The sequence below is a fragment of the Manis pentadactyla genome, chromosome X (assembly GCF_030020395.1).
Source record: "Manis pentadactyla isolate mManPen7 chromosome X, mManPen7.hap1, whole genome shotgun sequence".
Lineage (NCBI taxonomy): Eukaryota > Metazoa > Chordata > Mammalia > Pholidota > Manidae > Manis > Manis pentadactyla.
The window spans coordinates 95913458-96029162 of NC_080038.1; the positions used below are offsets into that span (position 1 = coordinate 95913458).

General features: G+C 40.1%; 2 protein-coding genes and 1 long non-coding RNA gene across 4 annotated transcripts in view; 2 read left to right on the forward strand and 1 right to left on the reverse strand.

Moving 5' to 3' along the window:
• The window catches only part of SRPX2 (sushi repeat containing protein X-linked 2), a 22267-nt gene extending 15434 nt beyond the window's left edge, over positions 1–6833 (forward strand). Inside the window, exons 5-11 of the mRNA XM_036919639.2 lie at positions 668–844; positions 1153–1279; positions 1429–1550; positions 2628–2807; positions 3144–3277; positions 5104–5225; positions 6310–6833. Coding sequence (XP_036775534.1) covers positions 668–844; positions 1153–1279; positions 1429–1550; positions 2628–2807; positions 3144–3277; positions 5104–5225; positions 6310–6490 — 1043 coding nt within the window. The 3' untranslated portion in view covers positions 6491–6833. The remainder of the gene's footprint in view (positions 1–667; positions 845–1152; positions 1280–1428; positions 1551–2627; positions 2808–3143; positions 3278–5103; positions 5226–6309) is intronic.
• Positions 6834–13798: 6965 nt separating this feature from the next.
• On the reverse strand, positions 13799–59278 carry SYTL4 (synaptotagmin like 4). Of its 2 annotated transcripts, XM_036919640.2 has the most exons (17): positions 59125–59278; positions 37084–37263; positions 36616–36831; positions 36404–36513; positions 36084–36186; positions 28580–28681; positions 28020–28095; positions 27601–27691; positions 27382–27485; positions 26651–26746; positions 25381–25559; positions 24977–25079; positions 24308–24469; positions 20601–20709; positions 18708–18807; positions 17758–17966; positions 13799–15478 (listed from the first exon to the last, which is right to left on the reverse strand). In XM_036919640.2, exons 2-17 carry the CDS (start codon positions 37191–37193, stop codon positions 15330–15332), a joined length of 2019 nt encoding a protein of 672 aa, XP_036775535.2. In that variant the 5' UTR covers positions 37194–37263; positions 59125–59278; the 3' UTR covers positions 13799–15329. The 2 variants fall into 2 exon arrangements, with proteins under 2 accessions (XP_036775535.2, XP_036775536.2); XM_036919641.2 differs by lacking the exon at positions 24308–24469.
• On the forward strand, positions 58508–72444 carry LOC118929481 (uncharacterized). Its single transcript, XR_005031590.2, has 3 exons — positions 58508–58824; positions 59502–59601; positions 70742–72444. It is a non-coding gene; the product is annotated as an uncharacterized LOC118929481 (long non-coding RNA).
• Positions 72445–115705: the final 43261 nt, after the last annotated feature.

The following is a 115705-nucleotide window of genomic DNA, read 5'->3' on the forward strand; positions in this document are numbered from 1 at the left end:
TTACATTATTTTAATTTTGCAACCCCAATTCAAATTCATTTTGGAAACAATGGGGTCTAAGTCCTAAACAAATACATCACAGTCAGAGAGAGGGGTGTGGGGGCTTCCTTTTTTCTGGATATCAAGCTCCAGTAAGTGAGCCTCAACTGAGGCGTGCTGGGGGTAACCCTGAAATACACTCAAAAAGGAGCCTTGGATTTGCACAGGGGCAGCTAGCATTTGAGCAACAAAAGACAGAAACAGCTGCTGTGGCCCTGAAAAAGCCCAGAGGTTTATGCACATTGTCTCTTTTAATCTGCACAACAATCCTGTGAAGTATCCATATTTTACTGAGGGGAACACAGAATCAGAGATGAGGTAACTTGCTCAAACTACAGAGCTAGTAAGAGACAGAGATGGGATGCAAACTCAGGCGTGATTCTGAAGTCCATGCGCCTGGACAAGTAATTCACTTATTTACGGACCCCTCCCCCTAAACCAAGGCAGCTGTGCTTTATAATATGAAAATAAAATGGCAGTTAGGAACCAACCTGTTAGGGCAGTTCTGGGTAGGGTTTTCTGTATCTTATGCTCTCTCTCTGATATGGTTCTCCCTGTGCTAGATGCCCAGGCATCCCCTCCAGAGAGTCCCATGGGCCCCTGAGCTTGCCACTTGGTTCTCTCCTAGAGGTGAGATGCCACGCACTGCCATTCATCACTAGTGGCACCTACACCTGCACAAATGGGGTGCTTCTTGACTCCCGCTGTGACTACAGCTGTTCCAGTGGCTACCACCTGGAAGGTGACCGGAGCCGAATCTGCATGGAAGATGGGCAGTGGAGTGGAGGCGAGCCTGTATGTGTAGGTAAATGCTGGTCACTCTCAGTTGTCCTGGTGCAATGAGCCACCTTGGCATTATAGTATCCACGAAGGATGTGGAATTCTCACTGCAGAAGGCATTCCTGCTCACTAGGAGGGTGGCACCCTCGGCACAGGCTTAACAAAGTGATCCCTGGAGCTTCCCCTGGAGCTGGGCTTCCTTCCCCACATTAGTGGAGCATCTTGAACTGAAAGTGCATTTTTTACCTACCCAGTGGTGTGGTATTGCCTCTATGGGTTCCCTCCAGGGAAGGCAGGGGACACGAATCACCACTTGGTTTCTGACCTTGGCAGACATAGATCCCCCCAAGATCCGCTGTCCCCACTCACGTGAGAAGATGGCAGAGCCAGAGAAACTGACAGCTCGAGTATACTGGGACCCACCCTTGGTGAAAGATTCTGCTGATGGTACCATCACCAGGTGAGTAATAGACACCCCTCATGCCTCCCAGCATCTTCTCCCAGTGCCCACCCTGAACTGCACAGGCTGAGACTACAGTGACGATGCACCCCAAGCCCCAATTCTAAGAGGGTCTTTTCTCAGTGGCACTCTCACCCTGTCTTGTGCAGGATGACACTTCGGGGCCCTGAGCCTGGCTCTCACTTTCCTGAAGGAGAGCATGTGATTCGCTATACTGCCTACGATCGAGCCTACAACCGAGCCAGCTGCAAGTTCATTGTGAAAGTACAAGGTCAGAAAGAAATCTTCCATTTCTGCATGGCTCATTATTTTTGCTCTACACTGACCCTCTCAATGCCTACCCCAACCCTCTCCTCTCTATACCCGAAACAAACACCTCCTTTGTATGGAGAAGGGGAGAAAAGTTCACTAAAAGGGATCGTTCAGGAAGCCTGCATTACACGGGCATGAACATATCTCAGAAACCCTGACTCACCAGCAACACGTTCTCCTCCTAAGTCTAGATAAAATTCACAAAGATACTCTATATCCATTTCTTGTCTTGGCCTTCTCATGAAATCTAACCCATGTTTCCCCTCTGCTGGAATCAGGGCTGCTGGCATTAATCCTGACACTGCCACCTTGTTTTGTGCCATATTGTTTTGCTTTTTTCATTATAAAAATAATTCGTGCTTATTGTCAAACATTTGGGAAATAAAGAAATGCACAAAGTAAAATAAAAAATAGGTTACTGCATCATTCAGAGGCAATTGTTAATCTTTCGGTATTTTCCTTCTAATTTTTTAGCTACATGTAGTTTTGTTTTAAATATAGTTGAGGTCATACTGTATATCCAGTCTTAGATCACTCCTTTTCACTTTTCATGAGAACATAAGTAATTTTGCTGTATTTTAAAAATATCCTTCAGAAATATGCTTAATGACAGCCTAATAATCTACTTCTAAGTATCATCCTTTACTTAACTCTTCTCCCACTGATGAGTATTTAAGTCTCCTCTGGTTTATTTTTGATATTCAAAAGAATTTTGTAAGGTGGTCCTTACACAGGGTGTCCACAAAGTCAGAAAACAAAATGGCATGTTTTTTTACATATTGATAAAGTCTCCTGATGACAATATGTTTACTCACCTGTGCTCCCAGATTTTATAAACACCTTTGTCCACATTTCAGATTTAATTCCTTAAGAAAGGAGAATGCTGGCTCCATCCTTGGCCACCATAAACACAGAGAAGCCATGCATTCTAATGGTTCTAGGTCTCCTGGTCTAGAATACCCAGCATGGGTACTCTCTTAGGCTTTTCTTCCTAAAAGAAATGCCAGAGCCCCTAACTTGAACTCTTGTCTGACAGTGAGACGCTGCCCCACTCTGAAGCCACCACAGCATGGTTACCTCACCTGCACCTCATCAGGGGACAACTATGGTGCCACCTGTGAATACCACTGCGATGGGGGTTATGAGCGCCAAGGGACCCCCTCCCGGGTCTGCCAGTCCAGCCGCCAGTGGTCAGGGTCACCACCCATCTGTGCTCGTGAGTGAAGCCGTGGATGGGGAGCACGGACATGCAGATCAGGGCTGCCTTGGGGGAGCCCTGGGTGTGGCTCAGCGGTGCGGTAGCAGTGTGTATGATGTGGGAATGGGGGCTTCTGAGATGTGTTTATTTTAAGGGCCAATGTTACCCCATGGAATACTCCTGCTCTAAGAAGGGCTTACAATCTCCAAGTGTTCTTTCAGGATTTCTTCCAAGAAAAGGGAGAAACAACCAAAAAGGGTTAACCCGAAATGCTGGAACTCCTCAAGACATTGTTACCCATGCTGGGATGGAGGAGAAGGCTGTACTCTGACTGGCCGTTTGCTTGTACCCTAGCCATGAAGATTAACGTCAATGTCAACTCAGCTGCTGGTCTCCTGGACCAGTTCTATGAGAAACAGCGACTCCTCATCATCTCAGCTCCTGATCCCTCCAACCGATATTATAAAATGCAGATCTCTATGCTACAGGTGAGACCCACTCCTCTAATTAGGGCTTAGCTCCTGTACATGACCTCTAACCCACGCCCATTACTCTCTCACCTTGTACATGACCTCTAACCCACGCCCATTACTCTCTCACCTCTTCCAGATCAGTGTTGCTCTTTCTGCAGCACAAACCCTACTTCCTCCAACTTTTTATGGACTACTGATCAGTTTTACTGTAGACAAATTTTGCGCATTTTAAAAAACTGCTGTTTTACCTGAAAACGCAGTGGAGTCACCGGAATGGTGACTTGCAGGGCTTGGTTAAGGATGGGAAGGGAGTATGGCAAAGCACTCTGGAGAGACTTATGAGACAGGTATAATCAAATGTAAATGTTGGGAATTAATTATGCTTATTATGCTTTCAAGGAATAATAGCACTAACAAACACTTAGATGGTAATTGCTATATAAGTATGTGCTTTACACATATTCCTTTAATTCTCATAACACCCCATATAAAGTAGGTACTATTACTGTCTGCATTTTATAGGTGAGGAAACTGAGGCATAGAGAGATGAAGTGATTTGCCCAAGTTCACTAGCTAGTAAATGACCAAGCTGGGACTGAACCAGGCAGACTGACTGTAGGATATGTGCTCTTAACCACTACTTAGTAGCAGAGGAGAAGGAAACATGTGCTATTTCAAAGTAAAACAAACAAGTTGCAATGCGATTTTTAACATACTAAGAGATCCTTAGCCAAAGCCACTTGTCAGGGAGGGAGAGGTGGATAGCCCAGAATAGCTATGACCACTGGGACTATGAAAAGAACAGACTAGCTTCTTGAAGAGCACTGAGCCTCTTCAAGTGAGGACTAAGAGAACTTTTTCTGAAGAGCTTCAAAGGGCTGGATACCCAGGTAAAAAAAGAAGCTGTATAAGAGGTTTCTAAAAGTTGAGTTTGAGAAGTTGCCAGATTTAAACCCAAAAGGATCTAGTTTCTCCAGGGATCAAAGGCAGACAAAGGCAGACAATCCCTCAATCAAAGCTTGAACAGAAAACAAGAACAAGAACAGGAACCGGACAGTGAGGACAGTGCCTCGGGGTCATGACCAGAGGAGCAGCCCGAAGATTAACCAAGGGCTGGGGCACCAGGGACTGTTCACTCCCAGTATAAACCTGGCTCCAGGGACCTGGCAAAGCGGCGGCCCTGCAGGATGAGGCAGGACAATGAGCCAGGGTGCCTTGCTCCATTCAAGGAAAGCAACAAAGGACAATGAAAGGAGCACTGGCACTACTCTGGAGAATCCTGGAGACCAAGGGAAGGGCCTGGCCATGTAGCCTAGTGGTAACGAGCAGGTACTGGGAACAGGCAGCCTCAGTCCTCAGTTTGAATCTTGGCTCTGTGTCTTATTGTCATGCAAATTTGGGTAAGTTACTTTCTCCTTTACAGAGTAAGAATGATGCCACCTAACTTTTAGGGATGTTGTGAGGATTTAATTGTATTATTCCTATAAAACATTAGGTATGTGTGTTCAGTAAATAGCCATTATTATCATATTATCATAGCCATCTGTTAAGAACTTATTTATGTAGTTTAAAACCAAGGCAAAACTAACAAGGAGAGATGATGTTCCTGCAAATTATCAATTTACATTTCTTTTTTCTACCCCACAGGGTGTAACAGATTTCATACACTTCATTAGAGTAAAGGAAACAGGGTTAGGGAAGAGGTGGTAGGCCCCATGGTGTGATGGGTGAGAGAGAGGCCCCTCCCCACACTCCTCCATGTAGTCCCAGGAGGACTCAGCTACGTGGACTTAGGTTTGAGTCTGAGTATGTGTTCCATAAAACCTTCTCTGCCCTCCCAGCAATCCATCTGCGGACTGGACCTGCGGCACGTGACCATCATCGAGCTGGTGGGGCAGCCACCTCAGGAGGTGGGGCGCATCCGGGAGCAACAGCTGTCAGCCAACATCATCGAGGAGCTCAGGTCCAGACTGGGAGGCCACCTGGGATGGGTGGGCAGAAACCCTAGGCAGGACACTGGCAACAGGAGTGTTGTGGGAGAATCAGCAGACACTTCTCTGTCGGGGCACTCCTTGTGTTTGAACTCTTTGGATGCATTAGGTAAGACCAGAGAGGGGCAGGACATCAGGATCAAATGAGGGGCTTAAAATACAGATGAACAGGCCCCACCCCAACCCACCTCAGGACTGTGCTTTTATAAGGTACCACAGGGGACAGAAGCACAGCCAGAGCTGAGAGGCAGACCCCAGCAGCACCCAGAGGAGCCTCTGAGCTTGTTGTCTCATGGCCCCATCTCTTTGCCTTCAGCCTCCAAAGGAGCAAAAGGCATCTCCAGGCACTGAAATTGGCATCATACCCATCTGCCCTGGGGGAAGACAAGACTACAGTGACAGATTGTAGGAGTGGACTTTTCTCATTATGTATCTGTTGTCACCCCTCCAACGTCTCCATATATACACAAAGCCAAGAAAGCTCTCCCTGCTCTCTGTTCTATAAACAAGACCTGCCTCTAGGGCTCAGTCTCAGTGCAGACTGAGAAATTCAGTACCAGTTAGGTACCACTCAATGGAAGGAGGCTGTGAACCTGCAGTTGCAGATAGAAGAGCTGACCAAGTGATATTAGTCAACCCCAGGGCTGCCATGTATGGGTGAGCAGGTTATGCTCAGTCCAACTCTAGAAAACACTAGCCATGTCATGGTTCATATTACTGGTGACCCCTGGAGTTATTATGTGCATCCCACATAGCTATATGTGATAGTCCTGCTTTTGGGGGCCTATGGGAGTAGTGCAGCCTAGGAAGAGCAAAGCCACTCTATCTGGCATGAGAAGGGGCCAGCTCAGCAGAACTAGTTGCACAGAGACAGCAATGCTACAATGTGAACAAAAATAAAGGGGCTTGAGATAGGTGGTGGAGGGGATGGGGACAAAGGATTGGGTGGGGAAGGAATTAGTCTGTCGGTGGAGCTGTGAAAGATCAGAGAATAGTAAAGCCTGGTGGAATGGTGCCCAGACAAGGTGTCACACCACCCTGGGTTCCTCTCTGTAGGCAATTTCAGCACCTCACTCGCTCCTACTTCAACATGGTGTTGATTGACAAGCAGGGAATTGACCGGGAACGTTACATGGAACCTGTCACCCCTGAGGAAATCTTGACGTTCATTGATGACTACCTACTGAGCAACCAGGAGCTGATCCAGCGCCGGGAGCAGCGGGATATGTGCGAGTGAACTTGAGCCAGGACATGGTTGAGGTCAAAGGAAAAGCTCCCTTGCTCAACTGAAACTGGAACCTAATAAAAGGAGGAAATGGTTTCCCACAGTTCTAGGGACAGGACTCTGAGGTGGGTGAGGCTCACCAGTTCTGGGACATTTCTGGGCATCTTTTTAGGGCCTTGTAATAGTTTCCCTCAGCAAGTCTCTGCTTTAAGTAGCACTGGAGGAGCAGAAGCAGCTAGGTAGGGACAGAGGACAGGGCCTGGGCAGCTGATTGTGGGTAGGTCTTCGTTTCCTAATCTGGGCCACTACCCAGCTCTCCAAAGTCTTCAAGAGAAGTAAATCCTACATTCATTCACTTAACTGGCTGTTTTAAAAGGTCCCTCTACCCCTGAGAGACAGCAGAGGGCAGCAGCATCACAACAGACAGGCAGAAGGCTGTAGCAAGTGTAGCTGAAGTTTCCTGAAAGGTTAACTGTGTCCTCTGAGGTGGGGGGAGCCTCAAAACATTCTTAAATTTGCTTGACATTTTCCCTTTTAGGGCGTTGGACTCCAAATGTTATGTTAATCATTGCTTCATCTCAGAGTCCAGAAAAGGCTGCAGTGGGAGGGTTCTTGGGAAGAAAACTCAGGCCAGAGAAGACTGCTTTCTCCTGGGCCCTCCAGTTGGCTCATGGGCAACCATCTTTTCTTATTGAGCCTCCAGTTTCCTAGAAAAAGGTGGCAATTACTGTCCTTTCCTCAGGGAAACCTCAGCTCATGATCTAGGAAACCTCACCACCAGCACTACAAGCCTCTGTGAAACTAAACAGTGGAGAAATTTGGCCTCGTGTACTAACTCACTCAGATAATCACTTTTAAGAGATGAGCACAGGGCAGGTGGGAGCTGTGGCAGCACACAGTCAAGCCTTAAGAGCCAGGCCTTAAAGTGAGCTTGAGGCCAGGTGGTTGTGAAGAGGAGCCACACTCAGACCCCAGTTCGGGCTTCAGCTGCACTCAACGGTGTGTCGGTGTTTGGAAAAAAAGCATTCCTCCCTGTGCTGCAGAAAACCTTCTTTTCTACACTCATGGAACCCAGTGTCATAGTTCAAATCCAGCAGCCTTTCTCCCAAAGCTTTTCCCAGGGGGTCGTTGGTGGAAAATTACAGGGGAGAAGGGGGCAGGCTGGGTGGAGAGGCAGAGCTAATGACGCTTCAGCATCCTCTGTATGCCAGGGGCCGTTCTAAACATTCTATCAATTGACTGAAATTTTCACAAGAAACTTGTAAGGTAGGTACTGTTATTAGTCCCATTTCACAGATGAGGGAATTGAAGCACAGAAAGGCTAGGCAACTTGCCTAAGATCAGACAGCTAGTAAGTGGCAGAGCTGGGATTTACACACCAGCACTGTGGCTCCAGAGTCAAAGTTCTTAAACATTATGCTTTATTGCCTCTACTTTTTCTACTTTTCATTTAAAGACAACTGACAGCTCCAAGCAAGGAGAAAAAACATATATATATTCTATATATAATCCTACTCAGACACAAGACTCAGAGTGGGATAAAGGAGGAAAAGAGGGAAATGAAAGGCTCTCAGCCCAAGAAAATTCACTTTCCAAACCAGACTGATGGGACATAAATCATGAGCCCAGAACATATGGGGGTAGTAGTGAGTCAGAGAGGAGCTATTTCCACTGAGGGTTTAGTAAAAATCTCAGTTTAAAAATGCAAAACAAAAAGCTAGGCAGTTTCTCAATAGAACAGGACATGCAGGAAATGATCAAACTTGGAGCAAAAAGGTCCCTTCACCCACTTTCTTCCAGGGGAACGCAGGAGTTATGAAAGGCAGGAGGCAAGTTATGGGCAGAAGGCAACAAAATAATGGGTTAAAGTGGTAAATCTCTGGTCAGACAGGGTCTGTGGCCCCAAAGGCAAAGACTGCAAATCAGGCAAGATGAATGCCCTTCCTTATCTTGACCACTAACATTTTAAGTGGCAAGCCAGGGCATGCTAGGAGGTCTAATGCCCACATGATAGCATGAAGAAGTCCGCCGCTTCCAGAACAGAATTCCCACCCATGCCTTACTCTCACATATAGACTCCTCTACCTGAAAAAAATTCGACAAGCTTGTGTTTCATTTTATTGAGCAGTGTTACAAAACAAAATTTATCCAAGTGAATTTGAAGATCTAATTGGCTTTATTAAGTGATTCATGAGTCAGGCAGCAACTCCCCTTGCAGAGAGAGGCTCTGAGGAATTGTATAAAATGGAAGGTTTTTATAGATATGAGGGTGGAGCAAAGTTATTAGGCAAAGGAAAGAAGGGATTGTTTGGGGCCAGGTCACTTTCTCTTAGGGGAAGAGTATGGGGTCTTATGACAATGATCCCACCTTCTTTCAGGGAAGATGGTGAAGGCTCCTGGGATGATCTTATCAGTGATGCTGACCAGACGATTCCTTGACTGACTACATTTCAGAGTACATTGAAATTGTAATTACGTTCAGTTATTATGTCCCACTTTGGTGACTTGGCAGAGCAGAAGTGAGACCATGTTGGGCCTGTGTCTTTCATTTTAACAGTAGTCAAGGCAAATCTTGTTTTCTTCAGGTAAAGTTTTACTATAACCTCCTTTGGATTATGATTCAAAAAAATCCCAACTCTTAAAGTCAGGGAACGAGGACAGCAGCAGAATCAGACCCACAAGCAGACCCAAAGGGGCAGCCCACCCGCACCCTTGTACAAATGTGTTTCTGTTTTCCTCTCTGCCCCTTACCTCTCCCTCTGTCTGTCTCTCTCACACACAAGTTAGTCAGTCAGTCAGCTGGCTAGGTAACATCCAAAGCATTCTGACTGGACTACCTTGTAAACTAAACTTATTTCTTTGGGATATTTTAGTAGACAGGAGTTGCCCCATTCCTTTGGACCTTCACCCAGAACACATATATCTTTCTAGCAGGAGGCAGCATGGTACGGTAGGGTCAGACCTTGATTTAAATCCCAGCTCTGTTGTGTAATAGTAGGCTTAATTTTCCTCATCTGAATAAGAGAAACATTCCTACTTCATAATGTGCTTGGAGAAATTAGGGAAATAATATAAAACATGCCTATCATAAAGCCTTGTATGCAAAACTTATTCAATATGTATGAATGTCCTTATTCTATTTTATTTTTTTATTAAGACATTATTGATATACAATCTTATGAAGATTTCACATAAGCAACATTGTAATTACTACATTCACCCATATTATCAAGTCCCCCCCACACCCCACCACAGTCACTAACAGCATAGCAAGATGCCACAGAGTCACTACTTGTCTTCTCTCTCACACTATCTTCCCTGTGATGCCCCCACACCATGGGTGCCAATCATAATGCCCCTCAGTCCCCTTCTCCCTCCCTCCCCATCCATCCTCCCCCACCCCCTCCCCTTTCGTAACTGCTAGTCCCTTCTTGGAGTCTGTGAGTCTGCTGCTGTTTTGTTCCTTCAGTTTTGCTTGGTAGTCATACTCCACAAACAAGGGAAATCATTTGGTACTTCTCTTTCTCCACCCGACTTATTTCACTGAGCAAATACCATCCAGCTTCACCCATGTTGTTGCAAATGGTAGGATTTGTTTTCCTCTTATGGCTGAATTGCTTCCATATCTTCACTATTGTAAATAGTGCTGCAATAAACATAGGGGTGCATATGTCTTTTGAATCTGGGATCTTGTTTTCTTTGGGTAAATTCCTAGGAGAAGAATTGCTCGCTCAAATGGTATTTCTATTTTTACTGTTTTTGAGGAACCTCCATTTGCTTTCCACAATGGTTGAACTAATTTACATTCCCACCAACAGTGTAGGAGGGTTTCCCTTTCTTCATATCCTCACCAGCATTTGTTGTTCCTAGTCTTTTCTGTTAGCCATCCTAACTGGTGTGAGGTGATATCTCATTGTGGTTCTAATTAGCATTTGCCTGATAATTAGCAATGTGGAGCACCTTTTCATGTACCTGTTGGCCATCTGAATTTCTTCTTTGGAAGTGTCTGTTCATATCCTCTGCCCACTTTTTATTCAGGTTGTTTGCTTTTTGGGTGTTGAGGTGTGTGAGTTCCTAATATATTTTGGATGTTAACCCCTTGTCAGATATGTCATTTATGAGTATATTCTCCCATACAATAGGATGCCTTTTTGTTCTACTGATGGTGTCCTTTGCTGTACAGAAGCTTTTTATTTGATGTAGTCCCATTTGTTCATTTTTTATTTTGTTCCCTTCCCCGAGATGTGTTCAGAAAAAAGTTGCTCACGTTTAAATTTTTGCCTATGTTTTCTTCTAAGAGTTTTATGGTTTTATGACTTACATTCAGGTCTTTGCTCCATTTCAAGTTTACTTTTGTGTATGGGGTTAGACAATGATCCAGTTTCATTCTCTTACATGTAGCTGTCCAGTTTTGCCAGCACCATCTGTTGAAGAGACTGTCATTTCGCCATTGTATGTCCATTGCTCCTTTATCATATATTAATTGACCATATATACTTGGGTTTATATCTGGGCTCTCTATTCTATTCCACTGATCTATAGGTCTGTGTTTGTGCCAGTACCAAATTGTCTTGATTACTGTGGTTTTGTAGTAGAGGTTGAAGTCGGGGAACATAATTCCCCCAGCTTTGTTTTTCCTTCCCAGGATTGCTTTGGCTATTTGGGGTCTTTTGTGGTTCCATATGAATTTTTCAGCATCTATGGCGATGATCATGTTATTTTTTGACCTTCTTTTTGTTGATGTGGTGCACGATATTGATGGGGTTTTTAATATTGTACCATACTTGCATCCCTAAAATAAATCCCACTTGATCATGATGGATGATTCTTTTGATGTATTTTTTAATTCAAGTTGCTAATATTTTGTTGAGTATTTTTGCATCTATGTTCATCAGGGATATTGGTCTGTAATTTTCTTTTTTTGTGGTGTCTTTGCCTGGTTTTGGTATTAGAGTGATACTGGCCTCATAGAATGAGTTTGCAAGTATTACCTCTTCTTCTACTCTTTGGAAAAGTTTAAGGAGGATGGGTATAAGGTCTTCACTAAATGTTTGATATAATTCAGCGGTGAAGCCATCTAGGGATTTTGTTCTTAGGTATTTTTTTTTTTATTACCAATTCAGTTTCTTTGCAGGTAATTGGTCTGTTCAGATTTTGTTTCTTCCTGGGTCAGCCTTGGAAGATTGTATTTCTCTAGAAAGTTGTCCATTTCTTCTAGGTTATCAAATTTGTTCGCATATAATTTTTCATAGTATTCTCTAATAATTTTTTGTATATCAATGGTGTCCATGATGATGTTTCCTTTCTCATTTCTGATTCCATTTATGTTTGCAGACTCTATTTTTTTCTTGGTAAGTCTGGCTAGGGGTTTATCTATTTTATTTTCTTGAAGAACCAGCTCCTCCTTTCATTGATTCTTTCTATTGTTTTATTCTTCTTGATTTTATTTATTTCTGCTCTGACCTTTATTATGTCCCTCCTTTTACTGACTTTGGGCCTCCTTTGTTCTTTTTCTAGTTTCATTGTGAGTTTAGACTGTTCACTTGGGATTGTTATTTCTTCAGGTAAGCCTGTATTGCAATGTACTTTCCTCTTAGCACAGCCTTCACTGCATCCCACAGATTTTGAGGTGTTGAGTTATTGTTTTCATTTGTCTCCATATATTGCTTAATCTCTGTTTTTATTTGTTCACTGATCCACTGATTATTTAGGAACATGTTGTTAAGCCTCCAGGTGTTTGTGGGCTTTTCTGTTTTCTTTGCATAATTTGTTTCTAGTTTCATGCCTTTGTGGTCTGAGAAGCTGGTTGGTACAATTTCAATCTTTTTAAATTTATTTAGGCTCTTTTTGTGACCTAGTATGTAGGTGGTAGAAGCTGCCCAGCACCCAGAGTGATGGCGAGGATCACCAGTGAGCAGCGCCGGTGCCTGTCAAGAGAAAAGAGCTCATTCCTTATTCCTGGCTGTAGTGCCTGCCTCCAGTGCCAAGGCCAGTGGACCAAGCATGCAGGGAGGAGCCTCTGCATTACTGTAGCTGCTGTAGGCAGAGCTCCCCTATGGCTGGCCTGGTGCAGTGGTGGGGGCAGCCAGGAGGTAGGAGCAGCAGGCTGTGTATCATGGTTGGGGGCCTCTGTATGCATCGCCAGCCAGGAGGATGAGGCACCTAAAGCTCCTGAGAGTTCCCAACCTTGCTGGGCCGAGTGTACTGGGATGATTTCGTCCACCTGTCCTTTCTCCTGAGCAGCAAGCTCTATGTAATTCTTGCCCCTTTAGCACCCCTCTCACTATTGGGAAGTCTTTCAAAGTACTTGCCTTTATTTTGTCCCAGAACAGCTGGTTGTGGGTACCTTTTCTCCACAAGTGGCGGGAATCTCAGTCTCTCCGAGTATTCCACCTGTCTTTGCTTTCCAACCCCACTAATCTCCAGGGCACAATGTAATGGGGATTTGTGCTCCTGAAGCAAATCTCCAGGGCTGGGTGTTCAGCAGTCCTAGGCTTCTACCGCCTCCCCACTTTGTTTCTCTTCCTTCCGCGAGTGAGCTGGGGTGGGTGAAGGGCTTAGGTCCCACCAGATCACGGCTTTGCTACTTTGCCTTTTTCCTGAGGTCTTCGGTTTACCCCAGATGTAGGCAGTTTGTCACAGTCTTCTTTCCAGTTGCTCTTTCAGGATTCATTGTATTAATTATATTTTCATATTATATGTGGTTTTAGGAGGAGATCTCTGTCTCACTTCTCATGCCACCATCTTTAAGCCCTCTCCATGTATGAATGTCCTTTTGCACAAGAGGTCAAGAATCACTTGGGCTCTACCTAGAAACCCAGAGCCTTATTTCTGAGATGGGTTACTTAGCATCTGTGCTATTTCTCTTAAAACTAAACAATGGTCATAGGAGTGAAAGAAAAAGGCCCTAGGTCTTAGAGACATTGAAGGATCCAGGAAGAAACATGCACAGTGAGCAATATCCTCCCCACCAGCCTTTCTCCCCTTTTTCCTCCAGCATGCACAGGTTGGGGGATGACTACAAAGCTAAAGAAGGAGTTCCTTTGTTACTTAAGAGAAAGAAAAGTGGCGCCAGTTTTAATATGCAGTCTCAGTTCTCTCCCTAGATACAAAACACAAAGGTCGATGGATCAGAGATCAGCAGAGCTATCAGACAGCAATATAGGGAAAGGGAAATTTCTTCAAATCAGCACATCATGGTCTGGGGAGGGCACTTGTTGCTTTGGTTCTTAGCCTTCCAGCCAAGTGAAAAGCAACAGCTGTTAAGTCAGGACATCAAAGACAAAAACGTCCATATAGAGAACTAACAAATGCAAACACTTGATAAGTGAGAAAACTTTATTGAAGCTCACTCATATACATTTCAGGGGGTGGAGACCAAAGGAGCAATTTACAGCCCAGGATCCCAAGTTATGCCTTCATTACAATATCAGTCTGCATCAAGTCAATCTTTTAAAAACACTCCTCCATTCAGTTCATGCAAATAAGAGAAACCATCTTAACTGCCATCAATCCAGTGGCCTTATAGTAAAGTCAGCCAGCAGCTGACTCTACTGCAAGGGATTTCTTCTTCAGTACAGACTCCTTTCACAAGCCACTTTGCGTAGACACACTTGGAATAATAAAAAGGTCCATTTGGAACAGTGAGTTTCAGAAAATGAGCCTGAGGTCATTAAACCCTTCTTAGAAAGGTCTTACCACAATGCACCCATGTTATATCTTGGTCAAGTTCAGGAAACAATAGAAAAAACAGGAACTGAAACCACTTCAAGAAGGAAGTCAGAATAACTGGGAGGGTCTCTGAATATACTCTCCTGGAGCGCTAACAGTGTCCAGAGACACCAGACCAGCTGAGACAGTACTTGGCTATTCTGGCTGATCTAATGGTATGTAGACCATATTCTGTGTAATAACACCCCACGGATGCAAACACTAAGAAAGAGGAGAGTGAAGACGTTTCTCTCTGCTTTCATTAGAGGAGCACGGAGGCTTTCCAACAAGCACTGTATCCATTTAAATGCAAAGAATTCCGATCGGGCTGGGAGGTGCTTCACCCTCAGTCATTGGTCCTCTGGGACTACTGACAAGCTATCACTGGGCATGTCCATGACTCAGTTGAAAGGCCATTATTGAATTCAAGTGCTTTTCTAAAGCAGCTCCATTTTAAGGGGGCCCCAAAGGTCTGGTGAAGGTGTCTAGAACTAAAAGGAACTTAAGAATTTTCTTAGCATTTCAAAGAAAACCATTATAACCAAGCCAGGTGGAAAGTGCTTAAACACAAGAAGGGTTAAAAGCCACATTTCAGACATTTATCAAGGTAGAAATGGAGTTAAAAGCATAAACTGGAGAGAAAGGAGAAGACCTACTTACCTCTCCCCTATCTTCTCCTGTCTTTAGTAACCCAACCATGCTTCCTAGAGCCTAGGCTTCAGACCAGGCACACCTTGAAACATAGACTGGTATGAATGTCAAAGGTAGCCTTGGCTTCCAGGGGAAGTAGGAACAAAGATAGCAAGGTAGGAGATAAAACGCTGTTTTAAAAGATCTGTAAGTTAATTAAACCTCCTAAAGATATAGAAAGAATGGACTCTGAAAGTATACTAGATTATGCACAAACAAAAACATTTTGAAAAGACTCTTATTCTTGAGCCTGCTTTTAAAAGGGAAACACATCTGCACCACTCAAGCATAATAAGATTTGTAGAAATACAAGTTTATACACACACATACATAACACACACACACACACACACACACACACACACATTAAATTATAAATCTTTGCTCTTGGTTTCTTTGCCTCCTCTAACTTGCCCTGGACAGGGCTGCACCTGCAGAGGAGGACAGGGACTCATAAGCCCAGATTCTGCTTGGCCATTGAAGAACGGAGCTGCAGAGTCCCTTCTGCCCAAGACCCTGGGTACTGTCGCATCTTCTGCCACAGGCTCACTTCTTCCCCAGTCGAGTCCATCCAGTCCACCACTTCCCCATTACTGATCCCTGAGGAGAAACACCAGAGGATGCTGAACAGGGAACCACTCCTTAGCCCACCAGGAAAGATGGGTTATACAACAAGGGTAGCGACCCCATAAAACACAGTGTGCTGAGAAGATGGGCTGATGAGGACAGCAGTCTACTGGGAATGCCTCCCTGTGGATCCTGCACAGTTATCTCTGGGCTCCTGAGACTCTATCAAGAGGCTTCAGGTTGATGAAATGAGACTCCAAATAGCACATGGTAGCTCAAGACCTCTTATCCTGAGGCTCTTATAGAGCTCTAGGGTCTGAAACCTCATGCCAGAGCTACCGTCTTGCTGTGATTGTCAACTTGACTTAAAATTGGGAAAAGAAAAAAAAGGAAGCAGCAACAGCTGATCACCTTTTTCTCCAACTGTAGACTCCAGGCCTGACATTCATATTATATATGGCCTTGTTCCTATTCTCCTGTATGTTCATTCATTCAACAAACATTTACTGAGTGCCTACTATGTACCAGGTACTTTTCTAGGCTCTGGAGATACAGTAATGAGTGAAGAAAGAATCCTGCTCACAGGCAGCTCATATTTGAATAGGGAAGACAGAAAATATACAAGTAAATCAAAGAGTACTTCAGGTAGTGAGGTAAATATCATGAAGTAAATAAACAGGGTGATTTGTAGTCCCTCGATCAGGGCCTCCTTCCTTTCTTTTCTTTCTTTCTTTTCTTTCTTTCTTTTAATTTTTGTGCCTCAAAACAACTTCACCTTTTTTTAAGTTGAGGTACATTAAATGCACAAATCTTAGGTACAGATCAATGAAGTTTGATAGGTATATTCACTCAGGTAACCATTGCCCAGATCAAGATATCAAACACTGTTTTTTTCCCCTTCACCTAGTTCACTCACCATTCTCCTCTACAGCAATCACCAGTCTATTCTCTGTGTCTTTAAGTCTATTTCTGTTTTATTTATTTTGTTTTTTAGATTCCACATACAAGTGAAATCGTATGGTGTTTGTCTTTCTCTGACTTATTTCACTTAGCATAATACATCAGCGCCTCCTATAGATGGAGTGGTCTGAGGGTCTCTCTGAGAAGGAGACATTTGAGTCACGATCTGAAAGATGGGAAGCGTCCAGACTTTCCACACAGAGGGAACAATAACTTCAAAGGTTATGAAGCTGGAATAAGCTTGGTGTGTTTGGGGAGCAGAAAGAAAGTCACTGCAGTTGGAGCACAGTGAGCAAGCAGGAGAGTCATTTAGGCTGGAACATAAAGAAACCGTGGGCCTGGCTTATACAGGGGCCTGTAGGTCTGGTAAGAACTTCGGACTGCCTTCTAAGTGCAGCAGGAAGCCACTGGTGAGTTTTCAGCAGGGGACTGACAAGCACTGGCTTAGATTTATAAAATTATCATCCAAGATGCTTTGTGTTAAATGATTCATATGAATTATGAATACACAAGTAGTATTTAAGGCCACAGGAATGCAGAGACTTAAGAGAGATAAAAGAGGATTCAAGACTAAGCCTTGAGAAACACCAGTATTTAGAGTCTAGGGAGCAAATGAGGAACCCACAAAGAAAAGTGTAGCGTCAATAGAGGCTAATTATTTCCAGAAAAGGGGAGTGATCAGCTATGTTAAATAGCATGAAAATTCTAGCATGATGAAAACAACACTTTGGCATGATCAACTGCTCAGTGAAGCGGTGGGGCAGAAGCCAGCTCACAGTGAACTGAGGGAAAAAGGAGAGGTGAGGAAGTGGAGACAATTCTTTTGAAGGAATTAGCAGGGGGATGTGGGGTCAAGAGGTTTATTTCTGTTTCTTGAGACTGGAAATACCAGAGCACATCTGTTTTCACCTCCAGTAGGGAGATAGAATGAAACTGATCAGACAGAGAGAGGAGATTCCAGAAGTGAGGTCACTGAGAAGGTGAGGGTGTGATCTAGAACACTTGCAAAGAGCTTTGCCTTTGCTAAAAAGGGCCCTTCTCTCATTACAACAGGATGAATGATGCAAATTATAGGTACAGATACAGGTAGGTTTTCGATTTTTTTTGTTCAGAAGATGATGGTGTTCCCGGCAATCAAAGTCACTTTTATCTGTACGTATAGCCGTACATGTGCTCAGCCTTTCCCTAGGCCTGCACACAGTAGGCACTCAGTAAATAATGGTTGAATGTTAACCGAAAGGAAAGAAGACAACTCTTGTCACAGGGAAGCTTTGTAGGGAGAGGGTGGGGTACCTTGGAGTGAAATACACAAGAGGCCTTGAAGACAGTGAGGATGAAGGAGAGGCTCTCACCAGTGCCAACACCCAGCCTGACCCCTCCCAGGAAGTCATTGCTGGCCAGGGGCTCCCGGTCCCACACAGTCAGTTCCAGGCACATGTGTTGTAGGTCTTCCAGCTTCACACCATTGTAGACAAATGTATGGTTGTAGTGGGGATTCAGAGTCTTCTTCATCACAGGAGTTTTACGCTTACTGGCCTTGCTCCTCATAGGAAGGAGGTATCTGGCAGATGGCAGAGAGTAATCAACAACCCACTCAAAGCTGGCAATATCTATCTAAAATCCCCCTTCCCCTACCACAGGCCTAGCCCAGGAAGGAGAGTCAACACTCAGATCCTGGTACATACACTCCCTCCTTTGCATCTTCTAAAACAGAGTTCCTACCACCTCCACTAGATCATTCACCTGATTCAATGCCTTTAACCTGGGGAGAAAATTAATGTTATTAGTGAGCGGTTGTCTATACTCCATGAAAAACAGGTTTTTAATATTTGGTTGCATGTCTATTAAGCAAGGTCTTCTCCACATAAAAGCAACGGTAGTGACTATGTGCATAGCCAAACATGATTTGCCTGGTCAGCGGGGTGATCTGTATTTGGGAAAGCTGGCATTGCCTAAATATTTTCGGGAACCAAGTCCTGAGTTCCAAAATCTTGACAGGTGACACAGATTTTTACTCAGGATTAATTAGGAGCTTAAAGTTCATAACAAAGGAAAAGTCAGACCTATCTGTCTATCACCTCCCTCTGTGGAAATTAGTACTGCAGCCCAGTCCAAACTGAGCTCAGACCAGCACAAAGGTAGTAGCGGAGGCTTTCCCATTACCTACTTTCAGGCACAAAGCTGGTTGCTAGAGGCGATAGGACGGACAACAATAACACCTGCCGAGAAGGGTTAACCTGGTTTCCTCTGTTTGCTCTCTCGTCCTGAAACTGACAAGTTGGATGCCGCTCCAGGGACTCACCCCTTGACGAAGCTGTCTGAAGTCCCTCCTGATTTGGCAGCCGTCAGGTTCTTGGCTTCTTTGATCCACACCTGGAGCTCTCCCCCTTCCCCACCTTTACCTGTAAGGGATGTTGGCCATAGCAAGTGAGCCCTACACCTCCAGATTTCTCGTGAGCTTTAGCTACATGGTGCTGCTTGCATTCCTTGCTCCTGAAGGCAACAAGCTCTGTGACAACCACGTCACACCTGACTTGCAGCCTCAGTACCTAACACAGTGCCTCACAGGAAGCAACAGGTGCTCAATATCAACAGGAGCAATAAATGCTTATTGAAAACTACTGGCTATGTGCCAGTTTAGTTAACCATTTAATTCTCAAAGCAACCCAATGAGATACATATTATTATTGTCCTCTTTTTATAGATGAGAAAACTGAGGCTTAGAGAAATAAAGTTGCCTAGTATTTATTGAAAGACTTTTAAAAAAGGGGACTCCTCCACTTGTGTTCTTGATCCCATCCCCACTTCACAGGACTCATCAGGCATCATCAATTTCAACCCCCACCTCCCATTTTTGATATCTCTTTCTCTACTAGTCCAATCCCCTCACTTTAAATATATGCTCATCTCACTTCTTCTTTTAAAAAATCCTTTAAAAAGAAAATCTCCCTTCAACCGTAGCCCCTTTTCAATCTATCTCCCATGTCTCTCCTTTCTTTTACCATCAATGATCCTGGAAAAAAGAGGTCACACTCACCACCTCTACGTCTCTGCCTCATTCACTCAGCCTAACTTCTAATGAAATTTAGCTTCTTCTTCCTCTTGACCTACTGAAAATGTAATTTCATACCAATGAGCTGCATGTTCTCAGTCTCGACAGACTAGGGGACTTGACAACCCCCACTCCCTTCTTTTTCAAGTTCTCTCTTGGCATTGTTCTCTCCTGATAACCCTCCACCTTACAAGCTTGCTTCCTCTCCTCATCCTTAAAAATGTTGCTGTTCCCTATGAGTCTATCCTTGCCTCTCTTCTCTAGTCATTCTGCACACCCTTCTTGATTCCCCAAATCCTGCAGATTATACCTTGCTTCAGGTATTGTTTTAAGAACTTTGGAATCCCATTGCCAGGGAATCAAGTTCAGCTCCTTACCATCATGTTCAAGGCCCTTTTCAGTGGGGCTCCGGCCTCATTAACAATTGCAGCCCTGCTCCCACATAGACATACTAGAACTCCACTGAAATAAGGAGTTCACTCCTTCACACTCACATACAACTCCACATTTAATATGCCTTTTAAAAAGCCTTTGCTCATGCTATCCCCTCTTCTGGAAATGCTCTTCTCATCTCATCCTCTTCCTTTTCTGCCTGGTCAAGTATTAAGTCCAGGTTTATTATTACTTCCTCTTTAAAGCTCTCCCAAATGTAACCAGACAGAATTCATCAGTCCTGTATCTGTAGGTCTGTTCTTTCAGCTGGTGACTGTCTTTCTTGCTAAACAAAGCTCTTCAGGGGAGGGCAAAATCATGTCTTATTCACCTACATATTCATAGTCACTAGCACAGTGTCTTGTGTGTTGATTTACTCTTTCTCAACCTTTAACTTCCTGTCCCTCAAACTTCACTACCCTTTTCAATCACCCTTTTTCAGCCCTAAAGTTTCTGTTCTGCCCTCTTAATAGCTTGCCACAGGTGAAGCAAGACCAAGTTTAAAGGCCTGAAAAAAAAAAACAGAACGTCAACCCTAAGGTTGAAAAACACAGAAATGTGTTCTTAAATTTACTAAAGGAATCTTCCCTAGGAGATGACCCAGGGTGCATCTCAATCTGGTCTCCCCAGCAGCTCTAGCCACTAGTCAGCATTACCACACACCCCCTGTGCAGAAGACTAAGAGCTACCAGGATCCCAAAGAAAACTCACTGTTCTTCCGGTCACCTCCAACAGGGAGCTTGGAGGCTGGGATGTATTTCAGTGAAACCACCAACTCGCCTTTGTGTGATGGCAAGCCAGTCGGGGACTCAGCACTGATCTGAAATACAGGGAAAGCCAACAGGTCACGCAGGGCTTCTTGGGAGCTTTGGGGACCTCTTGCTGAGGAGATTCTAAACTTACCCCCACAGACAGCTTCATGGCATAAGAAGACCCTTCTCCTTCTGAAGACAAGCCGGGGTCCCTAGATCAGGGCAGCCCCAGGTTTCTAGGGCAGTTTCTTCAGAAAGAGCAGCAGCAGAGCCAACAGAGACCTCTGCATTGCCCACTATTTTGCTATTTGGGGGATACAGTTACTAGATTTCCAAACCCCCAAAGGTCTGCTAGCAGGGCTGCCACACAAAATCACAAGGTCTGACACCATGACAAAGAATCTTGCTGCCAGCACTGTAACAGCCAAAAAGTGGTAACAAATGTTAATCGATAAAAGAAAGGTTAAATGAGTGATTTTAATGTCCTCATATGGCATATGACATGCAGTCACCAAAAAAAAATGCAGGAAATCTCTACATGTTGGCATAGAAAGATACCCAAGACATACTGTTAAGTCAACAAAGCAAGACAGAGAAAAAATATGCCACTTGTATTAAAATATATTCATACATGTACATGTGAATATAAATGTATGTAAATAATGATTATCATCATTATCACTTACATAGTACTTACTATGTGCCAGGTACTGTTATAAATACTTAAGGCATGTCATTTTGTTTAATCCTCAAGATAGTCCCTATGAAATAGGTACTATTATCTCCATTTTACAGATTATGAAACAAAGGAACAGAGAGGTTAAGTAACTTGCCAAGTGCCAGACAGTAATTGACAGAGGCAGATTTCAAATTCAGCCAGACTGGTTCAAGAGTCCATGCTTTTAACCATGATATTACACTGCACAGAAAAATCCAGAAGGATACAAACTTAACAATTGTTTCTTCTAAAGAGGGGAGCAAAATGTGGAGAGGGAAGAGGACTTTTGCTTTTTACCCCATATATATCTAAAGTGTCTTTTTAAGGAGAATGGCATGTATGACTTTCATGATTTTCAAAGATGAGAAGTATTCTTTAAAAGAGAGCTTATAAAGATTTGAAGGTGAGGCAGAACTCTGCTACCAGGATTTGAATATGGCACAATTTTTTATTTTACACTTACATACATTACTTGTGATCAGTGATTGTTCCTTTCACTAGAACCTAAATATTAGAAGGGCAGGAATCCAGCCTATTTTCATGCATCTTAGTATGCCTGACACTTATCAAAGTACCAGCACATAATAGGTGTTCTACAAATATTTACTGAATGAATGTGTGGGATGAGCAGCAAGTGGAGTACCCCCTTTGGCTGTGAGTAGCAGAACTGCTTCACTCTATTGGATCTCTCTTGAGAACGTGGCTCTGTTGTTCATGCTTTGGTATCCAGAGCATGAGCTGGTACATCCTAGAGGCACCTTTCCACCTGCCTGTGTTCACTGGCACTTCTCTAACTTAAGTTCTCACTGCTGAGCATACTGATGCCAGGAAGACATACCTCCCATTGGTTTGAGAATATGTATCGCATTCCCAGAATGCATAAAATTTAGTATATGAGAGAGACACAAAGAATAGGAAGGTGGATGCTGGAAGAGAAAACTAAATGGGAGCAAATAGATTACCAGGGCAAAAAAATGAAAAAGCAAAAACAATAAATGCAGACTATCTTAAGTTAAAATATTTATGTAATGTTGGAGTGAACTTTTTGTTGTTTATAAAATGTCTACACAACTGATTAATTTCTAGATTGTGAACTTCAGTGGACCCTTAAAATTTGGAGTTCAGCTTTAGCTAGAAATTGGCATATTTGTTTCAGCAGCATATTTTCATTCTGGCTCAATATAATTGCAAAGAGCAAATATCTCCATTTTAATGCAGATTTTTCTTTTGATGTAAGCTATTTTTATTGGCAGAAGTTCATGATGGGTTACGGTGACATTTCCAATATAATTATATCAACTATAGTGCCCTGAGAGAATGACTTGAGTATCAAATGCTTAAGAAATTCTAAATTCATAATAATATGCTATAGTTCAGTGGTAATTACTTTCCTGTTCTTATTAGTATTTAAAGGGACAGATTTAATGTAGTTACTTTTTTTTGGAGGGCAGTAGCTATCAAAATATTGAGTGTACATTTTCTTTGACTCAGTAATTCCACCACCTGAAATTTCTACTACAGTTATGTTCACACAAGAAGGCCAAGATATATTACAGCATAGTTTTAGCAGAGAAAAACCAACAATTTAAAAGCTCATCAGTGGGAAATAGTACATAAATTATAATACAGACACACAAGAGAATGCTATACAGCTATTAAAATGACAAAGATTTGTAAGTGATGGCATAAAAAGATGTGCATGATAAACTGTTAATACCAAATCAAGATATATATACACAATCAGGTTCACATAAGCACATTTGTATAAAAATGAAAAAATGTAATTCCATATGTGTATATCCATGCTACTTAATACAAAATTGCTATTAAGATATCCAAGTAGCTCACAATGGTGCTATTCCTAGGAAATGGAACCCATTTTTCTTTTTATAGATTTCTATGTTGTTTTAATTTTGAACCATGTGCATATAAATCCTTTTATTCTTAATTTTCCCAATAAGCAATACATGTGACATGGTAAAAAGTTCATGCACTATATATAAAAGGGCACATAGAGAAAACTAAATCGTCCTCCCACCTCAGTCTCTCTTCCTAGAGGCAGCCACTAGTACTAGTTTCTCATCTGTCTTTCCAAAGATATTCTAGCATCATGTACTGTCTTAGCACCTAAAGTGCTAGTGTAAAAAAATTTTATGGCAGAACCTTGCCATTGAACCGTTCTGATAATCAAGAAGTCCTAACTCTCTTTTGGCAACTTCATCATAACCAGAATGACAGTAACCTATTGAATGCCCATTATGTGTCAGGCACCAATACGTACTTTTTATACAATCTTGCAAAAAAAGGAATATTATTATTATCTCCATTTTATAGACAAAGAAATTAAGGCTCACAGAAGTTAGGTGACTTAGCTAAGTTATTTTATCAGATAGATGACTCACCCAGCTGGCAAATAACAGAACCAGAATTCAAATCCAGGTGTGCCCACAAATCCCAGGCACTATAATGCACACTGCTACACTCTCACCCGAAATGCCACCTCCAAAGTAAAATTTCTCTGGCTTGTATGACCAAGAGCACAGCAACTGAAACTCCATGAATTTCTACTTCCCACTTCTTTAGTGAAAGGTTAGCTTAAGAAAGGAGTGTAGATTAAGATACGCCCAAAAGGCTAGCTTGGAGAGAGGTGCAAGGTAGGATGTTAGGATACGCGGATACACTGGAAAGTTAGGAGGCAACGCTTGGCACACATATAACAGACTTTTCAAAGGAAAACCATGGCTTCATCCTTTGCCTGGCCTACACAGAAGAAATTACTCACACTTGACATATAAACGCATCTAAAATTACTGTCAAACTCAAAAACCCCAGCAGGGGTTTCTTCTAGAACGCAGACTATATTCAAAGACACTACCAGCATGTACCAGCAGAGGTCACTGCAGACAATTCTCCCTCAGATCCAAACTGTAAATTGTTAAAGCCACTACCTTTCCATGTAAAGAGAGGCAGTGATCTAGTTTCTTATCAAGCTTCCAGGAATCCATCTGGACCTCTGCTTCTCCAAGGAAAGTGTTTCTGCCAAAACGGCCATGATGCCAAACTGAGAACTGCAAAGTCCTCTGAGCCAGGAGAGATTCTGGGATCTCATACTGTGAAAGAAAAGGAGAAGTACAAGATGATTTGTTTGTTGTTAACTCCAAAAAAGATTATTCCAAAATCCAAGCAAACATACCTAAAGTCCATAGAGGGCTGAATATCAAATTATATTAGTCCCTCAGCACTTTGAGTTTCCTCACTCAAAGCCTCATTACCACATTTCACAAACATGGGGGGACCTGGAAAATTACTTTTTCCTAGAGTGGGTGAGAGAACACTGGGACATTTGAAAAGGCCTGCCACAAAGACCTCTGATCCCAAATGACATTTCCAAATGAGATTTGTGGCCATGTAAATCTCCAACTTCAGAGCAATAAGAAAGCCAGATCACCTTTGTTCTCTTCTCTGGGAGGCTGGGATGTGAACAGACACTCATAGTGTATCCTCAGACAGACACAGCCATGAAAAACGAGGTCAATGACCCACGTAGCAGAGGAATAGCAACAGTTTAGCACACAAGACAGAGCAAGTGTTCCTACCTTCAGGGTCTAGATACTTACTCGAAGGATTTCATCAAATAGCGGATTGACAGTGTCCCGCTTGATGCTGGTTTTTCTTTTTCCTTGGCGGGACTTGTCAGGCAAAAGGTAAGTCTTCACATATCTAGAAACCAAGCAGAGTACTGAGTAATTCACCATCTTTTCTCAAGCCTGTTCTTCACTTTCCTGTTCCCCATATACACATGCTGTGACAAAATGAAAACGTTGCATCAAGCCCTCTCAGACATGCCATTTTTGCATTTTCCCAATCCCGGTCCCTTTCCCACATCTCCCCTAACCACTCTCCCCTAATCACACCTCCCTGTCTGCCCAGGAAGTGATGACCTCAGTTCAAGAGTACCCAGTGAAATGCCAGAGTCTGAGCTCTTATCTCAGAGCAGCTGTCAAATTCCAGAAGCACTCACGGGTTAGAGCGTTTCTTGGCTTCATCAGCATAGGCCAGCTGGTGGCACTCCTTCACGTGGATGGCCAGAGTCTGTGCTTGCTGCTCATACTTCAGGGAAAAGGCAATCTTGCCAGTCACAAAGATGTTACCGAAATCGCCAGCTTCACTATAGATGCTCATCATGCTGCCAATTGTACTCTGAAGATAAAGCACCCACAAACATAGGGTGAAAGCATACTCCCCTCCCACAGTGCCCACACCTTCCCTCCTGGTAAGGCCACAGCCACTGGACACAAGTTTCAGAAGCCCCTGCGACAAGCCAGCACTGCCAGCAGACTTGTACCCAGAGTGTAAGAGCGAGTAGCACTCTCACAATTGTTCAGGTTAATAAATCAGTTCATGGCTCACCTAGGCCCTCAGCTTCTCTTCTTCCCTCTTTTTTTTTGACATATTTTATTGTTCATTTTCACCTGACCCAGGACGTGGGCAAGGAGTAGAGAGAGGTATGGTGCTCTAAACCCATTTTTGGTATGTTATATATGCCAAAACGTTGGCTAGATGGGGTCATTTACTAACTAAAACAGGATGCCTTAACTACCTGTGGGGTTTCTTTTATCCACCTTATCCCTATCAAGACCCTAGAGAGAAGTGACTTGCACCAGAATTGGAGGGAAAACCCCACCAGAGGTGAAAAGATATCTTCTTCTTGGGTAATATCAGCTCTGCAAGCCCATCACTCATCCTGTGCATGAGCGAAAACAAACTCTAATCACCCAGGTTCCTGACTCTGTTTCATTAAACATCAGTCTTCATACTTAAAACAGAATGAGGCCCTGATTCTTAAATGTCCTTTACTTCATGGTTCTGATTGGCATTGTTGCTCCTTAATCATAACGTCAATTAACCCTGCCAGGACCCTTCTCATGCCACTCAATACTCTTGAATGTGATTTTGGAGAGGGCTATGATGAAGAAATATCATGTGGCTCACTTCATGGCCTGAGCACCTCTTTAGGGGAGAAGTTACAGGTTACTGTTCACAAAGCCGTCATGAAGCACATGGCTAGCCCAAATTACCTCGTGTAAGAAGCTCTGGGGCAGAGGCTGAGGAAATTACTTAGCTGTTCAGTAAGCAGCTATGGTCTAAATTGAGGATACAAACAAATGCACCTTACTTACCTGAAAAGAGTGGCTAGGATGACTTCCCTAGAACCTGACTCTGGTCTAGGAAGGCACTTCCTTCCTCCCTAGTACCCCAACAGGTCTACAGCCATAGGATTAAGAATTTACCATGGATGAGCCACTTCGCATGCTGCTTCTGGCTAGCTTCTGGCGATGCAAATTTACCAGGTGGTCAATGTCTTCTTCTTCTTCCTCTTCCTCTCCCTGGGACAACAAATATGGACTCAGAGTTAATAAAAATAAGAAAAAATTCAAATAATATCTTCCCTTTAGTAGGAGACATAATTGTTGTTAAGCAATGAGGTAACATGTATGCACATACCCTTATTTCCATGTCTTCCCATTTCAGTCTTCCAACCTATATTCCAACCATCCTTCTCAAATCTCAAAAGAGTAAGATAAGAATATCTGTTTCCCATTTAACTGCCCCAACCCAGCCATCTCTTTACATTTTAATCAAAACAGGTATTTATTTGAGCCCCCAAACATGTATCAAGCAATGTATTAGAAGATAAAAAGAGACAGTGAAGCAATAATTTGCAATCACAATATAAGTTGATCATGGGGACTGTTGAACCACCGTGATGTACATTTGAAACCAATATAAGATTGTATATTTAAAAAAAAGATTGTATATTAATGACACTTTAATAAAAAAAAGAGAGACAGTAAAGACAGCCTCCTTCTTTAAGTAGTTCAGCTACCAGATTTACTTTAGAAATTCAGAAGAATCAAGATTCATGTTGCCTCTTCCTAAAGAATTAAGTATCCAATACTAAAGTCAACTCTAGATGTATAAAATTTCATACAGTGACCAAGTGAAATACAAGGGTACTTACTATATCCACACTGAGGCCTGGGACAGATTTGCTTCTGTCTCCCAAGGAGCCACTTTCATGCCCCACATCTTCTGGGCGAAGATCGATCACAGACTTAGTGTATTCTGAATGGAAGACCAAAAACCCAAATCAAAAGAGACCTATACTTCTTCATACCAAGAATCCATTAAAAGTACTGAGAATGTCAATTGCAAATGACCATGAAGGGAAATCTGCTACCTGAAGGCCTGAGGATTTTTCTGGTGTTCTTCTTGAATATCATTTCACCCTCATCGACAGATACCACATTTTGACTCCCAGGTTGAGTGTCCTAGGAAGGGATAAAGGCGAGGAAATGGAAAAGGACAGTTGGGAAGGTAGAAGAATAGCCTTAAGAAGGAAGCTCAGATTTTTCACTAAACTATGACTAAGTTAAAGAACAGATTAATTTAATTTTAGGAATTTTATTGAATCCTATAAAGTAATACAAAACTTGTTATCTCACATTTCAAGCAAATCTAAGAAAAGGCTCCCAAGTGAATATGAACTAAAGATTGTTTAGTTGAATTCTTGATTTAAATTCTTCCTGAGAAGGGAAAGAGAGAAAGAGAGAGAAACAGAGATGGAGAGGGACTGACTAACCAATAACTAAAGCTTACCTTTTCTACTTGAGATTTGGGGGCAGACATCTTCTTCCATTCTGGAAAGAGGCCCGATTTATCCAGAGAGTCTCTCCTGGAGGTAAATACAGAAGTTATAACAAAATCACCTCCTCTCCCCAAGATTTATGGAAAGAGAGTCACTGGCTTGGGGTCACTGTAGTAACTCAACCCAGAAGGTAAACTTCGTATCTGATTTACCTTGAAGGGATTCAGATGATCAGACAAGCAACTTTGCACATACACAAACCCCCAAACTCCCACTCCTCAGGGACAGCAGCATCAGCAGCTGCCAGTCCAGGAAGAGTCCTCCAAGGCGGAGCAGCCTGTGGAAGTTTGCTCGCTCCAGAAGGCTAAGCTCAGAGCCAGCAGTAGAAGTGCTACTGAAAGATCTGTGGCAAGGTCAGAGAAAATACTCACTCGGCTTACAGAGGACAGAAGTCAGAACACTGAAGGCCTAGGAGCCCTGTGCCCTGTCACTGAAGAACAAAATGGGAACTTGGGTTGATCAGAGGGGCAGGGACCTGTGTGTGTGTTTAGGTGGGGGTGGGGGAGCTCACCTGGACAGGCTATCTGAGTCAGCTGTGTAGCTGTCCAGACTCTCACTCTCAGCCTCCAGCGTACTCTTTCCACTTTTGAGCTTGGGCACTTCAAACGGCACACTAGGATAAAAACCAAGAGCTGATATGTAAAGCAAGTGGGCTCTCCCACCAGGAGTCAGAATTCCTTCCAACCCATTCACAATGGTAGCCTAAGCGGTCTCTAAGGTAAAAATCTTGAATATACTTTTAAAACTGTTCTGTGATTCTCCATTGCTGTTGGGATGGAGTTCAAACTCCTGATTTCCTGGTAGTAGTCATCACATATGTAATTATTTGTTTATGTCTATTAGACAAATTAATTTGTTCAGTAATTTAAAGAAATGATTTGTTCAATGCCTTTCTCTTCCATTAGACTAAGTTCCATGAGATCAGTGACCACATATCTTGTTCACTGCTATGTTCCCAATGCCTAGAAGAGAAAGTAGCATAGAGTGGGCACTCAAATATTTGTGGACTGAATTCCTGACCAAATGCCCTCAGTGGGGCTTAAAGTATATATATAAATAAGCACTATGTTTAGAATACAGCATTCAGAAGACCAGAATTCTCTTTCAGTTTAAGGAAGGATGACCACGAGCATTCCAAACAACAGTTGTCATCTCTAAAGAGAAGGACATGATTCCAGGGCCCCTTACCTCAAGGAAGCTGTGAGAAAACCAAGGAAAGGAAAAACAAATCATTCCTCTTCAAGTATTTCAAGTAATTTCACTTGGCTTCCAGGACCCCCTACTCTCCTGGTCCTCTGACTTCACTGGCCACTCCTTCTCCCCTCCTAGACCTTTAACCTTTGGATTGTGTTTAGGATTATTCCTTGGACTGCTTCTCTTCACTATCTAGAATTATGCCTAAATGACCTCATCTAGTTTTATGGCTTTAAATATCCTCTAAAAACTAATAACTCCTAAATTTATCTCTCATTCAAATGCCAGACATATTTCCAACAGCCTCCCTGACATCTCTGCTTGGATGAATCGAACACAGCAAGTCCAAAGCCAAAGCCTTAATCCTACCCCGTATTTGCTCACCCCTCAATTTTATCGAATGGCAACTCCCTTCTTTCACTTCTCAGGTCAAAAATCTTAAGAATCATCCTTGACCCTCCTTGTTCTCTCACAATATAAATCGAATCTGTTAGTAAATCCTCTTCATTCTATATTCAATGTGTATCTAGAATCTGACCAATTCTCGCCCCCTCCACTGCCATTACCCTGGTCCAAACTACCATCTCTAGCTCTTGGATGGTTGTGATAGACTCCCTACTTCTGCCCTTGCCCCCATACAACCTACTCTCAAACAGCCAACAGGAGTTTTTAAAATATAAATCCAACATAGAAAAACCATACAACCCAGCAATTTTACTCCTAGGTATACATCTAAGAGGCTTGAAAACATGTGTTCACACAAAAACTGTACACAAATGCTCATAGTGTCATTATTGACAATAGCCAATCGGTGGAAACAGTCCAAATGTCCATCAATGGATGAATGGATAAACAAAATGTGGTATAGACATACAATGATATATTATTGACAATAAAAAGGAATGAAGTTCTGAAACATGCTACAATGTGGATGAACCTTGAAAACATTAGCTAAGTGCAAGAAGCCAAACACAAATGGCCACATTTTGTATGACTCAATTTATATGAAATGTCCAGAATAGGCAAATCCATAGAGACAGGAAGGAGATTAAGGGCTGGGGTAAAGGGAGAGTGACTGCTTAGCGGGTACAGGGTTTCTTTCTGGGGTGATGAAAATGTTCTGAAGTTAGACAGTGGTGATGGTAGTACAATATTCTGAAAGTACTAAAAGCCACTGAATTGTATACTTGAAAATAATATATTTTATGTTAGTGAATTTTATCTCAGTTTAAAAAAATAATATCATGTCACTCAGAGCCCTCCTTCTCACTCAAAGACAGAGTCCTTACAAGTGTCAACAAAGTCTTACAGGATCTGCTTTTCACCACATCCCTGTCCTGATGTTCTGCCACTCTTCCCTCCCTCACTCAGTCCCAGATTCCTCAAACTCTCCAAATATAAACTCACCTTAGGTCTGACACTGGCTGCTTTCTCTGCCTAGAATGCTTTTCTTTCAGACACTCTCAGAGTTTGCTCCCTCATTTGCTTCATGTCTTTGTTCAAATGTCACCTTATTATTAAGACTTTTCCCTGGCTATCCTAATATAAACCTGATACATGATATATTTACTTGATTATTTAGTGTCTGTGTCCTCCAGCCCCAAATCTAAGCTCTATAAGCAAGGGACTTTGTTGTATTCATCAGTGTATCCCACTGCCTAAAACAGTGCCTGGCAAATAGCAGGCATTCATAAGTATTTGCTAAACATGTGAACAACTAATAAAGGAACAAAGAACAAAGTAACCAAAGCCTATATTATCTTAGGCAGTAAAGAATAAACATTCCAAGTTATCACTTGGATTATCATTCCAAATATCTCATGATATTTGAGATAGCTCTATGAAAACGGACAGTAGGGGTTGAAATCTTAGAACATGTAAGAGGTGAAACAGTGGTCATTTCTAGAAAGATGCATTAGCTTTATAGTCCAAAACACAGCAAGACACTTGATTTAATTTTTACTTTAAAATCATTCTTCTCCACCCTTTGCTTAAAGAACCCAAAGTGGAACCATTCCTCCAGAGAGGTAGTTTATCAATGGCCCATGGAGAGTGTTTTCTGCTTGTATTTTTTTTTCCTAAAGATTAATACGTACTGATACAAACAACCCTAGGGCAAAAAAGCAATTACTTGACATCTGTGCAGAAAAAAATAAACTAAGAGACAGGAATCTTGGGCTCTTAACTATCTGTATGATCTCAGGTAAATCACTTATCCTGCTTTCTTTTCTGTAAAAATAAGGGGGTTGAATTAGATTTCCCCTGAGGCTCCATAATTTTATGGAAAAGATCATTTTTGGCCACTTAATCTGTTTCCATGTTTGGGATAAAGAAGAGTCTTCTGGGTGCAGCAAGACAAGAGGTCACAGCCAGCCAGAAGCAATAGGTTTCAGAAATTACATTCTGACTAGTGATGTCAGATATGTTAATCACATTCAGGAAATAAAAGTCATTCTTATCCACAAAGGAAAAAGGGGGCCTCATCACCTAGAACAGATGAGTCACCCACCCAAGGCTGTGTGATTAAAATCACACTACATACATCCAACAAAACACCATACAGAGAGCAAAAGGAATGACATAGACCCTTGCACTGACATAGAAAGATGCAATGTTATATTTTTCTATACTTGTTTCTTTTTACACCTTGAGTTATAACTGACATAAATAAATTGCATATGTTTAAGTGCGATTTGGTGAGTTTTGACATATGTATACGTATACATTTGTAAAACCATCACCACAATTAAGTTAGTGAACACATCTATCACTCTCAAGAGTTTCCTCCTGGCCCTTCATAATCAATCCCTCCTTCTCTTCCCCCAGTTAAGTACTGATCTGCTTTCTGTCACTAAAATTTAGTTTTCACTTTCTAGAACTTTATGTAAACAGAAACATACAGTATGTCCTCTTTTTTGTTTGGCTTTTTCACTCACCATGATTATTTTGAGATTCATCCATGTTATTGCATTGTATCAGCAGCTCATTCTTTTCCGTTGCTGAGTAGTATTCCACTGTATAAACAAACCACAGTTTATCCCTTCACCTATTAATAGACAGTTGGGTTGTTTCCAGTTTTTGGTTGTTACAAATACAGCTGCTATGAAGTTTCATGTACAAGTCTTTGTATGGAGTTATGCTTTCCCTTCTTGAGTAAATGCCTAGGAATGGAATGGCTTAATCACAAAGCAGGTGCATACATTTAACTTGTTCGGACACTACTAAACTGTTTTTCAAAGTGGCTGTACTGTTGTACATTCCTGCCAGCAGCGCATGAGAATTCCAGTTGCTCTACATCCTCACTAACAGTTGATATGGTCAGTCTTTTTAATTTTAGCTATTTTAGTGTGTGTATCTTATCATGATTTTAATACACATCTCCCTAATGGCTAGTAATGTTGGGCATTCCTCATATGCTTATTTGATATCTGTATATTGTTTTTGGTGAAGTGTCTGTCCAAATCTTTTGCCCATTTTCTATTCAATTATTTATATTATTGAGTTTTTAAAGTTCTTTCCCTTTCATTATTTTGTCACTTGACATGTAATATAGTACAATCCTTTTTTTAAAAGGAATTAAAAATTTAAGAATCCAACCCATATTTGTACATTTAGAGAGTCTGAAGTCCATATGCCAGGACTATTAATGACTATTAACAATAATTATCTGAGGCAGAAGCAGTGAAGTTACTGGGGACTTACTTTATATATTTCTATATTGCTTTTCAACAATCATCTAAAACATGGTAGAGCTGAGGAAAAGTTAGGGGGAAGAAAACCACAAATAACAAGCCAAAAATTCACCAGAAGTAACCAAATGGAGAAAGGAGTAAAGCCTCAAGTCATAAAGTTCAAAAAGTCATGGCTAAGAAAACAGAAGAAAGATTTAGTTCAACATAACTCCCTCCAATGTGGAGAAGTGCAGACTGAGTGAGTAGACAGTCTTGGGATAAGTCAAGGAAATCAGAGGTCCTAACAATTTGTTGTCCCAGATATCACTAGGGACCCCAACAGAGGCACACAAGACTACTGGGGCCTGTCCTCTCTCAGGGTGCTGGTATGAGCTAGAGGATGCACCCAGAGCTGGACTGAGGAACCCAAACATTTAAAACAATCTCAGGAGACCAAAACCCAGAACCCCCAAGTTGCCTTTTGCCTCTCCCCTGGATAACAAAAGAAAGTATATAGAAAGCAATATTCTACCCTTCAACTACAGATGGGTGTAGGGAAGAGAGAAATTGTTTCAAGTTGAGATGAGGAGCCTGTAAAGAAGAATTCACACATACTGTATCACAGCACACAAAAGATACAGGCAGAATTTCCCAGGTTAAACATGAGTAAAATGAAAAGAAATGGTCTGGTTGATATAAAAATATGCCAAGTGTGTGGTGGGGGGAGGGGAGGAACTGAAACACTTGTAATATAGATAAAAATTCCATTCTGGAAAAGAATATAACCCTAGGAAAATAAGTAGCTCTCTTGTGAGTGCTTTAATACTACACAGGAGCTTAACAGAAACAGAGATTAGATAAACTTAATAAAAATAAGAGATTAGCAAGAGCTCAAATACAAGATGATAAAATGACAAAATGAGGTAAAAAGGAAGACTGAGTGCAAAGAACAAATTAAAACCAAAACAAGATAATTCATTCAAATAAGTAAATCAGATAGAGAAAAAAGGAAAGAAGGGAGGGAAAAAGGCTAAAAGAAAGAAAATGGCTAAAAGCTAAAGTAATTACACCGAGGAAAGTGTTGGGCTAATCATGGTTAATTACTTTGATCGTTCTTGTTTTCTCTTGCATTTGATAGCAAAAGGACAGAAATGGAGGATAAAGAAATCCAATGTCCTTGAGGTAGAGAACTTAGTTAATGAAACAGAAAAAGAGTTCAGAGGATACAATACAGAAAACTTACCTAGCAATGAAGAAAGAACTCATCAAGGGTACACTGCATATTATGGAGAAATGATACAGGATGATCACCATTTTGGTATAACCTTGTTAAATTACTAAACTAAAAGAAAAATAAAAGAAAAAATTCAGGCATACATACACACACACACACACACACACACACACACACACACACACACACACGCAAACAGTTAATTACCTAAAAGGGAGAAAAACAAGAGGCTGGGTGATCTCAGACTTCTTCACAGTTACCTTCAGTGGCAGCAGGCAATGGAGTAGTGTCTACAGTATTCTGAGGGAAAGAGTGATCTAAGAATATAATATCCAGCCAAGATATCATTCAGGTATAAAGGCACTAGCCAGATACTTAACATGAAAAATGAAATAAATATAGCACCCATAAGCCCTTCTGGAAAGAATTTTTCAGTGATAAAATCCAGACAGGCAAGAGATATATCAAAGTAAGGGAAGCTATAGTCCATGGTCAGCTTGTAAGCATAGTTCCTTCAAAATATGAACTAAAACTAAAGAAACAGATAAAACAAGTAGATGATTTATAATGTTACAAGTGCTGACAAAGTAAAAATAATATGAGTAATAAAAAATGCAAGTAGAGGAAAGAGTTGGCAGGAAGTTTAAGAAAGCTAATCTCCTCTTTTGTAGCAGAGTGCACTGATAATGCTTAATATTAAAACAGGTAGATTTTTTTAAATGACTAAAAAATCATTTGACCCAGCAACTCCACTCCTAGGTACCTACCTAAAAGACATAAAAATATATGTCCATACAAAAACTCACAGTGAATGTTCGTAACAGCATTACTCACAATAGCCAAAAAGTAGAAACAACCCAAATGTCCATCAACAGAACAGATGAATGGATAAACAAGAGTGGTATATACATATAATGGAATATTATTTGGCAATAAAAAGAAATGAAGTATTGATACATGCTACAACATGGATGAACCTTGAAAATACTATGTTAAGGGAGAAAAGAGAATCACAAAGGACCACATACTGTATTAATCCATTTAAATAAAATGTCCAGAATAGGCAAATATATAGAGATAGAAAGTACATCAGTGATTGCTCAGGGATGGGGAAAGATAGGGAGGTTGTAGGGAGTGATAGCTAAAGGGTACAGGGTTTCTTTTTAAGGTGACAAACATTCTAAAATTGATAGAGGTGATGGTTGCACAATTCTGTGAATATACTAAAAACCATTGAATTGTACACTGTAAGTGAATGAATTGTATGGCATCTGAACTATATCCTGATAAGGCTGTTATCAAAAAGACACTAGAAAAAAATGACTGCTCAATGGTTTTCATAATACTTTTTTAGCTTAGCAGGACGTTAATAACTAATATATTTTATGCTAAAGAAACATTTGTCTGAAAATTAGCAATCTTTCAATTTTATTTCAGTGTTTTATTCTGGTAAATTCAAATAAAATTAAAAAGAATGCTTTTAATTTAATGTATTATGATCATATTATGAGCATTTTCCAGTCTATCCATTGACCCATCCGTCTATTTATATATAAGCACACAAGATATCTGAAATAATTTTCACATAATATGAATACTAGGGTAGTAAGAATTTGGGTGATTTGTTGCTTTCTTTGCTTGTTTCCTGTAGTGATTAAATTTTTAATTATAAGTATGTGTTATTTTTACTTGTCCTCAAATTGATCTTATAAAGAACAAAGTAAATATTCTGAAATGTTAATATTTACATGTAGGTAGTAGGATTAAGAATGTTTTTTCCCTCCCTCTTTATTCTTTTCTGCATTTTCCATATTTTCCTATAATAAACATGTATTATTTTATAAATAGAAGAAAGTGAAAAATAATAAAATTAAAGGGATATATAACATTTTTTTATATGATTGGTTGGTTCTCACCTGGGTTCCTTCTGTTGCTCCTGAATGATCTTTCTTCCTGGCCAGACATCGCCCATCTGTGACTGATGAAGGAGGGACTGTCCCACTGTTTCTCTTTTATTCACTTGAAGATAAACAAAAGCATGGCCGTGTGGTGGTGAGAAAGAAAGGGAAACACATCATACTTTGAGGAGGCATGGTAACAGTCTCTATATTCCCCACAAACAAGCTGAGCCCATGGGGTGAAGACACCACCAGTAAGAATACAGTAGAGTTCCACACTAGAGGATCTGTCACTGAGGTCAAGCACCGCAAGGAACCCTCCTAGACAGGCCCAGTACCTGCAGGCTTACGGCGCAGAGACATCCTAATTATCTCACTGCCTGTGCGGTAAGCAAAGCGATTCACTTTCTGGTCATAAAACCAGTCTCCAGTTGCCTTCTTCAGCTCTCTGGGAAGCAATAAAGGAAAATGACAAATGGATTTTAAGAAATGGCCCGTGTTGTTCACCACAGCTAAGACCTCATTTCCTCTCTGAGTAGGTGACACTCACATTTCCTTGGTGCACACCTTGCACCTCCAGGTGCCATTGCTTTCCTGGACGCGGCAGTCCCGACACACCATGTGATTACAACCCTGACAAGTGTTGGTCTTGGGAGTCAAACGACCCAGGCTCTCCTGGCACCGGGCACAAGTCCGTTCGCTATAGTGTTGGCTGCCCCTCTTGGCCCCTTTCCTTTTTATCTCCAATAACTCATTCTTCAGTCGCCTGCCAAGACCCAAAAGAGAAGCACAAATGGATTTAGAATCTGCATAAGTTGGATGGAGAGGAGTTGAGGGGTGGAGACAGTAAGACTATTCGATTCTGTGAAGGCAACACCCTCAGAGCTAAAACAGACCCAAGGAGGAGGTACAAGCCTCCTGCACAAGTTCCTCTGGAAGTCGGAGGACAGGTAATAGGAAAAGTCCAGCTGTTACTGACCAAAGGCGTAGGAGCCCTTGCTTTTTCTGGGACTCTTACCTAATCCTTTTCTCATCTGCTTTCCGGAGCTCATCGTCTCGTTGTAGGACCTTGAGTATCAAATCCCTTTCCACGTCGGACAGAAAAGAGAGGTCAAGTACCTCCGACATGACTTATTCTGTTTTTTCTTCCACTCTGCTTTCTTCAAAGCAACCAGACCAGGAGAGCTATCACAGTTGCCTGAAATTAGATAAGAACTAATTTCACACAGATAATTTTCCCTAGAATAGGCCCACAGACCTAGAGCCTTTTGGTAGGCTACCTTCCCCCTTGAGACAAGCTAAAGAGACAACAGAAATATCTGGCCTATTTACCACTACTACTTCCACCTGAATTATACCTTGAAAATGAAGAGACTTTGAATTTTCAAAAAGAATAACTTATTCATGACTCTGGGAAAGGGTTGGGCCTTTTAGCATAAGCGTCTTACTCTGTATCATCAGAACTGTGCACAATACCTGTCAGAGTGGGCACTCAACAAATGTGCATGAAATGGGTGAAGATATTCTTGAGGTAGTGTTAGAAGTGAGAACTTTGGGAGACAGAGTAGGTGATGGAAGTTTTGAAGTGCAGTAGAGTGCTAAGTGAATCTTGGGAACATGGAAGCTGGTCAGGAAAGGAGATAAGTGCTTCAACTGGCAGGGGTCCCCATGTGGTTTTTTGACTCAGCTGAGTCAAACTCCCCCTCCATCAAGTGGATCATCAATTGTTCAATTTTCAATACTTTAAATGTTCTCAAGTCCCAAATCTATTAACCCAAATAATCATTCAGCTGATCTCTGTAGTGGAGGAAAACTTAGGTTAACTTGCTCAAGAATAAACAGTGAGTAAGTGAAGTTGCTGAGATTCAAGCCTAGGCAATTTGATCCTAGAGCTGGTGCTCTACTGGCTCTGTCCTGGCAGGATCATGGCCAGCTCAATTATAAAATATTAAACATAGCAATCAAAAGCATTGTGGAAAGGAATTCCCATATGTGAGATTATGGCTGAAGCACTAGTCAAAAATTCAGCAGCTCCTGGATGAAATAGGTATCACCAATTGCCTGGCAGCTAAAGACCAAGGATGGCACCAGCACACTGGCAATGAAAACAAAAATTTATTAGAAAAGTGGTGCCTGTAGAGAGGCAGAGAGTTCTCTGATGACAAGGGCACGTTGGCACTATAATGAGACTGAGCAGTATCAAAACAATAAGATTGAGGACATAAAGATAGCACTGTAGGAAAACAGAACTAATAGTACATCTCTTTATTTTATACTCATAGAGTTGACCAGAACTGCATCTCTATGAGATCCTAAGTTCATGAATCCCCACTTTCTGACCCCAGCTATTCCTGCTATCCCTATTCCTCAACCTCAGCAAGACTGCAGTCTCTTGAGCCCACTCTCCATTTTCTCTTGGTCTACTTACCTCCTGCTAATCTATCTTCCCTTCCTATCTATTCTGGACTCCAGACAACTAAAAAATTGAACCCTTCTCATCAGTCTCTTCCATACCTATATACCTTCACCCTTCAGCTTCAACTGCCCAGCAAAATTCCAATGCTATGGCCCACCTTGTCTGTTCCTATACCCAGACCCTACATAATTCCTGGCCTCCAGTCTCAGATGGACCCTCATTGTCACCCATAAGCTTTTTACTTGCCTTTAGTTCAGTTCCCTTACCTAGTCCCTTAGGGTCTTTTTTAAGTCTCCATTTATCTCATACTCCCTGTTCCCCTTCTTCCAGTTCCCATCAGACATCCTTGTTTCACACTTGTAAAAAATAATGTTTTTTGGATCCATCAGCCATGACCTGCTGATATCAGCTCCCCACCTCCTCTCCTCATCACTTGCCAATCTGACTCCTTTCAGAAAAGCCATGTCCCACCCCCAGCCCCATCTTCAACCACTAGTTACTATTTCCAACACTAACCCTGCTACCAGTCAGCTCACTTGAGATGCAGTCTTGCAGAATCAGTAGTGGGGAGAGGAAAACAGAACAAGAAAAAAATTTAAAGACAAACAGAAAAAAGAAAGAACAGAAAAAATGAGACAAAAAGGAAGAAGCAAAAGGTAACATGGTAGAAACAGCCTCAGTATATCAATAAACATAAAAAACATATATGAGCAAAACTCATACTTTAAAATACAGAGGTTAAACAGACTGGATAAAATTTACAAGTCCAGCTATGTACCATTTTAAAAGGGACACATCTAAAATATAAAGATGAGGAAAATTGAAAGTAAAAAAGATGGAAAAGATATATCAGGTAAATGCTAACCAAAAGAAGGTTGAAGTAGCTATATTAATATATGAAAAATAAAACTTCAAGACAATAAAAGCACTATAAGAGATGAAGAAGATCACTACATACAGTAAATAAACCTGTGTGAAACAACAAAACACCTCCAAATATATAAAGGAAGATTAAGTATACCCAGAGAGAGAAATGGAAAAATCAGCCATCAACATGGGAGATTAATATACCTCTTTTAATGACTGACAGCACAAGCAGATCAAAAATTAGTAACTATACAGATAAGTTGAACAGAAAAATAAGTTTGATTTAATGGAAGCATATAGAATTCTATATCAAGTTGGAAAACCAAATTATTTTCAAGCACATATGGAACATTTACCCCCCAAAATAATCATGTAATAGGTTATAGTATCAGTCTCAGTAAATTTCAAAGAAATTATCCTCATACGAAACACAGTCTCTGACCACAAGGAATTAAATAGGAAGTCAATAACAAAAGATCATTTTTAATGCCAGTAGTTTTTGGAAATTTAGACACTTCTTAATAACTCACAGGTCAAAGAAGAAACCGTAATTGTACTAAGTCTATCATTAGCATCTTAAAGAAGAAACCTGCTATCTGCCTCACCACACCACTCCCATACCATAGGATAGAATGTTTTCTAGAAATTCTAAAAGGAAAATACGGAATAAAAAATTATTTCATATGTAGTGAGTTAAGTGACACCTTTTTATGGTAAATGGTACATCACATTTTGAAAAATAATAGAAGCACAATAAGAAAACCAGACAGATCTGAAGTTTGAAAACCTGTGACCTTTCTTTCATATTCTCCCAATTGGCAGATGCTAGCATTTAGTGGAGAAACCAAAGCCTAAGAAAACTTGTTAAGGCCTTTCACTGAAATTCAGTCACAGGTGTGTAGTCAAAACAGCAAGGATTATCTACTGAGATCATAGCTCAGATTACATAAGGATCCAAACCTGAGCTCCAATGACAGTTTGTTCTATGTTAGTCACAGGGTGTCAAGACTCAGATGAAATATCTTGCTGTAGCATCCTTGTAGGACCTCATGCCCACAAGAAGATATTTTAGAAAAGATGGTTTGTTTACTTAGAAAATTATTGTAACTTACAAATTATTTACAATTATATTGTACATTCTTTGTTCAAAATTAAGGGTAATATTTTAATGCAAATACTTACAAAAGTAAGGGGAAACTGACAAATCTACCATTAACATGGGAGGCTAACATACCTCTCTCAATTATTGATAGTATAAGCAGATAAAAAATTAGTAAATATATACACAAGTCAAAGAACACAATAAACATGATATAATGATATTTGTAGCATTATACATCCAAGTGGATATATCACATTTATACCCTAATCCTACAGATTAGGAAATAAAAATAAATGAACATTAACACTAACACGGACACAGGTAGTTTTCAAGAAGGAGTGGAAGGGCTCTCTCAAATTATTTTAAATTCTGAAGACCAGTTATAAAAATGCAAAACTGGGTCAATCTGACAGGAAACTTCAAATAATGAATATAGTAGTGTTAGACAAATTTGGGTTCAACTCCTAGCTCTGGCTATTTATTAGTTATATGACCTTGAGCAAAGGCCTACAATATAAAGAAGATTATCAAAATATAGAATTCTTTGTAAGAATGGTCCTTATCTTAAAAATCATTGTTAGTGTTCCCAAAATGGAAACATGTGAATTAGAAAAATACCAAGTAACATCCCTGCACTGGGCAGTAAACAGGCAGATTTTGCTGTTTAATTTGTTGGGCGCATTAGTACCTCTCCCTCTCCCAAACATACAGTGCACATATAAATGTGAAGATGGCAATAGTTATGCTCAAACTAGAAACTTCTATCATATGTGAAGTCCTTGGGGGCAGGCACTGTATCTGGACTTCATACCCCCCGGAACTTACTTATTAGCCCAGTATCTGATACACAGCATGAGCTCAATAAATGTTTACTGAGTGTCTTCACCCAGAAATCTGTTTGTATTTATATGTTTAAGCTTAAACTCACAGAAACTGAAGAGCAGTTACAAGACTGAAAAAAAAATGTTTTTATTTACCTAGTATGGTGTCATAGTTAACAGCATGGACCCTGAAGCCAGACTGCCTGAATTCGAATCCCATCTTCACCATTTACTAGTTGTGTGACCTTATAAAGTTACTAAACCTCTCAGTGCCTCAATTTCCTTACTTGTAAAATGAAGAGAGTAATTGTACCTACCCTCTTGGACTTGTTTTAAAGATTAAATGAATTCTAGAAATATGCAAACTGCTTAAGGTAATGGAACATTGGGAATGCTCTCTAAGTGTTAGCCATTTTTATTTTGTCAGTTTTTATATGTGCATTCATGCTTTAAGACTTAACTGGGTTGAAATGATATTTATTTTCTTTTAAAGAATATAGATCAATTGTGAGTTAACTGCATCTGGAAACCACTTAAAGTTTCAGGCACATTTTTTTTTAATGAGAAACTATGCTGATGACTTTGAAGATGACAGAAGAATTTCAGAAAAATTGACCCTCGTTCAAGGGTATGAAGGTTGAACTGGTATTAAAGTATTCCTCTAAACCTACAAGTAGAAATTATATGATGGCTTTGTGGGTAAATTCGATTGTATTAGCAGTCATGACCCATCAAAGGGATATGATAAAAGCATTTTGCTGTTTGGGCCAAGCACAATGGAAAATTTTGGTAAAATTTACATCTCACTGATCATGAAAAAGTGAACCAGAGTCTTTGAAAGGATATTAGTTTAACCAAGAAGCCCTGAATTAAACTGGTATTGTGAAGCAAATGATACTACATTTTACAGAGACTGAGTAGTGATGTAAGAAAATGTACACTGCTGCAGGTTAGATTCTGTATGCTTTTGAACATAGATATTTAGAACTGATCTAGCTATATCAAGAACCATGATGGTGTCTACATTCTCAAAAGGTTAGAATTGAAATTGGGCTACAAATTATAACTGAGCATGAAAATTGTGGACTACAAAATGTCAGTGGACTTTTACATCTGGCCAAGATGAAGTAACACAAAATGGATTTCCACCCTACCTGAAACAAGCCCCTCTGCTAAATGGATAAAATATATGAAATAATGATGGTTTTTAAGATACTGAGCATTAGGCAATGAAGGCCTGTGATCCCAGAGATTTGGGAGACAAATAGGGTGAGCACTCTGATTTTTACAGGTTCACTGTCTCAAGACAGATTCCACGCCACAGTGCAGAAAGGAAGAAGGAAAGCAGAGCCTGGTGATCTTCCTGAGCTGAGGTGACAGAGCTGAGAGTCTGGGAAAACCCAGATAACTAGAGTTCATAGGACAGAGTACCTGAGAGAACCACACAGGGAGAGATCTTCAAAGAGCTGCAAAGGGGCTCCCTAGAGTATTCAGCATAGGACTGATCAGCATATGGCATGCCTGTGAGAAATTACCCCAGGCCAGGGAAAGAACCAACTGAAAGGATTCAAAAGAACAGTACCCATCACTTACGGGGGGTTGGAAGTAGTGCCTGTTCTATCAGCCAAACTGGAAAACCTCATGAGTCACAGGGCACAGGGCAAAGTATTCAGAAGGGTCTTGCCTCCATAATAGGAAATAATTAGTCCTAGACTGTACACTGCTCTGGTCCCATCCAGCAAATCTAAACAGAAAGCCTGAAAGGATACATTTGTTTCCAGGTAACTCAAGTGTATCCCAGAATAGAGCTCAAGAATATTTGTAGTAATACAAAGTATGCAACACCCAGCAAGGTAAAATTCACAATATCTGGTACCCAGTAAAAAAATTAACAGGCATGCAAAAAAGCAGGAAAATACAGTCCATGATGAGGAGAAAAATCAAGCAAAAACTGAAAAAGAACTGACATAAATGTTAGAATTAGCAAGCAAAATCATTAAAAGTTATGACTGTATTCCATATTTCCAAAAAGTAAATAAAGACATAGAATATATTTTTTAAAAGACCCAAATCAAACCTAGAGATAAAAACTACAACATCTGAGATGAAAAATATATAGAAAGGGATTTATAGCAGATTACACATTGTAATAGAAAAGATTAGTGAACTTGAAGACAGCAATAAAAACTATCCAAATAAAACAAGACTGAACAAGAAAAAAGAATGGAAAAAAAACAGAGCATTAATGAGTTGTGAAACAACTTTAAGCTGCCTGATATATATGTAATTGGAGTCACGAAAGCAAATGTGGGCACTGAAAAAATAGTTGAGGAAATAATAGGCAAAATTTTCTAAATCTGATGACCATAAACTCACAGATCCAAGAGCTCAATGAACTTCATGCACAAGAAATATAAAGAAAACTTCATAGTCAAAATTTTTTAAGACCATAGATAATGTGAAGATCTTAAAAACAGCTTGGGTGAGGGAGAGGACACATTAAATACCATAGAACAAAGATAGTGATGAAAGAAAATTTATCATTGGAAACAATGCAAATGAAAGACACTAGAATATCTCTAAAATACTGAAAGGAAAAAAACCTGTCAACCTAATATTCTAAACCCAGGGAAATATCCTTCAAAACCAGAGGTGAAATAAAGACTTTTGCAAATATGCACAAATTGAAAGAATTAATTGCCAGCAGACCTGCACTATAAAAAACAATGTTAAAGTCATTCAGGTAGAAGAAAAATAATAACAGAAATATGGGTGTACACAACAGAGTGAAGAGTACATCAACACTGTGTGAGTAAAAATACCTTTTCTTATTATTTAAATTATATTTAAAATATATTCAACTGTTTAAAGCATATATATAATATATAATATATATATATATATATATATATATATATATATAATGTGAGATTCAAAACATATGCAAAACGAAGTTGGAAGACTTATGAAACCTGATTCAAGACATTATAAATCTACCGAAATCAAGTGACTGTGGTATTGGCGTATAGATAGATAAATAGACTAATGGAACAGAATAGAGTTCAGAAATAAGTCCTTGCGTTTATATTTACTCAATTTTTGATACAGGTACAAGGGAATTCAGTGGAGAAATAATAAACTTTTCAACAAATGATGCTGGAAAAAGTAGGTAGTCATATGCAAAATAAAGGTAAAGATTTCTTAGATATGATATCTAAACATGACCTGGAACTTGATAAATTAGACTTCATTAAAATTTTAAACTTCTGTTCCTTTAAATATGCTGTTAAGAAAATAAAAAGACAAACCACATACTGGAAGAAAATATTTGCAAATAGCATATCTGATAGGACTTGTATCCAGCATATATAAAGAACTCTCAAAACTCTATAACTAAAAAAAATTTTTTTAAGTGCACAAAGTTTTTGAACAAATACATTACCAAAGAAGACATATGAATAGCAAATAAGCAACATGTAAAGATGCTCAACATCATTAATCATTAGGGAAGTACAAAATAAAATCACAGTAAGATACCACTACACACTTATTAGAATGGCTAAAATAAAAAATATACCAAATGTTGGCCAGGTTAGAAGCAACTGGAACTCTCATACACTGCAGTGGGACTGTAAAATGGTACAACCACACTGGAAAACATTTTAGTAGTTTCTCAAGAAGTTAAATATATATCTCCCATACAACCCGGGCTCTCTAGTTTTAAGTATATACCAAAGAAAAGCATAGTTTCATGCAAAGACTTACATGTGAATATTAATAACAGCATTATTCATAATAGCCAAAAACTGGAAACAATCCAAATGTTGATTAAGAGATGAATGGATTAAAAAAGGTGGTATATTCATACAATGGAATACTACTCGGCAAAGAAAAGAATGCCCTACTGACACCCACAGCATTATGGATGAAATCTCCATTATGCTGGCTGAAAAAAAAATCATACAAAACAAACACAAACTACATGATTTCATTTATATAAAACTCAAGAAAATGCAAATGAATCTATAGTGACAGAAAACACATCAGTGTCTACCAAAAAGGGCAGAGGTATAGTACAGAAAGGGACAGGAATGAAGGATCATAAATGGTACAAGGAAATCTTTGAAAGTGATGTTTACTATTTTGATTTTGTTGATGATTTCATGGGTATAGACAAATGTCAGTATTTATCCAATTGGATACTTTAAGTATTCAGTTCGTTGTATGTAAATTATACCTTAAGTTGTTTTTAAAGTTTTAAGATTAAATGCAACTAAACCCTATTGTAATCAGAAGCTTTACAATCATAGAATAACTATAAGGCACTAGGAGACTTCCAATGCATTCAAACAGTTAAGTGTTGTTTTATGTCAAAGGATGTTTTTACAAAAATATAAATGATACAGGGCACATTTGAAAATGTTTTATTATTCAATGTTGTTGCTAAGAGAAGGATTTAGTGAGTTTTGAACTAACAAGACAAGAAATAACAAGTTTTGGCAAGGATGTGGAGAAAAGGGAAACCTCATACCCTATTGGTGGGATTGTAAATTAGTGCAGCCACAATGGAAAGCAGTATGGAGGTTTCTCAAAAAACTAAAATTAGAAATACCACACTACCCAGCAATTCTACTCCTGAATATTTACCGAAAGAAAAAAAATCACTGATTAGAAAAGACATATGCACTCCTAAGATTATTGCAGCATTATTTACAATAGCCAACTTTTGGAAGCTACCTAAATGTCCATAGATAGATGAATGGATAAAGATGGTACATATAAAAATGGAATATTACTCAGCCACAAAAAGAATGAAATCTTGCCATCTGTAAAAACATGGATGGACCTAGGAGGTATCATGCTAAATGACATTGGTCAGACAGAAAAAGACCAAAAGACCAACACCATATGATTTCGCTTATATGCAGAATCTAAAAACAAGACAAATGAACAAACAAAACAAAAATAGAGGCACAGAGAAACAGACCAGTGGTTGTCACAGGGCAGGGAGGTGGGAGGAGAGGTGAAATAGATAAAGGTGGAAAAAAAGCTACTAAGAATGTTTGATATCTTGATCTGGGTGATGTTTACGTGAGTATATACACGTGTCAAAATTCATAAAGCTGTACACTAAGATTTGTGCATTTTATTGTACGTACCTCAATAAAAAAATTTTTTAAATGACAGTGACAGTCCAACAATTTTTCTAATTAATTAATTTTAAAAAGACAAGAGTGTGCAAAGACAGCATGCTCAGAGCTGAGAAGATGGAACAACACAACATGTTTGTACGTAACTGTTTCCTGGAACTTTAATTAGAGTACCATGATTTAGTAAGTGCATCCAGCCACACACTGCTTTGATTTGTAGATTTATATGTTTTGTGAGGTATCAAAATCAGCTATGACAGTCATTAAAGTCAAGTATAAAAATAAACAGAACTTAGAATCAGACCTGCAAGTAGCTGTACCATAAACAAAGATTTTATTGAAACAAAGTGCACTTCATGTCAATGCTCTCATCAAAATGACAGCAAAGGTTTTATACCATTAGTAAATATGAAAATTAATTTTAAACAGCATTCATTTCATCCCATCCTTTATTTCTGTTTTTGTGAATGCCTTATATAATATCTGTACAAGTAATACTATGTAATACATAAGATTATATAATGCACAATATTAATGGTAAATAATACTTCATAAATATACATATATTAGGGGTAATCAAAATTTTTGGTGGTAAGGGAGAGTGATTGAAAAATGTCTGGAAACACTTCACTTAAAGGAGGGTGAAAGGAAACCATTCTCACGAACTGCTGTATGTTATTGTGATTCTGCTGGCCTACGGTTAAGATGTATGTTAATTCAGAGAGTATAAATCATCCTGATGACTGTAATGCAGTTGCCCTGATACAAGCAGGGCAGCCTAATGAGTAAGGATTTGTGCTGCCATAAGTTACATTCCAAAGTGGACTCTATTAAGCTAATTGTGACCAAGGCAATTACCGTATTTGAAGCAGGGCAATCTAAAGCACTGTCAGAATTAATACCTATTATGTGCGTGGGTTTCCAAAACAGGAGAGAAGCATAACCGTAAAGGCTAGGAAATCCAGCTTCCTTTGGAACAAGAAAGAACTAATTATTTGAAAATCTAAAGGTAGAGGAGAGTGGATTTTAGAGCATAGAAAATTGAGACCGAAACAGAGTATGTGGTGAGTCTGCAGAACTTAAAAAAAAAAAGATTCCACATCACTAATTATCAGGAAAATGCAAATTAAAACCACAGTGAGGTATCACCTCACACTAGTTAGGATGGCCAACATCGACAGGACTAGAAACAACAAATGCTGATGAGGATGTGGAGAAAGGGGAACCTTCCTACACTGTTGGTGGGAATGTAAATCAGTTCAACCATTGTGGAAAGCAATATGGAGGTTCCTCAAAAAACTAAAAATAGAAATGCCATTTGACCCAGGAATTCCACTTCTAGGAATGTACCCAAAGGAAACAAAATCTCAGATTCAAAAAGACATATGCACCCCTATGTTTATTGCAGCACTATTTACAATAGCCAAGAAATGGAAGCAACCTAAGTGTCCATCAGCAGATGAATGGATAAAGAAGAGGTGGTACATATACACAATGGAATACTATTCAGCCATGAGAAGAAAACAAATCCTACCCTTTGCAACAACATGAATGGAGCTAGAGAGTATTATGCTCAGTGAAATACGCCAGGCGGAGAAAGACAAGTACCAAATGATTTCCCTCATTTGTGGAGTTTAACAACGAAGCAAAACTGAAGGAACAAAACAGCAGCAGAATCACAGACTCCAAGAAGGGACTAGCATTTACCAAAGGGGAGGGGTGGGGGAGAAAAATTAAAAAAGGACTTCATGAAGAAAAGAAAGCTTCCAGGGATGCAGGGCTTCCCTAAAGCCCCTTGTTTGGATGCAGCCACCTGCACACAAAGGCACCAAATAATGCCATCTTTTTGTTTGGTAACAGCTGAATGAGCATGTGGCACCACTTACACAGAATTAATTGTTTACACTGAAGTCTGTGTTGGTTATTTTATCAACTGTCCCATTTAACTGCAGGGTGATGTCCTCCCAAGAAAATGACTCTAAATATACATATTAAAATGTGTCAGTCTTAACTACCTTGTCAAGGCTACTCAAATTTAAGGTAAATTTAAGGTCGATTCAAATTGCAAAGCTGCAAAGTCTGGTTTCTCAGATCCTTCCAAGTTCCCTTTGGATAAAGAACCCCCATCTCATACCCCCAGCCCCCTTCTGCTCCTGGATTAAATAATCTAAATGTATCTGGCACCAGATTGCTCTGTGAGACCTCCCTCTGCTGTCCTGTACTTATCCCTGAATGTCTGTGTTGTTTCAAACCTTCAAACTCCTCCTCTTTCCCTGACCTGGAACTCGGTATTCTACACTGCTTACAGTATGTACACTGGTTTGGAGGGCCAACTATGTGCTACATGCTGTGCTAGCTGGCTAAGGATATAAGAATAATGCACAGTCCCTGCCCACAAAGAGCTCACAGTCTATGGAAGGAGATACTTAAACAGATAATCGTTAAGGAACACGGTTATCAAAGAAATACACACACAGGGCATAATTATGAGAATATCAAGGTGGAGACCCACTCCAGCTTGGGGAGAGGGTCTAGAAAGAGATACCAGCAGTGGCACAGGAACTGGTTGTAAATAATGTGTATCAGTTGGTTAACCAGGTAGACTGCACAGCATTTACAAAAGTATGGAGGCATAAAGCAACATGGCATGGGCGAGCAGTGCATGGAAGGTGACAGTGAATTGTAAGGGAGGATGTAGAGGAGGCAAGTGGGGATCCTCTCACATGGGGGAGGAGCTTAATATGCTATGCTAAGAAACATGGAAAATTAGCCTTTGACAATAGGAACCACTGAAGAGTTTTAGGTAAGGCAAGTCACTCTGACAGTTACACAGAATACAGATTTGAGGATAAAGGCAGCTGGTAGATGGTGAGAGCCCATAGTAGAGAGCCGGGGTAATAGAGATGGAAAGGGAGGTACTGACAACATAACACTGACGTTAAGGTCTGCGGGACCTGTGAATGTTCTGTAACACCGAATAGCCTCTTCTACTAGGACTTGGAGTTCTGATGTGCTAGATTCCTAACTAAGAACAGTATTGCCTAGAATAGTGCCTAGAGCACTGGATCTGGAGCCAGGCTACCTGAGTTCAAATCACAGCTTCATTACGTTTTAGCTGTGACCTTGGGCAAGTTATTCAACCTCCCTAAGTCTCATTTTCCTCATTTACGAAAACAGTGATTAATAATAAGGGTCCCTGCATAAGGCTGTGAGGATTCAAGTATACATCACGAGTAAATAGCATAGCATAGTGCTGATCTAGAATAAGTACCCAATATTGGTAGCTGTTTAGTTCTAATTATTATAACCATATGCTTTAGAAAATATATGAGCATATGGCTGTTTTGACATCTTACTATGAAATTTGAGAAATCTTATCAGTATTCTTGCCCAGATGGAAAGTCACTGTACTGCTCTGCATAGAGGTGGGCTGACAAGCATAAATATTAAGCAGATGTTAGTAATTAGATATGATCAGTTTAAAAGATATTTATTTATACACTGTTCCAGACAGGATTTAAAGTGTCTTACAAAAATGTATAAAACAGAACAAAATAGCATTAATTTTAAAAATAGGATCAAAAAGAAGAAAAACAGAGTGGGGACAGAATAGAGAAGTCAGAATCAAGACTCCAAAACCAAAGGGCAACTAGGGTTTCCCAGTGGTTTGCTGGGGTCTAGACTCCTGCAGGCCTACCCATAGAGCACATCTATGCCCCCAGGCCTGCCGGCACTGGAGCCCATTCTCAAAAGTGTTAGGGTAGCCAAGTTGTTTTTTATTTTCCCTAAACAATGAGAAATTTACAGCTTTCAATTTTACAAAATTCTGATTTTGGTTTTGCACTAAGGTTCTTTTGCCCCTATAATCCTTTTCAAAATAGGTTTTACAAAAGTGAAGTTTGCATATACTGAGGCATTCTGCAGTTTTAGCTCCTTTTAAGACGCATCCATCGACTGATGAAGAAAAAGTAAAAGAAGGTGATGATGATGCTGATGATGCTGGCAGCTACCACTTCTATAATGCTTACTATGTATCAAGCACTTTTCTAAGCCCTTTATGTGCATGGAGTCATCTAGTTTTCACAATCATATTATGAGGTAGGTACTACATTATCGTGTTTTACAAATGGGGAAAGTGACGGACACATAGAGGAAATAACTTGCCCAAGGTCACACACCCTGTAAGTGACAGTCTGGTTTCTGAATTCAGGCAGTCTGGTTCCAAAGTTCAAGCTCTTAATCACTATGCTATGCAGTTTCTTCATATTCTGATAATATTGCTTTGTACATGGTAATATTTGGGAAAGGGGACATCCTGCCCTCAGGAACTGTAGAGTTTTTAAAAAGTCCTCAGCTAATAGCAGAGGAGGCTTGGTCCAGCTTGCTTTCTCAGTCCCCTGACCTTCCCACACAATAATGTGTAACAGATTCTGAGCAAGTCTACACATGGGAACAGACCCATTCCCCTCATCCAGAACATCTCTTCTAAAGAATGAAAGGACCATTGGGAGGAGTACCTAAAGTAAAATCTCTTTTGTTAGCCTTAAAATCATGGGAGGGACAATTTCCTCCAGATTGAATCCAAGTTGTTACCTTTCAATATCACCAAATTCTGTTCATAAATAGTTTGAAGAAATCCCACCTAAAATTGTGGCTTTATTTTCATGATTTCACACTTTTTTCCTGCTTTTTGGCCACTTTAGGTGTTTTAAGCCTACCACTAACCCTAGAAAGAAGATAGCCATATATGTGGAAAACAGAAGTAGAAAAGATCATAAAAACAAGACCATGTGTCTAAACACCCATTTTGGGAACAGGGAAAGTGCATATATTAAGACATATCCCATTTGGCTTTCCAGCTTATGAGACCTACACTTGGAGCTGCTTCTCCCATGAGTCAGGCAGGCTCACAAGAGCCCCATGAGGTTGATGGGTGAGGGATGGCCTGTTCATCCTCTTCTCTACCAAAGTCCCTTTCTTTAACAGCCCCAACATGTAAAAGGATCAAAACTTTCCAACTGGAAGAATAGAATGTTTTAAAATCCAGGTCATTTATATGCATAAAACTTTTTTTAAAGTCCGGTGAGAGCTGACACATTATCATCTTTCAATAAGCCTCATAACTGCATGGAATACCATTATCTTTCCTTAATCAATAAGCTGTGATAAACCAGGACCCCTATAGGGAAGATCCTCTTCTCCTGCCACCATCACAGATGATAGGGATTTCTAAACTGAACCCTAGCTAGTATCTAATTCTTTCCTTCAGGCCACATCAGCTAAAAATCACCCACACAGTCCCCTTAAATGAGAAATCTTGATGGTTTGTGACTAATCCAGCCCATGTTCACACATAACTGTGATTTCATGCATTTGGTTTCTTTTTAATTTTAGGGATGCTGTGATCTAGCTATGGCCACAGAAACCTTAAACACAATTAAATAACCTGTAGCTGAACTTAAATCAAACTATACATGGCGGATAATTTTAAGGTGTTACTTAAGGCATATAACACATAAGTTAAGTGTTAATTTCTTTCATTAGGAAATACATACAGGAGTATATGTACACCAAAGAGTAGGTATAATTGGAAAATATAAAATAAAGGTAAAATATTAATATACTGCAAGTCCTCTTTCTAACCTGCTTAACCATAATTACTTTACACATTACATCAAATCCCTAGAACAAGATTAGTACATGCATTATCAACATCTGGTCTACAGCTAGAAGCAATGTCCTAATATTTTTTAAAAATACTAAAGCATAAAAAGTTTAAAACTGCTAAAATGTTCAAATGTGTATATATTTGTGTAATAAAATGTGTATATATTTGTTTTATCTTCCATTCTGACCTGGCATATGGAAGTACATTAACAAGTTCTAAGGGAGAAGGAGATACAAATTTTCTTAATTCAGTTAATATAATTTATAATAAAGCAAGGCACTCAAAGTGTCTAGATGGACTTTTCTAGCCCAATGTATGGAAATATTTGAGCTTGGTATTATTATTCTAAATAAAACTACACACTCAGTAATCAACGTATTATTGAGGATGCCCTTTTATTTTATAAAAATGAAAAATCTCTACCACTAGATAGTAAGCTATGTGAGAGAAGGGACTTGGTTTTGTTCATCAGTTATGTTCAGTGTGTAAAGTGCTCTCTGGCACATAATATGCACACAATAAATATTCGTTGAATAAATGAGCTGTCATCAAAAATACCAAATATCATATTCAGCCACACCAAAAAGCTTATCACTAAGGACTTCACTTTTGAGATCATTAATTCAAATACTTCACTCTGACTGCAACCCTTCTTGCCTATTCATTCAATGACCTTCCCCTGCCCCACACTGGTTTTCAGACCTCATGAGGGAGAAGTAGTCTTCCATAATCCTTTCGGCTTTCATCCTGTCAGCTCCATCCCAACTTCACTTCCTTTCCTAGACAATTTGGATTCTTTTGTTCCAACTGCACTTTTGTCAATGTACTCAATAACCCATTTTCATTGCAAATATAGGATAAAAACATAAACCTAGAAGAGCCCAGGTGTTGTCCTTTATGCCTGCATTGAAACTACTGAAATCTACTAAAGAAAAAAATCACAATCTGGTGTACTATTATCAATATGAATTCTTAGTCACCAAGCTCACCTCAACACTTACTGACACTCCAACTATGCTTCCCTGATCCTAGCTAGCTCTCCTGTTCACCATGATAACTATTTCATAAATGAAATGAAGACATTTTTATGTTTGCCTATCAATTCAGGAAAATTGTAAAAAGGTAATATTGAATTTTAAAAAGGGAAGATGTAATAAGGACTCTCATACTTTGTTGGCAAATGTAAATTTGTAAAACCTGTTAGAGGAAGCAGTGTGACAATCTGATTACTAAAAGATTGAACTTCAGAGAAATTATCACAATTGCCACTGTATCACTGATTATATGATACATTGTTCACCACATACCTCTCCCGCTGAAATAAATTCCATGAGAAAAAGGCCATCATCTATCTTCTTCTCCACTGTATTGCAAGCTCCTAGCCTAGAAACTGGCACACTGCAGACCCTCAGTAAATCAACCCATGCTTTCTGATATGTTGCAAGTAATAGTTTAAGGATGCTGATACTAAAGCTATTCTGATGCCTGAGTTGATAGAGCTACAAACAAGAAACAGTGCAGGTGCCATGGATATTTTTCATCTCTTAAGAATTACCTGAGTTCAGGGTAGCTTTAGACAGTCATAGATATGAAATCCACATGTCTCATTACTTCAGCTATTCTGCCAGCACTGTCCTATCTCCTGCCCTCTTGCATTCCTGTCACAGCCACCCAGAAAAATCCCCTAGATTGTCTACACCCTGTTCCTGTGCCCAGGCTGATGAGCGCTGCTAGAGAGAATGGCTACTGGGCTCTGTGACTTTGGACAGAGACATGAATTTGAATAAGTAATCAAACCTTTTCTTTTTCTTTTGCTCACTAGGATGTGGTAGCCTGGATGGTGTGCCCCAACTCCTCTCTCATCAGATGGGCCCTCCCTCAAAATCCCACCCTTGCCCAGCTCCTTCCTTCTCCACAGTTTTAGCAATCCTGCCCTCCTGCCCCCCTGTCTCTATGGAAGAGCTGCCTTCCTCTCTCTAAGGACAGTCTTCTCACCCCTCTCATTCTGAAGCCCCCACCCTCATGCTTCCTCAGCAACCACACATCATCACAGAAGCTCTGTGCCATCTATGCATAAAGGGGCTCATCTCTCTCCTCTATTTAAAACAAACAAAACTAACATTTTCTTATCTCCTGTACCCTACTGTCTATAAGAAACACTCTCCTTCCCCTCATGGCCAACCCTCTTCAAAGTGTATACTATATTCCTTATCACTCCTTCATAATGCTCACTCCCCAAGCCTCCACAATCTGCCTTCCCTCCTCCTGCTGTACTGATGTTGTCACTGAACTCCTAATTGCCAAATCTAATGAACATGTTTTTAAAATGTTTTATAGTGTGTTTTATCTGATTACAAGAGGGGTACACATCAGGAATAAAGTTATGACATATGACTAGAGACAGAAAAACTTGTACTATATAACAGACAATGGGTAAATATCCCTAATAAATAAAGTGTTCTTACAAATTCAGTATAAAGCTCTAAAGAAAAATGTACAAAGGATATTAAGGAGCAAATCTCAGGGGAAATATAAATAGCTAACATACATGAAAAGATACTCAGCCTCACTAGGGATCAGAGAAACGCAGGTTGAATCAGTTAGATACTATTGTTTACCTATCAGATTGGCAAAAATTAAAGACAGTCCATCCTCAGCAAGGGCATGAGGAAAAGCACTCTCAAGAGTGAGAATAGGAACCCTCTTGGATGTCAGTTTGGTATTGCCTATTCACATTTGAAAATGTACATAAACTTTGACCCACAGAATATTTGTGTGTGTGTGTGTGTGTGTGAGTGTGTGTATGTATCTGTATCTATATCCACCCTTGAGCATTGTGCAAAGGTGTTTATTGAAGCCTTGTGGTGGCTTGGACTAGAGTGATAGAGGACTGGAGACATGGCAGAATATGTGACACAGGTGGAAGATCAGGTCTACAGGACTTGCTGATTAACTGAGAGGAATCGGGTGATCCTAGGTTCTTATCTTGAGCAACTGAATGGATGATGGTTCCATATTACTGAGATAGCAGAGGCTGACAGAAGGGGATGGGGATGTGAGAAGAATCAGGAGTCCTGTCCCAACCTTGTTACTTTTGAGATGTCTACTTGACATCCAAGTAGAGATGCCACACAGAGCACTGGATATATGAGGCTGCAGCTTGGAAGAAAGGCTTGGGCCAGAGATCTAAGTGTGGGAGTGATGAGTGTATAGATAGATAGTATTTAAAACCAAGGGGCTGGAGGAGTACTTCTAGAAAGACTTTGGATAGAGGAAAGTCCATGGGCTGAGCCCTGCATCACTCCAGTGTTCAGAGATTAGGGAGATAATTTTAGTAGAAGAGGTGGCTAAGCAGAAGTTTTTTGTACAGCTTGAGTTTTAAAGATATTAACATAGATCATATGATGGAGAATCATATATTTACCACCATATCAAGGGGCCTAACTTCATCCAGACCTGTCTTTTAAGGGAGTCTATCTTTTTTTCTTTCTGAATAGTTCAAAACACATTTAAACAGAATAGCACTTCTTTTTCTTTTATGTTATAAAGTGGTTTCCTCACACTGCATAATTCTCCTAGTATAAAATACTCATTTACTCACATAGCACTCAGCAATGGCTTTTCTATAAAGTGTATAATCTAATAACCACCGCATGCCTAAAAGGCTAACAGAGACTTCAGGCCAGAAGCCTAAATTGTAGCATCTTTTATTTTGGGGGGCTGTTCACTTCCCCATTGCACAGTAAGTTTTCCAGCTTCTTAACTGAAGGCACCAAATGCCTGGAAGGCCTCAAGACATCTGAAAAACCACACCCTCTCCTCTCAGTGCAACCCCCTTCCTGCCAACAAGAAGCACAGAGTCCTTGCATTTCCACTTCCAACTTAAGAACTTTGCATCCAGAGACTCAGGCTTTAAAAAAGAGAGAGGAAGTACTTCCAACTAGGTCAAAGTTGTCATCAGGAATTCAGTCTCAATGCACAACTAGCTGAAGGAAAGCTGTGTGAGAACTGGGCCTGGGGTGACCTTACACTGTAGGGCAACAGACTGGGGATGCTTAGTTTCAGGTCCAGGGAGCACAAAAGAGTGCCAGTTCCTAGAAGGGTGATATCATTCATTAATTCTCTTAACAAACATTAGTAAGCACCTATGATGTGCCATGCTCTGTTATGGTTGCTGGGGTCCCCTGGTGAATAAAACAGACAGAAATCCCTGTCCACATGGAAGTTACATTTTGGAGTGGAGAGAGGGGCAGACAGTAAGAAAGAAAAAAGAATAAAATATGCAATATGTTACATTAACAAAATGAGGTAGGGAAGGACCCTCAAGGAAGGGGCTGCAAGTTTAGTGAGGCTGGGGAAGGCCTCACTAAGGCGACATTTAAGTACAAACTCCTAGCTGTCGGATTTCAAGTGCTCAGGAAGGTGTTTTCTGTACAATCCCACCACCATCAGGCTTCAGGTCCTTGAAGGCAGGGGATCCCCAGCCTAGCACAGATATTTGTTACTCTCTCCTGCTTTATGCAAAGAGAGCTCCAAGATCCAGACCTTGCCCTTTACAAGATTACAACAACCTTCCAGGTGGAAAAACAACTAAGAGAGGTGTTAAGGGCTTTCCTGAGGTGTAAATAAAGTGCTTTAGGATACAGGATAACTGGCAATTCAGCTTGGGGGAAGGAATGTGTGTTCAGTTAAGGTTATGCAAAGGAGGTGATTTTAGAGCTAAATCTTGAGAGATGAATAGGAATTAATGGCAGGAGAGTGGATATGAGTGGCAAGTTAGCATTTCAGGAAAATAAAAGGAGGGGAACAGTTTGAGCAAAGGCCCAGAGATGCAATCAGGGAGGACATGTTCTCCTGGACTGTCCCTGCCTAAAGTACTCCATCCATCCCTCCATACAGCAAGCAAGCACACACTTACCCTCAGGCTCTCTGGTCTGGTGGTTGGAAAATCCTTATCACTTACCACACCCTCATTTCTTCCCTAATCAGCAGTGAAGGAAGACTGTTGAGTCAAGCATACATCCCTAGAATCCAGGGTTACCCTCTGCTAACTTCAAGACAGTGACTACTGAGATGAGAGCATGAGAAGTCCCACTCAGCAAGGTACATGGGGGTGGGGGGTGTGCTTAGAGTGGCCATGTGGCAGTCGGCCCCATGTTGGAAGGAAGTGGTGAAGGAGGTAAGACATCAGTGAGCTAAACGGTCCAAAGTCTCTGCAGTGCATCTGAGGTGGATAGGATCAAGGATCAAAATTTACACTTCATCTTAGAAGGGTAATTTTTAATCATGTAGTCCAAACCCTTACGCTGTTGAGTGTCCCAAACATCTGAGAGCAGAGGTGGTGTGACACGGGATAGAACACAAGCTCTGCAGTCAGATGGCCCAGCTCTGACCCTCATCAGCTGGGTGATCTGGGGAGGACCCTTAGCCTCTCAGAGGCTTCTTTTCATTACAACCTAGTTCTAGTTGTAGTGTCTACCACATAGAATTATGAGGATTACATGAGATAATTATGTAAATAACTTATCACACTGCACAGCTCCATGGATTCTAACAACCATTATTAGCAGCAGCCTTTAAGGGGAAAAGCTCAGAGAACATCAACCAGGATGCTACATTCACTCACTGACAAATTATCCCAGGACAGGACTCCAAGCCCCATTTCACTGCTCTCACCTAGAGTAAGGCACCAAAATTAGTGTTACCAGAAATGTTCATGCCTTGCTAGGAAGTCTCAGAAGCCACGGTGTTAATCTTTTTCTACTTGGATTTCCAGCAATTGCTAAAAAAAAAACAAAACACCTCCAACTCCAACAAAAAACTTCATCAGGGCCTTAAGTCTTTGAATTAAACATTGTTCTCTCCACAGCCCAACATGGGTAAACACATTAGGGCATTAACACCTTAATATTAATGGATTGATGAGGGGTTGGGGTGGGGAGCTGAAAGAGCAGAAAAGAAGCCAGTTAAAAATAGGAGGTCCAGGATGTACTGAAAACTAATTTCTGCTACAGATGCATGAGGTCTAGGGTCAACCCTGGCAAAACAGTATTCTGGAATGCTAGGTCCTCTGGTCCTGAAGAAGCTGGGTACTGGGGGGGGGGGAAAGTTTGGTTAATGAGAAACAGATCACCTGTTCAAGCCACCAGGTTTCTAACCAAATTATTTCACTACCAAAAAAACCCAACCATTCAACGTTAGGGGCTGGAGGAACGTCTTTTGTGCCCCTTCACAAACTATCACAGAAGATATAAGTATTCTGTGCCTCTTCTGAGGACTTGGGGTAGGCTCCTCCAGGAGCAAATCTCCTTTGCCTGTTTTCAGGGTGTCAAGAGAAAGCAGTTCAGCTCCAGAACACACAGCCGGTTCCCCAGCCCCAAGCGCAGAGGGAGCCCACTGAGGCAGGACTCAGGGCCGACCGGCCTTCAGCCTTAACCTATGGCTGATCCGCCCAGGCCAGGGAAACCCACACCGCGAGGTCCGAGGTCCGGAAAGCAGTGCGGGGCCGAGACCCCGCGCGGTGGCCGTGCGCCGCAAGGGGAGCCGCTGAAAAGATGACTCGACGCCTCCGAGGACGCAATACCCGCTAGGAACTCGGCCCCATCCCCGCCCCCAGGGCCAGCTCTCGGGAGCGGCTGCTGCTCCATCCAGCAGGCGGGAAAAGCCGGGCCACTCCGCGCGAGGCGACACAGGGAGAGGCAGAGCCCGGAGGGGCACAGCCCGAGTTAGCGACAGGTGGGCCAAGGAAGGGGCCAGAGAGGCCCGGGAGAAAGCAAACTGGCGGGGAGGGACCGCCACAGGCCGACCGGAGACAGAGCGTGGGGGTGCGTTCCGGAGGGGTGGACAGGGGAGAGCGGACAGCCGGTCAGCTATGGGCCAAGGAAAGACTGGGAGAGCGGGTAGCGGCAGGGAAAGGCGCCGGTCCTGAGTTGGGAGGCGGGGTGGGGAGGGGAGCTTAGGCAGCGAAAGGGGGCTGGGGGCCCAGGAGGAGCCCGGGACCGGGGGCCAAGGGGCGGCCGCTGCCAGCGGACTTACCTGTCACCTGCAACAGGTGCCGCGAAAAGGCGAGACGTCCCAGTGCCGGATTCAGGGGAGGGTCTCGGGCTCCAAGAAGACCTCAAGCCCGCTCCGGGAGCCGGCCCTTCTCACCCTCCTGGGAGGCGGAAAAAGCTGCAACTTTCCCTGGAGCGGGGAGGAGCTGGACTCTTAAAGGGGCCGCACAGAACTCCGGGCTCCCTAGCAGGGGGCCCCGCCACCCGGAGGGGAGCTCTGAGAGCCAAAGCTTTAAGGCATGGCGGAGAAGGCGGGGTGCCCTCCCAAGTTAGGAAAGGGAGCTTGAGGACTGAGGATAGGGGTTTACGACTAGACCGGGCCCCACTTTCACTTCCATCTGTGCTCACTCTCTTCTTCAGATGATAAATCACCTGCCTCTTCCGCTCCGCCGAGCCAACACTGTCAAACTGTCGTGTACTTCTAAGAAGATGGAGACTCTAGACCATATAATTCGGGGAGGTAAAATATGATACCATTCTGAACTCTGATTTTCGACCTTTTATGGCAAATAAAAATGTCTGTCTAACATAAATTTGGGCAAAGGACATAGATGAAACTCGCACACACACAACGGACACAACTATTTGCAACATTCAATTCACTAGTGATCAAAGAAGAGCAAATTAGAACAATAATGAGATTCTTTGGCAATGGTTTTTTGTTTGTTTTTGTAACACTTAATGATGAGAAAGTGACCATCCAACAAGCTCTCTCATAATTGCTGCTAGGAATGTATGTTGGTTAAAAACCCTTTCTAGAAGGCATGTGAACAATATTAAGTCAGTAGACTTGAAATTTTTATACCTACCCAGATATTGCAGATTCCTCCCCCCCTCTCCCTCCCTTCCTCGAATCAGCCATTAACCATGCTCAAGTCCCTCTCATCTGTCATCAGCAATTAAACATGCTCAAGTCTCTACCATCCTTACAAAAAAATTCCTTCCTACACACTAGGTACCTCTCCAGCTCCTCTTTATGGGTAAAGTTACTGAAAGTGTACTTCAGAGGTACATTTTCTATACCCATTCCCTCACTTCTTGCTAGCCATTTGGCTTCCTTCCTCAACTCTCCACTGAAACTGTTCTCAACAGAACACCTAATCAATGACCTCTATGTCAATAAATAAATAGGGCATTTTCAGTCCTTATCTTGCTTGACCTCCCCCCCCTACATTTAACTCTGTTAATCATTTCCTCCTGCTTAAAAGTCTTCCTGTGGCATCTATGACACATACTCTTTTGCTTTTCCTCCTACTCCTTTGCCCTCTCTACAGTATCCTTTGTAAATTCCACTTCTGCTATGCAACCTCTGAAAGTCAGACATTCTCAGAGCGAGGCTACATATACTCTCTCCCTAAATGATCTCTTTTACTCATTAAACTTGAATCACCATCCACATAACTGTAACTTCAGAGCTCTATCCAGACCTTTTCACTGAGTTCTGCCTTCTTGACATCTCCACTTGGATGTCTTACAGGCACCTCAAACTCAGCACATCCAAAGCCAAACCCATCAACTTTTTCTCTTAAATTTGCTCCTCCTCCAGCATTTTGTATCAATGAATGACAACATGCCCTCCAAGGCAGAAACTTGGCACCTAGCATGGTACCTGGCACATGGTAGGTCCTCATTAATATTTGTACAATAAATAATGGATGTGTCCTAAGGAAACAGAAATGTACACAAACTTTTTGTATAATGATGTTAACCCAGGCATTAGAATAATAAAATACTAGGGGGAAGAAAACCCTAATGTTTCAATGATTAAGAAAAGTATAGTATAATCATGCTGTGGAATATTATATTCAATAAAACTGATTTTTACACATAGTTTACAATGATAGGAAAATGCTTATGTTCCAATATTAATTCAGAGTGGGATGCAACATCTGATATAAATATGATCACAATAATTAATGGAAATGCATGGAAAAAGGACTAGAAGGAAACATGCAAAATACTAATAGTGACTGTCTCTAGGTGGTTGAATTAAATCAATTTTTTGTTTCCCTCCTACTTTTCTGTATTTTTTCAACTTTCTGATAATGATCATGTGTTGGGTTTTTTTTTTAATCTTTAAAGGAAAGAAAAAATCATTTTAATTTTAGCAGATAAAAACCATAAAATTCAGCTCCCAGCCTCCACCCAGAATTTTTTTCTATACTTTAGCCCTTTAGTACCCTGCCCACAGCCTGAAGTGTGAAGAAGCCACTTCAAAAAGGAAATCCATTTGTTCTCTCTAGCTTTGCCAACTCAGCCCTCAGGGCCCTTCTGCTCAGCCCTGGCATTGGATGTGCTCCACCTCCCTAACTAGGCCCGTGGGAAGTCAGACCTAGCACTTACACACTCCCTTCCTTACAGGTATGCTTAGCAGGAGCTGCAGATACCCTTTGCCAGAAGGGACTCCAGGAAACATTTAGTCCAATCCCCTTATTCCTCTGCAAAGTGTCCATATATTTAAAGTTTTTACTTCTTTCTACATGTGCAATTTCTCACTCTCCAAGGTACACCTTCCTAAAGACGATGTGAGGATCTGACTCCTTTACTCTAAGACGGTCCCACTGAACCAGCTACATACACAGAGAGAGACAAGCATAAATGATGAACCAAAACAAAGTCAGGCAAGGGCCTGTTTACACAGATTCTGTGTTTTGCAAACTGTGTCTGATCCTCCTTGTTTGCCACAAGAATTCTGTGCTCAAATTCTTATAACAAATACTGTGAGGGGTCCAATGCAAGCAAACACAGGCACCATCCTGTGCAACAGTTCAGACAGGAGCTTACGGATTCTTATTCTAGTATAATTTCTAAAGCTCCTGTCCCATAGTGAATGATTGGATCCAATGAGTTGTTGGATTTTGCCACATTGAGGGAATTCTGGCTAATGCAAACTAGCAAGATGGAGATTTTTCCTCAGCTCCAAGTGACAGGATGCCTTGGTATTGAGTAATTGCTCTTTCATAAAAGTATTAAATACTTCAAAACTACATAGGTGTATAGAAAATAATGTAACAACAAGGATATGCCTACTACCCAGCTTAAGAAAGAAGCCATTACCACTACAATCGAAGACCTCTGGATACACCTACACCCAAGGTTTTCACTATACCAGATTTGACCTTGATCATTTCCATGTGTTTATACATTTACTATATATAAGTCTATCCCTAAACAATATGTAGTACTTTACATAAATAAGTATATGTACCTTCCACAATTTGCTTTCCTCACTCAACATTATGCTTAGGAAATTTATCCATATTGACATATGTAGCTGTAATTCACTCATTTACACTGCTATAGAGCATTCCAGGCATAAGGATATTGTGATTTATATGTCTGTTCTCTTATTGATCAGGTATTTTTCAATTGTCAAACTCTTAATTCTGGATACCAGGACATGCCCTCTTCTTGTTTGATAATAGCTTACTTTTGTTAGCTTGGTAGGGTGATAGCTGGAACCTAGAATTATGTATATAAATGTTCTACCACTGTGTTGTACACTTGAAACTAATGTAATGTAATACTGTGCGTCAACTACCCTTCAATAAAAAATAATTATTTAAAAAAAAAAAAAAAGAAAAAAAACAGAAACAAAATAAGGCTTCCTGACAAAGCAAATTTAGTGCACTAGTGGTCTACAGTATGGCTGTAAAAAGTAGATTCAGTCTCTTATTCAGTCAAGATCAGGGTTTCTCCACCTCTGCAATACAACATTTTGCTTTGTTGGCAGAGATTGGGGGAGCTGTCTCGTGAATACGGTGTTTAGCAGCATCTCTGGCCTCTACCCTCTAGATGCCAGTAGTGACAACCAAAAATGTCTCATGGTATTGCCAAATGTCCTCTGTTGAGAACCAGTGGTCAAGATGTAATAAGCACCCATCATATGAGAAGCACCTTACTACTGAAGTGCTATGGGAAGAAAGAAAATGAATAAATACTGGAAAAAGTCCCTTCATTCGCATCTACTATATGCAAAGAATACTGTGCTAAGCACTGGGATTTTGATGACCCTTTCCTCAAGGAGTTCATAGTTCATTGTGTGGGGTGAGGGGAGGCAGACAAACCATAAAATTATAATATGGTTGGAAAGTACAAAGCTGGGGAGGTGCCCAGGTTATGTGGGATCCCCTGGGAAGGCCAATTATACGAGCCAGGTGGAGAGTGATCAGTGAACAGTCCCTGGAAAAAGGAATAGCTTCCCTGAATCTTAAAGGGTAAGTAGGAATTAGCCAGGCCAAAAAGACATTCCAGACATTCCAGGTAGAGGAATAGAATAAGCAAAAACAAAACCACTAGAAACACAAGGTCTATACAAAGGAAATACAAGGAAGCTGTTGTTGCTGAAGTATAAAGGTTAAAGAAAAAAATAATAGATGAAGCTAGAAAGATGGTGTATTAGTCTTCTAGGGCTGCCATAACAAAGCGTCACAAACTGAGTGGCTTAAACAACAGAAGCTTAATGTCTCACAGTTCCATAGAGTAGAAGTCTGGGATCAAAGGGTGTTAATTGGTTAAGGGTTAATTCTTTCTGAGGGCTGTTTAGGAAGAATCTGTCCCATGCCACTCTCCTACCTTCTGGTGGTCTGTAGGCAATCTTTGGCATTTCTTGCCTTGTGGAAACATTACACCAATCTCTGCCTTCATCTTCACGTGGTGTTCTCCCTATGCATGTGGCCCTGTGTCCAAATTCCCCCTTTTTATAAAAACACCAGTCATATTGCATTAGGGCCCACCCTAATGACCCCATCTTAACTACATTGGCAATGGTCCTATTTCCAAATTAGGACACATTCTGAGGTATGAGTGTTTAGCACTTCTACATGAATTTTTTGGGGGGACACAACCCATAGCAGATGGGTAGGGATTAGAACTTCAGAACCTTGTGAGTCATGTTAAAGAATGTGGACTTCATTCAGTGGCTAATTACAACCATTCAAGGAGCCCTGGAGTTCTCTACTCCATCATTATTGGTGACATCATTCAAATCATTCTTCATTATTTGTTATGGCTGAATAATATTCCACTCCATGGCTATGCCACATTTTGCTTACCCATTCATCATTTGATGGACATTTGAGTTATTTCTACATTTTGGTTATTATGACTACTTCTGATATAAATATTCACTTACAAGGCTTTTTTGAACCTATGTTTTCAAATCTCTTGGGCATATATCTAGGAGTGGAATAGCTGAGTCATATGGTAACTCTGTGTTTAACCTTTTGAGGAATTGCCAGGCTGCTTTCCAAACTGGTTGCACCATTTCATTTTACACTCCCACCAACAATGCAAGAGGGTTCCAATTTCTCCACATCCTTGACAACACATCACTACTTTTTTTTATTACAAACATCCCAGTATCTCATTGTAGTTTTGATTTGCATTTCCTTCATAATTAATTATGTTAACCATCTTTTCATGTACTTATTAGCCATTAGTATATCTTCTCTGAAGAAATGTCTATTCAGATCCTTTGTCCACTTTTAAATTGGGTTATTTGTCCTTTTATTATTGAGTTGTAAGAGTTCCTTATATATTCTACTTATAGCTTTGAAAAGAGAAAAAGTAGGTGGGGGAAGAGGACATTCTTAGGAGGGGAAGTGGTGTACTAAATGCAAATGCCAAGAGCAGGTTTTGTTTTTTAATTCAAGAGGAGAGTCCAAGTGAAGGCAAAGTGTACTGAATTGTATTAAGGATGAGTCCTTTGTAGTTATGAACAAAACTAAGCACAGGTCCAGTTTGTTCTGTGGAAGTTAAAAATGCAGGCCCAAAAACTTTTAAGGCCTATTCAAATATTTATTCTGAGTGATCATTCATTTTAAAAAAAGCATCTCTAAGGGAAAGAAAGCCATTACTTACCAGGATATGAAAGCAAAAGACAGGGGCTCGTTGTTACAAAATGCAATGACCATGACCATAATTTTATTTTTATTTTCCTTTGACACTCTAGCAACATTTGACAGTGTTGCCCTTTCCTTCCTTGTTAAAGTTTCTGGAACATCACAATATCCTAGTTCTCCTATCTCTCTGGCTATCTTTCTTAATTTTCTTAGACCCCCACTTTCTCTGCCCACACCTTAACATTTAAGGCTGAAATGTCACATTTATTTATTCTGAAGAAGTCCAAGGGCTCTAACATTTACTAGTGCCTGTTATATGCAGGTTTTTAGGAGCTGTAAATGCAACAGCAAACCAAAAACCATCTTGTGTGTGTGGAGCTTACATTCGAAATCAAAGAAAAATACGTGCCATATAAGCAGAAAAATAAGCATTCATACATTGCCCTCACCATTATTCTAAGTACTATCCTAAGGCATTAAGATACACATGCATTTAGTCCTCACAAAAATCCTATGATGTAGATATTATTATTATCCCCACTTTACAAATAAATAAACTGAGCACAGAGGTCAAGTGGTTAAGGTTGGAAGCCAGACAAATGGTTTAGATTGGAAGCTCCAGAGTCCATGTTCTTAACTAGTACTCTTATTGCCTCTCAGCAATAAACAAATAGGACGTGCTAAGAAGTAGCCAAACTGGTATTTCAGTTATCATTCCTTACCATTCAACTCCAATCCATACAGTAAAATTCTAGAGGTTAATTGGAGGAAAGGAAAGAGGATTTTGTTAAGAAATTCATGGGAGTATAAAGCACTCTGCTTTCCCAGCTCAAGCCAAGCTAAAAGGCCCCAGTTAAACCTTTCAAGAGGGGATACTGGTATTTTCTTCCCAGGCTGGAGGCTTGCTACACTACAGAAATTTTAGGCCTGCCTGAATTGCCACTAAAACAGAAGGAGTTCATGGGAGAACCTCACTGTGTCTTTTGGTGTCTGGACAAGATAGAAACGTTGCTTGACTTTACAAAAATTACTTAATTTATTTTTAATTTTTTATTAAAACATAGTTGATATACAATATTATGTTGGTTTCAGATGTCCAACATAAGGATTTAACAACTATATATTACTAAATGCTCACCATGATAAGTGTCGTTACCCTCTGTGAACATACAAAGAAATTACAGTATTATTGGCTCTATTCTCTATACTGTACTTCCATACCCATGACTAATTTATTTTGTAAATTGAAGTTTCTACCTCTTTACCCCTTTCACCTATTTTACCCATCCCTCAATCCCCCATCTTTATAGTAACCAGCAGCTTGTTCTCTGTGTTTATGAGCCTATTTCTATTTTGAATTTTACCTGAAGAAGTCTAAAGGCAGAAGGCTGGCTGAAGTTGTTCACAACAGCAGGGCAAAGAAAGAGGTCTAGACTTCCAAGGGACCATGTTTTCTATGAGCCAGGTAGTTACCTCTGAGCATAGCTGGCATCTCCAGCAGAAGAATGCAGATCCCATAAGAGGCAAGTTGTGTGGGAAGACAGTCAGAGGACACATTGTTCCCACTGGGGAATGGTGCAAAGAAGAGGTCCCCAGTAAGGGTTGTGTAGTAAAGTGGTCTCTAAAGAAACCACAAAAGCACATCACAAGGAAAGGCAGTGTTGGGCATCTACCTCACAAAGAATATTGATAACCAGATACTACTAGCCATTAAATAAGCCTCTCACTGTCCCTTTAAGACCCACTCTCCCTATCCACCCCACCCCTCAACCCTGGAGGAGCCAGAAGCAGCACAAGTAGGGGAGGAGGTGCAGCAAGGAGATTGAAAGGACAGACCAAGGCACTTTTCTTCACTGGAGATCTGTGGGCTCTCTATTCAAGCTGCACTAGAGGTTGAGGCTGGAGGAGAAGCTTTAAAATGAGCGTGAGAGGAAAATTTTGATTTTGAATGGTTGAACTTTTGAATACCTGAGAATTAAACTATTGTAAATATCTGAGAATAACCAAAATGCTAATGGGTTACATACATAACATACTATGAGGTAGTGATGTATCACTAAAAAAAAAGCAGGGTAAAGGAAAAGAGAGTCATAAGGGTGCTATTTCATAAAAGTCAGTCAAGATAAGAGTCTCAGGTGAGGTGACCCAAATGAAGTAAAGAAGCAAGCCATGGGAATATCCTTGGCCCTCATCTCCTTTCAGTAGACAAGTTCTCCTTTGCATAATCTTGTCCATTCACATGGCTTTGATTTCCCCCAATGAACCTCAGTCTTGTATCTCTACCCTAAATTTTCTCCAGATCTGGAGACTCTCTTATTTAATGCCTACGAGGTATCCCTGCTTCAATGACCACAACCACCTCAATTCGACTTTTCCACACTTAAATTTCATCTTCCTTCCAAATTTCTTCTGTCCCCAATGTTTTCCATCCCAGTGAATAGCACTACAATCTGCCCAATAGCACAAGCCAGAAACCATCCCCGTATGTAGTCCCCAGATCCTGTTCTCATCACCCAGCTAGATCTTGAATTCCTTTCCACAGGCACTACCCACACCTAGGCCATAATCATCTCTCACCTAGATTACAGCAATTGTCTCCTAGCTGGTCACCCTACTTCCAATCTATTTTCCACACTGCCAGCAAAGTGATCTTCCCTAAATCCAAATCAGATCCCAGAGTAACTTGGTGGCTCTTAATAGTTCTGAGAATTGAGTCTTTTATGTGGCTTAAAAGGACTCTGATGAACTGTTTCCCATCTACCCAACAAGACTTTTCTTCCACCATTCCTTGTTCTTGAGTGCTCCTCTCCCAGCCATGCTAAATGATTTCCATTTCCCTCCAAACCCCAAATTCTCCTCCATCTCTTCCATCTTCCATCTATTTTCTCCATGCAAATCCTTACTCATTGTTCAGCCCATATGTGATCTCCTCTGGAAAGCCTTCCCCCTACCCCACTTAGATGGGTGCCCCTCCTCTGTGCTCCCATTGTCCCACAGCACCCTTCATATATTTCTGACACAGCACTCATTCTACAGTGTTCTCATTGTTCAAGTGGCTGCCTCTCCCACTAAAATGTGAGCTCCTCATGAGCAGATTCTATGTCTTACTGATCTCTGTATCTGTAAAGCCTGGCATATGAACAAGTTTCTCTTTCAAAATCCAGACTGTACTTCTGACTGAACTCCTTTTTCCCTCACTCATCCTTTGTCTTTGAATGTCCAACCATTCCTAATGATTCCACTAGTCTACCTGTACAGGATGTTTGTATGCCAAACAGCTAGCTGACCATTTCTTCTAAGGTTAGCTCTCAACCCGGAACATGTTGCCTGCCTTCCCAAGGACCATTAGGCAGTGTCTGGAGAACACTTTTGGTTGTCACAAGTCAGGGAAGGGGTGCTACTGGCATCTAGTGGGTGAGGCCAGGAGTGCTGGTCAACATCCTGTAGTGCACAGGCCTGTCCTGCACGGTGAAGAAGTGCCCAGCCAAAAACGCCACTAGTACTGAGGCAAAGAAACCCTGCTCAGGGGCTAGCAAAACCCCTCAACTGTGGTGTACTTAGTAGCCTTTTTCTCCTGTGCTGAATTACAGAGCTGCCTGTGGGATTCACCCTGTCTGCTGGGGTCTAAGATAGTGGTGAGGAGGAAAAGTAAGTCATAAAGATAAAGTTCTCGTGGGCTGAGGTTTCCCTTTGTCTTGCTGGATGAGCAAAAGCACATGTGAACATATGCCAAAACCCTTATTTGGAAAAATGCTCGCTTACAGATAGGCCATTCTGCAAATGGCCCCAAAGGGCTTTAACTAAATTCAGAGAATTCTTTAGAGCCATTGTTTTTGACTCAAGCTAAGCACACTAGACAAACTTGTACAAGTGGATAAAGGGCAATGAGCATTGGTTGAGCTATTTCTATATGCCAGACACTGTATAAAGTGCTCTATATGCATTATCTCTTTTAATCCTCACAATAGCACTATAAATTAAGCCCTGTTATTATCTGGTCTGGAGACTCTAGGTAACATTAACGCTTAGTGAAGAAATAAGTACTTAAATCCAATGTCTTTCTATCACACCATGCTAGGATGATTCAGTGCACATAAAAATCAAGTGCTCAAAGCAAAAGATATCTTCTAATACTTTCAACATTTTGTTTGCTTCTGTCAAACTTAAAAAAGGAAAATTAGTTTGGCATCACTTTAATCCAGTTAACTCTTTATTTGGTTCTTCAGACTTAGAGTAGGATCCATCTTCCTTTGCTACATTTCCATTTAGGAGCCCTATAGTCCAATAGGATCATGCTTGGGCTAGGAATACAAAGATAAGAGCTCATTAAATTGATCATGTATCCTCGAAAAAGTGATTATCATATTTACCTCACTATTCCTTGGTTTCTCATTTACAAAATAATAAAGTTTGATTATGTTAACAACAGGCTATGATAGATGTGCTATATCCCACATACACGCCTTTCTGATACGCAGCTTCAGGGTCCCTTCTCAGGCCCAGACCCACTCCCTCGCCAAAGTCCCCTGGGATTCAGTCTGCCTTTCCCTCTTTCTAAAAATGCTGCTACTCATTCTGTCCCCTTGGGGTTCTCATCAATATTCCTGTTCCCCCATTCTGGAGAGTGGGAAACAATCTCAATACTCATATAAGACATATATTGTAACCTGTTATATCATTACTAAGCTAATCCTTTCCTTGCAGAGAATGACTATTGCATGGGCCAGAATCAGAGGAAAGCATGGATTGTGTAACTTTTCTGTTGCTATTGAAAACACCATTGAAGACTGCTTTAGTATGATCTCTAATGCTCCGCAGAAATGGTGGTCATCATCACAGGATTGTGCCTGCCTTAGAATGCCTCCGTTACTCAACTGTCAACAGTTGCCCCAGTGCAAAGAGCAGTTTGTGCTAATGTTGTAGCATATAGTCTATTGCACGTCACAGCCCACATTACTAGCTTTCCCCCCACTCTGTTTATACTTACTCTAATCACAAGCTTCATCTTCAGGGATCTTGAGATCACATCTCCACCTACCCTGCTGTTGTCATTCCTTTTTGATAATGCAGTTCAAAATCTCTCTTCAGACGTACACGGAGGAACTACCTATCTACACGTCTGTTCACTTGGGTTTAATGCCTACTTCCTTCTTCTAAAATTCTCTTGGTGTTTTTTCTTGCATTCTTGCTTGGCAATTTTGAGGCTGTTCTTAATGTGCAGCCATAGACATATGAGAATGAAGCCTGACAAAAATAAACTGCAATTAGTTGTGCGGGCAGTTACTAGGAAACTAGAGCAAATTTGTTGAGTCCTGGCGCTCATTTTGAGCAAACAAACAAGTTTACTGAGAGTCCACCCTTCCTAGATAACTTTCTATTTAGAGTTCAGTGAACTTACAACTATCTTGCTTCAGCATGAACCGAAACAATGCAACAAGATTTCCAAAAGAAAGATATTTGATCCCCAGAGGTAAAGTGAAAAGTAGTTTTATTTTATTTTATTTTATTTTTATTGAGGCACATACAATAAAATGCACAAATCTTTGTGTACAGATCAATGAATTTAACATATGTATATACTCATATAACCATCACTAGATCAAGATATGGAACATCGTCACTAAAATCTTCCCCCACCTCACCTATTTCACCCAAAAAGAAGTCATCTTCTTTTATAACTAAGAAGATTGGTTTCCTCTGTACTCTAAGTCCTATGATTATCCTGTGACACATTTTTCACATTATCTCTTTCTTTAGGTCTTCAAAGAAGCAAACTCACAACAGGATCTTCTTAGAACAGGAAAGAAAGGACAAGCAGGAGGGATGATGTCCACATTCCAGCCTTCTGTTGCTACTGCTAACTATCCAGAGGAGGAAACTGGTAGAAAGCTGATACTTCAGTTGCCGTGAAGCAGTGAGAAAACTAATCAGTTGGGACATCCCCCAGGAAGAAAAAGTGTACATTGGCACCAATCAGCCAGGTCAAAGTAGCCTCTGCTCTGTGAACATCTCTGCCTGTGCAGATTCCCCCTCTCTGGGGGTCTCTTTTCCCAGTCTAATTTACAAACTTGGTGACAAAAGGGTTAACTGTTTGGGGTCAGCATAATACAGAGCAGTGGAAAAGCAAACACAGAAAATAGGGCCAAGATGTTCTACACATACACAATAGTGTCATTTCTTTTGAGGAAACACAGGAATCAAATAGCAGAGATTTTTGTCTCTTAGGATTCTGAGGGAAAACAAAATGACCTTGGCATCTAGAAAATAAGCTTCAGAGTCTAAGATTGAAGTTATTACCTACAATAAGATTAGATCCTACCCTGTGGGAACACATTTGTGTTCTGCAGTCAATTTGGGATTAACCTTTTCAGGGCTGCTGGAGAATTAATTGGTTCTTAACTTCTCTCACTGGGCTGCCTTAGGCTCTAGAGGTTTCCATGTTTTCCAAAGGAGCTTTGTGCACAGCAGCCAGCTGTGCAACTGTGGCTTATTTACCCACGCTTCTGGCTTAGATCCCTCTGAGTGTGAGAACTGGAGAAGGCAGCCCCTCCCAGAGAGCACACAAGCCCAGCCCAGCTCAGCAGGACTTAGTGTGGGTGGGGTCCATCCAGTAAAATCAAAATGACAGCCCAGAAAAGGACTGAACTAGGAAACCACCCAAACATGTGATTTTTCCTCCGCTGTACTTCTTTTTCTTCAAATGCTCCTGCTTTTGTACACACTACCACAGATGGAGGCAGTTGTGCAAAATTCCAAAAGCCTAAGAATTCAAGCTGGCACTGCTTCAGGAATTGTGGATTACTTAAAGAAGTGTACAAATTAGTTAAAAAAGATATTCACCAAAATGTTAACAGTGGTTATTCCTGTGGAGTGGGATTACTACAAATTTTTATTTTCTCTTTATTTTCCTAAACTTTCCATCACTACCATGTATTACTTGTGTAGATTTTTCAAATTTCCTTTTTAAAAAGGTAACCTTCCTAGATAAGTCATTTTCACTTCCCTGGCAGTCTATCTCCAAGCTGTAGAACTATAAATCACAAGTGTACAATGTACAGAAAACAATCAAGTAGGCAGCCTTCCACTTCCAGAATTATTGTTCTTTAAACTCGTGGAGATAAGGCAAAGGATGAAGATATGAACAGACTTTATCAGCAGGAGCTTGGCAAGAAAGTAATTCACTCTGGATAGTTCAGATGAACAGAGTTTGTGAAAAGACTATTTATAGTGAGTGGTCAGGGTACAAGAAGAAATAAGGGGTAATGAAGTATAAGTGGGAAACCGTTACCAAGCCTGGAGCCTTGTCCCTTGGCTGAAGGGGAAAATGGGGGAGAGATTCATGAAAATGTTTGATATCTTGATCTGAATGATGGTCACATGAGTGTATGCACATGTTACAATGCATTAAGCTGTACACTAAGGTTTGTGCATTTTATTGTATGTGCCTCAATAAAAATAAAATAAAAGGGGAGACTGCTTTTCACTTGAGTTGTAGAGTTAACAGAGTTACTAGAACCCAGTGAGTGCTGGAGGAAGAGGTGCCCGTAGGCGCTCTAGTTGTGCAGCGATGCATCTGCTGCCAGAGATGTAGTGCCAGAGCAGGGAGGGAGTGGGGAAGAAATAACCTGACCACCCTCTCTTCCTGCTGTCTGATCTCTTAGTGTTTCTACCCCTTTACCAAACCCAAGTACAACCCAACACTCAAGGGAGCCAAGAATATACAGTCTGCAGGGGTAAACTCCTAGGACACAGAGTAGGATTAGGAAGAGTAGAAACTGGATAGGGGTAGGGAGCAAAGAATAATCAGCACTGTCTACCCCTTTTGTCATGCAGAAACCATTCTTGCCCATTGTGCAAAGGAAGAACTCTCATCTCCAACACAGAGGAGATACAAAATCTATGAGCCACCATATCATCATGAGGTGGTACTGATTTAATTATATTCCTGTCCAGAACCTAAATTATAACATTAGCCGCAACCAGTACCCTTCATCAAGGAAGCAAGGAAGGAGAAGTGAAAAAAAGATATAACTGATTAACATAAAATATGCATAGCTTTTAGAGTCCTCACTTGCTGAGAAACTCAACAGTTCTCCCTCATTCTTTCCCTTTATTCTTGCCCCAGGAACCAGGCCTCCTCTGCATACAGTCCTTTCAATAAATGTCCTTGAGGCAGTTACCACACAAGCTAGTGTTTATCCTCTTCTGGATCTACAATCTCATCTACTCTAAGTCCCTAAGGAGAGTTAGATCACAACACTGCACAAATTAGAGAGGTACAAGGCTTCATCCAAGAGAGAGATCCTATACCCAAAAAGACTCATGAGACTTCACCAGTCTGTGATGATGAAAGCACAAGAATCATGTATGTAAGTGAGTTCTAAGGGCGTTGACTAAGGAGGAAGAAATATAAGACCTGTTAGAGACAAATTTACTGGTACACTCAACCAGAATTCAATATATAATGTGTTGGCTCAAGCACTAAGGTGTGTTGTAATGATCTATTAAAGTCCAGACTCAAACTGGCCCACAGTCATTGAAATCAAAATGCCTAAATTTCTCTGACATACTATAGAAGGAGTCCAAAGATTAAGGGAAATGGATATAATGGAATGGGTGTACTTGCAAACTACTTAGCTATCCTTAACTATACCTCCTGGGAAGACACACCTTCACCAAGGCATTAAAAAAATGTATTGATGCCCTTCCTTTTCTTTCCCATTCCTAAGCAATTCAGTCTGAAAGGTGGGGACAAAGCAAACGAGGCATCTGGAGGGCAGGATATTAGAGCGTGAGTCAGGTAAGGAAAGCATGGAGCCCAAGTAGGGTGTGGAGGGCACCTGTGCAGGTATGGAGAGCATCACACATGGAGCACACATGGAGGCTGTCTGACATGGGGTGACAAAGCCAAAATGGGGAAAGGAGGGAGCTCATGCAAAGGGGTGGCCTGGCCTGGTATGCTGGCACCCAAGTAGGGTTGAGAGAGTGTCCATACTGGAGGGAAGACCAGCATGGGGAGTCACAGCAAGGCAAGAAGGGCATTCCTAAGAAGAGGTGATCTAGCATGGGCTATCAGAGTCCAAGGATGGTTGAGGAAAGTATCCTCATGGAATAAAAGGGTTTGGCTGGCATGGAAAATCAGAACCCCTCACAGAGAGGTTGGACTGACTCATGGGGTTTCAGAGCCCAAGCAGGATGAGGGAGGTATCAGTGGGGAGAGGTGGCCCAGCAATGGGACATCCCAGCCTAAGTGGGGTTACAAGAGTGTCCACACTGGAACACAGCTCAGCATACAAAATCAGACCTGAGCAGAGTAAGGAAGGCATTCACACACAGCTGAAACTTGGCATAAAGTTTCAGAGCCCAAGTGGAGTAAGAAGGGTGTCCATGATGTCAGATCCTGAACAAGGTAAAGAGTGCATCCATGAAGTGAAGTGGCCACCTAACACAAGGTGTCAGGGCCTGAGCAGAGTGAGGAAGGCATATATGCAGGGGTAAGGCCTGGTGTACAGTATTAGATTGAAGAAGAGTAAGAAGGTTGTCCATGAAGGGAAGAGACTTCCTATTGCAGGATGTGAGAGTCCAGTTGGAATAAGGATGGTTTCCACATAAGTGAAGAAGCAGCCCAGAGATGGGTGCTTGAGCCCAAACTGAGTGAAGATCATGTCTTCAGGGAGAGGCTCCCTGATAAGGGATGTCAGAGCCAAGCAATGGCACAATGCTTGGTGAACCTCTTTGGATTTTTTTAAATTTTATTTTGGTATCATTAATCTACAATTACATGAAGGACAATATGTTTACTAGGCTCCCCCTTCACCACGTCCCCCCTGCATCCCCGTTCACAGTCACTGTCCATCAACATAGTAAAATGCTATAAAATCACTACTTGTCTTCTCTGTGTTGCACAGCCCTCCTCGTGCCCCCCCACACTATACATGCTAATCGTAATGCCCCCTTTCTTTTTTTCCCTGCCCTTATCCCTTCTGTCCCACCCGTCCTCCCCTCCCCGTTGCACCCGTCCTCCCCAGTCCCTTTCCCTTTGGTAACTATTAGTCCATTCTTGGGTTCTGTGCTTCTGCTGCAGTTTTGTTCCCTCAGTTTTCTTTTGTTCTTTTTTTTTTTGGTATCATTAATCTATAATTACATGAAGGACATGATGTTTACTAGGCTCACCCCTTCACCAAGTCCCCCCCACATCCCCATTCACAGTCACTGTCCATCAACATAGTAAGATGCTGTAAAATCACTACTTGTCACCTAGTTCACAGTCACTGTCCTTCAACATAGTAAGATGCTGTAAAATCACTACTTGTCTTCTCTGTGTTGCACAGCCCTCCCCGTGCCCCACCAACACTATACACGCTAATCGTAATGCCCTCTTTCTTTTTTCCCCGCCCTTATCCCTCCCTTCCCACCCGTCCTCCCCAGTCCCTTCCCCTTTGGTAACTATTAGTCCATTCTTGGGTTCTGTGATTCTGCTGCTGTTTTGTTCCTTCAGTTTTCTTTTGTTCTTATACTCCACATATGAGTGAAATCATTTGATACTTGTCTTTCTCCACCTGGCTTATTTCACTGAGCATAATAGCCTCTAGATCCATCCATGTCATTGCAAATGGTAGGATTTGTTTTTTTCTTATGGCTGCGTAATATTCCATTGTGTATATGTACCACTTCTTCTTTATCCATTCATCTACTGATGGACATTTAGGTTGCTTCCATATCTTTGCTATTGTAAATAGAGCAGTGATAAACATAGGGGTGCATCTATCTTTTTCAAACTGGAGTGCTGCATTCTTGGGGTAAATTCCTAGAAGTGGAATTCCTGGGTCAAATGGTATTTCTATTTTGAGCATTTTGAGGAACCTCCATACTGCTTTCTACAATGGTTGAACTAATTTACATTCCCACCAGCAGTGTAGGAGGGTTCCCCTTTTTCCACAACCTTGCCAACATTTGTTGTTGTTTGTCTTTTCAGTGATGGCAATCCTTACTGGTGTGAGGTGATATCTCATTGTGGTTTTCATTTGCATTTCTCTGATGACAAGCGATGTGGAGCATCTTTTCATGTGTCTGTTGGCCATCTGAATTTCTTCCTTAGAGAACTGTCTATTCAGCTCCTCTGCCCATTTTTTAATTGGATTATTTGCTTTTTGTTTGTAGATGTGTGTGAGCTCTTTATATATTTTGGATGTCAACCCTTTACTGGATCTGTCATTTACGAATATATTCTCCCATACTGTAGGATACCTTTTTGTTCTATTGATGGTGTCCTTTGCTGTACAGAAGCTTTTCAGCTTGATATAGTCCCATTTGTTCATTTTTGCATTTCTTTCCCTTGCCCAGGGAGATATGTTCAAGAAGAGGTCACTCATATTTATGTCTAAAAGATTTTTCCCTATGTTTTTTTCTAAGAGTTTTATGGTTTCATGACTTACATTCAAGTCTTTGATCCATTTTGAATTTACTTTTGCATATGGGGTTACACAGTGATCCAGTTTCTTTCACTTACATGTAGCTGTCCAGTTTGCAGCACCATCTGTTGAAGAGACTGTCATTTCCCCATTGTATGTCCATGGCACCTTTATCGAATATTAGTTGACCATATATGTTTGGGTTAAAGTTTGGAGTCTCTATTCTGTTCCATTGGTCTGTGGTTCTGTTCTTGTGCCAGTACCAAATTGTCTTGATTACTGTGGCTTTGTAATAGAGCTTGAAGTTGGGGAGTGAGACCCCCCCACTTTATTCTTCCTTCTCAGGATTGCTTTGGCTATTTGGGGTCTTTGGTGTTTCCATATGAATTTTTGAACTATTTGATCCAGTTCATTGAACAATGCTGTTGGTAGTTTGATAGGGATTGCATTGAATCTGTATATTGCTTTGGGGAGGATGGCCATTTTGACGATATTAATTCTTCCTAGCCAGGAGCTTTGGATGAGTATCCATTTGTTAGTGATCTCTTTAATTTCTCTTAAGAGTGTCTTATAGTTTTCAGGGTATAGGTCTTTCACTTCCTTGGTTAGGTTTATTCCTAGGTATTTTATTCTTTTTGATGCTATTGTGAATGGAATTGTCTTCCTGATTTCTCTTTCTATTAGTTTATTGTTAGTGTATAGGAAAGCCACAGATTTCTGTATGTTAATTTTGTATCCTGCAACTTTGCTAAATTCTGATATTAGCTCTAGTAGTTTTGGAGTGGAGTCTTTAGGGTTTTTTATGTACAATATCATGTCATCTGCAAATAGTGACAGTTTAACTTCTTCTTTACCAATTTGGATTCCTTGTATTTCTTTGTTTTGTCTAATTGCCGTGGCTAGAACCTCCAGTACTATGTTGAATAACAGTGGGTAGAGTGGGCATTCCTGTCTTGTTCCCGATCTCAGAGGAAAAGCTTTCAGCCTCTCACTGTTCAATATGATGTTAGCTGTGGGTTTATCATATATGGCCTTTATTACATTGAGGTACTTGCCCCCTATGCCCATTTTGTTGAGAGTTTTTATCATGAATGGATGTTGAATTTTGTCGAATGCTTTTTCAGCATCTATGGAGATGATCATGTGGTTTTTGTCTTTCTTTTTGTTGATGTGGTGGATGATGTTGATGGATTTTCGAATGTTGTACCATCCTTGCATCCCTGGGATGAATCCCACTTGGTCATGGTGTATGATCCTTTTGATATATATTTGAATTCGGTTTACTAATATTTTGTTGAGTATTTTTGCATCTACGTTCATCAGGGATATTGGTCTGTAGTTTTCTTTTTTGGTGGGGTTTTTGCCTGGTTTTGGTATTAGAGTGATGTTGGCTTCATAGAATGAGTTTGGGAGTATTCCCTCCTCTTCTATTTTTTGGAAAACTTTAAGGAGAATGGGTATTATGTCTTCTCTGTATGTCTGATAAAATTCCAAGGTAAATTCATCTGGCCCGGGGGTTTTGTTCTTTGGTAGTTTTTTGATTACCGCTTCAATTTCATTGCTGGTAATTGGTCTGTTTAGATTTTCTGTTTCTTTCTGGGTCAGTCTTGGAAGGTTGTATTTTTCTAGGAAGTTGTCCATTTCTCCTAGGTTTTCCAGCTTGTTAGCATATATGTTTTCATAGTACTCTCCAATAATTCTTTGTATTTCTGTGGGGTCCGTCGTGATTTTTCCTTTCTCATTTCTGATTCTGTTGATGTGTGTTGACTCTCTTTTCCTCTTAATAAGTCTGGCTAGAGGCTTATCTATTTTGTTTATTTTCTCAAAGAACCAGCTCTTGGGTTCATTGATTTTTGCTATTGTTTTATTTAGGAGCATGTTGTTAAGCCTCCGTGTGTTTGTGAGCCTTTTTGCTTTCTTTGTACAATTTATTTCTAGTTTTATGCCTTTGTGGTCTGAAAAGTTGGTTGGTAGGATTTCAATCTTTTGGAATTTACTGAAAGTCTTTTTGTGGCCTAGTATGTGGTCTATTCTGGAGAATGTTCCATGTGCACTTGAGAAGAGTGTGTATCCTGTTGTTTTGGGTTGTAGAGGTCTGTAGATGTCTATTAGGTCCATCTGTTCTAGTGTGTTGTTCAGTGCCTCTGTGTCCTTATTTATTTTCTGTCTGGTGGATCTGTCCTTTGCAGTGAGTGGTGTGTTGAAGTCTCCCAAAATGAGTGCATTGCTTTCTATTTCCTCCTTTTGTTCTTTTAGTATAAGTTTCACATATGTTGGTGCTCCTGTATTGAGTGCATATATATTTATAATGGTTATATCCTTTTGTTGGACTGAGCCCTTTGTCATTATGTAATGTCCTTCTTTATCTTTTGTTACTTTCTTTATTTTGAAGTCTATTTTGTCTGATACTAGTATTGCAACACCTGCTTTTTTCTCTCTGTTGTTTGCATGAAATATCTTTTTCCATCCTTCACTTTAAGTCTGTGCATGTCTTTGGGTTTGAGGTGAGTCTCTTGTAAGCAGCATATGGATGGGTCTTGCTTTTTTATCCATTCTATTACTCTGTGTCTTTTGATTGGTACATTCAGTCCATTTACATTTAGGGTGATTATTGAAAGGTATGTACTTACTGCCATTGCAGGCTTTAAGTTTGTGGTTACCAAAGGTTCAAGGTTAGCTTCTTTACTATCTTACTGTCTAACTTAACTCGCTTATTGAGCTATTATAAACACGGTCTGATGATTCTTTATTTCTCTCCCTTCTTATTCCTCCTCCTCCCTTCTTCATATGCTGGGTGTTTTGTTCTGTGCTCTTTTTAGGAGTGCTCCCATCTATAGCAGTCCCTGTAAGATGCCCTGTAGAGGTGGTTTGTGGGAGGCAAATTCCCTCAACGTTTGCTTCTCTGGGAATTGTTTAATCCCTCCTTCATATTTAAATGATAATCATGCTGGATACACTATTCTTGGTTCAAGGCCCTTCTGTTTCATTGCATTAAGTATATCATGCCATTCTCTTCTGGCCTGTAGGGTTTCTGTTGAGAGGTCTGATGATAGCCTGATGGGTTTTCCTTTGTAGGTGACCCTTTTTTTCTCTCTGGCTGCCGTTAATACTTTGTCCTTGTCTTTGATCTTTGCCATTTTAAATATTATGTGTCTTGGTGTTGCCCTCCTTGGATCCCTTGTCATAGGAGTTCTGTGTACCTCTGTGGGCTGAGAGGTCATTTCCTCCCCTAGTTTGGGGAAGTTTTCAGCACTTATTTCTTCAAAGACACTTTCTATCCCTTTTTCTGTCTCTTCTTCTTCTGGTACCCCTATAATGCGGATATTGTTCCTTTTGGATTGGTCATGCAGTTCTCTTAAAATTCCTTCATTCCTGGAAATCCTTTTATCTCTCTCTGCATCAGCTTCTCTGTGTTCCTGTTCTCTGTTTTCTAGTCCATTAATGGTCTCTTGCATCTCGTCCATTCTGTTTTGAAGTCCTTCCAGAGCTTGTTTTATTTCTGTATTCTCCCTCCTTAGTTCTTGCATATTTCTCTGCAAGTCCATCAGCATGGTTATGACTTTTGTTTTGAATTCTTTTTCAGGAAGACTGGTTAAATCTATCTCCCCAGGTTCCTTCTCAGGGGAAGATGTAGAAGATGTCGAAGCTGTCTGGGTTAGTCTTGTCTGGATCAAATTTTTTTGCCTTTTCATGTTGATAGGTGCAATGATGAGCTATTGACTCGTCTGTCAGCTGGCAGAGTCAAGACTTTCCACTTGCTCCTGGCCTTTCTTTACTGGGACAACTGCGACCCCTAGTGGCTTGTGTTGGGCAATTGCGTGTAGACTGGGTCTCTGTATCTTGCCTGGCCGGTATGGAGGAAGCTCCCTTGCTGTGGGCGTGGACAGCCTCAGGCCGCTGCTCTGCTATGGCGAGGCCCCGGAGGAGTAATGGACGGGGGGCTGTTTGGCTGTTTACCTCCATGAGGGGTCTCAGTGTTGTTGCCCAGGGGGTTAGTGCGCCCGGAGTTCCCTGAAATTTCCAGCTGCTGGACTGTGACCCGGGATGCTTCTGTCCAGCTGTGGGGTCCATGTCCCTTTAAGACTTTCAAAAAGCACTCGCTTTTCTTTGTCCCAGAGGCGCCGGCTTCAGGACCCGCTCAAAGGTCTTACTGTCCTGTTTCCCTAGTATCCAGGACCCCATGCATACACTGTGTGTGCGCTCTGGTGCAAATGGCTGGGGCTGGGTGTTTAGCAGTCCTGGGCTCCCTCTCCCTTCCCGCTCTGAGTCCTCTCCTCCCGCCGGGAGCTGGGGTGAGGGGCACTCAGGTCCCACTGGGCTGGAGCTTGTATGTTACCCCTTTCACCAGGCGCTGGGCTCTCGAAGGTATGGATGTAGTCTGGCTGTTGTCCTGTGTCTTCTGGTCTCTTTTTTAGGGATAGTTGTATTTGTTGTATTTTCAAAAATATATATGTTTTTGGGAGGAGATTCCCACTGTCCTACTCACGCCACCATCTTGGTTCCCAAATTCATCCCCTTTGGATTTTGAAGGTAATATTTACCACACTTGATTATGCTGCTCTGACCCATTTATGAGGAACTTTATAAAGCTCCATTTTTTAGAGAAGCCCAAGGTAAGAAATGGCTTTGCAGCAGGTCCTGATTGCAGTGGAAGCTGATCTGCCTCTTGGTCTTTTGACCCAGCACACCCAATGCTATTCAAAATTTCACATCTGTGCCAAGCAGAGAAGCAGTGTGAATCCTCTGGCAAGCCCCGATAGGAAGCCACTCTGAAGATCACTATTGCTTATGAGTAAGGCCATGCGCTCCTCTGTTGACTATTTTTCATTTGAAAAATAGCTACTAGTTTACCAATAGGCACTGGTAGAGACTGAACATGGGACACAAAGTATATAGACCATACACAAACCAAACTTTTCTTCATGAATTTAGTGCTATTTGATCCACCAAACCATAAAATTTCTCACACAAAGCAGCAGTCTGTTAAAGGTGGAAGTGAAGGATTCAGCATGACATTCTGCATCTAGAATGACATATGAGGAACACTGTAGATTCACTCCAGAGTGAAACATGCATAACTGATGAAAATCATTTAAAAAGCCAATCATTTAAAGTCCCCAGAAATTATCCCAGGGCAAACAGCAAATGCAGAAACATTTCTGCAAGAAAATCCACTAAAGCTCAGTAAGAACAGCAAGAATTTATGGTAGTTCATCCAAGGCACATTCCCTCCCTCCCCATCCTCCAGCTGGGTTTAATGGAAGCTCCCTTCCAGGAGGTAAATGTCTACACTAAAAAGAGAAGAAAAATATCAAATCAATAATGTAACCACCCAACTTAAGATGCTAGAAAAAGAAGAGGACCTTAAGCCTAAAGTAAGTAGAAGAAAAAATAATAAAGATTAGAGTAGAAATAAATGAAATTGAAAATATAAAAACAATATAGAAATGCAATGAAACCAAGTTATTTCTTTGGAAAGATCAATAAAATTGACATACATTGAGCTAGAGTGCCAAGGCAAAAAGTAAAAAGACTTAAATTAGTAAATCAGGAATTACAGATGGGGAATCAACACTGATCTTACAGAAAGCAAAAAGACCATAAGAAAATATTATGAACAACTCTATGTCAAAAAATGTGTATAGCTGTAGATGCACTCATCCCACCAGTTCCTGGACTTGCCATGGGAATGAAGAAGGAGATATCTAAACTGGCCTGTGCATACAGTAAAACAACAAATTTGACTGGATCTATACTGTTGGAACTCAACCAAGAATTAGGAGAAGTGCAAATTGTAGCGCTCCAAAATCTTACAACTACAGACTATTTACTGTTAAAAGAACGTATGGGATGTGAACAGTCCCCAGGAATGGGTTGTTTTAATTTGTCTGATTTCTCTCAGACTGTTTAAGTTCAGTTGGACAATATCCACCATATCATAGATAAGTTTTCACAAATGCCTAAGGTGCCTAACTGGTTTTCTTGGTTTCACTGGAGATGGCTGGTAATTACAGGTATGCTTTGGTTATGTAACTATACTCCTATTATGTTAATGTGTGTGCGCAAGTTAATTAGTAGTTTAAAACCTATACATGCTGAAGTTACTCTACAAGAAGATATGTCAAAGAAATAATCAATCTTCCCATGTTTTCTTCCACCTGCTACTTCTATAGCTTTTCTTCTTCCTTCCTAATTACAACCCTTAAATAAAATTCGTGCCTCATATCAAATTTACCAAGTATCATAATTCTTCCAAGTGGTAAAGATACCTCAAGACAAATGCTGGGCATAGAAGCCACAGGGCATAAATATGCAAAGAAGTAAAAAGCTAACCATTTCAAACAATAAGGCTTCCCTCTCACTTACCAACTTCACATTTCCCTGTATGGCCCCAGAAGATGACTGGTTAGCCAGAGACAGGTAAGATTCCTCAAGGGAGGAACAACCTAAGACAGGCACAGTCACAGGGGGGCCATCAGGTGAGAAATTGGGGATCAACAGAGGTGAGGCTCAGAACCTCACCCCCCCCCCCGTTCTGAGAGAAATCTTCTGCATACGTGGATGTTTGATTGCCCTTGTCTAGCTTGGATTAACACATAGTCTACAGGCACACACCTGATCATCTACATTTGCTCTCTTACAACACTAAACTATGTTTTCTACCTTTATCTCGTATCTACCTACCACTTCAGCATTTTATTAAAAATAATAATAATAGAGAAATGTGGTATCCACATATAAATCAAGTATAAAAACCAAATGAGTATTCATATTTGAACTGACTGTTTAGAGTTCATAATGCATGAGCAAAACCGAAAGTTTCTGTGATGACTGCCCTTGTACTGTTCACTATGTTACTTACTCATTATGTAAGAATTTGTTCTCCATGTAAGAACTTGTTCGTTATGCTTCAGAAGATTGGAGACTGACGAAAATTAGGCTTGGGGTGGATTAATGATTGTGCATTGAGCATTGACTCCCCTATACAGAATTTTATTGTTGTTAACAACCATTTGATCAATAAATATGAGAGATGCCCTCACAAAAAAAAAAATGTGTATAACCTAGATGACATGACCAATTTTCTAGAAAAACACAAACTACCAAAGTTGGCTCAAGAAGAACTAGGAAATCTTCATAGATTTTCTATAACAAGAAAGACATTAAATCAGTAATCAAAAACCTGCCCGCAAAGAAAATCCCAAATCCAGATAGCTTTACTGGTGAATCCACCAAACATTTAAAGTAGAATTAATATGACTTACTCACAAATTGTTCCAAAAAATTAAAGAGAACACTTTCCAACTCATTCTTTGAGGCCGGTATTACTTTGATACTAAAGCCAGACAAAGACATCACATAAAAAAGGAAACTAGAGACCAACATTCCTAATAAATATCAATGCAAAACTCAACAAAATACTAGCAAACTGAATCCACCAAAAAAAAAAAAAAGAATCGTACACAATGACCAAGCAGGACTTATCCCAGGTATGCAATTAGTTTAATATCAGAAAATCAATATATTATACTATATCAATAGAATTAAGGACAAAAACCACATGATAAGCACATTAGATGCAGAAAAAGCCTTTGATAAAATTCATCACCATTTCATGATAAAAATACTCAACAAACTAAGAGTAGAAGGGAACTTCTTCAGCCTAGTAGTGTATCTATGTAAACCCCACACTTCGTTGAATAATAGTGAAAGACTGCAATGTTTTTCCCCCAAAATCAGGAACAAGACAAGGATATTATTCTTGCTACTTCTACTCAACACTGAACTGCAGGCTCTAGCCAGGGCAATTAGGCTAGACAAAGAAACAAACAGTATACAGTTTGAAATGAAGAACTAAAACACTCTACCTGAAGATGGAATGATCTTGTATATAAAAAAACTCTAAGGAATCCACAAAAAACTTAGTACTAATAAAGAATTCAGCAATATTTTAGAATACAAGATCAATATACAAAATTAATTATATTTCTATATTCCAAAAATCAATTGTATTGATTTTCAATTTGAAAACAAAACTAAGAAAACGATTATGTTTACAAAACAACCAAAATAATAAAATATTTAGGGATAAATTTAACAAAAGGAGTACAAAACATATTCTCTTAAACTGTGGAACATTATGAAAAGAAATTAAAGATCTAAAGAAATAGAAAGATACATGTGGTAGGCAGAATAATGGCCCCTAAGGATGTCCACGTCTTAATCCCCAAAACCTGTGAATATGTTACCTTAGATGGAAAAACAGATTTTTCAGATGTGATTAAGACAAGGATCTTATGATGGGAAGATTATCATGGATATCTATGTGGGCCCAATGTGACCAGATTTCTTTATAAGAGGGAGGCAAAAATATAATAGAGAGAGGGTATTAATACATTCTATAATGCTGGCTCTCAAGATAGGGTTAGGGCCATAAGCAACAAGCCATGAGGACTAGAGATGGCTTCTAGAAGCTGGAAAAGGCAAAGAACTGTATTTCCCCCACCTGACACCTTAATTTCCACCTAGTGAGAGCTATTTCAAAAGTCTGACATGCAGAACTGTAAGATAAATTTGTGTTGTTTTTTAACACCATGTTTGTGTAAATTTGTTCCAACAACAATAGGAAACCAATGCAACAACCCATGTTCATGGATCACAAGACTTAATATGCCCAAGTGATTTACAAACTCAATACAATTCCTATCAAAATCACAGCTGCCTTTCTGGAGAAATCGACAAGCTGATTATAAAATTCTCAAGGAAATTCAAGGGACTCAGAATAGCCAAAATAATCTTAGAAAAGAAGAACAAAATTGAAGAACTCATATTTCCTGATGTTAAAACTAATTACAAACCTATAGAAATAAGTCAGTATTGTACTGGCACAAAAACAGACATATAGAACACTGAATGCCAAGTAAATGTAATGGGAAAAGAATAGTGTTTTCTTAACAAATGATGCTTGTACATTGGATATCCACATTCAAAACAATGAAGTTAGACCCCCTATATCACATCATTTATAAAAATTAATTCAAAATGTATCAAATATCTAAATGTAATAACTAAACAAGCTCTTAGAATACATAAATATAAATCTTCGTGGCCTTGCATCATGCCATGGTCTCCTGGATATGACACCACAAGCAACAAAAATAAATAAATAGAGGAGATCACGGGAAGATGGCAGCATGAGTAGTTCAGAGGAAAATACAATAAATACAACTATTCCTAAAAGAGACACCAGTGGATGCAGTACAACAGCCAGGATACATCTACATCTGTGAGAACTCAACATCACACAAAGGGGGTAAGATACAAGCCGCGGCCAGGCGACACCAGAACGCTCCCCCACCCCAGAACCCGGTGGAAAGAAAAGAGTCAGAACGGGGAGGGAGTGAAAGCCCAGGACTACTAAACAACCAGCTCTAGAAATCCACACCTGGAGCGCAGATGCAATGTGCACGGGGTGCTGGATATTAGAGAAACGGAAAAGCAAAACATGTGGGCAGGTCCCTGCAACTGGCACCCCCGAGACAAAAGAAAAGCGAGTGCTTTCTGCAAGTCTTAAAGAGACAGGGACCCCATAGCTGGACAAAGTCGTCCCAGCACACTTAGCCAGCAGCTGGGAATCCCAGGGAACCTTAGGTGCCCTAAACCCCGGGAAGGCAGCACAGCTCTGAAGCCCCTCATGGCACTAAGTAGCCTGCCAGTCATTCCTCCAACTGGCGTGGACCCTGACACACTGGCCCAGTAGCGGGAGAGTGGTAGCGCGTGCTGGGGGCGGTTGTGCCGGAAGGGACCGGGAGCAGATCGTGTGTGCCAATGGCACCAGAGGAGACCAGGACAGGCTTGTGCGAGCCCACAGCAGCTGCAACCAAACAACCCGGGTACGGCTCATGCGCACTGGCGGCAGTGGAGCCAGAGGAGCCCAGTAGAGGCCCATTCGGGAGAGCCCTGCGCACACCTGCAGCAGAGCCAGAGGGAGCAGACATGCTCCCAGCAGCCGACCGGAATCCCAGCCCAATGCACAGCCACCGAGGCCAGATTCAAAGGCCGCTGTTGGCACACAGCTGCCTGGCAGGGGCGCCGCTATCACGGAGGAGCGCACCTGGTGTGCCTGCCACTCCCTGCAGGGCTCTGCGCTGCTCTGATGGAGACCCCGCCCACAGCAGCTTAGGGGACTAACCCGGTGGCTGCTCCAGGAGTGTGGGTAACTGACACAGGCAGCGGAGAAGGGCAAGGCATCCAGCAAGCAGGAAAGGACTTTCTTCTCCCAGTTGACACACCCACAACCTGCCTACAGCCACCACTATCACCATGAAAAGGCAAAAAAATTTAGTCCAGTCCAAGATAGTTCAGACAACACCTGAGAAAGAATCTGCAGAGACAGACCTAACCAGTCTCCCTGAAAAAGAATTCAAAATAAAAATTATAAACATGCTGACAGAGCTGCAGAGAAATATGCAAGAGTTAAGGGATGAAGTCTGGAGGGAGATTACAGATGTCCGGAGGGAGATTATAGAAGTGAAACAAACTCTGGAAGGATTTATAAGCAAAATGGATAAAATGCAAGAGGCCATTGATGTAACAGAAACCAGAGAACAGGAACGCATAGAAGCTGATGCAGAGAGAGATAAAAGGATCTCCAGGAATGAAACAATATTAAGAGAACTGTGTGACCAATCCAAAAGGAACAATATCTGCATTATAGGGGTACCAGAAGAAGAAGAGAGAGAAAAAGGGATAGAAAGTGTCTTTAAAGAAATAATTGCTGAGAACTTACCCAAACTGGGGGAGGAAACAGTTGCTCAGACTACGGAGGAACACAGAACTCCCGAGAGAAGGGACCCAAAGAGGTGAACACCGAGACACATAATAATTAAAATGGCAAAGATCAAGGACAAGGACAGAATCTTAAAGGCAGCCAGAGAGAGAAAAAAGGTCACCTACAAAGGAAAACCCATCAGGCTATCATCAGACTTCTCAACAGAAACCTTACAGGCCAGAAGAGAATGGCATGATATATTTAATGTAATGAAACAGAAGAGCCTTGAACCAAGGATACTGTATCCAGCACGATTATCAATTAAATATGAAGGAGGGATTAAACAATTCCCAGACAAGCAAAAGTTGAAGGAATTTGCGTTCCACAAACCACCTCTACAGGGTATATTAGAGGGACTGCTCTAGATGGGAGCACTCCTAAAAAGAGCACAGAAAAAAACACCCAACATATGAAGAATGGAGGAGGAGAAAAAAGAAGGGAAAGAAATAATCATCAGATTGTGTTTATAATAGCTCAATAAGCGAGTTAAGACAGACAGAAAGGTAGTAAGCAAGCTAACCTTGAACCTTTGGTAACCACGAATCTAAAGGCTGCAATGGCAATAAGTACATATCTTTCAATAATCACCCTAAATGTAAATGGACTGAATGCACCAATCAAAAGACACAGAGTAATAGAATGGATAAAAAAGCAAGGTCCATCTATATGCTGCTTACAAGCGACTCACCTCAAACCCAAAGACATGCACAGACTTAAAGTCAAGGGATGGAAAAAGATATTTGATGCAAACAACAGGGAGAAAAAAGCAGGTGTTGCAATACTACTATCAGACAAAATAGACTTCAAAGCAAAGAAAGTGAAAAGAGATAAAGAAGGACACTACATAATGATAAAGGGCTCAGTCCAACAAGAGGATATAACCGTTATAAACATATATGTACCCAATACAGGAGCACCAATATACATGAAACAAATATTAACAAAATTAATGGAGGAAATAGAATGTAATGCATTCATTTTTGGAGACTTTAACACACTACTCACTCCAAAGGACAGATCCACCAGACAGAAAATAAGTAAGGACACAGAGGCACTGAACAACACACTAGAACAGATGGATCTAATAGACATCTATGGAACTCTACATTCAAAAGCAACAGGATACACATTCTTCTCAAGTGTACATGGAACATTCTACAGAATAGACCACATACAAGGGCACAAAAAGAGCTTCAATAAATTCCAAAAGACTGAAATCCTACCAACCAACTTCTCAGACCACAAAGGCATAAAACTAGACATAAATTGTACAAAGAAAGCAAAAAGGCTCACAAACACATGGAGGCTTAACAACATGCTCCTAAATAATCAATGGATCAATGACCAAATTAAAATGGAGATCCAGCAATAAATGGAAACAAATGACAACAACAACAAAAAGCCCCAACTTCTGTGGGATGCAGCAAAAGTAGTCTTAAGAGGAAAGTATATAGCAATCCAGGCCTATTTAAAGAAGGAAGAACAATCAATCCCAAATGAATAGTCTAATGTCACAATTATCGAAATTGGAAAAAGAAGAACAAATGAGGCCTAAGGTCAGCAGATGGAGGGACATAATAAAGACCAGAGAAGAAATAAATAAAATTGAGAAGAATAAAACAATAGAAAAAATCAATGAAACCAAGAGCTGGTTCTTCGAGAAAATAAACAAAATACATAAACCTCTAGCCAGACTTACTAAGAGAAAAAGAGAGTCAACACACATCAACAGAATCAGAAATGAGAAAGGAAAAATCATGACGGACGACGGACCCCACAGAAATACAAAGAATTATTAGAGAATACTATGAAAACCTATATGCTAACAAGCTGGAAAACCTAGGAGAAATGGACAACTTCCTAAAAAAATAAAACCTTCCAAGACTGACCCAGAAAGAAACAGAAAATCTAAACAGACCAATTACCAGCAATGAAAATGAATCAGTAATCAAAAAACTACCCAAGCACAAAACCCCCAGGCCAGATGGATTTACCTCTGAATTTTATCAGACATACAGAGAAGACATAATACACATTCTCTTAAAGATTTCCAGAAAATGGAAGAGGAGGGAATACTCCCAAACTCATTCTATGAAGCCAACATCACTCTAATACCAAAACCAGGCAAAGACCACACCAAAAAAGAAAACTACAGACCAATATCCCTGATGAACGTAGATGCAAAAATACTCAACAAAATATTAGCAAACTGAATTCAAAAATACATCAAGAGCATCATACACCATGACCAAGTGGGATTCATCCCAGGGATGCAAGGATGGTACAACATTCGAAAATTCATCAACATCATCTACCACATCAAAAAAGAAGGACAAAAACCACATGATCATCTCCATAGGTGCTGAAAAAGCATTCGACAAAATTCAACATCCATTCATGATAAAAACTCTCAACAAAATGGGTATAGAGGGCAAGTACCTCAACATAATAAAGGCCATATATGATAAACCCACAGCTAGCATCATATTGAACAGCGAGAGGCTGAAAACTTTCTCCTGAGATAGGGAACAAGACAGGGATGCCCACTCTCTCCACTGTTATTCGACATAGTCCTGGAGGTCCTAGCCATGGCAACCAGACAAAACAAAGAAATACAAGGAATCCAGATTGGTAAGCAAGAAGTCAACCTGTCACTATTTGCAGATGACATGATATTGTACATAAAAAACCCTAAAGACTCCACTCCAAAACTACTAGAACTGATATCGGAATTTAGCAAAGTTGCAGGATAGAAAATTAACACACAGAAATCTGTGGCTTTCCTATACACTAACAATGAACTAATAGAAAGATAAATCAGGAAAACAATTGCATTCACAGTTGCATCAAAAAGAATAAAATACCTAGGAATAAACCTAACCAAGGAAGTGAAAGACCTATACCCTGAAAACTATAAGACACCCTTAAGAGAAATTAAAGAGGACACTAACAAATGGAAACTCATCCCATGCTCCTCGCTAGGAAGAATTAATATCGTCAAAATGGCCATCCTGCCCAAAGCAATATACAGATTCGATGCAATCCCTATCAAATTACCAACAGCATTCTTCAAAGAACTGGAACAAATAGTTCAAAAATTCATATGGAACCGCCAAAGACCCCGAATAGCCAAAGCAATCCTGAGAAGGAAGAATAAATTGGAGGGGGGTATCTCACTCCCCAACTTCAAGCTCTACTACAAAGCAAGAGTAATCAAGACAATTTGGTTCTGGCACAAGAACAGAGCCACAGACCAGTGGAACAGAATAGAGACTCCAGACATTAACCCAAACATATATGGCCAATTAATATACGATAAAGGAGCCATGAACATACAATGGGGAAATGACAGTCTCTTCAACAGATGGTGCTGGCAAAACTGGACAGCTACATGTAAGAGAATGAAACTGGATCACTGTCTAACCCCATACACAAAAGTAAACTCCAAATTAATCAAAGACCTGAATGTAAGTCGTGAAACCATAAAACTCTTAGAAAAAAACATAGGCAAAAATCTCATGGACATAATCATGAGTGACTTCTTCATGAACATATCTCCCCAGGCAAGGGAAACAAAGGCAAAAATGAACAAGTGGGATGATATCAAGCTAAAAATCTTCTGTACAGCAAAGGACACCAACAATAGAACAAAAACGTATCCTACAGTATGGGAGAATATATTCATAAATGATAGATCTGATAAAGGATTGACATCCAAAGTATATAAAGAGCTCACATGCCTCAACAAATAAAAAGCAAATACAATTAAAAAATGGGCAGGGGAGCTGAACAGACAGTTCTCTAAAGAAGAAATCCAGATGGCCAACAGGCACATGAAAAGATGCTCCACATCGCTAATCATCAGAGAAATGCAAATTAAAACCACAATGAGATATCACCTCACACCAGTAAGGATCGCCATCACTGAAAAGACAAACAACAACAAATGTTGGCGAGGTTGTGGAGAAAGGGGGACCCTCCTACACTGCTGGTGGGAATGTAAATTAGTTCAACCATTGTGGAAAGCAGTATGGAGGTTCCTCAAAATGCTCAAAATAGAAATACCACTTGACCCTGGAATTCCACTTCTAGGAATTTACCCTAAGAATGCCGCATGCCAGTTTGAAAAAGACAGATGCACCCCTATGTTTATCGCTGCACTATTTACAATAGCCAAGATATGGAAGCAACCTAAATGTCCATCAGTAGATGAATGGATAAAGAAGAAGTGGTACATATACACAATGGAATATTACTCAGCCTTAAGAAAAAAGACATATCCTACCATTCACAACAACATGGATGGAGCTAAAGGGTATTATGCTCAGTGAAATAAGCCAGGCAGAGAAAGACAAGTACCAAATGATTTCACTCATATGTGGAGTATAAGAGCAAAGGAAAACTGAAGGAACAAAACAGCAGCAGAATCACAGAATCCAAGAATGGACTAACAGTTACCAAAGGGAAAGGGACTGGGAGGATGGGTGGGAAGGGAGGTGTAAGTGAGGGGAAAAAGAAAGAGGGCATTACGATTAGCATGTATAGTGTGTGGGGGACACGGGGAGAGCTGTGCAACACAGAGAAGACAAGTAGTGATTTTACATCATCTTACTAGGCAGATGGGCAGTGACTGTGAGGGGGTATGTGGGGGGGACTTGGTGAAGGGGGGAGCCTAGTAAACATAATGTTCTTCATGTAATCATATATTAATTATACCAAAATAAAAATAAATAAATAATAAAAAAATTAAATATAAATAAATGAATGAATGAATGAATAAAACAATAAATAGAACTCATGAAAATTTATTGTCCTCAAAGGACAATATCAAGAAAGTGAAAATATAATACACAGAATGGGAGAAAATATTTGCAAATCACATCTCTGATAAAAGACATGTATCTAGAATATATAAAGAAGTCTTACAACTCAACAACAAAAAGAAAAACTAAAAAAAAGGCTAAAGATCTGAATGGACTTTTCTCCAAAAAGACACACAAATGGTCAATAAACGCATGAATAAATGCTCAATATAATCACTGATTAAGGAAATTCCAATCAAAACCACAGAGAGATACCACTTCACACCCACTGAGCTATCTACAATCAAAAGACACACAACAGCAGTTGCTAGTGAGGAAGCAGAGAAATTGGAAACCTCATACATTGCTGGTGGGTATATAAACTGGTGAAGCTACTTTCGAATAAAATCTGACAGCTCCTCAAAATGTTGCTAGTGTCAGAAAGAGCAATATGGACTTTATTCTCAAAAAACTATGGCTATGTATTCCAACATGTCTGGTGGCTTCCTCAAGAACTGGTGCAAGGGCTTGCCTATGTTTTTCCTGATTTGGAACATTCCCAGGGCTTGGGTGACTTTTTCTTTTCTTTTTTTTTTGGTATCATTAATCCACAATTACATGAGCAACATTATGATTACTAGACTCCCCCCCATTATCAAGTCCCTACCACATACCCCCATTAGACTCACTGCCCATTAGTGTAGTAAGATGCTATAGAATCACCACTACTTGTCTTTGTGTTGTATAGCCTTCCTCGTGCCCCCCCATTATATGTGCTAATCATAATGCCCCCTTTTCCCCTTATTCCTCCCTTCCCACCCATTCTCCCCAGTCCCTTCCCCTTTTGGTAACTCTTAGTCCATTCTTGGGTTCTGTGTGTCTACTGCTGTTTTGTTCTTTCAGTTTTTTCTTTGTTCTACTCCACAGATGAGTGAAATCATTTGATACTTGTCTTTCTCCACCTGGCTTATTTCACTGGGCATAATACCCTCTAGCCCCATCCATGTTGTTGCAAATGGTAGGATTTGTTTTCTTCTTATGGCTGAATAATATTCCATTGTGTATATTTGTGTATATGTACCACCTCTTCTTTATCCATTCATCTACTGATGGACACTTAGGTTGCTTCCATTTCTTGGCTATTGTAAATAGTGCTGCAATAAACATAGGGGTGCATATGTCTTTTTCAAACTGGGCTGCTGCATTCTCAGGGTAAATTCGTAGGAGTGGAATTCCTGGGTCAAATGGTATTTCTATTTTCAGTTTTTTGAGGAACCTCCATACTGCTTTCCACAATGGTTAAACTAATTTACATTCCCACCAGCAGTATAGGAGGGTCCCCCTTTCTCCATAACCTCGCCAACATTTGTTGTTGTTTGTCTTTTGGATGCTGGCCATCCTAACTTGTGTGAGGTGATATCTCATTGTGGTTTTAATTTGCATTTCTCTGATGATTAGTGATGTGGAGCATCTTTTCATGTGTCTGTTGGCCATCTGAATTTCTTCTTTGGAGAAGTGTCTGTTCAGATCCTCTGCCCATTTTTTAATTGAATTATTTGCTTTTTTTGTTGAGGTGCATGAGCTCTTTATTTATTTTGGATGTCAACCCCTTATCAGATATGTCATTTATGAATATATTCTCCCATACTGTAGGATGCCTTTTTGTTCTATTGATGATGTCCTTTGCTGTACAGCTTTTCAGCTAGACGTAGTCCTACTTGTTCATTTTTGCTTTTGTTTCCCTTGCCCAGGGAGATATGTTCATGAAGAAATCACTCATGTTTATGTCCAAGAGATTTTTGCCTATGTTTTTTTCTAAGAGTTTTATGGTTTCATGACTTACATTCAGGTCTTTGATCCATTTCGAGTTTACTTTTGTGTATGGGGTTAGACAATGATCCAGTTTCATTCTGTTACATGTAGCTGTCCAGTTTTGCCAACCACAGCTGTTGAAGAGGCTGTCATTTCTGCATTGTATATCCATGGCTCCTTTATCATATATTAATTGACCGTATATGTTTAGGTTAATATCTGGACTCTCTATTCTGTTCCACTGGTCTGTGGGTCTGTTCTTATGCCAGTACCAAATTGTCTTGATTACTGTGGCTTTGTAGCAGAGCTTGAAGTTGGGAAGCAGATCTCCCCAGCTTTATTCTTCCTTCTCAGGATTGCTTTGGCTATTCGGGGCCTTTTGTGGTTCTATATGAATTTTGCAACTATTTGCTGTAGTTCATTGAAGAATGCTGTACTTATTGCCATTTTATTAATTGCTTTCACATTGTTTTTGTAGTTCCTGTCTGGTTCTTTCTTCATCTCATAATTTTGTTATTTGATGGTTCTCTTTAGTGTTGTGATTTGATTTCTTCTTTTTAATTTTTTGTGTATCTATTATAGACTTTAGGCTTGTGGTTGCCATAAGGTTCGTAGACAGTTTCCTAAATACATAACAGTCTATATTAAGTCAATAGTCACTCTATTTCAAAAACAATCTAAAAGTACTACCTTTCTATTCTTCTTCCTCCTCCACACTTTATATATTAGATGTCATAACCTGCATGTTTTTGTATCCCTTGGCTGATTTTGTGTATTCTTGATTCTACTACTTTTGTTTTATTTTGTTGTTTTGTTTTTGTGTTTTAACGTCATACATGCTTAGTAAGTATTTGGTCTACTACATTTCCTGTGAGTTTATTTCCATGGATGAAAAATATTTAGGCTTAAGAACATTTCCATCTACATAAGTCATTTTAATATATCCTGTAAGGCCAGTTTAGTGGTGGTGAGTTATTTTAATTTTCATTTATACAGGAAACTTTTTATCTCTCCTTCAATTCTGAATGATAACCTTGCCAGGTAGAGGATTCTTGGTTGAAGGTTCTTTTGTTTCAATACATTAAATATTCCATGCCTCTTCCTTTTCTCCTGTAAAGTTTCTGCTGAGAAATCCCCTGATAGCCTTATGCTGTTTCCCCTATAGGTAACTGCCTCCCTCTTGCTGCTTTTAATACTCTCTATCTTTAATCATTGCTGTTTAATTAGTATATGTCTTGGTGTTGTCTTCCTGGGGTTTCTTTTGTTACAGGTTCTCTGAGCTTCCAGGGACTGGGTGTCTATTTCCTTCCCCAGACTGGGGAAGGTTTTAGCAATTATTTCTTCAAAGAAACGTTCTACTTCTCTGTCTCTCTTCTCCTTCTGGGGCCTCTATTACACAAATATTGTTTTGTTTGAAGTCATCACGCAGCTCTTTTAGCATCCTTTCATTTTAACAGATTATTTTTCCTTTCTATTTCTCAGCTTGCTTGTTTTCCTATTCTCAAATTTCCATCTCATTGTCTTCTCTACTTGCAGCAGTCTACTATTTATTCCCCCCACTATATTTTTCATTTCACTTACTGTATTCTTCAGCTCTGAGTGATTCTTTTTCAAATTTTCTATCTCTCTGTTGAACTTCTCTCTGAGATCATCAATTCTTTTCCAGAAGTCAGTGAGCATATTTATGACTGTTACTTTGACATATTTATCAAGAAGACTGGTCATTGCCTTTCATTTAGCCCTCTTTCTGGTGTCGTACCCTGTTCTTTTGTTTGGAACATATTCCTCTATCTCCTCATTGTGTCTGCATTTCTATGTTTCTTCCTTTGTATTAGAGAGATCCATTATTCTTCCTGGTTTAGAGAGTAATGGATTTATGAAGAAAGTGTCCTTTGGTGACCAGAAACTCAAGACTCTTTGCTCACCAGTGCCTGGTTCTCCTTTGTGGTGGAGCTGCAGTTTCTATTGGTGGGCTGTGGGCAGGGCCACTTTCTTTCTGCCAGCAGTGGCTGATCTCCATCAGTAGTGGTTGACCTCAGCCAGTGTTTTGTGAACCATGCAGCAGCACTTCTGTGGGTTGGGCTGCCCTGTGCCTGCCAGGAAGCACTGGCAACACTGCTAGGCTGGCAGGGCAGATGTTCAGGGTAGCACATGTGGAGCTTGGCTACCAGTGAGGAGGAAGGAGCATTTGGCACCTCTATAGTTAGACTTAGAGAGGGATGGGGAAGCTGGGAAAGCCTCCCTCTGCTTGCCAGGCAGCAAAGTCTGACTGCTGCTGGGCCAAGAGGGCTGGGCTGGCAGGTGTGCAGGGAAGCACCTCAGGGCAGAGCCACCAGTGAGGGGGATGGAGTGCTTGGGGATGGCTCCTGCAAACACCCAACCAGTTGGGCTGTGGGAGGGCTGGTGAGTGAGGCATTATCTGCCTGCCCTATTTCCTCTGGAAAGAGCTCCCTCCAACCCCCACCCCTCTGGCACCTTTCTTGCTACTGGTACATCTTTCAAACTGCCATCTCTATGTTGGGTCTCAGCAAAACTGACGAAGCGTCTCAATCCTCAACAAACAACAGAAGTCTCAGCTTCTGAGAGTGCTCTAACTTTCCCTGGTGTCCAGCCCTGTTAATCACCAAAGCCCAATGTAATGTGGACTTCTGTTCCCAGAGCAAATATGCAGGGCCAGGTGTGCAGACTTCCTGAGCACTTATCCTCTCTCTGCTCTGTTCCTCTCCTTCCTGCTTGTGGGCTGGGGTGGGGGAAGGACTTGGGTCCCAATCAATCATGGCTCTGTCACTCTACCCTTCTCTGTGTGGTCTTCACTTCTCCACCAGGTGTAATTGTCTGCTCTGCAGTTTTCAGGTCATTTTCAGGTTTAGTTGTATTTACTGTAGTTGCTTCTTGGTGTGTAGTTGCCACCTTGCCTTCTGCCATCCTTTCCCAAGAACATGAATGATCTTTTTAATGTATTTTTGTATTCAGTTTGCTAGTGCTTTGTTGAAGATTTTTTACATCTATGTTCATCAAGGATATTGGTCTGTGATTTTCTTTTCTTGTAGTGCCTTTATCTGGTTTTGGTATCAGGATAATGCTGGCCTCACAAAATCAACTTGGAAGTGTTCATTCCTCTTCTTTTGGCATAGTTTGAGTTGGAGAGGTATCAACTCTTCTTTAAATGTTTGGTAGAACTCACCTGTTAAGCCATCTGGCTCTGGCCTTTATTTTGTTGGGATTTTTTGCTACTGATTCAATTTCATTACTAGTAATTGGTCTGTTGAATTTTTCTATTTCTCCCTAGTTCAGTCATGGAAGTTTGTATGTTTCTAGAAATTTACCCATTTCTTCTATCCAATTTGTTGGCATACAATTTTTCAAAATACTCTCTTATAATCATTTGTATTTCTGTGGCATCAGTTGCAACTTCTCCTTTTTCATTTCTGATAAACTCCTTTCTTTTCCCTGATGAGTCTAGCCAAAAGTTTATCAATGTTACCTTTTCAAAGATCTAGCTCTTAATTTCATTGATCTTTTGTACTGTTTTATTTTTTAGTCTCTATTTCACTTATTTCCACTCTGATCTTTGTTATTTTCTTCTTTATACTAACTTTGGGCTTTGTTTGTTCTTTTTCTAGGTTGTTTAGGTGTCAGGTTAGATTTTTTATTTGAGATCTTTCTTGCTTCTTGAGGTAGGCCTCTACTGCTGTAAACTTTCCTCTTAGGACTACTTTTTCTGCACATCCAATATTTCCAATCATTGTACTTCTATTTTCATTATTCTGCAAGTATTTTTTTATCTCTTCTTTGATTTCTTTGATGACCCTTTGTTGTGCAGTAGCATGCTATTTAGCTTCTGCATATTTATGCCTTTTCCACTTTGTTTCTTGTATTTTATTGCCATTTTCACACCATTGTGGCCAGAAAAGATACTTGATATGATTTCAATCTTAAATTTATTGAGAACTGCTTTGTGGCCTAATGTATGATCCATTCTGGAGAATATTCCATGTGCAGTTGAAAAGAACATGCATTCTACTGTTTGGGAATGTTATATTCTGTATGTATCTGTTAATTACTTTTGGTCTAATGTGTCATTCAAACCTACTGTTTCCTTACTGACTTTCTGTCTGGATGATCTGTCCATTGATGTAAGTGGGGTGTTAAAGCCCCTACTACTATTGTCAGTTTCTCCTTTTATGTCTGTTAACATTTTCTTTTTATATTTATGTGCTCCTCTATTGTGTGCGTGCAGATATTTATAATTGTTATATCTTCTTACTGGATTTTGCCTTTTGATAGGTATGTAGTTATTGCCATTTTGTTAAATGTTTCCTGGTTGTTTCTGTTGTTCTCTGATCCTTCTTTCTCTCTTGATCTCCCCTTGTGCATTATGATTTCCTTCAGTATTATGCTTGGATTCCCTTTGTTTTTTTGTGCATCCATTATAGTTTTGGTTTGGGATTACTATTGGGTTTTTATATGATGTCATACACATACAGCAATCTACAACAAGTTGATGGTCAACTTAAGTTCCAATACATTTTAACAACACTACGTTTTTTTACTCCCCCTCCTCTACACTTTATGTATATGATGGTTTCTTTTACATTTTAGTGATTCCTTAACTGCTTTTTAGATGTAATTTATTATACTGTTGTCTTTTTGACCTTCATACCAGCTTTTAAGTGACTGATCTACTACCTCTAGTATGTTTGCTTTTACCAGTGAAATTTTTGCTTTCCTATTTTACTTGCTTCTAATTGGGGTCTTTTCTTTTCCTCTTAAAGAAGACTCTCACTTTTCTTGTAAGGCCAGTTTAGTGGTGGTAAACTCTTTTAACTAATGTTTATCTGTGATGTTCTTTATCTCCCCTTCCATTCTGAATGAAAAACTTGCTGGGTAGAATATTCTTAGTTGGAGGTTTTTTCTTTCCAGCACTTTGAATACATCATGTCACTCTGTTCTGGCCTGTAGGGTTCCTGCTGAAAAATAAGCTGATAGCCTTATCGGGTTTCCCATGTAGGTAAAGCATTGTTTTTCCCTTACTCTTGTACAATTCTCTCTTTCTTTCATGTTTCACATTTTCATTTGACATTTTAATTGTATGTGTCTTGGTGTGGACCTCCTTGGGTTTACTTGTTTGGGGCTCTCTCTGCTTCCTGGACCTGGCTGTCTGTTTCCTTCCCTAGGTTAGAGAAGTTTTCATCTAGTATTACCTCAAATAAGATTTCTGTTCCTTTTTATCTCTCCTCTTTCTGGTATTCCTATATTGAGAATGTTTGGATATTCAATATTTTACCAGAGCTCCCTTACCCTATCCTCGTTTCTTTTTATTCTTTTTTCTTGGTTGTTCAGCTTCAGTACTTTCCATTACTGTGTCTTCCAAATCTCTGATGCATTCTTCCGTATCATCTAATCTGCTGTTGATTCCTGCTAGTGTATTTTTCACTTCATTTGTTGTATTCTTCAGCTCTGATTGGTTCTGTTTTATATTTTCTATCTCTTTGTCCTCCACTCTTCTCTCAAGGCTGATGAGCTTCTTCATAGTCATTCATTTGAACTCTGTATCCAGTATATTGCTTAACTCTGTTTCATTTAGTCCTTTTTCTGAAGTTTGTCATGTTCTTTTGCTTTAAGCATATCCCTCTGTCTCCTAATTGTGTTTGGCTTTCTGAACTTGATTCTATGGATTAGTAGAAAGGGCTATCTCTCTCCATCTTGAAGGATTGACCCTGTGTATAGAAGGTCCCTTGTGTAGACTGTATGTGCTTGGTAGTTTAGGATGGCTGGGTGGAGGCCTTGTGAGTGTGAACCAGGTGTCCTGGTGTCAGGGCTCTCAGGGTGTGGAAAGGGGTGCAGGGGGGGCCCAACTGCAAGAGCTCTTAAGTGGATACTGATAAGGTCCATGCTGGTTTGAGATTAGGGGGACAGCAGGCCCAGGTGAAGTCTTGATGAAAGACCTGCCTCTGCAGTTCTTGGCTATGCACCTGCAGTGCAGCAGTGGTTCAGGAGCATGCTCCAGTGGTGGGCAGCAACAACTGGCTCTGTGCCTATGGTGCAGTTGAAGACCTAGGCATGGCCTCCAGGAAAGCCCTGCCTATGCAGATACTGGTTCCATGACCATGGAGCAGCAGTGACTCAAGCTTACTCTCCGGGATGTGGTGACTGGCTCTGCTCCCACAATGCAGTCCCAATTCTAGGCGTAGCCTCCAGGGAAGGCCCAGCTTTGCAGCTACTGGCTCTGTGTGCAGTGAAGCTGTGGCTTGGACACACAGAAAGGATTTTCACCAGGGTGGCCCCACCTTTGCAGCTACTGGTTTGGTGCCCAGGGTGCAGCAGTGGCCAAGGTGCACTCTCCAGTGATCAGCAGAGACTGTTTCTGCACCGTCAGGACAGAATAGCCTGAATGCACTTTCTGGCTGGGACATCTGGGTGTGGGTGGGGGCTGGGAAGCTGCTTAGACTGAATATGAAATTAGTGTGTGGGCCCCAACCCTGCTCCCTACAACACTATCAATTTGGTGGAGGAGTGAAAACAATGGCACTCACCTGACCTCTGGTCTAGAGGGAGTTCCCGCCTTTACCCTACGAAACAGTAGGTGCTGTAGATCTAAAACTCATATTTTTTTCACTTATAGTCTAGATGCACTTTAAAGCAAGGCTTTTTTATATTCCTCTGGGCAGGGAATCTGCATCTTAACCCCTCAGCAATATCCCTCCACATTGAAGGTTGTTGTGCTGGGGGTGGGTGTCCTGCTGTTCTATGTCTCTATCTCTCCTGCCATTTTTTAAAATTACAATTCCTTAATATCTTTATTCAGCAAATGGCCAAATTTCTAATAATCTGGTATATCGTGAATGGCTTTTATCTTTTATAGTTTTTTTTTAAGCTAGGATCCAAATAAGGTCCACACATTGTGACTTTGCAGTCTTAATCTACAGTTGACCCTTGAACAACACAGGGGTTAGGGGCACCAACCCCCATGCAGTAAAAAATGTGTATATAAATTTTGACTGACTCAAAACCTAACTATTGAAGCCTACTATTGACTGGAGGCCTTACTGACAACATAAACAATTAACAGGTTTTGTATGTTATATGTATTATATACTGTATTCTTAAACAATAAAGTAAGCTAGAAAAAAAGAAACATTTTTCAAATTGTGAATGTCCAAAACAATTTTTAATATATTTATTGAAAAAAGTCTGCATGTAAGTGGGCCCATATGGTTAAAACCTATGTTATTCAAGGGTCAACTGTACACATTCCTGCACCTCTTCTCTTTCTTCTTTTTTAACCAGGTTGGGTATAGTTTACCACAGTCCAGATTTTGCTGATCACATTTTTTTTATTTTGGTATCATTAATTTACAATGACATGAGGAACATTATGCTTACTAGACCCCCTCCATCACCAAGTCCCCCCTACAAGCCCCATTACAGTCACTGTCCATTGGCACAGTAAGATGCTATAGAATCACTACTTCTCTTCTCTTTGTTGTACAGCCCTCCCTGTGCCCCCACACATATTATACATGCTAATCATAATGCCCCCTTTCTTTTTCCTCACCCTTATCCCACCCTTCCCACCCATCCTCCCCACTCCCTTTCCATTTGGTAACTGTTAGTCCATTCTTGGGTTCTGTGATTCTGCTGCTGTTTTGTTCCTTCAGTTTTTTCTTTGTTCTTATACTACACAGATGAGTGAAATCATTTGGTACTTATCTTTCTCCACCTGGCTTATTTCACTGAGAATAATACCCTCTAGCTCCATCCATGTTGTTGCAAATGGTAGGATTTGTTTTCTTCTTATGGCTGAATAATATTCCATTGTATATATGTACCACCTCTTCTTTATCCATTCATCTACTGATGGACACTTAGGTTGCTTCCATTTCTTGGCTATTGTAAATAGTGCTGAAATACACATAAGGGTGCATCTGTCATTTTCAAACTGGATTGCTGCATTCTTAGAGTAAATTCCTAGGAGTGGAATTCTTGGGTCAAATTGTATTTCTATTTTCAGTTTTTTGAGGAACCTCTATACTGCTTTCCACAATGGTTGAACTAGTTTGCATTTCCACCAGCAGTGTAGGAGGGTTCCCTTTTCTCCACAACCTCACCAACATGTGTTGTTGTTTGTCTTTTGGATGGTGGTGATCCTTACTGGTATGAGGTGATATCTCATTGTGGTTTTAATTTGCATTTCTCTGATGATTAGCAATGTGGAGCATCTTTTCATGTATCTATTGGCCATCTGAATTTCTTCTTTGGAGAAGTGTCTGTTCAGATCCTGTGCCCATTTTTTAATTGGCTTATTTGCTTTTTGTTTGTTGAGGTGCATGAGTTCTTTATATATTTTGGATGTCAACCCTTTATCGGATCTGTCATTTATGAATATATTCTCCCATACTGTAGGATGACTTTTTGTTCAATTGGTGGTGTCCTTTACTGTACAGAAGCTTTTCAGCTTGACATGGTCCCACTTGTTCATTTTTGCTTTTGCTTCCCTTGCCTGGGGAGATATGTTCATAAAGAAGTCGCTCATGTTTATGTCCAAGAGATTTTTGCCTATGTTTTTTTCTAAGAGTTTTATCGTTTCATGAAATATTCAGGTCTTTGATCCATTTTGAGTTTACTTTTGTGTATGGGGTTAGACAGTGATCCAGTTTCATTCTCTTACATGTAGCTGTCCAGTTTTGCCAACACCAGCTGTTGAAGAGGCTGTCATTTCCCCATTGTATATTCATGGCTCCTTTATCATATATTAATTGACTATATATGTTTGGGTTAATATCTGGACTCTCTATCCTATTCCACTGGTCTGTGGGTCTGTTCTTGTGCCATTACCAAGTTGTCTTGATTACTGTGACTTTGTAGTAGAGCTTGAAGTTGGGAAGCAAGATCCCCCCCCCCACTTTATTCTTCCTTCTCAGGATTGCTTTGGCTATTCGGGGTATTTGGTGGTTCCATATGAATTTTAGAACTATTTTTTCCAGTTCGTTGAAGAATACTGTTGGTATTTTGGTAGGGATTGCATTGAATTTGTAGATTGCTTTAGGCAGGATGACCGTTTTGACAATATTAATTCTTCCTAGCCAAGAGCATGGGATGAGTTTCCATTTGTTAGTGTCCTCTTTAATTTCTCTTAAGAGCATCTCCTGCCATTTCAGGCGTGATCTTTCAATACTTCATTGTGCAGGTGTTCACCTAGTGTTCAGTTCTTCCTCAAGATGAATTGCTCTGTGTGTAGGTGTCGACTTCGTGTGAAGGTGGGTTCAGGTTCTCTCTACATTGCCATCTTTCCCGAAATACACTGCAGAAGCTTTTTAAATTGATGTAGTCCCACTTACTTATTTTTGCTTTTGCTACCAGTGCTGTTGGTGTCATATCAAAAAAATTATTGCCAAGACCAATTTCCAGGATCATTTTCCCTATATTTTGTCTAGGAGTTTTAGTTTCAGGTCTTACATTTGAATCTTTAATCATTTTTAAGGTAATTATGTAAGTAGTGCAAGGTAGGGGTTCAGTTTCATTATTTTGCATATGAATGCCCAATTTTCCCCACAAAATTTCTTGAAGAGATTATTCTTCCTCTGTTGTGTATCTTGGTGCCATCTTCAAAAATTAGTTGACCACATATGCACAGGTTTATAATGGAATCTCTAGTCTATTACATTTGTCTCTATGTCTGTTTCTATGCCAGTATAATTGTTTTGATTACTACAGCTTTCTAATATAGTTTGAAGTCAGAAAGTGTGATACTACCACCTTTGTTCTTTGCTTTGGCTATTCAGGTTTTTTTGTAGTTTTATATGAATTTCAGGATTTTAACATTTGTGAAAAATGCCATTGAGATTTTGATAGGGACTGAATTGAATCTGAAGATTGCTTTGGGTAGTATGGATATTTAACAATATTAGTACTTGTGTTTTCTTGTAGCTTACTGAGCTTCCATAAAAACAACCATTTTGAATTCTTTACTGAGCAAATTGCAGGTCTCCATTTCTTTATGGTCAATTATTAGAAAATTATTTTGTCCTCTTGGGCTACTGAGGGTGCCTGTGGGCCATTTCAGGGAATGTGCAGGTGAAGTGTCCCCAGCAGTTTGTGGGAGTGCTTCCTTATGGAATCTGTGAAGTGGTTAGTAGGATCTTCCCCCTTTTGATGCCCTCCAAGAGGCATGGCTGATGTTCTCCCAGCCCTTTCCCACTGCCCAGTCATGTAACATGCTTCAGTATTCTGGATGGAGAAAGAAATGGGTGGGTGTATTTAGGAGTTTCCCACACAGCTGGGAAAGCTTGTTGCTCACTCACACTCTTACTTTCCCTATGGGAGAAATCAGTGCCTTAGGGGAGGGGTGATGCAAGTGAAGTGAACGTTTTCCTCTTACCCTTTCCAATGTGCCCAGTCTCGTATTATTTCTGCTCCATGGTGTACTGAAATTTCTCCAATGGACTCCTGGATTTCCAAAAAGGCACTCTCATCTAGATTATTGTTAAAATTGGTGTTCTGAGGGGGCAAGATGGTATAAAACTATGCTGCAGTTTTTCTGATGTCATTCTGATTCCCATAAGTTTTTTGTTTTATTTTGTGCTTCTCTTTTCATTTGTCTCAGATATTTTCTAAGTTCTCTTGTGATTTCTTTCTTGCTTATTTGGTTGTTTAAGAGTGAGTAGTTTAATTTCCACATACTTGTGGATTTTCCTGTTTTCATTCTGCTGTTTATTTTTGGTTTTCAGTGTTCTGTATATGTATCTGTTAGGCTCATTTGGTCTGTGGCAGTGTTCAAATCCTGTTTCTTTATTGATCTTCTGTCTGGCTGCTCTATCTGTAACTGAAAGTGAAGAACTGAAGTCTCCCATCATTAGTGTTCTGCTGTTTATTTCTCCCTTCAGTTCTATTAATATTTCTTTCATATATTTGGAAGCTCTGTTAGGTGCATGTACATTTATAATCATTATATTCTCCTAGTGAGCTGACCCTTTTATAATTATATAGTGTCCTTCCTTGTTTCTTAACCATTTTTATTTTGAAGTCTATTTTGTCTAATGTAAGTATGACCACTCCTGTTCTCTTTATGTTCCTGTTTTCATGGAATATCCTTTCTACCCTTTCATTTATATGTGTGTCCTTAGATCTAATATGAGTATCTTGTAGACAGAATATTGTCTGATCTTGTTTTCTATTCATCCAGTCAATCTATGTCTTATAATTGAGGTGTTTAATTCATTTATATTTCAAGTAACTCCTGATAGTGAAAAACTGACTGCTGCCATTTTGTTCACTGTTTTCTGTAGGTCTTGTAGTTTTTTGTCCCTCCTTTCATTTCTTTCTGCCTTACGTGTTTGTTGATTTTCTTGTAGTAACACGTTTTGTTTCCCTTCTCATTTCTCTTTGTCTATTCTGTAGATCTTTGTTTGAAATTACATAAAATATCTTAAAGTCATAACAATTTTAAGCTCATAACTTATTCAAATCACACGTAGAAACTCTAATCCTTTAAATCTCTGCCCCCCAATTTCATGTTATTGATGACACAAATTACCCACTTTTATATTGTGTATCCATTAACATAGATTTATAATTACTCTTTACATTTTTATTTTTTTAATTGCATATTAGTTTTAAACATGATTTGCATTATAATGACAAAATATTCTATGTCTGTATATTTACCTTTACCAGAGAGTTTTATATTTTCATATGATTTTGTGTTTTTATCATCCTTTCATCTCAACTTGAAGGACTCCCTTTAGCATTTCTTGCAGGGCACGTGTAGTGGTGATAAACTCCCTAAGCTTTTATGTGGTACAGTATTAATTTCTTCATTTTTTGAACGACATTTTTTCTGGACAACAGTTTTTTCCTTCCAGCACGTTGACTATATCATTCCACTTCCTTCCAGCATGCAAGGTTTCTGCTAAAAAATCCGCTAATTACTTAATAGGTCCTCACTTGTATGTGATGAGCTGCTCTTTCAAGATTCTTTGTGACTTTCAACAGCTTGATTAGATGTGTCTTCGTGTAGGTTTCCTTATATTTATCTTAGTTGGAGTTTTTTGAGCTTCTTGAATTTATATGTCCATTTCTCCTCAGATTTGGGAAGTTTCAGAAATTAGTTCTTCAGATTGGCTCTCTGTCCCTTCTTCTATTTCTTTTCCTTCTGAGAATTCCATCATGCATGTTTCCTTTTTAATGGTGTTTCTTAGATTATGTTCACATTCTTCATTCTTTACTTCATTTTTCTATTCTGCCTTGGTAATTTTGAAGTCCTTCATCAAGTTCACTGATACTTTCTTCTGAATGACTGGTCAGGTCTAATGTAGACCTCCTCTAATGAATTTGTCAGTTCAGTAATTGTACCTTCAGTTTCTGAGTTTTGTTTCTACTTCATAATTTCCAACACTTTCTTGATATTCTAATATACTTTGTGCATTATTTTTTGGTTTTATTTAGTTGTTGATGTGTGCTCTCTTTTAATTAATTGAGTGTCCTTATGGGGGTTATTTTGAATACTTTGGCAATTCATATATCTGTGTTTCTTTAGGGTTGGTTTCAGGATATTTAATTTGTTCCTTTGTTTGGGCTATATTTCCCTGTTTCTTTGTATATGTTATGTTCTGTTGAAAGTTTGGCGTTTGAAAAATCAGCCCCCTCTCCCACTCTTTCTAGTTTAGTTTTATACAGGAAAGACTTTCTCCAATCACCCAGCTAGAGATTCAGGAGATCTTTAAAGCTTTTGGGGGGATGTATTCCCTTTGGGCTTGTGTGTGTGTAATCTAATTGAAGAAATTTGATCGTTTCTATTCAAAGGCTCTCTCTGGTGTCTGTTTGCAGTACTGCAGACTCTCTGGTAGTATAACTGAGCCACAATACTGGAGCTCCATCTAGTGTCTGTTTTTGCTACTACAAACTGTTGTATGCTGACCTTTGTTTTCAGAGGCAGCCAACCTGACCACCTGCTTTTTTTCAGGGCTTAGATACAGAGAAGACAAAAACCAGTCTCTCAGGAAGCCCCAAAATATCAGAATATGTACATTTTGCTCTTCTCTTTTCCTCCCCAGGGAGAAGTAGGGATGTGGGCGTTTCCCCCCAATCATACCTATTGTACTGGAAAGAGAGGCTCTAATGAGTCTATACCATGAATTTTTCTACCACTTTGTGTAGTTGACTTCATGCTCGCCTGAGTGCAGGAACCTGAAACTGGTTTCCTAATTTCTTATAAAGGCAATTGGGCTGCGTATTGTAGTTAAGTTGGTGTCACTGTGGTGAAGGGAGGTTCTGGGGCTTCTTATTCTGCGATCTTGCTGATGACATGCCCCATGAATCTAGTCATTCTCTTTTTTCCCCTCTCCCCCCATCTTTCTCTTTTTCAACAACTTATTGAATTATAATTTATATACCATGCAATTTGTCCATTTAAAGTGTACAACTCAATGGTTTTTAATATATTCACAGATATGTGCAGCCACCACCACAATTTTAGAATATTTATGTTACCTTAAAAAGAAACCCTGTACAATTTAGCTATCATGTCCCCCACCCCTCTTCGTCCTCCCAATCCCTAAGCAATCACTAATCTACTTTGTACAGATTTCTCTACTCTGGACATTTCATATGAAAGGACTCATATAATATGTGTCTTTTTAAACTGACTTGTTTCACTTAACATATTTTCAGGCTTCATCCATGTTGTAGCACATTTCAGGCCATCATTACTTTTTATGGCTAAATAATATTCCATTAATAGTAATAATACATTTACCAAAAAAGAAATCTTCAGAAAAGTATCTCCCATTTAATTATAGTAAAAATATTCAACAAAATAATAAATTGAACCCTACTGCTTAAGATTTGTTCAGCATTTGAATATCAATGTAATTCATATTAACAAGCTAAAGAAAAAAACTCACATGATATCAATTCATGCTGAAAAAGCACTTGAGAAAATTCAACACCTGTATGTGAATTTCAACAAAGCTGTTTTTAAAAAGTCTTAGTAAACTAGGAATAGAAGGGAACTATTATTTGTTGATGATTCTTACATCTATATTTATAAGGGCATATCATTCTGTGGATTTCTATTTTTTTGTGATGCATTTTGCAACTTTTGGCATCAAGGTAATACTAGTCTCAAAGAATAAAGTTGGAACCGTTCCTTTCTCTTCTATTTTTTGAAGAGTTTATACAGAATTGATATTAATTCTTCTTTAAGTGATTGGTAGAAGTCACCAGTAGTGATGTGGCTTTGGACTTCTCATTGTCCTTAGATAACTCACATACTTTCATAAAACCAAATTTATATAATGTACAATTGTGAATTAGTATGTTCACAGATCTGCAACCATCACAGTTAATTTTAAAACATACCCATCTCCCATAAAAGAAAGTCCATACAATTGGTAGTCTCCTGCCCATGTTCCCCACCACCACCACCACCACTATGTAACCAGTAATCTACTATCCATCTCTATGTTTTTGCCTGTTATGGACATTTCATATCAATGGAATCATAAAATGTATGGTCCTTTAGGACTGACTTCTTTAACAAAGCATAATGTTGTTAAGGTTCATTCATGTTTTATCAGGTACCAGTGCTTCACTGATTTTAATGTTTGAATAGTATTCCATTGAATGGATGTGTCACATTTTGTTTATTAGTTTATGGACAATTGGGTTGTTTCCACATTATCAATAATGCTGCTATGAACATTCATGTACGACTTTTTATGTGAAAATATATTTTCAACTTTCTTGGGCATATACCTAGAGTGGAATTCCTCTACATTAACAGTATGCTTAATCTTTTGAAGTTTTGTTTCACACAGAGGCTGCACTATTTTCCATTCCTACCAGCAATGTATGAGAATTCTGATTTCTCCACCTCCTCATCCTATAAATAATTTTATAGTTACAGTTCTTTCATACAGCTCTTTGATACACTTCGAATTAATTTTTATATATGGCATGAGACAGGGATCCAGTTTCCCCAGCAGTGTTTGTTGACAAGATAACGTTCTTTGTCTTGGCACCGTCATTAAAAATCAAATGACCATAGATGTTCAGGTTTATTTCTGGACTCTCAATTACATTCCACTATTCCATATTCCTATCTTCATGCCACACTAGTAATTACCAATACAAAAATGAATTAAGGAAATAATTTCATTTATAATAGCATCAAAAAGAATTATATGCTTAGTAATAAATTTAACCAGAGAAACACATGACTGGTACGCTGAAAATTGCAAAGCATTATTGAATATTATGAAAATATATTAAATCATTAAGTGATTTATTAATTTTGTCATTAAATAAATGAAAAGATATTCCATGTTTATATATAGAAAGGCTTAAAATTATTAAGATGGTAATACTCCCAAAAATGCAGTGCAGATTTAATGCAGTGCCTTTCAAAATTCCAGCTGCATTTTTTCTCCAATATTGACATTTGACCTTAAAATTCATATAAAAATTCAAGGGACCCAGAAGAGCCAAAAGAATATTGCAAAAGAGCAATAGAGTTGGAGAACTCACACTTCCCTTTTTCATAACCTACAACAAATCTATAGTAATAAAGGCAGTGTGATATAACTGATTTTTTATATTGATGTATCCTGCAATATTTCTGTATGACTTAATATCCTGGCATATGTATACATTGTAAAATGATTGCCATAAAAAGCTAATTAACATATCCATCATCCAACATAATTACCTTCTGTATGTGTGGTAAAAACACCTCAGTAAATTTCAACTTTACTTGACTATTGCTAACTATAGTCATCAAGTTGTACATTAGATCTGATTCATTTATCTTGCATAATTGAAACTTTGTACCCTTCTCCCATCATCCCATTTCCCTGTCACTCGGGCCACTGACAACAACCATTCTATTTTGCTTCTATAAATTTAACTATTTTAGAGTCCATGTTATATTAACAGGGATCTCAGAGGAAGAGAACCAACAGGATGGGTCTAAAGGTCCAAGAACCGAAAGTGCCAATGTACAAGGGCAGAAGAAGAATGTCTCAGGTCACACAAAAAGAGGAAATTCACCCTTCCTTTACCTGTCTGCTATTCAGGTCCTCAATGGATTGGATGATGCCCACCCACATTCTTTACTCAGTGTACTGAGAAAGGGCAGGAAAATGAGACAAGGGTCATGTCATTGTAAAATCTACTTAGCCTGTGAAGAGGTACAGCTTATTTCTTTAAATGTTTATTTGCATTACTTTTTTTTAATTAGGGTATCATTGCTATACAATTTTATGAAGGTTTCACATGAGCAACATTATGGTTTCAACAATCACCCACATAATTAAGTCACCACCCAACCCCATTGCAATCACTGTCCAACAGCGCAGTAAGATACTATAGTCATTATTTGTCTTCTCCATGCTGTACTGCCTTCCCTGCGACCTATCTATACCGTGAATGCTAATTATACTGCCCGTTAATCCCCCTCTCTCTCCCACCTTACCCAACCCCTCTTCTTTGGTAACCGCTAGTCCCCTCTTGGAGTCTGTGAGTCTGCTGTTTTGTTCCCTCAGTCTTGCTTTGTTGTTATACTCCACAAATGAGTGAAATCATCTGGCACTTATCTTTCTCTGTTAAGTATGATGTTGGCTGTGGTTTTGTCATAATAAGGCCTTTAATATGTTGAGGTACTTGCCCTCTATACCCATGTTGTTGAGAGTTTTTATCATGAATGGATGTTGAATTTTTTCAAATGCTTTTTCAGCATCTAGTGAGATGATCATGTGATTTTTGTCGTTCTTTTTGTTGATGCGGTTTATGTGTTGATGGATATTGCACCACTCTTGCATCCCCGGAATAAATCCCACTTGATCATGATGGATGATCTTTCTGATGTTATTTTTTAATTCAATTTGCTAATATTTTCTTGAGGATTTTTGCATCTATGTTCATCAGGGATATTGGTCTGTAATTTCTATTTTGTAGTGTCTTTGTCTGGTTTTGGTATTCGAGTGATGCTGGCCTCGGAGAATGAGTTTGAAAGTACTCCTTCCTCTTCTATTTTTTGGAAAACTTTAAGGAGGATGAGTATTAGGTCTTCACTAAACATTTGATAAAATTCAGTGGTGAAGCCATCTGGTTCAGTCGTTTTGTTCTTAGGTAATTTTTGGACTACCAATTCAATTTCATTGCTGGTAATTGGTCTGTTCATATTTTCTGTTTGTTCCTGGGTCAGTCTTGTTTGTATTTTTTAGAAAGTTGTCCATTTCTTCTAGGTTATCCAATTTGTGAGCATATCATTTTTCATAGTATTCGCTAATAATTCTTTGTATTTCTGTGGTGTCCATAGTGATTTTTCCTTTCTCATTTCTGGTTCTGTTAATGTGTGTACATTCTCTTTTCTTACTGATAAGTCTGGCTAAGGGTTTATCTATTTTGTTTATTTTCTCAAAGAACCATCTCCTGGTTTGATCAATTCTTTCTATTATTTTATTCTTCTCAATTTTATTTATTTCTGCTCTGATCTTTATTTTGGCCCTCATTCTACTGACTTTGGGCCTCATTTGTTCTTCTTTTTCTAGTTTCATTAATTGTGTGTTTAGACTGTTCATATGGGATTGTTCTTCTTTCTTGAGGTAAGCCTGTATTGCAATATACTTTTGTCTTAGAACTGCCTTTGCTGCATCCCACAGGTTTTGGACTGTGTTCAGTTGTTGTTTTCATTTGTCTCCATATATGCTGCTTGATCTGCTTTTATTAGTCATTGATCCATTGATTATTTAGGACCATGTTGTTAGTGTCCACATGTTTGTGAGCCTTTTGTTTTCTTTGTACAATTCATTTCTAGTTTCATACCTTTGTGATCTGAGAAGTTGGTTGGTACAATTTCAAACTTTTTGAATTTGCTGAGGTTCTTTTTGTGGCCTAGTATGTGATCTATTCTGGAAAATGTTCCATGTGCACTTGAGAAGAATGTGTATCCTGCTGCTTTTGGGTGGAGTGTTCTGTAGATGTTTGTTAGGTCCATGTGTTCTAATGTGTTATTCAGTGCTTCTGTATCCTTACTTATTTTGTCTGTTTCATCTGTCTTTTGGAGTGAGTGGTGTGCTGGAGTCTCCTAAAATGAATGTATTCCATTCTATTTTCCCCTCTAAATCTGTTAGTATTTGTTTCACATATGTAGGTGCCCCTATATTAGATGCATAGATATTTATAATGGTTATATCCTCGTTGGACTGACCCTTTTATCATTATGTAATGTTCTCCTTTGTCTCTTGTTATGCTCTTCATTTTGAAATCTATTTTGTCTGATATAAGTACTGCTACTACTGCTTTTTTCTCCCTATTATTTGCATGAAATATCTGTTCCCATCCCTTCACTTTTAGTCTGTGTATGTCTTTGGGTTTTAAGGGAGTCTCTTGTAGGCAGCATATAAATGGGTCTGTTTTTTTTACCCATTCTGTAACTCTATGTCTTTTCATTGATGCATTCAGTCCATTTACATTTAGGGCAATTATCAATAGATATGTACTTACTGCCATTGCAGGCTTTAGATTTGTGGGTACTAAAGGTTCAAGGGCAGCTTTTTTATCATCTAACAGTTTAACTTAACTTGCTTTTTACTCTATTTCAAATACAATCTAAAAGGTTCTTATTTTTTCTCCCTTCTTTTTCCTTCTCCACTCTTTATATATTATGTGTCATATTCTGTACTCTGTGTATCACTTAACTGACTTTGGTAGTTCATTTAATTTTGCATTTGCTTAGTAATTAATTGTTCTACTTCCTTTACTGTGTTTTTATTTTCTCTAGTGACAGCTTTAGCCTTAGAAGCACTTCCATCTACAGTGTCCTTTAAAATACACTGCAGAGATGGTTTGTGGGAGGTAAATTCCCTCAACTTCTGCTAATTTGGAAATTGCTTAATCCCTGCTCCAAATTTAAATGTAATATTTCCAGGTAGAGTATTCTTGGCTGGCAGCCCTTCTGTTACATTGCATTAAATATACCATGCCACTCCCTTCTGGCCTGTATGGTTTTGCTGATAGCCTGATGGGCTTTCCTTTATAAGTGATCTTTTTCCTCTCTCTCTGGCTGCTTTTAATACTGTCTCCTTGTCCTTGATCTTTGCCATTTATTTATTATATGCCCTGGTGGTGTCTTCCTAGGGTCCCTTGTGTTGGGAGATCTCTGTGCTTCCATGACCTGAGAGACTATGTCCTTCCCAGATTGGGGAAGTTTTCAGTAATTATTTCCTCAAATAAACTTCTATCCATTTTTCTCTCCCTTTTCTTCTGGTACCCCTATAATGAGAATATTGTTCCGTTTGGATTGGTTGCACAATTCTCTTACATTCTTTCATTCTTAGAGATCCTTTTTTCTCTCTGTGCCTCAGCTTCTTTGTTTTCCTGCTCTCTAATTTCTATTTACCATCTCCTCTACCTCATTTAATCCACTTTTAAATCCCTCTGTTGTATGTTGCACTTCAGATACTGTATTTTTCAAAGTTTCTATCTCTTTCTTGAAGTCTTTCCTGTGATATTGAATATTTTTCTGTAGCTCCATGTGCATGTTCATGATTTTTTTTTAAAATCTTTATCCAGAAGATTGGTCGTTTCAGTTTCACTTAGCTCTCTTTCTGGTGTCTGCTGGATTTTTGTTTGTACACAATTTTTTGTGGTTTCATATTTCCAGTGATTTCTATGGAATAATAACTATGTGCACCCTCCAGTGCCCAGAAGCTCTACTCCCTGGAGCTGCCCAACACCTGGAACAATGACAGGTGGTCAAAGGCCTGCTACAATTGCTCCTGCCAGGAGGAAAGAGCTCTTTCCTGCCTTCCCAGCTGCCAGGTCCAGTGGGCCGAGCATACAGGGAAGACTCTCTGTGCTATGCCCTTGTAGCTGCCATAGGCACGGGCACCCTCCAGCTGGCCTGGTGCAATGGAAGGGGCAGCAGGTGTGTGGACCAGTGCCTGCTGGGAGGAAGGTGTGGCAGGCTGCATATCGCAGTAGGGGAGCCTTGGCACTGCATTGCCAGCTAGTGGGATGGAGCACCTGAAGTTCCTGAAAGTTCCCAAACTGCTGAGCTGAGTGTGCCAGGATGATTTTGTCCATCTGCCCTTTCTCATCAACAGCAAGTTCTGTGTAATCTTTGCCTATTTAGTACTTCTTTCACTGTTGGGAGGTCATTCAAAGTACCTGCCTTTCCTTTGTCCTGGAGAAGCTGGTTGTGTGTACCTGTTCTCCACAAGTGACTGAAATCTGTCTCTCCAAGCATTCTGACCATTTTTGCTTTCCAACCCCACTAATTTCCAGAGCACCACATAATGTGGGTTCATGATCCCGGTGTAGATATCCAGGGCTGGGTGTTCAGCAGTCGTGGTCTACTCCTTCCCTGTTCCGTTTCTCTTCCTACCACCAGTGAGCTGGGGTTGGGGGAGGGCTTGGGTCCCACCGGATTGCATATTTTCTACTTTACCCTTTTCTGTGAGGTCTTCTCTTTTCCCCAGATGCAGGCAGTCTTTTCTGCAGTCTTCAGGTCGCTATTTCAGTATTAGTTGTACTTGGTGCATTTTCATGTTGTATGTGGTTTCAGAAGGAGGTTTCTGCCTCACTTCTCATACCATCTTTCCCCCTTCCTTGCCCAGCTTATCCTTTAACTTAATCTATATGTTGTTCTTCCTCTTCTTCCATCCCCTTAAACAAATAAGTGACTTTATAACAGAACAGTAGATAGATCTCCAAAGTGTAAGTGAACCTATGTGGATAAAGAATGGTGAGATCCAGAATGACACATTACCTAAATAACCCTATTCCTGAGACAAAAAAACTTCAAAGGAATTATGAATCACCTGTATACATCATACCTTATGCTGAGCCCTACCCAAATGGCCCTATAAATCCCAAGTCCAAACCCTTAAGCATACCTCCTCTGTAAGGTTGCCTGCCCTCCCTTTTCTTTGAGTGTGTATTTTTTGCTTTAAGTAAAGATTTCTCACTGTTCAACTTACTGCATTTTATCTCTGTGTTCTTCCAGTGGTAAGCATCTTTGTTAATTTGCTGTTTCATTCCATTTTCTAGACTTAAGCACTAGTCTTCTCTCTCTGTTCTACTTCAGACAAGCAGAGATGGGCTACTGAGATCTCTGATTTGGGCTTGCAAGTTCCTGTCACCTAGGTAATCTGAACACGACTGCAGCTGTAAGATCATGCTCTTTAGTAGCATGCCCAAAAATCTTTACTTGCCTTTGGAAAGTTCTCAGAACATAATCTTACTCCATCCAGTGCTCTGAAGCTCCCTCAAATCCTGGGATGGTAGGGACTTAGTTCCCACATCATGCAGATTCAAGTGAACAATGGACACCAGGTGACTCTGGTTTCAGGAGTTGGCAAGGGGTCTAATCTATGCTGAGCAGGAGTTCAATGAGCTTCCCCTTCCTCCCTGCATTCTTCCTTGCTCTCTGTTGCCTACATGGCTGCTGCCATTCACTACTAATTTCACTTTAGTGAATTCTTCCTTACCTATACCTGACCTGTTTGAGAATTCTTTCTCCCCTGTCCAGGTTGAGGTTTCACCAAGTGTGCAGGGGAAGACCTCCCCAGATGCATCTGCCTGACAACACTACCATTTCAGATGTTAATCTCTCCTGGAACACCCACACAGATACACCCTGAAATAGTGTTTCACTAGCTATCTGGACAATTCTTAGCCCATGAAATTAACCATCATAAGTCCACCCTTTATCAACTTGGCACCCATACATATCTCCTTAAGCCATACTTAATCTCCAAATAAAGACAGTAATAAGGTCATAATTCCAACTGGCATGATATACAGCTATCCTGCATGTAACTGAAAATGCACTAATTCCTTCCCCAAAAAGAGGATGTAG

Coding starts and splice junctions, on each gene's coding strand:
- SYTL4 (XM_036919640.2), bottom strand. CDS start 37,193: ATGTCGGAGGTACTTGACCTCTCTTTTCTGTCCGACGTGGAAAGGGAT. Junction 36,514..36,615: donor AAGGTGTGCACCAAGGAAAT/GTGAGTGTCACC, acceptor ATTGCTTCCCAG/AGAGCTGAAGAAGGCAACTG. Junction 20,710..24,307: donor GCCTCTCTTTACATGGAAAG/GTAGTGGCTTTA, acceptor CCTGTATTTCAG/ATCAGTGCTGAGTCCCCGAC.